This window comes from Oncorhynchus mykiss, chromosome 11 (genome assembly GCF_013265735.2).
Source record: "Oncorhynchus mykiss isolate Arlee chromosome 11, USDA_OmykA_1.1, whole genome shotgun sequence".
Lineage (NCBI taxonomy): Eukaryota > Metazoa > Chordata > Actinopteri > Salmoniformes > Salmonidae > Oncorhynchus > Oncorhynchus mykiss.
In genome coordinates, this window is record NC_048575.1 from 66,689,876 (window position 1) to 66,824,110 (window position 134,235).

At 43.0% G+C, this 134,235-nt stretch overlaps 2 protein-coding genes across 8 annotated transcripts; one reads left to right on the plus strand and one right to left on the minus strand.

The window, feature by feature from the left end:
- Positions 1–39,354: 39,354 nt before the first annotated feature.
- LOC110536266 (substance-P receptor) lies at positions 39,355–75,889 on the minus strand. The gene is made up of 5 exons (XM_021621960.2): positions 74,658–75,889; positions 61,675–61,869; positions 45,760–45,910; positions 42,561–42,757; positions 39,355–39,766 (listed from the first exon to the last, which is right to left on the minus strand). The coding sequence occupies exons 1-5, from the start codon at positions 75,065–75,067 to the stop codon at positions 39,388–39,390; spliced, it is 1,332 nt and encodes a 443-aa protein (XP_021477635.2). The 5' UTR covers positions 75,068–75,889; the 3' UTR covers positions 39,355–39,387.
- Positions 75,890–84,259: 8,370 nt separating this feature from the next.
- On the plus strand, positions 84,260–108,355 carry LOC110536267 (tetraspanin-15). 7 transcript variants are annotated; one of them, XM_036936171.1, is made up of 9 exons: positions 84,260–84,478; positions 84,521–84,583; positions 93,082–93,267; positions 93,563–93,637; positions 93,806–93,901; positions 95,256–95,372; positions 96,334–96,384; positions 97,060–97,176; positions 106,636–108,355. In XM_036936171.1, exons 2-9 carry the CDS (start codon positions 84,566–84,568, stop codon positions 106,999–107,001), a joined length of 1,026 nt encoding a protein of 341 aa, XP_036792066.1. In that variant the 5' UTR covers positions 84,260–84,478; positions 84,521–84,565; the 3' UTR covers positions 107,002–108,355. The 7 variants fall into 7 exon arrangements, with proteins under 7 accessions (XP_036792066.1, XP_036792065.1, XP_036792067.1 ...); XM_036936170.1 differs by having other exon boundaries at positions 84,260–84,472; positions 84,520–84,583; XM_036936172.1 differs by having other exon boundaries at positions 84,260–84,472; positions 84,524–84,583.
- Positions 108,356–134,235: the final 25,880 nt, after the last annotated feature.

A 134,235-nucleotide genomic window follows, 5' to 3' on the forward strand; every position in this document is an offset into this window, starting at 1 on the left:
TTCTCTTTATTAGCTATTTTAAATTGGAAAACGTAGTTTGATTACCAAGATCCTAATCTTTTGAAGGATGTAAGACACTTGTATTTTCAAGAATGTTTAATGTTACGACGTTGTATTTTTAGTTGTCACTCAGAAATTTCCCCTGATGTTGATCGCAGCCATAAGAGGTTAAATAAAGAAAACTAAGTACAATATACAATGGTGTGTGTAATCAGTAATCAGTAGTGTAAGTGAGTGTTTTGCATGCATGAGTGTGATAATGCAGGGATTTGAAAGGTGCCAAAGCAAACAGCCAAAAACCACCAAGATACACAACAAAATCTAGAAAGGTGTCTGCATGGAGAAAGTCTCTTCCATGAATGGGGAAGTGGTGTATTTATCCTGGGACACACCGGGCCCAGGTGTTTCCCATGTAGCTGACGACCCTCCCAACTCTGCCCACCGGCATCCTAATCAGGAAACAAGAACAAAGAGAGAATACGGCAGACAGAGTGGGAGGGTCGTCACATGTTAATGACAGATCGGTGTATCTATTACCATACATTTCCCAGTGTGCAGACCTCTATAATCAACCTGATACCCCAAAGAAACAGTTTAGGGAAACCCTAAATTAATTTACGGGCACAGTTTACCCCCCCTCCCCTTTCCGTCACTCGTCTTCTGGCGTATATTCATTTTCTTCTTCAGATAGCATTACAGTTCATCTTCCCAACGGCACATATGTAACTCATGGCTGTCACAGTTGATGGCCCTTAACAATATCTGGGGAATAATCTGATTTTCCCAAGCACCCGAATCTCTCACCTGAGCAGCCACCACCATTCTGTACAGTCCATTCTGTCTGGTCCATTTTCCCACCAGTGCACCAGCAGAATAAGAGAAGTTTGGAAGTGATCTCTCTACGTGCTCACTTCACATGCATGGTCTCAGGACTCATGCCACACTCCTGCCGCTCATACATAGGTTGCTGGCTTGGACTGAGGTCTCAGTAGAAGTGGTGCAGGACAGGGCCGTATTGAAACCCATTTTAGCCATTCCTTCAGCCAGTTAGGGGGGTGAAGCTCACACTCGTCATATTATTCCTTCCATGCGTATAGATACCATCGGTAGTCACTATCGCCATAACTTCGAGAGTGCACAGACCAAAACAATAGTTTAAGGCATTTCTGGTTCAGAAAATCTAAACAACTATTTACCGTATGACAACTTATTACCTTCCCAATTTTCTTCTTACAAAATTTCTAACACAAATGTCGAAGAGCATACCAAAACACTGTTGAAACCATTTCCAAATTGGCTTATACTCCCTCATCACACTGGCGACCTCGCTGCAGAGTTATAGGGTCAGGGAGTTCAGAGAGTTAACCCTGACCATACAGCAGACCCAATCTGGTGAGATTTGTGTTGATACAAAAACAATAACAAGATTAACCAAGAACATCAATGCACTTCTTAATTTTGTACCTAAATCTCACTCAGTGTCTTTATCATGTCTAGTGAGGTTGATCAGGTCTCACCAGAATGTCAGGACAAAGGTCATTCAACACCATTCATTATTTTCTTTCCCTGTATTTCAGTGTAGGCAGTCATTGTTAATAAGAATTTGTTCTTAGCTGACTTGCCTAGTTAAATAAAGGTTAAATAAATAACAACTTCAGAAACCATTTTAAAAACCATTCAAACATTTCCATCCTTCTGCGTACACAGTTTACAACCTAATTAAAAAAGATAATACACAATAAATCAAACACGGTATTAACACCACTATACAATATTTATAAACAATGGGTTATGGGACACACTTCAAAGAGAGAGATAAGGACACACTGTACTACCGTGCCCTTCATGGAGAGTCCGAATGATAACCACAATGCTTTCGCTTGACAGAATAGCTTTCTCAAAACTCTACTAACAATTACTCACAATATTAACTTCACTCTACTATCTCATGACCCCTTCTCCCTTTCGTCAATTCTATAAATATATTTCAGAATAAGACAAAATAAAATGTCTCACGACATTAAACAAATAAAAAAACCTGAGCTTGCAAGGAGTGTTTGGCCGTGCCAATTCTAACTCATTACCTTTTAGAATCCATTCTCCTGGCATTTCGCATAGATTCTTCCAACCCCAAAATTGGTTCCACACCTGTCGCCATGTAACATTATCTGGGTATTGTGAGCAGGCCTTTCTAATCGACCTGGCCTGGGTATTCTGGAAGGATATTGACCTCATCCTGTCAGTCGAGGATACCTGGTCGTTCTCTAAAAGTAATTTCCCCACCATCTTAAAGAAGCATGCCCCTTTAAAAAAAAGTAGAACTAAGAACAGATGTAGCGCTTGGTTCACTCCAGAACTGACTGCCATTGACCAGCACAAAAACATCCTGTGGCGGACTGCAATAGCATCGAATAGTCCCTGAGATATGCAACTGTTCAGGGAAGTCAGGAACCAATACACGCAGTCAGTCAGGAAAGCAAAGGCTGGCTTCTTCAAACAGAAATTTGCATCCTGTAGCTCTAACTCCAAAAGGTTTTGGGACACTGTAAAGTCCATGGAGAACAAGAGCACCTCCTCCCAGTTGCCCACTGCACTGAGGCTAGGTAACACGGTCACCACTGATAAATCCATGATAATTGAACATTTCAATAAGCATTTCTCTGCGGCTGGCCATGCTTTCCACCTGGCTACCCCAACCCTGGCCAACAGCTCCGCTTCTCCCGCAGCTACTTGCCCGAGCCTCCCCAGCTTCTCCTTCACCCAAATCCAGATAGTAGATGTTCTGAAAGAGCTGCAAAACCTGGACCCCTACCAATCAGCCGGGCTAGACAATCTGGACCCTCTCTTTCTAAAATTATCTGCCAAAATTGTTGCAACCCCTATTACTCGCCTGTCCAACCTCTCTTTCGTATCGACTGAGATTCCCAAAGATTGGAAAGCTGCCGCGGTCATCCCCTTCTTCAAAGGGGGAGACACTCTAGACCCAAACAGCTACAGACCTATATCTATCCTACCCTGTCTTTCTAAGGTCTTCGAAAGCCAAGTTAACAAACAGATTACTGACCATTTCGAATCCCACCATACCTTCTCCTCTATGCAATCGGGTTTCCGAGCTGGTCATGGGTGCACCTCAGCCACGCTCAAGGTTCTAAACAACATCATAACCGCCATCGATAAGAGACATTACTGTGCAGCCGTGTTCATCGACCTGGCCAAGGCTTTTGACTCTGTCAATCACAACATTCTTATTGGCAGACTCGACAGCCTTGGTTTCTCAAATGATTGGTTTTGCCTGGTTTACCAACTACTTCTCTGATGGAGTTCAGTATGTCAAATCGGAGGGCCTGTTGTCCGAACCTCTGACAGTCTCTATGGGTGTGCCACAGGGTTCAATTCTCGGGCCGACTCTCTTTTCTGTATACATCAATGATGTTGCTCTTGCTGCTGGTGATTCTCTGATCCACCTCTACGCAGACGACACCATTCTGTAGACTTCTGGCCCTTCCTTGGACACTGTGTTAACTAACCTCCAGACGAGCTTCAATGCCATACAACTCTCCTTCCGTGGCCTCCAACTGCTCTTAAACGCAAGTAAAACTAAATGCATGCTATTCAATCGATCACTGCCCGCACCTGCTCGCCCGTGCAGCATCACTACTCTGGATGGCTCTGACTTAGAATACGTGGACAACTACAAATACCTGGGTGTCTGGTTAGACTGTAAACTCTCCTTCCAGACTCACATTAAGCATCTCCAATCCAAAATGAAATCTAGAATCGGCTTCCTATATCGCAACAAAGCATCATTCACTCATGCTGCCAAACACACCCTCGTAAAACTGACCATCCTACCGATCCTCGACTTCTGTGATGTCATCTATAAAATAGCCCCCAACACTCTACTCAACAAACTGTATGCAGTCTATCACAGTGCCATCCGTTTTGTCACCAAAGCCCCATACACTACCCACCATTGCGACCTGTACGCTCTCGTTGGTTGGCCCTCGCTTCATACTCGTCGCCAAACCCACTGGCTACAGGTTATCTACAAGTCTCTGCTAGGTAAAGCCCTGCCTTATCTCAGCTCACTGGTCACCATAGTAGCACCCACTCGTAGTACATGCTCCAGCGGGTATATCTCACTGGTCACCCCCAAAGCCAATTTCTCCTTTGGTCGTCTTTCCTTCCAGTTCTCTATTGCCCATGACTGGAACGAATTGCAAAAAATATTCTACGCAATCATGAACAGCAGATTACTGCACTTTGTCAGTGAACACAATGTCCTGAGTAAAAAAAGTCAAATTGGATTCCTACCACATTATCGAACATCTGACCATATTTATATCCAACTGATAAACATATAAATAAACATTTAAAAAACCTAAAAAAACTAACAAATTCTCCTGCTTTGTAGATGTCCCACATTTTTTTAAATTAAATTTGGCATGAAGGCCTTTTACTGAAATGAATTGAAAGTGGTCTGGGTTGAAAAACATATGTCATCAAATTATTTAAGCAACATTATTTTGTTATATTCTAATGCTTTGTAAATGCTTGAGAATAATACTATTCAACTGGTCATTTTCCACAGCTGTCCAGCTGTCCTTTACATACCGCACAGAGGAGTGATTTATTACTGGCTCCATATATTTAGGGCAGTAAACACCAAGCCAGGCTCAATTCTCATTTTGTCTGTTTAGGCTCTAAAGATCTTATCACACTTCTTTCTTACACACATAGGCTGTGAGAACTGGTTAGAACCTGTTCTTGTTTATACTATTCTTCTAAGGGAGTGGAGCCAATTATCCCTTATCTCTTTTGTAAGCTTACCTCCCTCTAGGAGGGTTAAACAGCTCTTTGTGTAGATTAAGTATATAAAGACGGCGTGACTTGTAAATAATCAAGTTACTCTCTGACTTTATTATGAGAGGGAACTTCCTTGCAATTGCCTGAAAAAACTCTTATAAACTCGAAAATTAACTCTGCCTGATCCTTGGAACAAGTTTTTCCTCAACAAAATCAATGTCAAGTCAAAATGAGATAAAGATGCAGATTTATTTTCCCAAGGGAGTGGAGTAAAACAGGGGAACAACTTGAACTGAAATCTATTTAATATATATTTAAATGAATTGGGCAAAGCGCTTGTGCAATCAACAGCCCCCGTCTCACTGTTAATGACACAGAAATAAAATGCCTCCTGTATGCAGATGATCCGGTACTGTTGTCCTCCACAAAACAGAGGCTACAGCAACAATTAGATAATCTGCATCAGTTCTGTCAGACCTGAGCACTGACTGTCAATCTAAAAAAGACAAACATTATGATATTCCAGAAAAGGTCCAGATGTCAGGGAAACCAATATACTTTTTTACTGGACTCCACAGTATAATACCATAAATGTGTTTTACATTATGGGTAAAATACAGAAAAATCCTGTTATTAACTCTAATTCGGAAACCTCCTGTAAAAATGACTCTAACATACTGCATTTTTTTACAGTAATAGTTTATGCCTACTGTAGATTGAAATTATCAGTTTCAGGCGCCATCCTCATGTTGTTGGGTGAGACACGTGAAGCTCAGACTATTTTAGTAAATATCTTCTTGAAGCGACTGTGAAGCTGCTGGGTAGGTAGGTATATTTATTGCTAGCCAGCTTTGAATTGAGTTTACAGGGACAGTGCACATTAATTAAAGTTTCAGTAAAAGTGCCGGTTTTAGCCTGCCACCTAATTTTCAACCGCAGCTCCTGGGCAGTTTATTAAAAACAATTACAATACAGACAAACAATGAGCAATGAGTTAGGACAAGCAAAATGTAGCATGCAGACAGAGCAATTGCGCAATAAGCAACAAAACAAAATGCATAAAAGCAACAGTGTTTCCACACCTCACAAGCTACAGACAACATAGAAAGCGATAATACACAGCTAGGGATTATGATCACAAATCTGATTGGCCTTTAGCCATGTCTTTATGTTTTTTTGTGAAGGTGTGATAGGTGGTGCAGTTGTGTGTGTCTGATGGCAGTGTGTTCCAGACATGGGAAGCTCTCACAGAGAAAGCAGATTGACTAAAGGTGCTTTTCCTTAGGGGAACTATACAGTCACCTCTCCTGTCAGACCTTGTGGATCTGCTGCCATGGGTTTGGGTTTTCTGTTCAACAAAAGTACTTGGGGGAGCCAGGCCATTTAGGATCTTGAATACAATGTATTGAGGAAGAATTTCCCAACTCAGGAGCTCATGCTTTCTGAGGATGTAACAGTGATGATGGCTATTGGGCTTTCTATCAAGCACTTTGAGAGCCTGTTTGTAGACAGACTGAAGGTGTTTAATGTTGTACAGCAAGCTTGGGCCCCACTAGTCAAGCAGTATGTTAAGTGGGAGAGTGTCATAGATTTGAAGGACTGTTTTGCTACCTCTGTAGTCAAACAATTTCGTATGAATCGTAAATTAGCGAGGTTGAATTTGGTTGTTTGAGTTACTCTATTCACCTGCTTTTTATAAAAGAGGTTAGAATCAAGTATGACGCCAAGGTACTTAAAATCAGATAACACCTGGAGCTTCTCCCCTGACACACAGACATCTGGCTCAGTTACTGCATGTTTCCTTAGCTAACCTAGCTAGATAGCTGGCTAAAGTTTGCTAGCTAGTTAGGAAGCTCAAGTTGAAAAAAGCCATTTTGTTCTGCTCTAAATTGCTCGTAAATATCTAGCTGTGCGACCTAGAAAAACATCACCCAGAGAATATTGTGATTGTAGGCTGTATCGCAGCCTCTGAGTGCCATAGAGAATCACTGAGCGCAGATTGGTGACCATTATGTTTCCAGCATTACTACAGAGAAAATGGCTTGTTTGTAGCAGTACGGACTGACAGGCCGCATTTTACAGATAAACGACATTGTGGGCCGTACTCGCGAGCCGCTAAAGCTGATGACCAGTGCACCATGTTGTATCGAGGTGCCCGCCAACCTAAGGTGCAGTGCTACTGGTCAGCTGTAGCCTGACACATTGTCGACGGCGGAAACTGGTAACGTGGCAAATTTTTCCCCCTCCCAGGATTGTACAGTATTTCAAGTAGGATAGCAGCCTACACAAAAAATAATGAATATTGGTAGCCATCTAGATGTCACTGGGATATATTCTACTCAATGGGAGAGCATAAATGGCAAAAACACTGGGAAACAGTGTCCTCCTTAGCTGTCACAACCCTGTGGGATTCGGTTCACTTGGTTCTCATCTGTGCAACATAAATCATTGTTTTGAAGGCAAGGATGGTCCATACAGCCTCTCCCGCTAATCATTTGTTTAACTTAAAAAACAATGTTCCATAATGTTACAGTATTAGCTAAACCTGTTCACTTCGTCAGTAGTATGCAAACATTTGGTGGCACAGCTAGAAAGCTAAATGTTGTGAGTCTTGTAAAATAATCTGTGATATTGTGTGGGCTATAGCAATGTTGTATTAGTTTGCTAGGTTTTGAAGTAGGTGTATCTAGCTGTCTTATTTGTATTTGTTCAATGCCTCAATTGATTTCATAAACTAATTTGTATTTGTTCAATGCCTCAATTGATTTCATAAACTGTATTGCATATATGCTGTAGGTTCAAATCAACCCAAGATGATGAATCCTGAAGATGGGACAAAGCACTTTTCTTAAATGCAAGTAAAACTAAATGCATGCTCTTCAACTGCTGCCAGCACCTGCCCGCCCGTCCAGCATCACTACTCTGGATGGTTCTGGCTTATATGTGGACAACTACAAATACTTAGGTGCCTGGTTAGACTGTAAACTCTCCTTCCAGACTCACATTAAGCATCTCCAATCCAAATTAAATCTAGAATCAGCTTCCTATTTCGCAACAAAGCATCCTTCACTCATGCTGCCTAACATACCCTCGTAAAACTGACCATTCTACCGATCTTCGACTTCGGTGATGTAATTTACAAAATAGCCTCCAACACTCTACTCAACCAATTGGATGCAATCTATCACAGTGCCATCCGTTTTGTCACCAAAGCCCAATATACCACCCACCACTGCGACCTGAATGCTCTCGTTGGCTGGCCCTCGCTTCATACTCGTCGCCAAACCCACTGGCTCCTGGTCATCTACAAGTCTTTGCTAGGTAAAGCCCCACCTTATCTCAGCTCACTGGTCACCTTAGCAGCACCCACATGTAGCACGCGCTCCAGCAGGTATATCTCACTGGTCACCCCAAAGCCAATTCCTCTTTTGGCCGCCTTTCCTTCCAGTTCTCTGCTGCCAATGACTGGAACAAACTGCAAAAATCACAGGAGACACATATCTCCCTCACTAGATGTCCCGAGGTCAGACCATCCAGGGGAAAAAAAAAATTGAGGTCATAGTATTGGTTTTCTATTGAAAGCCCTACTTAATAGGAACCTGATTGCAGTTCCTATGGCTTCCACTAGTTGTCAACAGTCTTTTCAAATTGGTTGATGTTTTTCTTTTGAGAAATGAAGAAGTACAGCTGTTCTTTGTGAGTGTCATTCCAAGTGGACTCTACTGTTTGGTGCGCATGAACTGGAACGTGCTTCACCTTGGTTTTTATCCAGGATTGAACACAGTATATTCCATCTAAAATGTTATCGATTATTTACATTTTAGGATACCTGAGGTTGGATTAGGAACATTGTTTGAAATGCTCGGACCAAGTTTACAGGTAACTTATTAGATACTTTGTAGTCATGTTGGGCGAGTTGGAACCGGTGTATTTCTGAATCAAACGCGCCAAATAAATTGACATTTTGTGGATATAAAGACGACACTGACACTGCAGCTGGATTAACAAGAAGTGAAGCTTTATTTTGATGATTACACTTATTTTTGGTTATCTTGAATATTGATATTTCTGTAGTTTGAATTTGGCGCTCCGCAATTTCACTGGATGTTGTCAAATCGATCCCGCTAACGGGATTGGCGCGGGAAGGGATCACTAACAGGTTAAATAAATGTGAAATAAAAAAAACTTAAACTCACAGTAGACTACATACCCAGTTCACAGCTCCCAGTCCACCGTGCGTTTTGTTTTCAGTATCGTCTAGAAAGAAAACAGATAGTGGTCATTAAGTAATGTAAGGGAACCTCTAGGGATGTGTGTACAAGAATGCACCTTACTTTAGCTAATAGCCTATACAGTACCTGATCCTGCAGAGCTGGATGCTGATGTGACATGTTGTGACTTCTTGGGGGGGACATCTTCTACATCATCCTGAAATATATTGGAGAGGGGGGGCTTAAGTCTTTAAACATTGGTTTAAGACTATACCACTCATCCTATGAGAGGGGGGTTTAGGTCTTTAAATATTGGTTTATGACTATACCACTCATCCTATGAGAGGGGGGTTTAGGTCTTTAAATATTGGTTTATGACTATACCACTCATCCTATGAGAGGGGGGATTTATGTATTTAAACATTGGTTTAAGACTACCACTGTCAGAGTCGTGTGTATAGATGGCAGGGAAGTCAGGTGCAGGAAAATCAAACTTAGTGGAATGGAGTTGTTTAATAACTTTAAACAAAACATAACTCCAAAACTATGAATAATATTAAACAAAGTGGGTACGAGGACCCGTTGCGCACCAATACAAACAACACGAAATCTGAACAACAAACAATCTCTGACAAAGACATGAGGGGAAACAGAGGGTTAAATACATAACAGGTAATGAATGGGATTGAAACCAGTTGTGTAGGAAGACAAGACAAAACCAATGGAAAATGAAAAATGGATCAATGATGGCTAGAAGACCGGTGACGTCGACCGCCGAGCACCGCCAGAACAAGGAGAGGCATCGACTTCGGTAGTCGTGACAACCACTCATAAAATGACACCTCCTACCTGTAGTGTGTTTTATTTTCGCTGCCTTTTTCCATCTTTCAACCTCCCTTCTTCAGACCTTAGTGAGTGTCTTCATCAAAGCAGGGGCTGAGAGACTGAAAAACAGCTTCTATCTCAAGGCCATCAGACTGTTAAACAGCCACCACTAACATTGAGTGGCTGCTGCCATACATGTAAAAAATGTGTCACTAGCCACTTTAAACAATGCCACTTAATATAATGTTTACATACCCTACATTACTCATCTCATATGTATATACTGTACTCTATACCACCTACTGCATCTTGCCATCTTTATGTAATACATGTATCACTAGCAACTTTAAACAATGCCACTTAATATAATGTTTACATACCCTACATTACTCATCTCATATGTATATACTGTACTCAATACCATCTACTGCATCTTGCCTATGCCGTTCTGTGCCATCACTCATTCATGTATCTTTCTGTACATTTTCTTCATCCCTTTACACTTGTGTGTATAAGGTAGCTGTTGTGAAATTGTTAGGTTAGATTACTCTTTGGTTATTACTGCATTGTCGGAACTAGAAGCACAAGCATTTCGCTACACTCGCATTAACATCTGCTAACCATATGTATGTGACAAATAAAATTTGATTTGATTTCAATGACATACATTACATACATTCAATATGAGAATATATTCACGTCAGTCTGGCTACAGTGGAACAAGTGATTTCAAAGATGCAAATGAAATGTTTTTATAATGTTCAACACTTACTGCATGGGACTGCAGGAGTTCTGCAGGAGAACTAAGCACCACCATCGCCTAACTTGCTGCATGCTTTCCTTTGAAAAAGAAAATCACACAATTGGATGGGTATCCCCAAAAAACTTATATCCAATAGTGATGGATAATTTCATAATTTATACATATCTCAGTGAAATCACACTGTGCTTCCATTGCAGTGTACAGAGCGTACTGTAAGAGTAGGTTGTTAACTTTTATAGTTATGATAACAACAACAATAATGATAATAATAATAGTATCACCCCCCTCCAGGAATATATTTCAGGATGTAGAAGTCACAGCATGTCACATCAGCGTCCAGCTCTGCAGGAGTTTGATGTATGAATTGTGTATGTAGGTTAAAAACTGTAGGAAATAGGTCCCAAAAAGTGTCAAGAATAAAAAACAAGAAAAAGTATGAGCAATAACAATAACTTTGCATGCTGCAAGCACAGAAACAATAATAACGTATATGTTATAACAACAGAAAATAGGACTAATATATTATACTGAATAGCCAGCATCTTACCATCAAAACAAACACCCCACAGTTGTTTGAGAAACCTTGCTTTGGTAGGCCCTGTGGTGTGAACAGGGTGCAAAATTCAAAAATACCACATTCAAATATTTGACATTCTTGAAAATATATGCGTTATACATCAAAATAAACTTGGACCAAGCATTTCAAACAACGTTCCTAATCCAACCTCAGGTACCCTAAAATGTAAATAATCAATAAAATTTAAGACAGAATACCGGATAAAAACAACGTGAAGCGAGTTCCAGTTCACTCGCACAAAACAGTAGAGTCCACATGGAGTGACACTTACAATGAATAGCACTACTTCTTCATTTCTCAAAAGAAAAACATCGAACAATTTCTAAAGATTGTTGACATCTAGTGGAAGCCATAGGAACTGCAACCAGGTTCCTCATAAATAGGGTATCCCATAGACACCAATTGGAAAATCCTATGACCTCAATTTTTTTCCCCCCTGGATGGTTGGTCCTTGGGGTTTCGCCTGCCATATCAGTTCTGTTATACTCATAGACATTATATTAACAGTTTTAGAAACTTTAGAGTGTTTTCTATCCAAATCTACCAATTATATGCATATCCTAGCTTCTGCGCCTGAGTAACAGGCAGTTTACTTTAAGCACACTTTTCATTCGGAGGTGAAAATACTGCCCCCTACCCAAGAGAGGTTAAGGGCCACTGAGTGCTTTTGAGGGGTTGTTGCCGGAAAATAGCAACAATGAAAGTGTGTGGCATTTCTACAACTGAAGCCAAACTTTATGATTGTGAACTCTGAAAGACAGGAATAGCAGTAGAGTAACAGGTTATAACATTTAATTAAATACACTGATGTAACTGAAAAAATAGGGCAAATCAAAAAACGCGAACTTCAAATATATTCAATAAAACGAAATAAATAGTACCTTTGTGCCTCACTGAAGCATGACCTTTGATGTGGTTGTTGAGCATATATTGTTCAGCCTTATATGTGCAGAAGGGACAGTGATGAAGTTGACTGCTGCTACATTTTTTAATTCTGGAACTCTCGCCCTCCATTAACACACTAACACTTAGTCCTGCATGTTGGAGCTCGGAGCTCTCAGTCGGAAGATCTAGGATTGAACCCAATCCCAATTTTAACTATGTCACCCTCTGTCTCTCTTTGTCTCTCTCTCCCCACAGTCAACACGCACAGGCACTCAATATATTTTTTACATTAGTGTTGTACTGATTCTCTTATTTGGTTACATACAGTACCTGTCAAAGGTTTGGACACACCTACTCGTTCAAGGGTTTTTCTTTATTAATACTATTTTCTACATTGTAAAATAATAGTGAAAACATCAAAACTATGACATGACACATATGGAAACATGTAGTAACCAAAAAAGTGTTAAACAAATCAAAATATATTTTAGATTCTACATAGTTTGCATACTCTTGGCATTCTCTCAACCAGCTTCACCTGGAATGATTTTCCAAAAATCTTGAAGGAGTTCCCACATATGCTGAGCACTTGTTGGCTGCTTTTCCTTCACTCTGCAGTCCAACCCATCCCAAACCATCTCAATCGGGTTGAGGTTAGGTGATTGTACTGTATATGTTAACTTCTTATTACTTCTATTGTCAACTTTGTTGTTAATTCATTTTTAATGTTGTTACCAATTCTAATAAATTTATTTTATGTACAAATGTATTGTTTTTCTTACATTTAGACTTGTAATTTTGCTTTACAATACTATTTTCCTTACTGTAAAACATTACAGCATCTCTGCTGTAAAGCACAATTACAGTATTACGCTGGCAACAGTGGGGCCAGTATAATGCTGTAAATTTACAGGGAAATGTTTTACATTGCACCTACACATATTTGGGACAGAAATTTGCTCCACAGGGAACTTCAACCTGGCCGTGAATTAACTGAGATACTTGCTTTGTAAGGCTTTCTATGCCAATAAAATATCTATTAAATTAGACATACCAATTAGGAACGAGCTCAAAATATTTGAACCAATAATAGAACCAATTGCAATATCAGTGAAGTGCGGGGTCTGCTTACAAAGCAAGAATTTGACAAATGGGACAAACACCCAATTGAAACCCTGCATGTGGAATTCACACAGTACAGAGAAACTCCGAACATCACATGCAAAGCAGAATTAGGCCAATGCCCTCTTCTGATTAATGTCCAAAAAAGAGTTTTATGACAATTTAAAAAACAAGTGATCCCCCCCTCTACTATCATTACAAAGCGCTCAAATGCCAAGAGTTTACCATAGAGTCCCCTCAGCAAACTCATCCTGACGCTAAGTTCACAAACCTCTACCAACCCAACAAAGCTTCAGGACAGCACTCAGAATATCTGGCCCAACCAAATTATCACAAAGAAAAATATATCACCTAATGGAAAGACGCCACAAAAAATGTAATTCAATTTGAATGCTATTTGGCTCTAAACAGACAGTACATGGTGGCAGACTAGTTTCAAGTATTAATGTCACATGTACAAGCACGGTGAAATGCCTTTTTACCACCATGATTGATATAAAACTGAGAAAAACACTGACTGTGTACAGACTCAGTGAGCACATTTACATTTTAGTAGACACTCTTATTCAAAGCAACTCACAGAAGTGAGAGCATATGTTATTATAATGGTCCCTCATAGGAATCAAACCCACAACCTTGGCATTGCAAGCACCATGCTCTACCAACTGAGCTACACAGGACCACAGCCTGGCCTTAGAAACCTGCATTTTCTCCAACACTGCCAGAACTATACAGAGTTTTCTTCCCCAAAATTGAAAACACATTTTGAAACAATAGCTATTGGGAGAAAAATACTTTCTGCCACATTAAATGAAAATCAAATCACATCATATCAAAATTTATTTGTCACATGTACCGAATATAACAGGTGTACTGTAGACCTTACCGTGAAATGCTAACTTATGAGCCCATAACCAACAATGCAATTCAAGAAATAGAGTTAAGAAAATATTTACTAAATAAACTAAAGTAAAAAATACAATAAAATGCAACACAATAAAATAACAATAATGAGGTTATATAAAGGGGGTACCGGTACCGAGTCAATGTGCGGGGGTACAGGTTAGTCCAGGTAATATGTACATGTAGGGGGGTGTCAATGTGAACAGTCCAGGTGGCCATATGATTCATTGTTCCACAGTCTTATGGCCTGGGGGTAGAATTTGTTAAGGAGCCTTTCGGGCCTAGACTTGGCGCTCCGGTACCGCTTGCCGTGCGGTATCAGAGAGAACAGTCTGTGAATTGGGTGACTGGAGTCTTTGACAATTCTTTGGGCCTTCCTCTGAAACCGGCTAGTATATAAGTCCTGGATGGCAGGAAGATTGGCCCCAGTGATGTACTGGGCCGTACGCCTTGCGGTCGGATGCTGAGCAGTTGCCATACCAGGTGGTGATGCAACCGGTCAGGATGCTCTCGATGGCACAGCTGTAGAACTTTTTGAAGATCTGGGGACCCATGCCAAATCTTTTCAGTCTCCTGAGGGGGGAAATGTGCTGTTGTGCCCTCTTCACAACTGTTTTGGTGTGTTTGGACTATGATAGTTTGTTGGTGACGTGGACACCAAGGAACTTGAAACTCTCGACCCGCTCCACTACAGCCCCATCGATGTGAATGGGGGGGGTGTTCGGCCCTCCTTTTCCTTTAGTCCACGATCAGCTCCTTTAGCGGGAAAATATGTAGCTTCCTCACACACATGTAGGGACAGCCACTGGAACGACCAACCAGAGCAATAACATTGCTACCTGTGTCTTTCTCACTATTTAATTATTGTCCTCATTAATTTCTTACTGTATTGTCCTGTTAATTGTTATTACTATTATCTATCTGCATTCCTATTTGCCATGGAATTGTATGTTGTAACACTTTCCATGCAGAGAGAGACACTTTATCTTGGCCTGTCCATGGCATGCTTATTATCTCTGTAGTTACTTTGACTTACTGTCTGTCTCACCAGCCCAGATTTGAACCATTTATTTATCCATATGGGACGAGCGACCACATTCCTTTTATGAGCATGGCCTTATTTCTATTACAACACATTGGATGACTGTCATTCATATTCCATTCACCCATCTCAATGTAACATCAAAAGGTTTAGGCTTATACATGATACTCAAATTTGTCCTATACCCATCATGAGGTTGCTCCAACCTAGCCTACAAATGAAAGTTTATGAAGTAGGTGCACATGTCGAGAGAAATTTGGGTAATCAAGGTGACAGACATTGACACATTAAATTCTGCCTTGCACACTTGCCTGCATCTAGCTGAGCTAGGGTGTAATCATTTGTCCAACGGTTGCAAACGAGTTTCTATCGGACAAATTCAGATGTTTCGCTCCGTTTCTTTCCGTTTGCTTCAGTTTAAGAAACGTTTTTCAACAGAATTGGCGGAATATATACACCCCTGATCACACATGAAAACACAGTTCACTTTCATAGCAGCCGCATACAAACAGCATGCTCATTTTGTTTGTTGTAGAATTCCTTCTCACATCTACACGCTCTCCTACTCCTTCTCCCTTCATTGGAATTGGAATTGTTAGCTAGATTACTTGTTGGTTATTACTGCATTGTCGGAACTAGAAGCACAAGCATTTTCCTACACTCGCATTAACATCTGCTAACCATGTGTATGTGACAAATGAAATTTGATTTGATTTAATTTGTGGACTTCAGTGCACAACAAATCAGCTGTCTGTGACCAGTCAAAAAAACTTTCCAAGCCAAACCTTCATATCATAACTGCTAACCGCTACACACAGCCTACATTGTTGTCACCATATTAACGTCATAGTTAACATAGGTTTTGGAACTGACGCACTAGTAAACCCACTACAATCATGCAGTACAATGTACAGTCAGCAGCAAGCAGTTTCAGTTACACTGGTGGGCCCCGGTGGCAATAAATTAATAAAACCAAAATCTTACCTTGACTTGGAAGAGTTCCAGTGTTGGATAGCCATTGACAGCTAGCTAACATAGCATCCCTCTCTATTTGAGTAGGCTAAACTAGCTAGCTGCATTCGCTAGCTAAGTACAGTAAGTGAAAGTGGAAAAAAAACTAATTGTGTGTCTTTTTGTTTTTAGCTGATAGGAGTGGAACCTGATGTAGTGGTCTGCTGAAATAACCCATCCATGACAAGGCTTGAAGAGTTGTGCATCCCGAGATGCCGTTCTGCACACCACTGTTGTAGTGCGCCATTATTTGTCTGTTTGTGGGCCTCCTGTTAGCTTTCACGATTCTTGCCATTCTCCTTTGACCACTCTCATTTCGCCCACAGGGCTGCTGCTGAGTGGATGTTTTTTGTTTGTCGCACCATTCTTGGTAAACCCTAGACATTGTCGTGCGTGAAAAGCCCAGGAGGGCAGACGTTTTTGAGATACTGGAACCATCTCATTCTAAAGTTCAATCAAGCAGTAACTGAATGCCTTGATGCCTGTCTGCCTGCTTTATATAACAAGCCACGTCACTCAGTGTCTGTAGAAGCAATCTATTTTCATGAAAGGGGTGGTGTACCTAATAAACTGTGTTTGCATTGCCAAAGCAATGGACTCCCTCTCTCTCGCTCGCCCTCTCTCACCCTCTCCATAGTTCAATTGAATGTCACAAGAAGGGAGCTCCCGTAGAGACTGACCCTACTGTGTGGCTTTCTAAATACCGGCTGGCCACAGAGCAACGTTTTGCCCTTTCCTTGGCTACTGCCTTTTCACAATACATGAAACTGAATGAGAACCCCTGTCTGTCCATCATAAGGAGCTCACATGTGGTAACAGCCACAAGGATGGTTTCCTTTCCATAAGAATATAATGAGAGGATGCTATATGCTACTCTAAACGCAGACCAACCTACCAACCGGCACTGTCCCTTAATCAAATACAAGATGGAAATGCAAAAATCTCCTTACAAATTGGTTCCATTTATCTTGGTTGTTTATTTTGTGATGGATGTGGTACTGTAGTCGTAGCCATCTGTTGAATGAATAGTGACAGCCCTTGTCATTGTTGCTGCTGTTTTTCTTCAGTATGTCCACTGAAGAAAATATGTGGGATTATGTTGTGTCCAACACCTCAATTAATTATATGTTCTTCAGTTTGCCAGTTTTTATGACAATATGTCAATCATGGCTACCAGATGCTATTCGAGACTATTTTTACGAATATTTGATGCCGCTTACCAAAATAATGAATGCCTAATTAAAATGATTTGGGAATATATTTAAGGAAAAAAAAGATGTTAGCATTCTCTTTTCTCATCAACATGAATTTTACAAAAATATTGACCCATTTCCTGGCCGCTTCATGAAGTTGCACACACAGTTCTGAATCAGAAACCGGTTTGTTTATGTGACATGCCTGACTTAATTGTAATTATTTCCAGGTTTTACCTGTTACTGGGGCGGAGTTTTGCATTTAAATGGCCAGTGTTTCCCTGTGTCCAGGTCTGTTTTTCATCCGTGTACTATGAAAGGATGAGAGAAGGGACAATGTGGCCTAATCCAAAGTCAGTGAAACAAGTTTGGAAGTGTGCTTGAGACATGAGTGCCCATTTCCCTCCTGATCCACAAACACAATCAGATGGTTATTGTCTACAACATCACAGCTGTCTTCGGATGATTGATTACCCAGCAAGTTAGCGATGCAAGGTTAGATAGTATATTTATCAGGCTTTAAATATCACTTATTGAGCATAGCTATAGCCATCAGTATTGGTCACTACTCACTCACTGCTAGGTTTGTAAAGGTCCTGACATCAGTGCATAACTATGTGCTATAGGGCTTTTTGTCCCGAGCCTGCACATACATCACTCAAAAGTGATGTTTGCTTGTAAACAAAAAATGGCTCTATAAGCTTAAGTCCCTTCCTTCATGTTGGCTTATTAGGGAATTATTCACTTCAAACTTCCTCTAGGAAAAGTTTATAACTGTGTGAAATACATGTTTTATTAAACCAGTAAATAAAACCACTGACAGGAAGCACTCATGAAAGCAAAGGCAATCAGCCAAATGAATTTCATTTGGCTCTGGGTTTGTATACACTGTATATAGCTAAGGCAATAGGTTCAGTACACATTGCTATTGATTATTATTTTGTAGGGTTTTGAGTTTGCAAGAAAGGCATTTCACTGTACTTGTGCATGTGACCTTGAAAACATGAAACATCACTGCATTTTGCGTCAGAAAGTAGGCTGGCCCTCCTTGAAGTCTCATAGATCGATGCATTGCACTGCTTGTCTATAAAGCCCTCTTGCATTAACTCCTGCCATACCTTACTGCTAACCTTCAGACATAAGCTACCAGACTCCGGGATGTCTAACCCCTGGAGATCCCTTCACTCTCCGAGCTCGGTAATTCTGCTGTTTTTTGTTGTTGTTGCACATCTCATGTGGAATGATTTCCAAAAGTCTTTAACATTCGTGGATTTGGTGGCTCTAGTGCAATTCAGGCAGATGTTAGAGGGCCTTTCAACTGAAGAATATGTTTGTTTCATATGATTGTGTTTTGCTTTTGTGTTTTTTTTTCATGTAGTGTAATTAATGTGTATACAGATGTGTAGTGTAATTGTTTATTGATGTGCTGATTATTGATGTGTTTGACAGGTTGTCATTGTGAAGAAGAATTTGTTCTTAACACATAATAGTGCATGAGGAAATCATTTTTTAATATGCCATATGCCTTTAGAAGTAATTCTTCCCATACTTGTACAAAGTTTGAGGTTTATTGGGTTGCATAGACTACAGCATCATGCATCAGCTTGTATTACAACGGAAAACATTGTATTTCAAACTGCATCCCTTTGGTGACAGAGAAATCGGAGAGAAGACATCACAATCCAGGACCACAATAAAACTCTTATTTCCCTGACAATCACCCTGGGCCTCGTGACCTTAGAGTAACAGTATTCTGCTTCAAAAAGTCCGTCTCAAATGGAGTAGTCAGATAAGATAACACAATATTGTCATGGTAATTTCCAGTATTACTAAACATTGAGAGAGCAAACCACACACAAGTCAGAGTTATATTATAAAGTCCATCTTTAATTATATGAGCTTCAGTGTCTTATCAGATCAATTCAGTGTCTATAAATGAATTTTCTGAGAGTGCTTACAAAACAATTCTTAGTATCATTTATAGCCAAGACACACCCATCAACTCACATGACGAAACACAGATCTTAGGAACATTACAGAGGAAGACTTTACTTGAAAGAGGAGTATCCCATAGCTAGATAGCATTAGCTATAAATTATCGTTCAGTTTGCTCTCCTAAAACTGAAGTTCTTATCTCATTCTTGGTACAACATAGTACCAAATCATTACCTCATCCAATGGCATATATCAATTGTCAATTCTAGATACTCCCATCTCAAATACAACCCCTCCTAGACAAGCTCACGGAGACAGTGAGCCTCTTAGGTCATATACTAGATCAAGATAAGGGCAACCTCAGAGGGGACATACAATAGTTACAGACACATTCCCACAAGACAAGCCTCCATTCTGTCCTCCTCCCCTTCTGAAATTCTTCATAGCATCACATGGTTTAACAGATAAATTGACATATGAAGACAAGCCTGACCTCTCCCCTCTCTGGGCCCCTAGTGACTAAGCCCTGGAGAAGGGATAACTGCAAACTGCCAACATTATTATCCAAAAGAAGACGTCCTACTGACAAATATCTCACATAAGCATTATGTAAATAAAACATCTTAATTGATCAATGTTACCTAACTAATTCAGCCACGACAATATCCATAGACAGAAACCCTCTGAGAGACAAACAATACATTCAAAGAAGAATAGATCATGGAGAAGGTAGAGAGAGCAAAGGAAGGAGAGAGGGAGTGGAGTGAAGGAAAGAATGATTGAAGGGACAAAGACAGAAGCACCAGAGAGAGGAGGGGACACTATTATTGTCACGTCCGTCGTAATGAGTAGACCAAGGCGCAGCGTGAATAGAGTATCACATATTTTTAATAAACTGAAACTCACCAAAACAATAACATATAAATGACCCATGCCACTACTGGTGCACACTCAGGCAACTCAATGTAGACAAGATCCCACAGACACAAATGAGGAAATACCTACCTAAATATGATACCAAATCAGAGACAACGATAAACAGCTGTCTCTGATTGGGAACCATATCAGGCCAACATAGACATACAAAAAACCTAGTTGACCCACCCTAGTCACTATCACACCCCAATCAACATAGAGAATAAACAGCTTACTATGGTCAGGGCGTGACAATTATTCACATAGTTTTTGTTATTATTTAATCAGGTAAATCTAAAACAGTCAGTCTCTCTCTGTACCAGTGTCACTCAGTAGGTTACTTCCTCCCAATTGACTTCTGTTGATGAAAACTCAGCACTCCTCTTTCTCTTTGCACTGCAGTCAGTAGCTAATGGTCTTCTGTCTAGTACAGTGCCTTCAGATAGTATTCACATTTTGTTCTGTTACAGTCTGAATATAAAAAATATATAATCTCACCCATCTACACACAATACACCATAATGACAAAGTGAAAACATAATGACAAAGTGAAAACAACGTTTTTAGAAATCTTAGCACATTTATTGAAAATAAAATACAGAAATATCTCATTTACACAAGCATTCACACAACTGGATCAATACATGCTAGAATCAACTTTGGGAGAGATTACAACTGTGACACTTTCTGGGATTTGCACACCTGGATTGTACAATATTACGACGTTATTCTTTTAAAAAAATGTTCAAGCTCTGTCAAGTTGGTTGTTGATCATTGCTAGATTGCCATTTTCAATTCTTGCCATAGATTTTCAAGCCGATTTCAATGAAAACTGTAACTAGGCCATCTTGTTAAGCAACTCCAGTACATATTATATTTGGCCTTGTGGTTTAGGTTATTGTCCTGCTGAAAGGTGAATCTGTCTCCCAGTGTTGGATAGCAGACTGAACCAGGTTTTCTTCTAGGATTTTGCTTGTGCTTAGATTTATTCTGTTTAATTTTATCCTAGAAAAACATGATGCAACCACCACCATGCTTGAACATATGGAGAGTGATACTCAGTGATGTGTTGCGTTGGATTTGCCCCAAACATAACACTTTGTATTTAGGACATGAAGTTAATTTCTTTGCCACATTTTTTGCAGTTTTACTTTAGTGCCTTTTTGCAAACAGGATGCATGTTTTAAAATACTTTTATTCTGTACAGGCTTCCTTCTGTTCACTCTGTCACATAGATTAGTATTGTGGAGTAATTACACAGTTGTTGGTCCATCCTCAGTTTTCTCCAATCACAGTCATTAACAGTTTTCTCCAATCATAGTCATTAAACTCTGTTTTAAAGTCACCACTGGCCTCATGGTGAAATCCCTGAGCGGTTTTTGGCAACTGAGTTAGGAAGGACGCCTGTATCTTTGTAGTGACTGGGTGTATTGATACACCATCCAAAGTGTAACTAATAACTTCTCCATGCTCAAAGGGATATTCAATGTCTGTAATATATTTGTTTTATATATACCTATCTACCTTCTTTGCAAGTCATTGGAAAATCTCCCTGGTCTTTGTGGTTGAATCTGTTTAAAATGCTCTGCTCGACTGAGGAATCTTACAGATAACTGTATGTGTGGGGGACAGAGATGAGGTAGTAATTTCAAAAATCATGTTAAACACTGTTATTGCACACAGAGGGAGACCATGCAACTTATTATGTGACTTGATAAGCACATTTTTACTCCTGAAGTTATTTAGGCTTGCCATAAAAAAAGGGTTGAATATTTCAGTTTTTCTAAAAATGTCTAAAACCATAATTCAATTTGATGTTACGGGCGTGTTGTGTGTAGGCCAGTGATACAAAATCTCGATGTAATACATTTTAAATTCAGGCTGTAACACAACAAAATGTAGAAAAAGTCAAGTAGTGTGAATACTTTCTTTGACCCAACACCTCTATGTAATTTTATGTGCAAATAATCTAGCAGGGTAGTGAATGTTAGTGTGCCAGTCCTTTAGCCATTCAGGGGGACCTGATGTGAATTAAACAAGTGGCAACAATAGGTGAGCCAGACAGCAGCAATATACATTGTCAAGAAAAAGTATGTGAACCCTTTGTAATTACCTGGATTTCTGCAATAATTGGTCATCAAATTTGATCTGATCTTCATCTAAGTCACAACAATAGACAAACATAGTGTGCTTAAACTAATAACACACACATTATAGTATTGTCTATATTGAATACATAATTTAAACATTCACAGTGTATGTTGGAAAAAGTATGTAAACCTCTAATGACTTCTCCAAAGGCTAATTGGAGTCAGGAGTCAGCTAACCTGGAGTCCCAATCAATGAGATGAGATTGGAGATGTTGGTTAGAGCTGCCTTGCCCTATAAAACACATTTACAAAACTTTAGTTTGCTATTCACAAGAAGCATTGCCTTATGTGAACCATGCCTTGAAGAAAAGAGATCTCAAAGGACCTAAGATTAAGAATTGTTGACTTGCATAAAGCTGGAAATGGTTACAAAAGTATATCTAAAAGCCTTGATGTTCATCAGTCCACGGTAAGAAAAATTGTCTATAAATGGAGAAAGTTCAGCACTGTTGCAAATCTCACTAGGAGTGGCCATCCTGCAACGATGACTGCAAGAGTACAGCGCAGCATGCTCAATGAGGTTACGAAGAATCCTATAGTGTCAGCTAAAGACTTACAGAAGTCTCTAGAACATGCTAACATCTCTAAATCAAATCAAATCAAATGTTATTTGTCACATACACATGGTTAGCAGATGTTAATGCGAGTGTAGCGAAATGCTTGTGCTTCTAGTTCCAACAATGCAGTAATAACCAACGAGTAATCTAACCTAACAATTCCACAACTACTACCTTATACACACAAGTGTAAAGGGATAAAGATTGGAGTGGGTCTAGGGTGTCAGGTAGGGTGGAGGTGATATGGTCCTTGACTAGTCTCTCAAAGCACTTTATGATGACGGAAGTGAGTGCTACGGGGCGGTTGTCGTTTAGCTCAGTTACCTTAGTTTTCTTGGGAACAGGAACAATGGTGGCCCTCTTGAAGCATGTGGGAACAGCAGACTGGGATAAGGATTGATTGAAAATGTCCGTAAACACACCAGCCAGCTCCTCGGCTGCAGTGAAGGAGAGTCCGCAGGTTTTGGTAGCGGGCCGTGTCAGTGGCACTGGATTGTCCTCAAAGCGGGCAAAAAAGTTATTTAGTCTGTCTGGGAGCATGATCCTGGTCCACGACGGGGCTGGTTTTCTTTTTGTAATCCGTGATTGACTGTAGACCCTGCCGCATACCTCTTGTGTCTGAGCCGTTGAATTGCGACTCTACTTTGTCTCTATACTGACCCTCAGCTTGTTTAATTACCTTGCGGAGGGAATAGCTACCCTGTTTGTATTCGGTCATGTTTCCGGGCACCTTGCCCTGGTTATAAAAGCAGTGGTTCACTCACGCTTTCAGTTTCGCGCGAATGCTGCCATCAATCCACGGTTTCTGGTTTGGGAATGTTTTAATCGTTGCTGTGGGTATAACATTGTCAATGCACTTTCTACTGAACTCGCTCACCGAATCGGCGTATTCGTCAATGTTGTTGTTGGACGCAATGAGGAACATATCCCAATCCACGTGATCGAAGCAGTCTTGAAGCGTGGAATCAGATTGGTCGGACCAGCGTTGAACAGACTTGAGCGCGGGAGCTTCTTTTTTTAGTCTCTGTCTGTAGGCTGGAAGCAACAAAATGGAGTCGTGGTCAGCTTTTCCGAAAGGGGGGCGGGGGAGGGCCTAATATGCATTAGAATAACAATGATCCAGGGTTGACAAGTCTACGATAAGTAAAACACTAAGAATGGTGTTCATGGGAGGCCACCACAGAAGAAGCAACTGCTGTCCAAAAAATTCCATTGCTGCACATCTGAGGTTTGCAAAAGTGCCCCTGGATGCTCCATCCTTCTGGCAAAAATATTCTGTGGACCGAACATTTTCCATTTGTTTTGTCTTTGTCTTACACACCTGGTTTCAATCCCCCAAATATTTGTCCATTATTTAACCCTCTGTTCCCCCATGTTTGTTTGTGAGTAATTTTTTTATGTATTTCGGTCCGTTATGTGGGCTTAAAATACTTCATGTATTTTGATTATTTGAGTAAAATTACTTTTATTACTCATCTCTGCTGTCCTCAACCTGACTCCTCTGCACCAGCTACACACAGACGCCTTACAGCTATCATCCGTTGACAAATGAATTCCCAAGTTTATCAAGACATTTTGAAGTAGAATGTTAGGCCAATTGAAGCGACACTAGAAGTAAATCAACTACCGAATGGCTTCAACAGAAGAAAATACTGTAACGCACTAGGCGTAGTGGGTGCGGAGTCAGGTGCAGGAGGCAGAAGGTACGGAATAATGCTTTTATTCCGGCACAGAGAAAATCGTACACGCCAATACCGAGCGCACATAAACGATTGGCCCAAAACCAGGACTCAACTAGTCCGGAGGAAAAAACACAATATAACACACTACCACACAATAAACAGAGAGGAAAATAAGCCCGCACAAAGAGCAGGCGGGCCTTACCGGCTTAAATAGCCCAAATAAAAACCCAAACAAGAAACAGGTGTATCCAATAAGACAAAACCAACAGAAAAGGGAAAAGGGATCGGTGGCAGCTAGTAGACCGGTGACGCCGACACCGGCCTCCAGGGCGACCCAGAGGGCGAGGCGCAGGGCGATCTGGATGGAGGCGATGGAAATGCGATGGAAATGCCTCCGCAGTCTGTAGGGCCACGTCCACCTCCCATACCACCGGTGCCACCAGCCTAGAAGCTGGAAGGATGGTAGTAGGATCGATGGGCCGATCCTCCGTGTCATAGTGACGGGACAGCGCGTCGGCCTTCGTGTTCAGGGAACCTGGTCTATACGAGATCATAAACCTAAATCTGGTGAAAAACATGGCCCACCTTGCCTGATGCGGATACAGTCTCCTCGCTGCCCGGATATACTCCAGATTATGGTGGTCAGTCCAGATGAGGAAAGGGTGCTTAGGCCCCTCAAGCCAGTGTCGCAAAACCTTCAGGGCCTTTACCACAGCTAAAAACTCCTGGTCCCCCCATCATAGTTTTGCTCCGCTGGACCTAGCTTCTTCAAAAAGAAAGCACAGGGGCGGAGCTTCGGTGGCGTACCCGAGCGCTGTGATAGCACGGCACCAACCCCAGCCTCAGACGCGTCCACCTCCACTATGAATGCTAAAGAGGGGTCCGGGTGCGCCAACATGGGCGCATCAGTGAACAGGGCCTTCAACAGATTGAAGGCTCTGTCAGCCTCTGCCGACCACCGTAAACGCACCGCCCCCTCCTTCAGCAGTGAGGTAATGGGAGCTGCCACCTCACCAAAACCCCGGATAAACCTCCGGTAGTAATTGGCAAACCCTAAAAACCGCTGCACCTCCTTTACCGTGGTTGGAGTCGGGCAATTACACACTGCCTTAACTGTCACACTCCATCACCACCCCCGAGGTGGAAATGCGATAACCCAGGAAGGAGACGGCTCATTTGGAGAACACACACTTCTCAGCCTTAACGTATAGGTCATGCTCCAGCAGTCGACCAAGCACCTTTGCGCACCAGAGACACATGCGCAGCGCGTGTGGCGGAATAGATCAGGATATCATCGATATATACCACCACGCCCTGCCCGTGCAGGTCCCTGAGAATCTCGTCTACAAAGGATTGAAAGACTGCTGGAGCATTCTTTAACCCATACGGCATGACGAGGTACTCATAGTGGCCAGATGTGGTACTAAATGTGGTTTTCCACTCGTCTCCCTCCCGAATACGCACCTGATTATACGCGCTCCTGAGATCCAGTTTCGTGAAAAAACGCGCTCCGTGAAATGATTCCACCGCCATAGCGATGAGAGGTAGCGGGTAACTAAACGCCACTGTGATGGAATTGAGACCTCGATAATCAACGCACGAACGCAGACCTCCCTCCTTATTCATCACAAAAAATAAATTTGAGGACACGGGTGACATGGAGGGCCGAATGTACCCCTGTCCCAGAGATTCCGTGACGTATGTCTCCATAGCCAACGTCTACTCCTGTGACAATGGGTACACGTGACTCCTGGGAAGTGCAGCGTTTACCTGGAGGTTTATCGCACAATCCCCCTGTCGATGAGGTGGTAATTTGATTGCCCTCTTCTTACAGAAGGCGATAGCCAAATAGGCATATTCAGAGGGAATGCGCACAGTGGAAACCTTGTCTGGACTCTCCACCGACGTGGCACCGATGGAAACTCCCATACACCTACCTGAACACTCCTCTGACCACCCCTGGAGAGCCCCCTGTTTCCACTAAATCCTGGGATTGTGACTGGCCAGCCAGGGAACCCCCAGCACCACTGGAAACCCAGGTGAATCGATAAGGAAGAGACTAATCTGCTCCCTATGATCCCCCTGCGTTACCATGTACAGTGGAACCGTGGCCTCCCTGAACGGCCCTGACCCTAATGGTCGGCTATCTAAGTAGTGCACGGGAAGGGGGGATCTATCGGCACCAGCGGAATTCCCAGCTTACGGGCGAGTCCGCAATCCATAAAGTTCCCAGCTGTGCCTGAATCGACTGGCGCCTTATGCTGGAGAGAGGGAGAAAATTCAAGGGAAAAAAAATAATACAAACATGTGACCAACAGGGGGCTCTGGGTGAGTTTGATGCTGACTCACCTGGGGTGACCGAGAAGTGTTCTGCCTGCCCTCTCGACTCCCAGACGGGCTCCTCCAGCACCGGTCGGAAGTGTGTCCTCTCTGACCACAGCTGGTGCAGGAGGAGCCCCCTCTAACTCCATAGGAATGGGAGCCGGAGGGCTAGGAGGTGGAACTGACAGGACCCTTTCTGAACGCCCGTGGGCAGCTAGTAGATTGTCCAGCCGTGTTGACATGTCTATGAGTTCGTCGAAGGAGAGAGTGGGCTGCCGACAAGCTAGCTCCATGTGGACGTCCTCCCGTAGGCTGCACCGGTAGTGGTCCATCAGCGTCCTGTCATTCCACCCAGCCCCAGCGGCCAAGGTCCGGAACTCCAAAGCAAAGTTTTGCGCGCTCCTCGTCTAATGCCTAAGGTGGAATAGCCCCTCACCCGCCGCTCAGGATAGTGATCCTTCGCCGAGTCTGGACCAATTATAGACAGCGTTGGCCAACTCCAAGGCTCAGCCCGTCAGGCAGGAGACAAGGACGGTCACACTCTCCTCGCTCGAAGGAGTCGGCCTCACGGTAGCCAGGTACAACTCGAGCTGGAGTTAAAACCCCTGGCACCCAGCCTCCACTCCATCGTACTCCCTCGGGGGCGCAAGACGAAGTGCGCTGGAGCCGGACGCCGCCGGAGGAGTGGGTTGACTCGTCGGAGGAGCTGGAGGTGAGGTGGAGAGACCACTCCTCTCCCATCGGTCCATTTTCTCCATCATCTGGTCCATCGCCGACCCAATCCGATGGAGGATGGTCGCATGATGGAGGACGCGGTCCTGCATCGATGGAAGGGGGGTGGCCGCTGCTCCTGCTGACTCCATTCTTTGGTGCGGGCTTCTGTAACGCACTAGGCGTAGTGGGTGCGGAGTCAGGCGCAGCAGGCAGAAGGTACGGAATAATGCTTTTATTCCGGCACAGAGAAAATCGTACACGCCAATACCGGGCGCACAGTAGACTGGTGATGACGACCACCGAGCGCCGCCCGAACAGGAAGAGGAGCCACCTTCGGTAGGAGTTGTGACAAATACGCCTTCTGGAGTGGCCCAGTCATAGTCCTGACCTCAACCCAATTGAGATGCTGTGGCATGACCTCAAGAGAGCAGTTCACAACAAACATCCTAAGAATATTGCTGAGCTGAAACAGTTTTTTAAAGATTAATGGTCCAAAATTCCTCCTGGCTGTTGTGCAGGTCTGAACTACAGAAAATGTTTGGTTGAGGTTATTGATGCCAAAGAGGGTCAACCAGTTATTAAATCCATGGGTTAACATACTTTTCCCACCCTGCACTGTGAATGTTTACACAGTGTGTTCAATAAAGACATGAAAATGTATAATTGTGTGTTATTAGTTTAAGTAGACTGTGTTTGTCTATTGTTGTGACCTAGTCCTCTCCCCTGTAACTATTCCCCAGGTCGTTGCTGTAACTGAGAATGTGTTCTCATTCAACTTACCTGGTAAAATAACGGTAAAATAAATAAAAAGATGAAGATCAGATCAAATTTTATGACCAGTTTATGCAGAAATCCAGGTATTTCCAAAGGGTTCACATACTTTTTCTTGCCACTGTAACTTAAGTCCACGAGTGACAGTAGAAATCCAGGTTGAATGTGAAATAAGTGTTGGCAATTAGGCTACCAATTACTTGAACTAGATCCACTGTGGGAGCTGCAGGTAACCGGCAAAATAAAGGAAACACTTGAGTAAATGAGGGATACAAAATATATTGAAAGCAGGTACTTCCACACAGATGTGGTTCATGAGTTAATTAAGCAATAAACATTGCATAATACTTAGGATCATGAATTAAAACGCCAGGTTACGCATTATTTTGTCTACCATGGCTAGAAGAAAATATTTCAGTGACTTTGAAAGAGGGGGTCTCAAAGGAGGGGGTTTAAAGGGTGTGTTTGTGTATGTGTCTGGGTCTCAGTCATCAGATCTCATCCCAATGGAATGCTTATGGGAGATTCTGGACCGGCACCTACGACAGCGTTTTCCATCATCATCAACAAAATACCAAATTATGGATTTTCTCACAGACTAATGGTGACACACCCCTCCAATAGAGTTCCAGACACTTGTAGAATCTATGCCAAGGTGCATTAAAGCTGTTCTTGAGGGCCTCCCGGGTGGCGCAGTGGTTAAGGCCACTGAGTCCCTGGGTTCGCGCCCAGGCTCTGTCGTAACCGGCCGCGACCGGGAGGTCCGTGGGGCGACGCACAATTGGCCTAGCATCGTCCGGGTTAGGGAGGGCTTGGTCGGTAGGGGTGTCCTTGTCTCATCGCGCACCAGCGACTCCTGTGGAAGGCTGGGCGCAGTGCGCGCTAACCAAGGTGGCCAGGTACACAGTGTTTCCTCCGACACATTGGTGCGGCTGGCTTCCGGGTTGGATGGACGCTGTGTTAAGAAGCAGTGCGGCTTGGTTGGGTTGTGTATCGGAGGACGCATGACCTTCAACCTTCGTCTCTCCCGAGCCCGTACGGGAGTTGTAACGATGAGACAAGATAGTAGCTACTACAACAATTGGATACCACAAAATTGGGGAGAAAAAGGGGTAATTTTTTTTTAAAAAGCAACAAAAAAAGCTGCTCTTGCAGTTCCTCTCAAGCTCTGTAAGGTTGCATGGGGAGCGACGCTGCACAACTAAGTCTCTCCAGAGATGTTCACTGAGTTCAAGTCTGGGCTCTGGCTGGGCAACTCAAGGACATTCAGAGACTTGTCCCAAATCCATGCTTGCATTGTCATGGCTGTGTGCTTAGGGTCGTTGTCCTGTTGGAAGGTGAACCTTCCCCCATGTCTGAGGTCCTGAGCGCTCAGGAGCAGGTGTTCATCAAGGATTTCTCTGTGCTTTGCTCTTTTCATCTTTCCGTCGACCCTGACTTGTCTCCCAGTCCCTGCCACTGAAAAACATCCCCAGAGCATGATGCTGCCACCACCATACTTCACCATAGAGATGGTGCCAGGTTTCCTCCAGATGTTACACTTGGCATTCAGACCAAAGAGTTCAATCTTGGTTTCATCAGACCGGAGAATCTTGTTTCTCATAGTCTGCGTCCTTTAGGTGTCTTTTGGCAAACTCCAAGAGGGCTGTCATGTGCCTTTTACTGAGGAGTGGCTTCCCTCTGGCCACTCTACCATAAAGGCCTGATTGGTGGAGTGCTGCAGAGATGGTTGTCCTTCTGGAAGGTTCTCCATCTCCACAGAGGAATTCTGAAGCTCTGTCAGAGTAACCATCGGGTTCTTGGTCACCTCCCTGACCAAGGCCCTTCGACCCTGATTGCTCCCTGACCAAGGCCCTTCACTCCCGATTGCTCAGTTTGGCCGGGCGGCCAGCTCTAGGAAGAGTCTTGGTGGTGCGAAACTTCTTCCATTTAAGAATGATGGAGGCCACTGTGTTCTTGGGGACCTTCAATGCTGCATAATTTTTTGGGGACCCTTCCCCAGATCTGTGAGTCGACACAATCCGGTCTCGGAGCTCTACGGACAATTCCTTCGACCTCATGGCTTGGTTTTTGCTCTGACATGCACTGTCAACTTTGGGACCTTATATAGACAGGTGTGTGCCTTTCCAAATAATGCCCAATCAATTGAATTTACCACAGGTGAACTCCAATCAAGTTGTAGAAACATCTCAAGGATGATCAATGGAAACAGGGTACCCCTGTGCTCAAATTTGAGTCTCATATGTAAATAAGGTATTTCTGTTTTTTGTTTTTTACAATTGCAAAAAAAATCTAAAAACCTGTTTTCTCTTTGTCATTATGGGTTATTGTGTGTAGATTTATGAAGAAAAACTTTTATTTTAATCAATTTTAGAATAAAGCTGTAACGTAACAAAACGTGGAAACGTCAAGGGGTCTGAATACTCTCCGAATGCACTTTATTGTATAAAATAAATACAAATACATTGGGCAGCACGTGTAAACACAGCCATAGAGCAGCCTACATCCATGTATCTGCTTTTTGTTGTTGTTGGTACCATGTGTATTTAAGAGCAAGAGTTTTCTTAATCTGTCTCTTGTCGTTTGTGTGAGAGAGGGAAATCTAGTGTCTATAGTATATAGGTGTATAGGTTCCCTATGCCTGCCCTTAAGACAGATGGACCTTCTTAGACATCTGCACGGTGTGACTTCCCCTTCCCTTCCCACTGGGGAAGGGTGAAGTGTACAGACGGTTAGGTTTGTAAAACCACCATCACATGCAGATGTACTACTACTGGCATGTTGTTAGATATTTTTTACCTGAGCAGAAGCAGACAGGTCATTTCAGTAATAGTGAGAAAGGAAGTCGAACTATTGATGAAAAAACAACATCTAAATCATATGAATAAATCCTGAATAAGATAAGGTCAATAGTCGAACGACAGACACAGTTTGTCCCAACAAAAGGAGCCTTTATTGGGGGTTGTTGAATGTAAATGTACAGTATGTACATCGTTTGAGTGAACCACAACAGGAAACCCTTATGACAATCAGAGCAGAACATCTGAAGAGAGAAATACCATCTAACAACCCTCAGATCAAGTCCCAAGTCTTATTCACATCAAGACAAGAGAGAGGAAGGAAGGGCGGACACTGGTACGAACATAAGAAGATCCACTTACACTGTGTGATCGCACAATAATGTATGATAATGGGAGATGATGTGCTTGATAAGGGAAAGCAGCACGAGAAGCCTAGCAGGCAAGTAGATGGTGACAGTCTTGTTTACACTGAACTGTGCTGGGGTCAGAATGCAATCATGGTTACATTACTGTAGAGCCAGCACGAGATATGGGTTGGAATATGTACCTCAATGCAGGGATGGGATATGCTACTGTACTCAAAATTTTACCTTTGTACACACTGATACATCGAGAAGATTGAAATACTGAACCTTTTCCCAGAAAACTGCCCTTTACTTCCTCATGCTAGCTAGCTGCAGCAATTTTGGAATGGCAGTGTCAGCCAACTATTTGTTGTTCAACGCGATGTGCCATTCCATAATGGCTCCTGTGGCTACTGCTAGCTAGCATGAGGCCGAAAAGGGCAATTTTCCAGGAAAACAAGCAGTATTTCAATCTTTTCAATGGAGCAGTGTGGATAAAGGTCAAATTCGGAGTACAGTGCCATATCCCTCCCTGCATTGAGTTACGTTTTCAGAACCATATCTCATGCCGGCTCCACGGTGTGTTAATGTAACCATGATTGGTTCCGACCTCTGTGCAGCTCAGTGTAAACAAGCGGAACGGTAGTATCGGTATCTTTTGGCAAGCAACAGTCATGTAGTGGAGTGAAACAAAGTCTCAGTGGAGAGCAGCTTCTCACAATCCCCTTACTGCTCTCCTACCACCTGCCACTCACACCGACACTAATCACTCCACGGCTGCTCAGGCCGCTAAAGGCACACACACACTCCTTCTCTAGGGGTGATCGTTGAAGAATCTAGCTAGTGCACTCAAGTTGTTTATTGGCTATCCCCCCCCCCCCCTCCATCCCGCCTCTCTCTTTGAGTGAGGTGATATATGCTTCTGAGAAGAAGTGAGATGAGTGAATGAAGAAAATCTGGATTTATTTACATGAGCTGCAGATCCGTCGGAAGCCACCGTGTTGGGGCCCAACGTGATAATCAATCTCAGCATGGACTCCTCTATACTCCCTCACCGTCTCCTCCCCTCTGTCAGTCTCTCTGTCTCCCTCTTCTCTTTCAATCTCTTCATGCTGTCAATATCATTTTGTATCTCATTGCCTATTCTGCTCATATCTGTCAACTTCACTTCTGTCTCCTAATGCATTCGTCACCAAGGCAATTTAAGTATTGGGCTGCGGCTTGGTCGCTCTACAACCATGCAGGACTGCTCTTACAGGTTTATTCTTACATTTTCCTTGAAATAGGATGGAAACCTTTGTTATGGTCAGATGATTCTAAGACAAACTGCTTCCGGACAGCCAAGTCTGTGATTCCCTTTATAGTGCCCTACTTTTGACCAGGGCACATTAGGCTCTCATCAAAAGTAGTGCACTATGAAGGGACTAAGGTGCCATTTGGAACCTACCCTTACTTACAGATAAAGTACATGACCTATGAGTCACTCCTTTTCAGACGGGTCTACAGAGATGTGGACAGCCAGACTCTGGCCAGGCCCATGCAGATAGACTGGAGTTTAATACGCACAGACTGTCCTCTACTCTCCTTTTACAGACAGACAACAAAGGTCCAGTCCAAAGACAAATATGCTTCATCTGACATGAGGCGCTTCGCTCACTGCTCACTTTCCTCTCCCTCTTCTCTCCTCTCCTCTGTCTGGTGAGGGCTCCACTGAAGGTCAGGAATTACAATGATGTAGAGACCAGACCGTGCTGCTCCCAGAGCTAACTTGCCTGTGATGTTTTAGTGATTCCCCAACATTATTTAGCTAAAGACGCTATTTCTCTCCTACGGTCTGCAGGTTTGCTTTCGATTTATTCGTTATGAATTGATGTTTAAACTTTATCTAAACTGAAACATTGTTGGACTATTTGTGTGAAGCCATAATAAATATTAAAGGGTACACTATTCCTGCCAAACTGATGGTGAATTAAAATGGTAGCTACAATAAAAGGTAACATTTATTCATAACATGAACACAATATTGAGCTGTACCTTGAAAACAACGAACAATATAGTTACACTTTAAAAGGCAAACAAACTCCAATAAACATCTGATAATGTAGATCAGAGATAGTGGTTGAGTGTAAAATAATACTGACTTTGTAAACACCTTCGATTGTTTTACTTATGAATCCTGCTAAAAAAATGTATTGATAATACTGTAATAAGTACCGTTCACAATGCTGACATAATAACTCCCAACAAGAGTAAGATATACACATGAAACACATGTCTGAAATAACACATAATAACACATATGAAAGCATGAAATATCAAAGTGATACTTTAATACAGTGCAACATTCAGTGCAACATTTAGAATCCTCCCCCAGCCACTAAAAAATGTACTGCAAGAGGGTTCTCGATATTTTGGATATAGTTGCTGATAGTAGCCAGAGGAGGAGACTCCGCTAGAGGCTATAATGTGGCACTGGCCTGTGATAGATGTTGTGTTGTAACAGAGATCTCCCTCCATGGATGCTGCCTACTGGGCTAATAGTTCAGTCAGTGTAGTTGTCAGACAACGTATCAGAAATGTTCAACAGTGCCTCAGAGAAGTCAACCGCCTGACAAGAGAAATCCATTTGATAGATTAATGCAATAGAGAGATCAAAGTTGCATCGTGCCATTTCTCCCTCCGACAGCTTGTAAACCCCACCACGGCAGCTGTAATAGTTGAATATTGTCAACCGCTTTCATGGGATGTCTAGCTTGACAGTTACGTACATTCAAAACAAAATGTACAACAGAGATCAACACAGACCTCACAAGCCAAGCCATGTATAGTAGCAAACAAGCAAGTGTTTGTAACATTACAGGAGGAAGTGAACTGGTATGATTGACAATTACATTTCAAAGAAGCAACAACGTTATACTGTACATAAAGAACATCCCAAACATAACTGCACTATGTACAAAGAGGTCCACACAAGATATGAACTGCTCATTCAGCACTGTGTCAGAGAGCACTGTGTGTGCGTCCCATGGCTACCTATTCCATATGGGGAATAGGTTTCCATTTGCAATGCAACTGTAACTGTGGTATACTATAAGCTGTGTGTGAGATGCTGTCTAGCAGTACAGCTGGGACCATCAAAGCAGTAACCACTCAGGTCACTGTAGCAGAGATAAGCACAACTCATGGTGCGCTGCAGCAGCCAGGGTCCATCATGTAGATGGTAGACTCCTACATACAGGTAAGTGAAAAACACATCACACACACACATGCACACACTTACAACCATCTTTTTTTTTTTTTTACCTAACTGGGCATCACGTTTTAATTAATACAAACAACTACCTCTGCAACAGACACACCATTTTAGAATTACTCTTACGACAAAAGAGATATCTTCTCTTTTTACCCTGTGTCTTTGCCTGTGTGCTTCTCTTTATGTGTGTGTGCAGTTGTTCTGTCTCTCTCTCTGTTCCGTCTCTCTCTCTCTTTTCTTGTGGGTAATTAGTGTGATTGAGGAGTGATGGCACTGATGAGGACATTCACCCAGTTGAGTAGTCAGCTTGGCGCCAGCTCTCTCAGGAACAAGGCAAACTTATTGTCTCCATCACTACAGTGATCAAAACCAACACTGCTTTCTTAAACAACCTACCATCCAACCTGGAACATTGTCAATTAACAGATGGGTTTTGAATGCGGTTGATTACGCATTCAGTTGCCTGTCTTTGACAAAATCCCCACTTGAACCTGCCATCTGAAATGGAAAAACATTCTGCAGCATTTTGAAACTGAGTGTTTGGTCTATTTTTGGTTTTAGTATTCAGTCCGTATGTTGTCGGACTAACTGTAAGAGAGCAATGCCTTTTTAGCTAGACTAGTGTCTGTGCCTGGGAGAGCTTGTTTGCAGAGAATCACAGCCTGCCTGGTTCCCCATGGTAAATTAATCAGTTGCAAGGCGTGTTTCATTCAGTAGCTGTCTACAGGAGTAATGGAATGTCTGGTGTATCCTGGCCTCTGTTTTACAGATTACTGGGCCCACTGAGACATGTAACTGTCAACACGCACACACACACACGCACACTCACACACTCACACACACACGCACGCACGCACACACACACGAATCATCCCATTAAAATGTAAATCATTGGGTGCGTAGAATATCTACTTATCCCATTATAATTAGATAACTATTCTTTCTGCACTGTCACTCCTCAGTTACTGTCTCCGGTAGATATATTAGATATAGTAGATTATATTGTAGATTATATAGTGAATACAAATATAAACGCAACATACAACAATTTGTAAGATTTTACTGAGTTACAGTTCATATATGAGAAAATCAGTCAATTGAAATAAAACCATTAGGCCCTAATCTATGGATTTCACATGACTGGAAATACAGATATGTATCTGTTGGTCACAGATACAGTACCGTAAAAGAAAATGAGCCCCACAATGGGCCTCAGCATTTCGTCACAGTATTTCTGTGCATTCAAATTGCCATCGATAAAATGAAATTGTGCTTGTTGTCCGTAGCTTACGTCTGCCCATACCATAACCCCACCGCCACCATGGGGCACTCTGTTCACAATGTTGACATCAGCAAACCGCTCACCTACACAAAGCCATACACGTGGTCTGCTGTTGTGAGTCCAGTTGGACGTAATGGCAAATTCTCTAAAACAATGTTGGAGGCAGCTTATGGTAGAGAAATGAACATTAAATTCTCTGGTGGACATTCCTGCAGTCAGCATGTCAATTGCATGCTCCCTCAAAACTTGAGACATCTGTGGCATTGTGTTGTGTGACAAAACTGCACATTTTAGAGTGGCCTTTTATTGTCCCCAGTACAAGGGGCACCTGTATAGTGATCATGCTGTTTAATCAGCTTATTGATATGTCACACCTGTCAGGTGGCTGGATTATCATGGCACAGGATAAATGCTCACTAACAGGGATGCCAATGCATTTGTACACAAAGTTTGAGAGAAATAAGCTTTTTGTGAGTATGGAATATTTCTGGGATATTTTATTTCAGCTCATGAAACATGGCACCTACACTTTACATGATGTGTTTATTTTTTGTTCAGTGTATATTCCACACTACCAATAAACTCACTCTTACAAGGCCCAGAGATATGTCCCCTCTGCCCTCTAGATCATGTTGACCCTCTGTTACCCCTCCTGTCCCCTCTGCCCTCTAGATCATGTTGACCCTCTGTTACCCCTCCTGTCCTCTCTGTCCTCTAGATCATGTTGACCCTCTGTTACCCCTCCTGTCCCCTCTGCCCTCTAGATCATGTTGACCCTCTGTTACCCCTCCTGTCCTCTCTGTCCTCTAGATCATGTTGACCTAGTGTGAACAGGCTGAAACTCCACATCAAACCTGCCGGAGATCTGAGATGACTACGGTGCTCATTTTACTCTGGTCAAAGTGTGTGTGGGGGTGTGCATGTGCATGCATGTGCATGTATGTGTTGGAGGGCGAGTGTGCCTCTGTCTGATGTGAGAACAATTGTCGGTGTCAGTGTGTCTATTTGAGAATGTGTGATTGTGTGGGGATGTGTGTGCTGAACATCATACAATGTGTCATTGTGGGGTTTCAGATGGCAGGGTAGACAGGAACTGCTGTGACACATCAATAATCATTATACACAGCTCCTTCCTGCTGGACTCAGTCTCACACAGAGGTTGCATGCCAAATGACACCCTATTCCCTATTTAGTGTACTACTTTTGAACAGGGTCCATAGGACTCTGGTCAAAAGTAGTGCACTATAAAGGGCATAGGGTTCCATTTGAGACACAGAGGTCTCATAAAGAGAGCATGGCCTCTAAGCTGCCTCCCTTCCTCTCATATCTGCATTATGCTAAGTATCCAGGCACATCTTCCCATCGCTAGTTAGAAGAACTAACATCATCCCCGAAAACACAATCCAGCCTTTACTGTCAATAAGAGCATGCTGTATAAGAGGAAGTCCTCACAGTGCAGTTTCTCTGCCTCTGTAATCACACCACGTTTCTCTCCTGTTGTCTTGTACACAGCTGACTATCACTGTTCAGGTTAGGGTCTGTTTGTTCAGCTCTATCCCACATTATTCCACTGAAGTCTACATGCTGACAGGACACCAGCTAAACACACCTCAGCCACAATAATCTGTTTCAAAGTGTGTGTCCTATGGAGTGTGGGCTTGTTAACCCTGGGCTCCACTATGGAGGCTGAGGAGATGCTACAGGAATGGCAGGCTTATCATATGTTTCTGACAAGCTGAGAAAACCACTGTACTGTGAGGACTGACTGTGCTTCCAGCACGGGGGCGGCAATCAAACGTTAATGCACCATTCAGAAGTACGGGTGGTAATATGAACTCATACACCACTGTGTGTGTGTGTGGTGAGTGGGTCCTTAGAAGCAAATGTCAATTGCTAAATAAGTATTGGATACATTCTGATAGTTGAAGGTGTGTGGATAGTGTGAATGTTATCGGGTTCAGTTAGTGCTGTGTCCTGTATTAACCTTGTACTGTATTGACCCAATCTTATCCTGTATTGACCCAGTCTTATCCTGTATTGACCCAGTCTTGTTCTGTATTGACCCAGTCTTGTCCTGTATTGACCCAGTCTTGTCCTGTATTGACCCAGTCTTGTCCTGTATTGACCCAGTCTTATCCTGTATTGACCCAATCTTGTCCTCTATTGACCCAGTCTTATCCTGTATTGACCCAATCTTGTCCTTTATTTACACAGTCCTGTCTTGTATTGACCCAGTCTTGTCCTGTATTGACCCAGTCTTGTCTTGTATTGACCCAGTCTTGTCCTGTATTGACCCAGTCTTGTCCTGTCTTGACCCAGTCTTGTCCTGTCTTGACCCAGTCTTATCCTGTCTTGACCCAGTCTTATCCTGTATTGACCCAATCTTGTCCTCTATTGACCCAGTCTTATCCTGTATTGACCCAGTCTTATCCTGTATTGACCCAATCTTGTCCTCTATTGACCCAGTCTTATCCTGTATTGACCCAATCTTGTCCTTTATTTACCCAGTCCTGTCTTGTATTGACCCAGTCTTGTCCTGTATTGACCCAGTCTTGTCTTGTATTGACCCAGTCTTGTCCTGTATTGACCCAGTCTTGTCCTGTATTGACCCAATCTTGTCCTGTCTTGACCCAATCGTATCCTGTATTGACCCAGTCTTATCCTGTCTTGACCCAGTCTTATCCTGTATTGACCCAATCTTGTCCTCTATTGACCCAGTCTTATCCTGTTTTGACCCAATCTTGTCCTTTATTTACCCAGTCCTGTCTTGTATTGACCCAGTCTTGTCCTGTATTGACCCAGTCTTGTCCTGTATTGACCCAGTCTTGTCCTGTATTGACCCAGTCTTATCCTGTATTGACCCAGTCTTGTCCTGTATTGACCCAGTCTTGTCCTGTATTGACCCAGTCTTGTCCTGTATTGACCCAGTCTTGTCCTGTATTGACCCAATCGTGTCCTGTATTGACCCAGTCCTGTCCCAAATTGACCCAGTCTTGTTACCCAGTCATGAACCCAGCTCTTACAATATCTCTCTGGGCTATAGCAGGTACCAGGCAGTGTGCCCTATATATGCCTTATTGCCTTAGTTTAAACCAAGGACCACTGGATAAGCGCACTGCCCTCTGAAGGGGAACCAACCAAGCCTCAGCCACAGGTGGTAGACTTGATGCCCAACATTCAAAAAAAGGACATTATGTAAATGGTCAAAGACAAACATGGATGGAATATATGTGCACACGCATGCATGCACACACATACACAAACACAGCCCCCATGGGCAGGTATAGTGAGATTTAGCGGTGCCTGATTCTCCTCTCCCCTCTCTACTCAGGCAGGTTGTTGCTAGAGTAGAAGCTGGAGGTCTCCGACACATTCTTGGAGACACTGCGGGACGAGGAGCCGTTAGAGGTCAGGTCCAGAGAGGAGCACCTGGGTGCCGCTACTGCACACAACCCCCCTCCCCCTCCGCTAACCCCCTGCGCCTCGGACCCACACCCGGCCACAGATACGGCCCCAAACCTGGGAGGCTCCAGGTCGTCGGCCACATGCAGCACGGAGGACACGTTGGTCTCCATGCGGCTGGCCTTGTACATGCTGGCCTGGGTCTGCAGGTAACGTGTGGACTTGAGCTCCAGACCCTCGTAGGAGCCGGTGGGGACACAGGGACAGCAGCTGAAGGCCTGCTTGAAGCCAGCTCGGAACCTAGGGAAGGACAGAGAGACATACAGACAGACAAACGTTTAGATAACAGAGGACAGAGAGACATACAGACAGACAAACGGTTAGATAACAGAGGACAGACAGACAAACGGTTAGATAACAGAGGACAGACAGACAAACGGTTAGATAACAGAGGACAGACAGACAAACGGTTAGATAACAGAGGACAGACAGACAAACGGTTAGATAACAGAGGACAGAAGACAAACGGTTAGATAACAGAGGACAGACAGACAAACGGTTAGATAACAGAGGACAGACAGACAAACGGTTAGATAACAGAGGACAGACAGACAGACAGACAGACAGACAGACAGACAGACAGACAGACAGACAGACAGACAGACGAGATGTTCAAAAAAGGGGAAAGTAAAATGGCTGAAGACAGACGAAGAGGCAAGAATTTGTTGGAAAATGAGTGGAGAGGCAGATGTGGTTATGAATGTTAAAACTTCAAATGGATATTGCTGTGGAGAGAAGAGCACTATATTCATGACTTAGACCCTAACAGTTCTCTAGCAGTGCAACTAACTCTCACATTTTAATTTTGTCTTGTAACGACACTCAGTCATAACCGAGTATGAAATAGGCATCTTTCAGAGACATATTTCAAAGACTTTTCAGACTTTTTTCGGACACCAGCTTGTTATTCTGAAAACCAATTGAAAGTTGGCTCTTCATAAAACTTTACCACCGCAGTGAATTATTCTGTGGTCGTAACCAAGTCGGAAGTGGGAATTTACCACCATAAAGTTAGATAGAGGACAATGTCCATGCCAAAACCATTTTGGCATGGACATTGCCTTTGAGGGCTTACAGAATTTTAAAGTAGTTAACTGGGTGGGCCTTCATTTGGGTGAAGGAAGGATCACATGATTCCCTCTGGGTCATCAGCCAATTAATTATACTCGTGAGCAAACATTCCATAACTGTTGTTGGTAGGACATCGGCAACTTGGCCTTTAAACCTGTTCAAACAACACACTCTAGCTGGCGGTATGCACCCTTTCAGTTTGTTTTCCAACTCATATAGGTAGTACAAAAATGTAATTGACTACTTCAAAAGGAAGATGGCCTCAATGGTGCTGCATGTGCGCTCACAGATACCATAATGGGACATGTATAAAGTTGATATTGCTATCCTTCTATATGTTTACAGCATACCACTGTGAAAAATCTATTGAACTGCCCTCTAACAGTCACGCCCTGATATGTTTCACCTGTCCTTGTGCTGGTCTCCACCCCCCTCCAGGTGTCACCCATCTTCCCAATTATCCCCTGGGTACTTATTCCTGTCTGTGCCAGTTCAATTAGTTTGTTCATACCTACCAGCGTTTTTCCGTTGCGCCTGTCTGTGCTTTAGTGCCTGTTTTCTAGTTTCCCGGTTTTGACCATTCCTGCCTGCCCTGAGCCTGCCTGTCATCCTGTACCTTTGCCCCACTACTCTGGATTACTGACCTCTGCCTGTCCTGACCCTGAGCCCACCTGCTGTTCCGGTGCCTTATACCCAATCTGGATTATATACCCCTGCCAGCCTTGACCTGTTTGCATGCCCCTGTTTAAAGAATAAACTTTAATTTCTTCAACACTGTCTGCACCTGGGTCATACCTTAAAACATGATATTAACTGGTCATTACTAGTGAGAAACCTCTCTATCCTCCTTGAGCTCTGACGTCTCCCAAATGGTGACCTCTGACGTCACCTACTAAGGAAATTACCTTGATTTCAACATTTTCAGCATTTAACTATGAAACAGTATTTTTAAAAAGCTATTTATTGATATAGTTTTTGAAGACCATCATTTCTTTACGAGCCTGATAGCTGTACTTTTAGTTTATGGTTGACACAGCTTGTTGGCTATTAGCTAATCGGATGTTTCTCAGCAAGTGCACGTGAATGCATCCAATTGGTATTTACAACTTCACAACTGGTAAATTCCTACCTCCCGATTGGAGCTGAAGGATGATATACAAGTTTCCTGCTAGTAATTACCAGTTGGAGGGCCATTCAATTGTATTTTTTCCAGTCATATGTGATAAACATATAGAATGATAGAGATCATCTTTATATATGTTCCATTATGGTGTCTATGAGCGCACGGGCAGCGCCATTGAGGCCATCTCCATTTTGAAGTAGTCCATTTTCTTCTACTTCTATTAATTGGCAAACTAAAAAGGTACATACTGAGTGTATTGTTTGAACATGTATAAAGCCATGGTTGGTGATTTCCTGCTACCTACAATTATGGAATGTTTGCTCACAAGTAGAATTTATTGGCGGATCCCTCCTGATGAACCGGATGGAATCATCCCACCCAGCTGACTACTTTAAAATGGTGAAGCACTCAATGACAGTGTCCATACCATCTAACTCTATGGTGGTAGATTCACACTTCCCACTTGGTTACAAATGCATTATTAGACATCTGTCTTCCCAAAACAATTTTTAAATCATTAAAAAACTAACATAGAGGTTTTACTATTATGTTTTACTATTATTATGCCATACCCAGGATGTCAACAAGTCATATGAGAGCAAGTGGTTGTTTTTCATGCAGGAATTCAAATAAGTATTTTTCATTTTGCCTTCACCACAGTGGTAAAAGTTATGAATAATACGTGCTGAACAGTCCATAACTTATAAATAATGCAATGAATAATCTATGTACATAATAAAAACAGGTGTTAAAGAGAATGATAAACAATTGTGTGTGTATGTGTGTGTGTGTTCGTGTGTAGTGTGTGTGCTTGTGTGTAGTGTAGTGTAGTGTACCTACCTGTCGTTGAGACAGCAGTAGATGATAGGGTTGTACATGGTGGAGCTCATGGCCAGCCACATGACAGCCAGGTACACCTGTTGGATGTAGAGCGTCTCAAACAGGAGGGGGAAGAACAGGTGGAGCAGGAAGTACACGTGGTAGGGCAGCCAGCAGAGAGAAAACGTACACACCACCACGATCATCATCTTCACCACCTAACACAGACAGACACAGATACCACAAAGGGTTGGGCTCAATTAATCCATTCCACAGATATTCTATTTAATTAGTTCTAAATGTAATTATGTGTTGAATTCAGTCATTCAGAAAGGGGACAAGACAGCAGAAAGAAAGTGAAAGACGATGTATGTTAGAGCAATAAGAAACCATCAGACATGTAGCTATCCGTTGGGGAATGATGAGAGGAGTAGAGAGAGCTTGAAGCTCAGGGTGTCATTGTGTTTATTTCATGAGTCATGGAGGAAGAAGTAAACATTGACCAACTTTCAACTCCTCCCTCTGTTTCTCTGACTTGACCTGAAGTTGATGCAGCAGAGTTGTTTGGGATGCGTTCCAAATGGAACCATGTTCCCTTTATAGTGCTAGGTATTCCTGGAAGCAAATAATTTACAAACATGACATGAGAATGTGTACATTTCTGAGGAAATGTCTAATTTAAAGTGTCTTTCAGTTTATTGATTGCCCTTCATAATTCTTCTTAAGGCTAGGCGTCCTGCTAGGCGTCCTGTCGACAACATCCGGTGAAATTGGAGGGAGCGCAATTCAAATAAATAACCGTAATATTAAGCATTTATGAACATACAAGTATCTTATATTGTTTAAAAGCTTAAATTATTGTTAATCTAACTGCATTGTCCGATTTACAATAGGCTTTACAGCGAAAGCATACCATGCGATTGTTTGAGAACCGCGCCTAACATCAACATATTTTTCAACCAGCACAGGCTTCATAAAATCACAAATAGCAATTAAATAAACCACTTACTTTTGAAAATCTTCCTCTGTTTGCAATTCCAAGGGTCCCAGCTACAACATGAATGGTCTTTTTTTTTGTTAGATAAAATCATCCTTCTTTATATCCCAGAAAGTCTGTATAGTTGGCGCCATCAATTTCAGTAATCCACTCGTTCAAAATGCAGACAAAGGAGTCCAAATAGTTACCGCTAAACTTTGTTCAAACAAGTCAAACTATATTTCTATGTAATCCTCAGGTATCCTGAAATGTAAATAAACTACAATATTTCATACAGAAAGAAGTATGTTCAATAGAAAAGTAAAATCGTCACACAGCGACAGACTGATTTTCCACTGGGACCAGGCTCGTTTTGGAAGAAACAAGCCAGAAACCTTAAACAAAGACTTTTGACATCTAGTGGAAACCTTAGGAATTGCAATCTGGGAGCTAGAATTGTATAGGACATATAGCTTTCCATTATAAGAGCCTGGGACCTCAAAAAAAAAAATGCGGTACACATACTAGACTTAGAAGTCAAAGTAGAAGTCAAAGTTAAAGTAGAGATAAACATAGAGGCATAGAGCTAGCCCCAGAAACCCAAGATACTGATACTACAAAATTCCCTAGGGTCTCATTGATGTACAGTTGCTGGCAGAGCATGTAAACCATAGGATGCATGTGTTCTATGATGTAAACCCATGCAAGGTTAATCAAATCAAATCTTATTGGTCACATACACATGGTTAGCAGATGTTATTGCAAGTGTAGTGAAATGCTTGTGCTTCTAGTTCCGACAGTGCAGCAATATCTAACTGCAGCCAACGTGAGTAGAACATTTAAACATGTTAACCTCGCAAGGCTGCCGGCCCAGAAGGCATCCCAAGCCGCGTACTCAGAGCATGCGCAGACCAGCTGGCTGGTGTGTTTACAGACATATTCAATCAATCACTATCCCAGTCTATTGTTCGCACATGCTTCAAGAGGTTCACCACTGTTCCTGTTCCCAAGAAAGCTAAGGTAACTGGCTGTGATGGCTGTTTAACAGTCTGATGGCCTTGAGATAGAAGCTGTTTTTCAGTCTCTCGGTCCCAGCTTTGATGTACCTGTACTCACCTCACCTTCTGGATGTTAACGGGGTGAACAGGCAGTGGCTCGGGTGGTTGTTGTCCTTGATGATCTTTTTGTCCTTCATATGACATCGGGGGCTGTAGGTGGCCTGGAGGGCAGGTAGTTTGCCCCCGGTGATGCATTGTGCAGACCGCACCACCCTCTGGGGAGATTGCAGTTGTGGGCATCTGTAAACGTTTGTGGGGGTTTTAGGTGACAAGCCAAATTTCTTCAGCTTCCTGAGGTTGAAGAGGCGCTGTTGCGCCTTCTTCACCTCACTGTCTGCGTGGATGGACCATTTCAGTTTGTCCGTGATGTGCACACCAAGGAAATTAAAACTTTCCACCTTCTCCACTGCCGTCCCGTCGATGTGGATAGGGGGGATGCTCCCTCTGCTGTTTCCTGAAGTCCACGATTGTCTCCTCTGTTTTGTTGACGTTGAGTGAGGGGTTATTTTCCCGACACCCCACTCAGAGTGCCCTCTCCTCCTCTCTGTAGGCTGGCTCAACGTTGTTTGTAATCAAGCCCACTACTGTTGTGTCATCTGCAAACTTGATGATTGTGTTGGAGGCGTGCATGGCCACGCAGTCATGGGTGAACAGGGAGTACAGGGGGGGGGGGGGGGGGCTGAGCACGCACCCATGTGTGGCCCCAGTGTTGCGGATCAGCGAAGTGGAGATGTTGTTTCCTACCTCCATCACCTGGGAATGGCCCGTCAGGAAGTCCCGGACCAAATTGCACAGGGCGGGGTTGAGACCCAGACCCTCAAGCATAATGATGAGCTTAGAGGATACAATGGTGTTGAATTCTGAGCTATAGTCAATGTTCAGCATTCTTACATAGTTATTCCTTTTGTCCAGATGGGATTGAGCAGTGTGCAGTGTGATGGCGATTGCATCGTCTGTGGACCTATTCGGGTGGTAAGCAAATTGAAGTAGGTCTAGGGTGACAGGTAAGGTGGAGGTGATATGATACTTTACTAGTATCTCAAAGCACTGTACTGAATGATGTCACAGCCTGCCTCTTACCAAGCCCCGCAGTACATCTTTACCCTACAAAACTCATAATTGGAACCTTGCATTTGGCTATGAGCAAGTACACCCAGGCTTATAGTATCTTTATACTGTACTGTACCTTGCGTTTGGCAGTGAGCTGCTCCTTGTAGCGGTCAGAGGAGTCTCCAGGTATGTTACTGGCCCAGAGGGTGAGGCCCACCACCAGGTAGGCACAGCCCATCACCAGCAGAGGCAGGAAGTAGATCAGCACAGTCACACATACGTAGTACCTACAGGACAGGAAGGGAAAGACAATATCAGCATGCAGTGCTGTCACAATTTACCAACAGGACAGGGGAAGAAGATCTGCACAGTCACACACACATAGTGCATACAGGACAGGACAGGGGAGACCGGAGGAGAGCAAGGCAGACACAGAGGAAAGCCGTGAATGATGACGTACAGTCTAAAGCAGAGATCAGGCAGGTGTGTGGGTTCCGATGGGATACAGATGGGGTAACTGTATCTTTATGTAAGGTGTAACAATAATACAATATAAATAAGGGCTTCCTTTAGGAAGCAAATACATCAAATGCAAATATTCTGTGCTCATTTTTAGATATTTAAATGGGAAAGAAACAAACCCCAGCCCATTATGCATCATACCAGCTATATTTCTATATTTTTGAAAGTTATAAATATTGAAGACTTGATTGCTGACATGCAAAACATTTTGGGACTATATCAACAATGGACTAATGAAAGAAATACTTAAAGATTTTTGATGGTTGGAATTGTCCTATAAAATGTTAAATATGAGCGTGTGTGTGTGTGTGCTTGTTCATGTGGAGAGGGGACACCCCTCATCTCCAGTGAACTTCCATTTAATTCGCTGCACACAGCATGGCTGAGACTCACAGGCCATTTCCTTGGTAATTAACTACAATTATGATAATCAGATAGAACGCCCAGGAGGACAGGGACACATCAGCCTTCAGGCCCTCATACAGTACCTGCCTACTGAGCCAAATGCAGATCAAACATGGCCCACACAGCACACAAGGCATACGAAATGAGCTCAAAGAGAGAGAAGCTGTAATTCAACCAATTGACTGAGGCGGAACTTTTTTCATGCACCTTTTTCCTCAAATGTTTTTATTTTCCAAAAACCTTTGTTGTACCTTTTTGTTCTCCTGGGATGCATGCAGTGTTTTCGTTTTTAAGGGATTGTGGAAAGCATCTGTTTGTGTTTGCTGAGTAAGCCAATATTAGAGGCATTCACAGCCTATTTGGAGTGGTTACAACAGTGACATGTTTGGAAATTGCATGAGAGAGTACAGGCAGTACATTGGTAATGGCTGGGCTCCTGTAAAGACTTCCACTGACTTTGTTGTCTGGGATGTGTGAAATTGGTTGTCACAGTTTACCACTTTCTGTTTGTAAATAACACACTAGGAGGGAGCAACTAATTACATTAGAAGGAGAACAGGTAGGCAGCACTTGTATTTCATTTATATTTCTCAGATAAAGACCTGTTTCATTTGTGACCAAATGAGAAAAAGAAGACAATAACAAACAACATTGTCATATTTTCATCCCTCCCTCCCTCCCTCCCTCCCTCCCTCTCTCTCTCTCTCTCTCAACATGAAAGAATGTGCCAGTGTTCCAAATCTCAACCTATTCCCCATATAGTGCACTACTTTTGGTAAATTATCAAATGTAGTGCACTACATAGGGAATACGATACCACGTGGGACACATTCGGACGGCCATGTAAATATGGACACGTAAATATAATGTGTATATCAGGCCAGGTTTTCTATTCTCACCCTGTCAGCATCCCGGAGTCGCCTCTTCACTATCGAAGCTGAGACTGGTGTTTTGCGGGTACTATTTAATGAAGCTGCCAGTTGAGGAATTGTGAGGCATCTGTTTCTCAAACTAGACACTAATGTACTTGCCCTCTTGCTCAGTTGTGCACCGGGGCCTCCCACTCCGCTTTCTATTCTGGTTAGAGCCAGTTTGCGCTGTTCTGTGAAGGGAGTAGTACGCAGCATCGTATGATATCTTCAGTTTCTTGGCAATTTCTCTCATGGAATAGCCTCCATTTCTCAGAACAAGAATAGACTGACAAGTTTCAGAAGAAAGTTCTTTGTTTCTGGCCATTTTGAGCCTGTAATCGAACCCACAAATGTTGAGGCTCCAGATACTCAACTAGTCTAAAGAAGGCCAGTTTTATTGCTTCTTTAATCAGATCAACAGTTTTCAGCTGTGTTTAAAATGATAAACTTGTATTAGCTAACACAATGTGCCATTGGAACACAGAAGTGATGGTTGCTGATAATGGGCCTCTGTATGCCTATGTAGATATTCCATTAAAAATCTGTTGTTTCTAGCTACAATAGCCATTTACAACATTAACAATGTCTACACTGTATGTATGATCAATTTGATGTTATTTTAATGGACAAAATATGTGCTTTTCTTTCAAAAACAAGGACATTTCTAAGTGACCCCAAACTTTTGAATGGTAGTGTATATTCTGGTTAGAAACTAGTGTCTGTCTGAAGAACTGTCCGTACTTCCAGATGAGACTTGTGTGGATATTTGAGGCAATTTACAAAAATCATTGTGGCGTTGAGTATACACTCCCAGAATATGCAATGAGCCGGGCAGCTGCCTGCCTCCTGCTTGCCCTCTCCTCTCCTCTTCTCTCCTCCCACCTGCCCTGTGCCTCCTGCTCTCTGATCTGGCAGAAAACAAAAGAGAGTGTCTGGGAGCCTTCAAGTGTCTAGAAAAACATCCCTCCTCTGATGGATGGGGACTTGGAGGAATCAGAGGCTGTACTCTGTCACCAAACTGTCACACGACTGATATAAATAAAAACCCTGTCAGAGGAAGTCAAACTGGGGCAGAATAATACCCAGTGCATTAAAGCCCAATAGCCCATCCAGTAATATTCACCATGCACTTACTGCTCATGACTTTTCTGGCTTCACTTCCTGCCTGACTATCCAGCTGAGCCCTAGCCTGGATCTCAGTGTCTGTTGACTTCCTGCCTGAGTGTCCAGCCAAGCCCTAGCCTGGGTCTCAGTGTGTATTGACTTCTTGCCTGAGTGTCCAGCCAAGCCCTAGCCTGGATCTCAGTGTCTGTTGACTTCCTGCCTGAGTGTCCAGCCAAGCCCTAGCCTGGATCTCAGTGTCTGTTGACTTCCTGCCTGAGTGTCCAGCCAAGCCCTAGCCTGGGTCTCAGTGTCTATTGACTTCTTGCCTGAGTGTCCAGCCAAGCCCTAGCCTGGATCTCAGTGTCTATTGACTTCCTGCCTGAGTGTCCAGCCAAGCCCTAGCCTGGGTCTCAGTGTCTATTGACTTCTTGCCTGAGTGTCCAGCCAAGCCCTAGCCTGAATCTCAGTGTCTGTTGACTTCCTGCCTGAGCGTCCAGCCTAGCCCTAGCCTGCATCTCAGTGTCTGGGTTCTGTTGTCTGGGCTGCTGTTGTAATTCCTTTGACTATTCTGGGAAAAGAGAATGCGACCTGGGTGTCTGCAAAGGGAGATGAACGTAGTGGCTGAGGTAACATGACACCCTGCACAACACTGCTGGCTTACTCATCACAGACAAGCTTTTAAGGTACTCAATTTAGGGGAAGGGGGGGGGGGGGCAGAGAGTACAGGGTGTGCTTGAATGGGATGGTCTGTGTGTGCGTCAATTTGTGTGTCTCTTTTTCTCTCTCTATTACTCCCTGTCCGTAGCTTTCTATTTCCCTCTCTCTCTCTTTCACTGTGTGTGTGTGTGTGTGAGAATGTGTGTCTAAAACTCTCTCTCTTTATGTGTGAATTTACGTAGGTCTGCACGCAGCTGTTTGTGTTGGCTGTAATTGTCTGTGTGTGTGATCATACTTTCAGGAACTGAAACTGCGGTTAGTTTGTTACAACGCTAATTATACCCTCCCCTGTTGCCTTGCTCCCTAATCCCTGCTGGCTGAACGGGGGCCTCAACGATGGTGGCAGAGAGGCAGGAACAGCACACACAAACACACACACACACACACACACAGACTGGGACTGGAAGATCTGACCAGGGGTCAGCCATAATTAGATGTGATTTACAGCAGTAGGCAGGCTGGCTGAATTACAACCACACCAAGGCTCTGATCACTTAGCCAGATGTGTCAGTGATTACAGTTTCATTAAAAAAGTAATGAGTGCCGCAGCAATTCTGACATGAACATTGTCATCGTCCTATTCATTACAAATGATTGCAATGTGGGCGGGTGGGAGCCTGGACAGCCAGGCTGAATGACAATGGCATTTGGAGACAAAGAAAGCAGCTCCTAAAACACTGGGGTGTTGATGTGCTGAGAGCGGAGGGACTGCTGTGATCAGAGCAGAGCTGGCCGATCTGTGTTTATCAGCCTGCTGGATGGCGGGAGGTAATGACTGCAAACAAACAAATACATTAAAGGGCCACAGGTATGGGGAGCACTTTCCAGCTGTGAGAGTAAATGGACCTTACACGTACTAGAATCATTCCTCGTTTTCATAACTCCAGACTTAAACAGCTCCAGGAGGTTCTCTCTCCTCTCTCTCAGTCTCTGTCTCTTTCGCTCTCTCTCTGTTTCTCTCTCTGTCTCTCTCCTTCTCTGTCACTGTCTCTCGCTGTGTCTCTCTCTCTGTGTGTGTGTGTCTCTCTGTCTCTTTCTCGCTCTCGCTCTCTTTCTCGCCGCCTCTCTCCTCTGTCACTGTCTCTCGCTGTATCTGTCTCTCTCTCTCTCTCACTCCCTCACTCGCTGTCTCTCTCTTTCTCGCTGTCTCTCTCTCTCTCTGTCTGTCTTAATTCAATTCAAGGGCTTTATTGGCATGGGAAACATATGTTAACAAGAAAAAATACATTTCAAATGTCAAATCATGTATATATACAGTGCTGTAAAGATGTGCAAATAGTGAAAGTACAAAAGGGAAAATAAATCAACATAAATATGTGTTGTATTTACAATGGTGTTTGTTCTTCACTGGTTGCCCTTTTCTTGTGGCAACAGGTCACAAATATGGCTGCTGTGATGGCACACTGTGGTATTTCACCCAGCAGATATGGGAGTTTATCAAAATGTGGATTTTTTTCAAATTCTTTGTGGATCTGTGTAATCTGAGGGAAATATGTGTCTCTAATATTGTCATACATTTGGCAGGAGGTTAGGAAGTACAGCTCAGTTCCCACCTCATTTTGTGGGCAGTGTGCACATAGCATGTCTTCTCTTGAGAGCCAGGTCTGCCTACGGCAGCCTTTCTCAATAGCAAGGCTATGCACACTGAGTATGTACATAGTCAAAGCTTTCCTTAAATTTGGGTCAGTCACGGTGGTCAGGTATTCTGCCACTGTGTACTCTCAGTTTAGGGCCAAGAAGCATGCTAGTTTGCTCAGTTTTTTTGTTGATTCTTTCCAATGTGTCAAGTAATTACCTTTTTGTTTTTGTCATGATTTGGTTGGGTCTAATTGTGTTGCTTGTCCTGGGGCTCTGTGGGGTCTGTTTGTGTTTGTGAACAGAGACCCAGGACCTGCTTGCTTAGGGGACTTCTCTGTAGGTGATGGGTTTGTTAAGGTTAGGGAATCGCTTCCTTTTAGGTGGTTGTAGAATTTAACGGCTCTTTTCTGGATTTTGATAATTAGCTGGTATCGGCCTAATTCTGCTCTGCATGCATTATTTGGTGTTTTACGTTACACTGTACATGGAGGATGTTTTCGCAGAATTCTGCATGCAGTCTCATTTTGATGTTTGTGCCATTTTGTGAATTCTTGTTTGGTGAGCAAACCCCAGACCTCACAACCATAAAGGGCAATGGGTTCTATAACTGACTCAAGTATTTTTTGCCAGATCCTAATTGGTATGCCAAACTTTGTGTTCCTTTTGATGGCATTGAAGGCCCTTCTTGTCTCTCAGATCGTCACAGCTCTGTGGAAGTTACCTGTGGCGCTGATGTTTAGGCCGAGGTATGTATAGTTTTTTGTCTGCTCTAGGGCAACGGTGTCTAGATGGAATTTGTATTTGTGGTCCTGGCGACTGGACCTTTTTTGGAACACCATTATTTTGGTCTTACTGAGATTTACTGTCAGGGCCCAGGTCTGACAGATTCTATGCAGAAGATCTAGGTGCTGATGTTGGCCCTCCTTGGTTGGGGACAGAAGCACCAGATCATCAGAAAACAGTAGACATTTGGCTTCAGATTCAAGTAGGGTGAGGCCGGGTTCTGCAGACTGCTCTAGTGCCCTCGCCAACTCGTTGATATATATGCTGAAGAGGCTGGGGCTTAAACTGCATCCCTTTCTCACCCCCCGGCCCCATGGAAAGAAACTTGAAGAGAAGACTTTGCCTTCGTTCTGGTTTGTTTGTTTGTCAATAAGGGTATGCAGGGTGAATACGTGGTCTGCCGTACGGTAATTTGGTAAAAAGCCAATTTGACATTTGCCCAGTACATTGTTTTCACTGAGGAAATGTATCAGTCTGCTGTTAATGATAATGCAGAGGATTTTCCCAAGGTTGCTGTTGACGTATATCCCACAGTAGCTATTGGGGTCAAATTTATCTCCACTTTTGTGGATTGGGGTGATCAGTCCTTGGTTCCAAATTTTGGGGAATATGCCAGAGCTGAGGATGATGTTACGGAGTTTAAGTATAGCCAATTGGAATTTGTGGTCTGCATATTTTATCATTTCATTTAAGATACCATCATCCCCACAGGCTTTTTTCGGTTGGAGGGTTTGTATTTTGTCCTGTCGTTCATTCAATGTAATTGGAGAATCCAGTGGGTTCTGGTAGTCTTTAATAGTTGATTCTAAGATTTGTATTTGATCATGTATATGTTTTTGCCATTTGTTTCTTGTTAAATAGCCAAAAAGATTGGAGCAGTGGTTTATCCATACATCTCCATTTTGGAAAGATAACTCTTTGTGTTGTTTGTTTCGAGTTCTTCCCAGAAGTGGTTTGATTCTATGGATTCTTAAAATTAGATTGAGCTGATTTATGACGTGTAGTTCCTTATTTTTCGATAGTGTATTTCTGAATTGTTTTAGCGATTCACCATAGTGAAGGCGTGGGCTCACACCATAGTGAAGGTGTAGGCTCACACCATAGTGAAGGTGTGGGCTCACACCATAGTGAAGGCATAGGCTCACACCATAGTGAAGGCGTAGGCTCACACCATAGTGAAGGCGTGGGCTCACACCATAGTGAAGGCGTGGGCTCACACCATAGTGAAGGCATAGGCTCAGGTTACCTGGGTCTCTATGTTTTTGGTTGGTGTAACGATTGTATTTGGGATGAGGTGAGGACCAAACCAAACTGATTGACATCAGGAAATTCAGCAGTCTGACCAGGCTGATCCGAGTCATTGCCTGGGTTTGGAGAGCCGCAACGAGATGGAAAGAAATGTTGACCAAGAATTCAGCCTCAGACAACTGTGTGGTGTGCAGAAAGGCCAGGTCCAGAAAGTGCCAACAGATCATGAGTGACCTTCCATCCGAGCGGATAACACCAGTCAGACCATTTGAGTACACAATAGTGGACTTATTTGGACCGTATGAAGTCAAGGATGAGGTGAAAAAGAAAACCAAGCACAAGGTGTGGGGTATTGTCTTCTGCTGCATGGTATCCAGAGCTATACACACAGATGTTGTCAGTGACCAGTCGACTGAAGGCTTCCTACTGGCTTACCAAAGATTCACGGCACTGAGAGGGCATATAAAAAAATTGTGGTCAGATCCTGGAAAGAATTTTATTGGTGCCAGACCTGCCCTCAAATAACTCTACCTCTTCTTGGATCAACTAAGTAAATCTGAGCTTGAAAATGAAGCTTCCAAGCATGGGACAGGATGGAGCTGGAAAATGCTGGAAAATGCACCCAGCAGACTCCCCTCACAGGAATGGAGCTGCAGAAGCAGCTGTTCGTACTGTGAAGTGGGCTATGCACAACCTGGGAGGAGAAGGGCTCTTCACATGAAGTGAGTTTCAAACATTTCTCTACACAGCTGCTAACCTTGCCAATGAGAGGCCCATAGATGCAAGAACTCAACGCCGGGAGGACTGCATAGAATACATAGAATACAGATTTTGAAAGCTACCCATACAAAATATTGAGAGCCTTCCAAACAGAAGTTGACCGGTTCTGGAGGAAGTGGAGTCAGTTAGCTGGGCCCAATCTATTCGTGAGGAGTAAATGGCACATGACACATAGGAATGTGGCTGTTGGAGATGTTGTCTGGCTGGCTGACCAAAATGCCTGGAGGGGTCACTACAAACTAGCCAGAGTCAGTGTCAACTTTGACAAGAAGGGCATCGTCAGAGATGTGCATGTCAGAACTTTTCCCAGCTACCCAGTCCCAACTGTGAAGCCTGCTCAAGAGAAGTCAAAGAAACTCTCAACTAAAATACCTGCTACAGTTCTTCATAGGGATGTCAGACGCATCATTGTTTTACTTCCTGTTGAAGAAGGAAAAAACCTGATAGCTGAAATCGAACTTGCCCCAACACCGAGGTCCGTGTGACCTCCTTGGGTTCAAGAACCAGGAGGTCAAGTGGGAGGTGTTGCGTCAAAAAACAGAACACTCAAAACATGAGCACAATGGCAGCTCTTCCTTTAAAGAACTCCAGGCCTCAAGATGGCAGATAACCCAAAAACACAGGTGGAACTAAAAAAAATTGAGCCAGGATTTCTGGAGGGACTACTTTTACATGCGCACCTGGCAGATAAGCATGGGTATAAAATGTTTGGGCTTAGCTTTGCTTGGGTCCTCAACATACAAACAGCTCATTGTTCAACCCTAAAGACGCAACTGGTATGTAATGTTTGGATTTATTTATTATGTTGCATCCAGTGCTTAGCACAATTTACATGTTTAACTCTGGTAGGAGTGTTGACTTATTTTTTGTGGATATTTTCTGACTGCAGAAGTAATTGCTTGAAGTGCTAGATTAAATTGTTTAAATGTTTACTTTATTCAAAGCCATGCTGTGTTGCTGTGTCATGCATTGTGTGTAAAATAATGCATGTTTATTCTCTGTTTAAGGTTATTAAACTATTCCCTATTCCTCTGTCATTCAACTACTCTATTCAACAAATCAACTGTTTCAACATATTCAACAAATGGCATCAAAACCATAAAACACTAAAAAAGAATTGAGTTGTGCCTTCGCATCCTTCACGTGTTGAGCAAGCTGTTTTCAAGTTTGGGCAAAGCTGAAATAATTGTAACACCTAGACAACTTGACAGTTGGCGCAATTTTTTTAGTTCCACCCGTGTTTTTGGGTTATCTGCCCTCTTGAGGCCTGGAGTTCTTTAAAGGAAGAGCTGCCGTTGTGCTCATGTTTTGAGTGTTCTGTTTTTTGATGCAACAACGACAAAGTGAAAACATTGTGGAAATTTATAAAAAATTAAAAACAGAAATACATTATTTACACAAGTATTCAGACCATTTGCTATTGAGCTCAGGTGCATCATGTTTCTGGCCAAACTGAGTAACTGGGGGAGAAGGGCTTTGGTCAGGGAGGTGTCCAAGAACCCGATGGTCATTCTGACAGAGCTCCATAGTTACTCTGGAGATGGGAAAACCTTCCAGAAGGACAACCATCTCTGCAGCATTCTACCAATCAGGCCTTTATTGTAGAGTGGCCAGATGGAAGCCCCTCCTCAGTAAAAGGCACACGACAGCCCCCAGGCACCGAAAGGACTCTCAGACCATGAGAAACATGATTCTGGTCTGATGAAACCAAGATTGAACTCTTCAGCCTGAATGCCAAGCGTCACGTCTGGAGGAAACCTAGCACCATCGCTACAGTGAAGCAGGTGGCAGCATCATACTCTGGGGGATGTTCTTCAATGGCAGGGACTGTGAGACTAGTCAGGATTGAGGGAGAAAATGAACGGAGAAGAACATAGAGATCATTGATGAAAACCAGCTCCAGCGCTCTCAGGACCTCAGACTGGGGCAAAGGTTCACCTTCCAATAAGACAATGACCCAAAGCACACAAACAAGATAATGCAGGAGTGGCTTCGGGACAAGTCTCTGAATGCCCTTGAGTGGCCCAGCCAGTGCCCAGCTTCAACAAAGTCTTTGAGTAAAGGGTCTGAATATTTTTCTAAAAGTGTTTTCAGTTTTTTTATACATTTTCAAAAATGTCTAAAAACCTGTTTTTAATTGGTGGTTATGGGGTATTGTGTGTAGATTGAATTTTTTAAATTTTTATAATTTTAGAGTTAGGCTGTAACATAACAAAATGTGGGAAAAGTCAAGGGGTCTGAGTACTTTCCAAATGCACTGTATATAGTAAGGCAATAATGTCACCTACAGTATACATTTTTGCTGTGGGGAATAGAATAGGAAGGCCGTTAACAGCACTGCTCCCCAATTCTTTTTCTGGTCCCCTTCACCTGATGTACATCAAACCAAAGGCTGTGAAGATGTGTGAGAGAGAGAGAGCCGTGAAAATGAATGGCAGCTTCAGCTGAAGGTGTAAATCCTCCTATCGCCTCACAATGTAGTTGCTGTGAGAGAAAGACAGAGAGAGAAGAGAGACACACGCAGGAGAGAGAGATCAAGAGGGAGAGAGAGAGAGAGAGACAGACAGAGAAAGAGAGAGAGACAGAAATTTGGGGTCCGCTCACCAACAAAGAATTCACAAAATGTGACAAACACCAAATTGAGAGTCTGCATGCAGAATTCTGCAAACATATCCTACGTAAAATACAACGTAAAACACCAAATAATGCATGCAGAGCAGAATTAGGCCGATACCTGCTAATTATCACAATCCAGAAATCTGATAAGTCTCCCAGTCCCTGAAGAACATCCCCACAGCATGATGCTGCCACCACCATGCTTCACTGTAGGGATGTTGCCAGGTTTCCTCCAGACGTGACGCTTGGCATTCAGGCTGAAGAGTTCAATCTTGGTTTCATCAGACCAGAGAATCTTGTTTCTCATGGTCTGAGAATCCTTTCAGTGCCTGTTGGCAAACTCCATGCTGGCTGTCATGTGCCTTTTACTGAGGAAGGGCTTCCATCTGGCCACTCTACAATAAAGGCCTGATTGGTAGAGTGCTGCACAGATGGTTTTCCTTCTGGAAGGTTCTCCCATCTCCACAGAGTAACTCTGGAGCTCGGTCAGAGTGACCATCGGGTTCTTGGACACCTCCCTGACTAAGACCCTACTCCCCCAATTGCTCAGTTTGGCCGGAAACACAATGCACCTAGCAAATGGTCTGAATACTTATGTAAATAAGGTATTACTGTTTTTTATTTTTAATACATTTGCAAAAAATAAATAACGTTTTCACTTTGTCATTATTAGATTGATAATGAAAAAAAATATTTAATCATTTTTAGAATAAGGCTGTAACATGTGGAAAAAGTCAAAGGGTCTGAATACTTTCCAATTGCACTGTACAATTTCAAGTTCTTGAAATTTTCAAGAATGACTGACCTTCATGTCTTAAAGTAATGATAGACTGTCGTTTCTCTTTGCTTTTTTTGAGCTGTTCTTGCCATAGCCATATTTGGTAAAAGACCAAATCTGTATTATCTTCTGTATGCCTCCCCGACCTTGATACAACTCAACTGAATGGCTCAAACGCATTAAAAAGAAAAGAAATTCCACAAATGAACTTTAACAAGGCTCACCTGTTAATTGAAATGCATTCCATGTGACTACCTCATGAAGCTGGTTGAGAGAATGCCAAGAGTGTGAAAAGCTGTCATCAAGGCAAAGGGTGGCTACTTTGAAGAATCTCAAGAAGAATCTTGTATAAAAACTTTTCTGGTTTATACATGATTCCATGTGTGTCATTTCATAGTTTTGATGTCTTCACTATCATTCTACAATGTAGGAAATAGTAAATATAAAGAAAAACACTTGAATGAGTAGGTGTGTCCAAACTTTTGACTGGTACTGTATATTATTGCCTTGCTGTATAAAGGCACTTGACTTTGTCTTGCCCATTCACCCTCTGAATGGCACACATACACAATTCATTTCTCGATTGTCTAAAGGCTTAAAAATCCTTCTTTACACTGACTGAAGTGGATTTAACAAGTGACATCAATGAGGGATCATAGCTTTCACCTGGTCTGTCTATGTAATGGAAAGAGGTGTTCTTTATATTTTGTACACTCAAGTGTATATACAGTATATACTTAGGAGAGCAGGTCTAACTCGCACAACTCCAACTCAGCCATTAAGGTGCTGCACCCCGTCCTTTCACAACTCTCCCGACCAGATCATAGATTAATGTAACTCTTTCACATCATCCGTCTTCTCTGTTTCCTAGCTGGTTGAGTCGTGAATGCCCTTGACAATGTTTAAGAAAGGCAGACAATGCTGGGAGATGGTGTTAATGAATGAGAGAGGCTCAGATCCAATGATCCAGCAATACAATTCATGTAAACCTCCAAAGCCCCCTATAATAAAAGGAAAAACTTGTTCAATAACATCTAAACTGCTACAGATCTCTACAATACAAATAATAATCTATACAATAACATCTAAAATGACATAAAGCCCCTATGGGCCCTGGTCAAAAGTACTATAAAGGGAATAGGGGGCAATTTGGGATGCACTCAGTCCCCCCAAGGTCATTTGTTGCTTCTGGTGGTTGGCGCTAAGAGGAGAATATGGAATAACCTTGAGTTGTGAGACAATGGAATTTTCTTTCATATTTAACCAAAGTTCCTCTTGAGTGGAGACACAATTAGAAGAAACTTGGAATCAATAGTGAAGGTAAATAAGGGATTTTCTCTGTTAGGCAAAAGAACGATAAACAGTAGAATGTCTTCGTCTGTGTTTTATCTACTCTGCTGAAGACATGCATCGGTCAACCCAGGGGGTCAACCCAGGGGGTCAACCCAGGGGGTGCCTTAAGTCTCCGCTGCTCTGGAATAACATTGATCATTTCCATTACATTTAAAACATAGTTAGACTTTGCTGCTTTAGGGTTGTTATGAATTGTATGAATAATGACTATACAATGTATACATTTAACTAGAACTAGAACTGGTTGAATTCTACCCTGTTTTATTGTATCTGATTGATGATGTTAGTTCATAAGAAAGAGGTTATGTAGCATGGACAAGGGGTATTGGAAATGATAACCATTGTGGAAGAAGGAATGTATGTGTGTGTTTAAAGTAAGAGAATCCTTAACCTATGTTTGAACCTACCCGGCTATAACTCTGTGGATATAAAATAAGACAGCGAGAGCCCCTCCAGGTTTTCCGTATCTGGGAGGGGCTGGAACTGTCAGCTAAGTGGTAATAAACTGTGGTGAGACCTCAGGAGATAATCCAGATATAGTGTGTAATGTATGTGCTTTAGTGGGTTGGAATGTACTTTTGTCTCCTTGTCGGAGAGGAGGAGGGACATTTAAAAGGCTATCACGTTATATGTGATATATAAACTAATGTACATGGTTTTTTAAGGAGAGCTCTCGGGAATAAACACTATTAATTGATTTGGAGACTGATCTTTGTCTATTTTATGCAAATAAGAATCTTACAAATTCTTAGAAACGGACAAAGTGTTTTGCTTTGTTATAATTGAATTGGTTAATGAACATATAGGAATTAAATTCCTCTAAAAAGGGTACATTAGCTTTAATAAATATTGAGAGAATAGTAAACTGTAGGGGAGAGTGGGGTAAACTGAGCCAAAAGCGTAAGTTGACCCAACCTTGTTTCTAGGAAACCATACACAAAAAGTAACAATTTGACAACATTTGGGAAGAGGTCATCATTTTATGGAGTATGTGATGGAAGAAACCACATGGAAAAAGTGGCAAGCAAAAAAGGAATTTCACCAAGTCAAATGAATTTGTGTTAGAGGTTTCATGATGCTAGTGTCTGAACCAAAGTTGATAATTTTAAGATTGTTCTATACATCAGCTGGGGGTCTCTATAAGCTACAATATGAGGTCCTAAACCTAGCATGAAAGTGCATCCTTGTATCTGTGTTGGTTAATAGAGTTACAAATGTTTGCCTTGGGGTAATTTGAGCCAATTGCCATGGGGTAAATTGAGCAAATTGGAGTGTTTTCTTCCAAGGCAATATTACCATCCACCAGGTTGGCATTGTTTATTAATCAGAAACAGATAAAGTTATTCCTCTTCGTGACTGAGATGAGGTTTTCACAACTAAAGTTTTGCTTCACTACATTTTATTGAATTAGGCAAGTCAGTTAAGAACAAATTCTTATTTACAACGACGGCCTAGGAACAGTGGGTTAACTGCCTTGTTCAGGGGCAGAATGACAGATTTTTACATTGTCAGCCCGGGGATTCAATCCAGAAACCTTTCGGTTACTGGCCCAACGCTCTAACCACTAGGCTACCTGCCGCTCTAACCACTAGGGTACCTGCCGCTCTAACCACTAGGCTACCTGCCGCTCTAACCACTAGGCTACCTGCCACTCTAACCACTAGGCTACCTGCCGCTCTAACCACTAGGCTACCTGCCGCTCTAACCACTAGGCTACCTGCCACTCTAACCACTAGGCTACCTACGCGCTCCACTGTTTTGATTGGTGTAATGTTAGCTAGAACCCACAAGTGTCTATCCAGATAATGAAAAGGCTCCTGTGAAAGAGAATTCTTGGAACTTATAGTTACACGCCATTTACGGCGTGCATGATCATGAGCAAAGTAATTGTAGCCTATCATTTCACTTCCCCTGTGAGAACCATGAGCACGGGCTGACTTGGCTTTGCTGTACCTCTTTTGAATATGGTGTGGTCAAAAAGATGAATATGCTAATAACATTACCTAACTAGATACGGTTAGCCTTCTAGCTAGCTACACTGACAGCTGTCAGTGCCCTATTACTTGAGGTTTATCACCTCCATGTGGAAATTCCCAAATCGTGCATATGTATAAGTAGCCATTGTTATTCTTTGGAGGTGGAACCTAAACATGCATTTCCTCTATTGGACAGGAAATTATGTTGAAATAGAGGCAAATTCCTCTAGAGGTGTCCTTTAAGCCTGTGTTAAAAGATGCTTAAAATTATTAAAAGACAAAAAAAAAAAACATTGTGATTTTGTGGAATTGTGTTTGGGAAAGAAATATTAACATGGTTTTAATAAGGTAGTGGTAATATTTCATTCAGTATAGAAATGTATAAGAAACTAGAGAGATTACATTTAAGACATACAATATGCCACACTCCCATTCCATGAATTAAACTTTTACCTACCAGCACCATCACCCAGTCACAGGACCACGTCACCCACTTACCCCAAGGGGGTTCAAGTTATCGTGTCCCGCAGCTCAACTTACCCCATAGACCACTTTTTTCAGACAAGCTATGTTTTCAAAACCGTAATGTTTACATTAATTCTGATTATTTCCAGGGATACACAACTTCCTGAATATATATCTTCGTTAGAAAGAATACTATATTTCCCTTTTTGGAGTGAACGCTGAATGTAGAAAATGGCTCAACTCCCTACTCTCCCCTTTCTTTTCACATAAAGAAACAAAGTACCTTTGTTCCATGCTGCATTTATTCACTAATACACACACACTCTGTCACGTTCATCGTAATGATGAGACCAAGGCGCAGCGTGATAAGAAAATATTATTCTATAATAAACGAACACCACTTAAACAAACAACTACACGTGACGCTGTGCTGACATGCAAATACACAGACAATAACCCACAAAACCAAAATGGAAAATGGCAACCTAAATGGGATCCCCAATCAGAGACAACGATAAACAGCTGCCTCTGATTGAGAACCAATTCAGGCCACCATAGACCTACATTTACCTAGACAAACCAAAACCCCATAGATGTACAAAAAACCCTAGACATGACAAAAAACACACATACCACCCTCATCACACCCTGACCTAACCAAAATAATAAAGAAAACAAAGATAACTAAGGTCAGGGCGTGACACACACACACACACACACACACACACACTCAGTCTGACTCTCTCTCTCGCTCTCTGACTTTCTCTCTCTTTCTCTCTTTCTCTCTCTCAAACACACTTATAAAGGAAACTCACAGAATTTTGTAGTCACAGCCGGTGTATTCGGGCCACTCGATGTAACAGATGATTCGTCCAGGGAGCTCCTCGGTCACTGAGTAGTAGTATTGAGGGAAGGCCAGAAGCAGAGCCAGCACCCAGATCACCCCCACGATCACCTTGGTCTCTGTGGATGACATCCGTTGCTGCAGGGGATGGATGATGGCAGTGTACCTAGGAGGAGAGGAGAGGAGAGGCAGCAGGGGCAAACACATGTTCAGTCCTGGGGGAAGATACAATGGGAAGATCTACAAGCACACACACACACACACACACACAAATGATCACACAGACACACACACACACACACAACTACGTTTTACTATACTTCTGAGTACTTTGAGGGGACAAACAATTATTTCCCATTCAAACATTTTATTTTCCCCAACCCTAAACTTAACCCTAAAACTAACCCTAACTCTTACTCTTACCCTTATTCTTACCCTTACCCTAATCCTAAAATAGCAATTTTTTAAAATGAAGACCGGTAAAATGTCCTCCTTTCTGTGTCCTCACACACATACACGCATGCACGCACGCACGCACGCACACACAAGCACACACACACATCTACACACACACTGAAGGTATTGATAAAACATTTTCTATTATTTTCCTCTGAGCTTCAGGGTCTCCAACAATGCAATGTGGATGTTACAATTTCAGTTTGACTCATAGACTACGTCTGCCTTTGACAGAGTAAAAACGTATCGTCATCCTGTGAATACATGTTTCTGATAAGAGAAAGTCATACTGTAAATTGGTCTCCTTTGAATCGTACCAACATAATAATTAATCCAGACATTATCAGACCTTTGAAATGAAAAGAGGCCCTATGGAAGTCAAAGTATTTATTTTCACCACCACTTTAGTATCATTCTCTCTTAGATTGATAATCATGCAGCACCTAATTTCAGTCGGAGCACATACTGTACTGAGTGCATGAATATTTTAGTTTATGTCCCTAATGGCACCCTGTTCTCTATATCCCTCTAACTCACCTCTGGACCTGGAAGCCACTGCTTTTTTTATTGTTCCCCTCTAATCAAGGACTGATTTAGACCTGGGACACCAGGTGGGTGCAATTCATTATCAGGTAGAACAGAAAACCAGCAGGCTTCGGACCTCATTGGGAAAGAGTTGAATACCCCTGCCTTATATCATGTACTACCTTTGAGTCCCTGGTCAAAAGTAGTGCACTATATGGAATAAAGTGCCATTTGGGATGCAAACCCCCAAGTCCCATTCCATCAATAGGCTACTGACGTGACAGTATCTCACACTTCGACAGCAGCATATCAAGCGGCACTTGAGAGGAAATGCAAATTCTTCCCCCCGGAGTCGATATCTGCGCTGAAATCTAATTAGCACAATAATTGAATCGCTGACTTTAAGCTAGAGACTTCCGGGTTTTTGCATGGGCTGCGCATCTCAATCCACTGACTGCGCCGGTGTTGGCCGTTCGGCTCTGCAGTGGAAAATGACAGACTTACAACGTGTTTGTGAGACCAGGACACAGGTCTTCTCATGGAAACGTCCGTAAAGTCAGAACGTTTTGAGCTAGTAAATATTTGTAAAGCTGAGACTCTCACTAATACAAACGTGTCATCCATTTTGGTCCATCGGCGTACTAACTCTGTACAGGTCTTTTTTGCAGGTGCAGCAAAATGCTTGTGTTTAATACCTGTCATGCCTGCTCCCACTCCCCCTCTCTGGCACTCGAGGGTGTCAGGCTGCCCTTCATTACGCACACCTGTCACAATCATTACCCGCCGCTGCACAATATTGGACTCACCTGGACTCCATTACTTTGTTAATTACCCCTCTTTATCTGTCTGCTCCTCACGTTATTCCCTGTGTCAGCATTGGTGTGGTTATTTTTCCCTCGTCCAGACGCTGTTCCTGTCCTGTTTCATGTCCGTTGTTCATTACATTTTCTCCTTGTACCTGCTTCCTGCCTCCAGCATTGATCCTCACAATACCTAGCAATAATACAATAAACAATACGCACATAATCCATAAAATAAAAAAATATCAGAAGGAGCAATGTCAGAGACTGGTTTTGCAATGTCTTTTTTTGCCATGTATGAATGTGTTATTCAATGTGTTCCTATGGGCTAATAGCAGTAAGACCAAATTCAATGTTTCATCAGATAATAAAAACCATTTTTTTGCTGATACCTACAGGGATCCTAAAATTTGAAATCAAATAGCTAGATGGTATATGGTATGACCATCTCAACAAAAACTCATCTGTTAGCTTAGTAGATATCGCTATCTAGAGGCTTAGACACTAGGGATTATACTGTGAGATCTAATCAACATCGTAATCCAAATAATAGCCCCATTTAATCTGCTAATTGGATTTCTGCCAATAACCAAATTGGGGGAGAGATGATACTTGATTTCAAAACACTCCCAGTAGTCGACACAACTATTTGTCCCATTTTGACTCTCTGCTATGCTCAGCTCGTTCCACTACCACATGGCTAGGAAACTTGTATCTTGTTCCAATTGAGACTTGCAATGCTGCTTCTCCATGGTATGAGTTTAGTTTAGAGGTGTCTCTGACAACACTACTTGAAGAGCCTATATACAGTAGATGCTATAGAGTAATGGCTTTTGAGGCTTGTGTGGGTTAGATTGTAAATTGTAAATGAGAACTTGTTCTCAACTTGCCTACCTGGTGAAATAAAAAATAAAGAAAAGATACTGGTGACTGATGTCAGTTTGTTTACTTTTCACCAATGGCATACAAATGCATAGATTTACATAATGTATGTCCACATGAACAAACAACAAACACATAACCACTGTCTTTATTTTTTATTTTCATACCCTTACTACACCATGGAATCATTGTTTAGCAAATCCTTTTCTTATTTTCAAAGGGGAAATTCAATCTGTATTCTGTAGCTACTACTTGCCCCCGAGTGTCTGCAGCCTCGCTCTTTGTCTCAATTTCTTTCACACCTGTTTCGCACCTCACTTTCTTTCTCTGTGTTCTACCTGCCTTTGTTGTGAATGTCTTTAGGCAATAGCAGGCAACACTGGAAGATGGTATGAATGAATTAGAGAGGCACAAATCCAATGATCCGGCAATAACATCTAAACCACCAAAGCCCCCTATAATACAAGGAAAAATACAATCAAGCAAAAGGAAGATTTTGCCGTCAGGGTGCTCTCATCTCATAGAGAGCTCGCCATGGAATAGGGTCCTTCTGCAGAGGGGCCAACACCCTTGCATAATATCCACATCAACAGATGGGAGGAGATGTGTCCCGGTGGCAGACCTGGGTTCCAATACTTATATAAAATAGTAAATATGAAACATGGCTTTGGGACAAGATACCCCCCATGGCTATTCAATTCAATGGATTCTCCATTCACCAAGCGGATAGGACATTGGATTCAGGGAAATCGAGAAGGGGAGGGGTATGCCTTTTCATCAAAAGCAAATGATGTGCTGACTCTAACGCAGTGGATGTCTCGACCCATTGTTCACCCGTCTTGGTATACCTCGGTCAAATGCCAACCCTTCTACATCTCAACTGTGTGCTGCTGTTATCGTGACTGTTATACATTCCACGTCATAACAAAAATAACAACAAGCTGGCACTTAATGAACTGTACGAGGCTATAAACAAGCAGGAAATCATGCACACGAAGGCCTTTTCTTCTTGCCAGTGATTTTAATTCCACGTCATTAAGACGTGATGAAAACTTCCATCAACATGTCTCCTTTGCCACAAGGGGCGATAAAGTTCTAGACCACTATTACTCTACCCATAAGAAAGCATACAAGGCACTCCCTCGTCCCCCCTTCGGCAAATCAGATCATGACTTTATTCTCCTGCTTCCTGTCTACAAGCAGTACCTCAAATAGGAAGTACCCTTGACGCACTCTGTTGAGAAATGCTCCTCCGAATCAGAGGCTATGCTACAGGACTGCTTTGCTAGCGCATCAATGAGCTAACCATCGCCGTCACCAGCTTCATTAGGAACTGCATCGCCGACGTTGTCCCCACAGTGAAGGTTCGCTGCTTTCCCAATCAAAAGCCCAGGATTAACACAGAAGTTGACGCTAAGCTAAAGGAAAGGGCTACCACACACAAGAGTATTGCAGACAACCCTGAGGCTACGGCTGAGGACATGAACAAGTACAAGAAGTCCCACTACAACTTCCCCAGAGCCATCAACCAAGCAAAAGGACAATAAAGGAACAAGGTAGGATCTATTACATAGGCTCTGCCACCAACCACATGTGGCAGGGGCAACACGCTATTACAGATTACAAAGGAAGACACTGCCATGATCTGCCCAATGATGCCTCTCTACCAGGCGGGTGTGTGCTTAGTCCCCTCCTGTACTTCATGTTCACCCACGAATGCGTGGCCATGCACAACTCCAACACCATCATCAAGTTTGTTGACGACACAACGGTGGTAGGCCTGATCATCGGCGACAATGAGACAGCCTACAGGGAGGAGGTCAGTGATCTGTCAGTGTGGTGCCAGGACAACAACCTCTCCCTCAAATTCAGTAAGAACAAGGAGCTGACCTTGGACTACAGGAAATGGGGGAGATGAGCACGCCCCCATCCACATCACTGGGGCTGAGCTCCCTGACATCCAGGATCTCTATACAAGGTGGTGTCAGAGGAGGCCCCTAAAAATTGTAACGCCAGCTACCCAAGTCATAGCCTGTTCTCTCTGCTACCGCATGGCAAGCGGTACCAATGCACCAAGTCTGGAACTAACAGGATCCTGAACAGCCATAAGACGGCTAAATAGTTAAATAGTTAACCAAATAGCTACCCTGACTATCTGCATTGACCCTTTTTTGACTCATCACATACGCTGTTGCTACTGTTTACTATCTGTCACTTTATTCCTAGTTATATGTTCATATCTACCTCAATGACCTCGTACCCCTGCACATCATTTTGGTACTGGTACCACGTGTATATAAACAAGTTATCCTTACTCATTGTGTATTTATTATAACTTTTATTATTTCATTCTTTACTTTTCTATTATTTTTCTATTTTTTCTTTATTTTCCGCATTGTTGGGAAGGACCTGTAAGTAAACATTTCACTGTTAGTCCACACCTGTTGTTTACGAAGCTTGTGGCAAATAACTTTTGATATAATTTAACATGACACACACATACTGCTGCTACTCCTGATGCCTAGTCAATACTCCTATACCTATCAATCCCTACCACTCCAGTATTCCTGCATAATACACTGCTCAAAAAAATTAAGGGAACACTAAAATAACACATCCTAGATCTGAATGAATGAAATATTCTTATTAAATACTTGTTTCTTTACATAGTTGAATGTGCTGACAACAAAATCACACAAAAATGATCAATGGAAATCAAATGTATCAACCCATGGAGGTCTAGATTTGGAGTCACACTCAAAATTAAAGTGGAAAACCACACTACAGGCTGATCCAACTTTGATGTAATGTCCTTCAAACAAGTCAAAATGAGCCTCAGTAGTGTGTGTGGCCTCCACGTGCCTGTATGACCTCCCTACAACGCCTGGGCATGCTCCTGATGAGGTGGCGGATGGTCTCCCGAGGGATCTCCTCCCAGACCTGGACTAAAGCATCCGCCAACTCCTGGACAGTCTGTGGTGCATGGAGCGAGACATGATGTCCCAGATGTGCTCAATTGGATTCAGGTCTGGGGAACGGGCGGGCCAGCCCATAGCATCAATGCCTTCCTCTTGCAGGAACTGCTGACACACTCCAGCAACATGAGGTCTAGCATTGTCTTGCATTAGGAGGAACCCAGGGCCAACTGCACCAGCATATGGTCTCACAAGGGGTCTGAGGATCTCATCTCGGTACCTATTGGCAGTCAGGCTACCTCTGGCGAGCACATGGAGGGCTGTGCGGCCCCCCAAAGACATGCCACCCCACACCATGACTGACCCACCACCAAACCGGTCATGCTGGAGGGTGTTGCAGGCAGCAGAACATTCTCCAAGGCGTCTCCAGACTCACGTCTGTCACGTGCTCAGTGTGAACCTGCTTTCATCTGTGAAGAGCACAGGGCGCCAGTGGCGAATTTGCCAATCTTGGTGTTCTCTGGCAAATGCCAAACGTCCTGCACGGTGTTGGGCTGTAAGCACAACCCCCACCTGTGGACGTCGGGCCCTCATACCACCCTCATGGAGTCTGTTTCTGACCGTTTGAGCAGACACATGCACATTTGTGGCCTGCTGGAGGTCATTTTGCAGGGCTCTGGCAGTGCTCCTCCTTGCACAAAGGCGGAGGTAGCGGTCCTGCTGCTGGGTTGTTGCCCTCCTACGGCCTCCTCCACGTCTCCTGATGTACTGGCCTGTCTCCTGGTAGAGCCTCCATGCTCTGGACACTACGCTGACTGACACAGCAAACCTTCTTGCCACAGCTCGCATTGATGTGCCATCCTGGATGAGCTGCACTACCTGAGCCACTTGTGTGGGTTGCAGACTCCGTCTCATGCTACCACTAGAGTGAAAGCACCGCCAGCATTCAAAAGTGATCAAAACATCAGCCAGGAAGCATAGGAACTGAGAAGTGGTCTGTGGTCCCCACCTGCAGAACCACTCCTTTATTGGGGGTGTCTTGTTAATTGCCTATAATTTCCACCTGTTGTCTATTCCATTTGCACAACAGCATGTGAAATTTATTGTCAATCAGTGTTGCTTCCTAAGTGGACAGTTTGATTTCACAGAAGTGTGATTGACTTGGAGTTACATTGAGTTGTTTAAGTGTTCCCTTTATTTTTTTGAGCAGTGTATAAATATGGTATTTATTTTTCTTGTGTTTTTGTTCTACTTTACTTTATTTTATAGTACTATATATTGATATTGATTACAGCACTGTTGTGGAAAGAGCTTCCAAGAAAAGGATTGCGCTGTACTCGTGCACGTGACAATAAAACTTGAAACAAAACATTGGCTACAGCCTGTCTGGAGTACCAAATGGATGGGGTTTACAGTTTTGGGACAATTCTATTGGTCAATTAAGCAGCAAGGTCAGTCAAGCACATACAGTTGAAGTCAGAAGTTTACATACACTTAGGTTGGAGTCATAAAAACTAGTTTTTCAACCACTCCACAAATTTCTTGTTAACAAACTATAGTTCTGGCAAGTCGGTTAGGACATCTACTTTGTGCAAGACACAAGTAATTTTTCCAACACAAGTCATTTTTCCAACAATTGTTTACAGACAGATTATTTCACTTATAACTCATTGTATCACATGCACTAAGTTGACTGTGCCTTTAAACAGCTTGGAAAAATCCAGAAAAAGATGTCATGGTTTTAGAAGCTTCTGTTAGGCTAATTTACATAATTTGAGTCAATTGGAGGTGTACCTGTGGATGTTTTTCAAGGCCTACCTTCAAAGTCAGTGCCTCTTTGCTTGACATCATGGAATAATCAAAAGAAATCCCCCAAGACCGCAGAAAAAACATTGTAGACCTCCATAAGTCTGGTTCATCCTTGGGAGCAATTTCCAAATGCCTGAAGGTACCACGTTCATCTGTACAAACAATAGTACGCAAGTAGAAACACCAATGGACCACGCAGCTGTCATGCCTCTCAGGAAGTAGACGTATTCTGTCTCTTAGAGATTAACGTACTTTGGTGCGAAAAGAGCAAGTCATTCCCAGAACAACAGCAAAGGACCTTGTGAAGATGCTGGAGGAAACAGGTACAAAAGTTTTTATATCTGTCACGTCCTGACCTTAGTTCCTTTTTTATGTCTCTGTTTCAATTTGGTCAGGGCGTGAGTTGGGGTGGGCATTCTATGTTTTGTGTTCTATGTTTTCTATTTCTATGTGTTTGGCCTGGTATAGTTCCCAATCAGCAAAGGAATTGGAATTGTAATACAGTGAATTATAAGTGAAATAATCTCTGTAAACAATTGTTGGAAAAATGACTTGTGTCACGCACAAAGTAGATGTCCTAACTGACTTGCCAAAACTATAGTTTGTTAACAAGTAATGTGTGGAGTGGATGAAAAACAAGTTTTAATGACTCCAACCTAGGTGTATGTAAACTTCAACTGTATATAGCATCTCTAAAATCTAAAACCTTCAGTAATGTACATCGTACCAGCTTCTTCCGGGCCTCCGAAGAAAAACAAGCCTGATGGCGGTAATAAAAACCTATTCTCAGCTTGAGCTTCCTTATCAAGTTCTCTACATAAACAGTGAAGCTCAGCTAGTCATCCACCCACACACCCAAATATTTTACACTTTTACTTGCTCCATGGTTTGTCCAGCCAATGTAGCAATTACATGATTTTTAATATGCCTGGCATTTGAAAATACCATGCTTTTGGTTTTACCCAAATTTAGAACCAGCTTTAAATCATACAGGTTATGTTGTATGATGTTAAATGCTCTTTTGGGCATTTTCAAAAGCGAAAGATAAACTCCTACCACTTGAATAAATAACAGTATCATCTGCATAAAAATGAACATCTGCTGTTTCAATAAGATCCCCAATATTGTTGATATGCAAAATGAACAACATAGAGCATACCTCTATGGACTCCATTACACATTGTGTACGATTTGTTAGGTCATTTATAAACCAATCTAGAGCATGACCAGTAATTCCCCAACATTTTAATCTTTGCACTAACACAGCATGGTCCACAATGTCAAATGCCTTCAACAAATCAATAAAGACAGACACACAATGTAACTTCTTGTCAAGAGCACAGTGGATGTCATTTAAAACCTTCAATGTTGCTGAAACAGTGCCGTGGTCAAACCTACAACCTGATTGCATTCCATTTAAGATGTTGTTTTCTTGGAAGTAGGCCTTTAGCTGCCTACTAACTAAGTACTCCGGTACCTTTGACAATACAGACAATCTTGATGTGGGTCGATAGTTGTCAAGTAGCGAAGGATCTCCACCTTTCAGGAGTAGCAGTACAAAATTAGATTTCCATATCTTGTGGATTTCCTTAACATCAAGCGTAAGGTTAAAAATACATGTTAAGGGGGAGCAATGATGTCTGCAGCTAGGTGTAGGAAGCGGGGGTCTAGTTCATCAGGGCCAGGGGATTTTTTTCCATCAATTTCTTTCAGGGCTTTATGCACGTCTGAAACAGAGGATGAAAATGAGAATCTGGTGAAAGAGTGAGTGCACAGGGGTGTCAGGTAAATTCATAGGGGGCTCAATTATACCTTTGACCTTTTCAAATAAACTCCCTGCATCTAAAAAATGCTGATTCAAGGTTTTCAGAATGGAGGTTCTCCCATTTACAATCTGTGTGTCTACCAACAATTGTTTGGGAGGCTGTGTATCTTTTTTTGCACTGCAAACCTTTCACTACTTGCCAAAATGTGGATGGATTATTTAAATTATCTGAAGTAGATTTCAGGTAGTGGTCTGCTTTCAATTTACGGATCATAGCCAAGACGTTTAAAAGCCATCCAATCATCTGCCTAACCAGTCCCTCTCGCTTTAGCTCACATAGCATCTCGTTCCCTTGTGATTTTTGTAAGTTCCTTAGTAAACCAAGGGTTCTCTCTGACCTTAATCCTGAATTTTTTGAAAGGGGCCTATTGCATACATCCTGGAATGCGTTATGGAAGTAAGAAAAGGCTAGTTCAACATCAGGGATTAATTCCAGTCTATTCCATTCAATGCTAGATACATCATGTAGAAAACCTTGAATATCAAACCGCTTCCAGTTTCTTTTCTTATTAATAACAAGTGGAGATTTCTTAAGTATTTTACCATCTCTCACACAGGCAATAGCACAGTGATCACTTATGTCATTTGCTAAAATACCAGAAGCATTAAAATAATGAGGAGTATTGTTTAAGATCAAATCAATCAAAGAGGATTTCAGAGGATATTTTATATTCAACCTAGTTACACTGTTGACAAACTGAGTGAGATTATGGGTATTGCATAGAATTTAGAGATGATCAGAGCTAGATGTTAACATGTCCTGATTCAGATCACCCATCAGGACGAACATTCTGGGATAACAATTTGAAAATACAACCCAGAGAGCCAACAGTATCCGGTGGAGGTCTATAACAACAAGATACAAAAATATTTAAAGATGAGCCAAGGTTTAGGTTCAAAGACAGATATTGAAATTGATTAGGTTTAGTAACAGAAGTCAGAACGACCACCGAGAACTTGTCTTTTATGTATATAGCAACACCACCACCCTTAGATTTACCATCTGTACGAAAAACATTGTAACCATTTATGCCAATATTTCTGTCTGTAAAATATTTTTTGAGCCAGAAAGCATAAATACATCAGGGTCGGCAGTTATTATCCATATATTCACAAAAATCAAGCTTCGGCAGAAGACTTCATACATTCCTATGCAAAAACTGCAGGCCACTGACTACTTAATTCGGCAGGGGTACGAAGGTCAGGACCTGGGTTAGATTGCACATTTCCAGACAGTAGAAGCAGCAAGATAATGGCTAGATCGAGGGTTATAACATTTGGATTGACAGACAGCACTTGAAGGAGAATCCAGAGTCACCAGAGTCTTTAACGCCACATATTTCAGAAGTGTGAAGTCCAGAGACATGGTACCAAGAGAACAGTCCTGACATTTAGGAGCAAGAGTCCCATTTCTCCCATTTTGTTTGGGAGAAATGTGCATAGTTCTCACGTGTATTTACGGAGCAAGTGTGTGGTTTCTCACAAAACTTGAGGGAAAAACAGTCATATATTTCCTAATTCACAGAGCAACGGGCTCTAAAAGTATCGTCAACATTGTAAAAGCCAAGGGTAGACAACAGAAAAATGAACAACAGCAACATGTTGGTTTATAGCCTTAAGAGTCACTAATCAAATAGTCCAACCGCAGATCAATAAAAAAAAGTCAGCAATCACATGGTCCACCAGGGTCTGGTCTGGAGGTAGCGCTGCTGCATTGACCCCAGACTTTATACGTTTGACCCCCAGCACTGGGGGTTCATTCCCGGCATACTCCTTACTTATCTCCATTCACTTCCCTCTAACCTCCCCTATTTCATTCCTTCAAATTAACACATACAGAATGCTGTTGTCCTTTTCTATATAAAGCAATAAGATGAAGATGGGTGAGAGTGATGCAGATTCAGTGATTTGCCAAATCACAGTGAGTCAGGATTAGATGAGTGGAAAGTGAATGAAGAATCACGGACACAGTAGTCTGACTGCCACAGCAGATGGTACAATTGGGTTAACATGCAATTTAATGTGCTTTAAAGTGCTTTGCAGTACCTACCCTATGTACACACACACACACACACACACACACACACACACACACACACACACACACACACACACACACACACACACACACACACACACACACACACACACACACAGTATCACCCACACTAGCTCTCTCACACAAATATATACACACAAAAAGGTGTCAGGGCTTGTCAGTGTGTTTTGGTTTGGCAGGCTGAGGATCTGACTGTGTGTACATACTTACCATGGTGTCTTCACTGGGAGACTGAGAGTCAGACAGCATTTTTGAATTTTGCAACACTGAATGTTTTAGCACCCACCACAAGCTGCTGGGGATATTGTCCATCGTCGACACACACCCATGCAGATATACTCAGACAGGCAAACGCATGCACTGACAAACAGACACAAATACACAGAAATGCATGCACGCACACACACATTGACAGACCGAGGAAGGAGGTAACAGAGGCGCTACATGATAGACCTTACCAGTTACGTTTTGCATACAGGAGTGCATACATGATCACTGGCTCATTGAGTTTGTAAAGATAATGTGTTCATGAAGAGACAGAATTCCTTAAGCAAGTTAATTACAGTGTGTGGTTTAATAATGATGAATGGAGAGCTGACTACTAGCTTAACCCCTGTGTGTATAGTATTGCTCCGCTCACAAGCAGTGTGTGTGTGTGTGAGGGGGGGTAGATACGGACCCTGCTCAAAAGTAGTGCACTATATAGGGAATAGGGTGCCATTTTGGCCAACATTGGGGGTAAATTCAGATCAGTGTGTGTTTGGAGCGTGTCTCTCTGTGACCTTTCAGCACCTGACATGAAGCCTGCTCTCCCTACTCCAATTCCTCTCAGGGGTCATTTAATTTTAAAACACTGCAAAGGTCAAGTTCATGCAGACTCTACTGGTAGAAAAGCAGAGATATCCAGGCATTACAGACTATTACTGCTGGAGATGGAGTCAGAGGACAAATCAGACAGCAGCATTCACATGAGAAGGGCTTATCTCACAAACAGAAATTGAGGTTAATTATAACAGCCATGTGATGGGTGAGTCTGTTTAAAAACAAAAGCCTGGAGATAAACAAAACAGTGAGGTCAAACACACATGCACACATATACACACGCAGGCACGCACACACACGAAGCAACACATCCACGCATGCACATGCATGCACACACACACAACATACCACAGCACTCTAACACCACAGCCTCTGTCACCTTACATGAATACATAACATGAACACATCTACTGTATACATTATTATTAACATCAATTATATATAGCAGTTGCTGATTGACATACCCTAAATAACCGTTTGAATTGCAGTGCACAAATTAAATATATATTGATTGGTTGGTTTGATCGATTTGATGAAGGATGTAGTAGCAGCGGCAGTAGCATAACTCCAGAACCAATTTTTTTGAATGAATACATTACTAGCTATATAACATGTCTATGTAACCTATGTATAAATGTTACTGTCTTAATCCTAATATGTTATAACATAGTTATTAGGCTACTAATAACTTGGTGACTGGATTCAAGTGCATTATTGTTATTATTAAAGTTATTTTTTGTTCTGTTTGATTTATTGTCACCATAAACATACATTCTAGCCTTTGGATTAAATTCACATTTGTTACATCAGTGTGAAACATAAGAAGCCGCGCATTGAAACGTTTCCCCAAACAGAACTCACCTGTCCACCGCTATCGCAGTCATAGAGTATATACTAGCGAAGACAGCAGCGACGGGGAAGAAGTTGTGAAAGCGACAGTACATCAGCCCGAAGTACCACTCGTTGTGCACGGAATAGATGAAGTTGATAACGGTGTTGAAGGCAGACATAGACGCTTCAGCAAACGCGAGGTTCAACAGAAAATAGTTGGTCACAGTTCGCATTCGTTTATGCGCCATAATGATCCAAATTACCACGACGTTCCCCACCAGAGACACAGTAACCATGCAACTGTAGGCGAATGCCCATAGCACAATTCTCCAAACGGGTTGCACAAACTGGTTCCAGTCCTGATCAGTTCCATTGACCCCTGAAGAGTTGGTCCAATTGCTTGGCAATTTTAAATCAGTTGTGGTGAACAAGGGATCCATTTTTTTGGTGTTCTGCTGTTGACAATAATATAATTAGTCCATGCAACACCTATGAAATGTACATTAATAATCAACCAGTTACTGATTGAATAAATGGTAAGAAATCATCTTGGAGAATACTGATGTCTTTCAATTTAAACTTTCTTCGTCATTGCCATCCTGACGAATTTGGCACCCCTAAATTAGACTGGTAACATGATGCAATGATCACTGAAAAGCAGCTCACACAGAGAACATTTAGAATAACCCGCAGTTATTAAAAATGTAATTTGGATAAGAAAATGTATGTGTATTTAAATTGACTTCACTCCGCGTAAAATGTAGGTGTTCTCTGGTACATGGCGTTCAAATGAGCACCTCTTCTCCACCGCAGCAAAAAGACACAGGGCGTGAAAGAAGCTGTTCCTAGACTTGACTCCACTCTCCAGCGCTCTACTCCGTACCCTATACTCTTGGCTCATTGAGGTGCGCGCGCTCTCTCTCTCTCTCTCTCTCTCTCTCTCTCTCTCTCTCTCTCTCTCTCTCTCTCTCATACTTAGCACGCGTACGCAAATATCAGATATTTCCAACAATTGTATATGGTAACGGGAAACGTTCATGGACTGGACAACTTGTTCAACGAGCCCAGCATAGTTTAGCAAATTCTTAAATGTCTAAATTTAGACAATTGAGAGATATGTAGCCGACAAATACATATTGCTACTGTAGGATATGGGGATACCTATAGTGAATGGGTGATGTATATAAACTGAGTGTACTTCATTATAGGCTCTACCCCACTATTTTCAATCAGCTAACATAGGCCACACATTCTGACAACATTGGGGAAACGAGACATGGTGCCAAAATATTGGAAAAGGGGAAAGAGAGGGTTAGATTAGAGAGAGACTAATATGAATGTTGCTCTGTTTTCCTTTCCCCAAATTGGTGTAAAAAGTGTAGAAGATACTTATACTGAGGTGTTTTTTTAGAGGCCTCTGAAAACGTACCTGATGGGCTTCTATTGCATGCGCCATAAGGGGATAGATAGTACTCTATGTCAAGCATAACTGAAATCAGGTCCTGAAACCTGAAAGAGCAGGGAAATTCATTTTAAGTCAGTTATCACAACTGACTGTCTGTCACATGTTCCTGCTCACTCTCCATCTGGTGGCCTTTTCTGCCTCAACCACCCAATGCTCTGTGGCGCTCTCTGCACTATAATGGCCATAGCTAAATTACTGAATGAATGTTGTACCCAAGGAATTGGGGCAGATCGATAATCAGTCAATGTGCTTGAGTAACACAGAGAGTGAGAGAGACAGCGAGAGAGACAGCGAGAGAGAGAGAGATACATTCCTAGAGGCCCAGGGATAAATGCTTCTGTGGGATTTTCTGTGTCTGAATGTCTAAGTGACTGGTTAGGGCCAGTTTGCGCTGTTCTGTGAAGGGAGTAGTACACAGCGTTGTACGAGATCTTCAGTTTTTTGGCAATTTCTCACATGGAATAGCCTTCATTTCTTAGAACAAGAATAGACTGACAAGTTTCAGAAGAAAGCACTTTGTTTTTGACAATTTTGAGCCTGTAATCGAACCCAAAAATGCTGATGCTCAAGATACTCAACTAGTCTAAAGAAGCGTTGAACGAGATCTTCAGTTTCTTGGCAATTTCTCACATGGAATAGCCTTCATTTCTCAGAACAAGAATAGACTGACGAGTTTCAGAAGAAAAACTGGCCATTTTGAGCCTGTAATCGAACCCACAAATGCTGATGTACAAGATACTCAACTAGTATAAAGAAGGCCAGTTTTATTGCTTCTTTAATCAGATCAACAGTTTTCAGCTGTGCTAACATAGTTGCAAAAGGGTTTTCTAATGATCAGTTAGCCTTTTAAAATGATTAACTTGGATTAGCTCACACAACGTGCCATTGAAACACAGGAGGGATGGTTGCTGATAATGGACCTCTGTACGCCTATGTAGAAATTCCATATAAAAACAGACGTTTTCAGCTACAATAGTCATTTACAACATTAACAATGTCTACGCTGTATTTCTGAATAAAATAGCTTTTATTAAAAAAATAAGGACATTTCTAAGTGACCCCGAACCTTTGAACGGTAGTGTATGTAGTAATACGCTTTAACAAGGACATTGCATTTTATAATTGCTCGCCTCTGTCACAGGCTTTCACATGACGTGAGCTCAGCCTGGGAGCCGGGGCTAGGGCATTGCAGTTCTTGGAATATCCTCTTCAGAATTGAGAAAAGACTACACAATGGTAGCCTGTCATAGTACTACTAGCATCATATGCTGTAGTAATCCCATCACTGAAAATAATGGAGGTTGATTCATGTGTCTTACTTCAATCAATCAATCAAATGTATTTATAAAGCCCTTCTTACATCAGCTGATGTCACAAAGTGCTGTACAGAAACCCAACCTAAAATCCCAAACAGCAAGCATTGCAGGTGTAGAAGCACGGTGGCTAGGAAAAACTCCCTAGAAAGGCCAGAACCTAGGAAGAAACCTAGAGAGGAACCAGGCTATGAGGGGTGGCCAGTCCTCTTCTGGCTGTGCCGGGTGGAGATTATAACAGAACATGGCCAAGATGTTCAAATGTTCATAAATGACCAGCATGGCAAATAATAATAATCACAGTAGTTGTCGAGGGTGCAGCAAGTCAGCACCTCAGGAGTAAATGTCAGTTGGCTTTTCATAGCCGATCATTCAGCGTATCTCTACCGCTCCTGCTGTCTCTAGAGAGTTGAAAACGGCAGGTCTGGGACAGGTAGCACATTCGGTGAACAGGTCAGGGTTCCATAGCCGCAGGCAGAACAGTTGAAATTGGAGCAGCAGCACGGCCAGGTGGACTGGGGACAGCAAGGAGTCATCATGCCAGGTAGTCCTGAGGGATGGTCCTAGGGCTCAGGTCCTCCGAGAGAGAGAAAGAAAGAAAGAAAGTGTAACGGTTTTCTTGATGAGAAGGAGAGTCGGACCAAAATGCGGCGTGTCTATTGCAATCCATGTTTAATGAAGTAACACACTAAACACAAACACTATCAAAACAATAAACTTAACGAAAACCGAAACAGCCTATACTTGTGTAACCTAACACAGAACAATGACATCAGGACACTAAGGACAATCACCCACCACAAACTCAAAGAATATGGCTGCCTAAATATGGTTCCCAATCAGAGACAACGATAAACACCTGCCTCTGATTGAGAACCACTTCAGACAGCCATAGACTTAGCTAGAACACCCCACTAGCTACAATCCCCATAAATACACACCACATACAAAAACCCATGCCACACCCTGGCCTGACCAAATAAATAAAGATAAACACAAAATACTTTGACCAGGGTGTGACAGAAAGAAAGAAAGAAAGAAAGAGAATTAGAGAGAGCATACTTAAATTCACACAAGACACCGGATAAGACAGGAGAAATCCTCCAGATATAACAGACAGACCCTAGCCACGCTGACACATAAACTACTGCAGCATAAATACTGGAGGCTGAGACAGGAGGGGTCGGGAGACACTGTGGCCCCATCCGACGATACCCCCGGACAAGGCCAAATAGGCAGGATATAACCCCACCCACTTTGCCAATGCATAGCCCCCACACCACTAGAGGGATAACTTCAACCACCAACTTACCATCCTGAGACAAGGCCGAGTATAGCCCACAAATATCTTCGCAACGGCACAGCCCAAGGGGGGGCGTCAACCCGGATGGATGTGTAATGTACCTACGACAATTGAGAAGAAGAATTAAAAATATTATTCCACATAGAGCAACCATTGACATGCCTGACAGCATAGTGGTAACATCATTAATTATGCACTTATACAGTAGGACCAACGCGGTTATACATCACTAAACAGCTGGAAGCCCTTGCAATGAGGACTGTCTAGTGATTATCATCCATAGGATTGCTTAAAAGCTCACAAGTGCAGAGGATGCTACGGTGTAACTACTGTACGATGTATGATCTTAAATTTGTATGAAATTAAATTGAGCCAGTTACAGCAGGAGATTATCCTGGAGCAACATGAAATTTGAATTATTATGTGGATTGTAATTCATGGAAAGTTTTGCAGGGGTCGATAGATTTTTGGTAAGGGAAAATCAAGTGTAGATTTCAAAGTGGAAATTACAAACTTCAGAAGCCTGTCACACCCTGATCTGTTTAACCTGTCTTTGTGATTGTCTCCACTCCCCTCCAGGTATCGCCTATCTGCCCCATTATCCCCTGTGAATTTATACCTGTGGTTTCTGTTCGCCTGTTGCCAGTTCTTCTTTGTCAAGTCAACCAGCGTTTTTGCCTCAGCTCCTGTTTTTTCCAGTCTCTCTTTTTCTCGCCCTCCTGGTTTTGACCCTTGCCTGTCCTGACCCTGAGCCTGCCTGCTGTCCAGTGCCGTTGCCCCATCTCTGGTTTACTGACTCCTGCCTGCCTTGAACTGTCTATTGCCACCCATGATGGATTATTAAAACATTGTTAATTCGACATTGTTTGCATCTGGGTCTTACCTTCATACCTGATGAAGCCTTTTAAAACCGCAAATACAATACAGAAGAGTTCTCCTGCAACAGAGTGGTCAAATGAAGATCCTACATCTGTACCGCCATACAGTACAGTATGTCATTATCTTGGATAACAGTAGGTTTCATCATAATGTGAGCTTCTATTACTGTAAACGTTATCTCTAAGATCTACAGAATCATCTATTATTGGAGAGAAAATATGGTATTCATCTAACTACTAGCTATGAACTTGAGGACGAAAGGGTGGTCATGAAATGTATGGTCCAGAATATTGGGGGTTCTCTCTACCTGTCTCTCCTCTCCATGCTCCCCGCCTTGTGCGTCACACACAGCCTTTCTTTCCTGATCACTGTCCTCTATCCTCTCCCTCATCCTCTTTAATACGTCCTTCTTAAATTCCATTCTCTCTCAACTAAACCTTCTATTTTTTGCATGACGTCACTTATTTCCTATAGGGGGAAATAAGTAATCAGTGGTCCATGGTAATAATCGGGACTGCTTAAAACATGTCAGCAATTCAACATTCTCACCAGTTCCCCTATAGGCAATGGGAGAGAGATGATTGAATCATATACAACATTGTTTCACATTAATTTAATGATTTTCATTTTGGCACAGTACATGCATGTTAATGTTAGCATGGCAACCTGCACAATGTTAATGGCTCACAGTATGGGTAGAGGAAAACTAGATTATTCTGTCACCTTAGAGACGAGGAAGAAAATAAATGTTTAATATAGCGATGTCCAGAAACAGAACCAAACTCCTGTTATCTGGTGTAGATATTACACAGTAATAATCAATGATGCAGTAAATGTCTTTGGACTCTAATATTGTGTCTTTGAGCTCTAATATCCTGATCTATGTCAGAGTAGTTTCAGTCCAGCACTTTCTCACAATGAAGGATGGTGGTTCAGATAAGATGCTAATTGTCTAATTCCCTTTTGGAATAATTACACCAGTGTTTAAAGGACAGATTCAATAGACAAAACATTAATAAGAATGAGCTTAGTCCTTAGCTCTCTGACCTTTGTCCTGGTGATTTACATGAGAACACCTCAGAATTCAAAGTGCTTTCTGGTCAAATGAGCTCTTCTGTTATGACATTTTTGCAACCTGCTTTGAATGCCAAAAGCTGACTTTTTTTCTCCTCTTGTTTTTGACAACTCTTCATCCACAGTTTTTTGGGGGTGGGAGAGTTGGTCAACCCAGACCCATGTGTTTCGTTATTTCTAAATAGTCACTCTGAGTCACCCTATTCTGATAGAAAGGGCAGATTTTGTGAAATGTATATCTAATAGGGGATTATAAAAAGTTGAGAATTCATATAATATCCTGTTAAGCTACACTACCGGTCAAAAGTTTGAAGTGCCTTTTTTCAGTCAGGCAATAAATACAGTACCAGTCAAAAGTTTGGACACGCCTACTCATTCAAGGGTTTTTCTTTATTTTTAAATACATCAAAACTATGAAATAACACATATGATATCATGTAGTAACCAAAAAAGTGTTAAACAAATCCAAATATATTTCATATTTGAGATTCTTCAAATAGCCAACCTTTGCCTTGATGACAGCTTTGCACATGCTTGGTATTCTCTCAACCAGCTTCACCTGGAATGCTTTTCCAACAGTCTTAAAGGAGTTCCCACATATGCTGAGCACTTGTTGGCTGCTTTTCCTTCACTCTGACTCATCCCAAACCATCTCAATTTGGTTGAGGTCGGAGGAATGTGGAGGCCAGGTCATCTGAATTAGCACTCCATCACTCTCCTTCTTGGTAAAATAGCCCTTACACCGCCTGGAGGTCTGTTGGGTCATTGTCCTGTTGAAAAACAAATGATAGTCCCACTAAGCCCAAACCAGAAGGGATGGCGTATCGCTGCAGAATGTTGTGGTAGCCATGCTGGGTAAGTGTGCCTTGAATTCTGAATAAATCACAGACAGTGTCACCAGCAATGCACCCCCACACCATAACACCTCTGCCTCTATGTTTTAAGGTGAGAAATACACATGCGGAGATCATCCACTGCCCCACACTGTGTCTCATAAAACCCCAAAATCTCAAATTAGGACTCCAGACCAAATGACAAATTTCCACCGGTCTAATGTCCATTGCTTGTGTTTCTTGGCCCAAGCAAGTCTCTTCTTATTGGAATCCTTTAGTAGGGGTTTCTTTGCAGCAATTTGACCATGAAGGCCGGATTCACACAGTCTCCTCTGAACAGATGATGTTGAGATGTGTCTGTTATTTGAACTCAGAGAAGCATTTATTTGTGCTGCAATTTCTGAGGCTGGTAACTTTAATTAATGTATCCTCTGCAGCAGAGGTAACTCTGGGTCTTCCATTCCTGTGGCGGTCCTCATGAGAGCCAGTTTCTTCATAGCACTTGATTTTTGCGATTGCACTTGAAGAAACTTTCAAAGTTCTTGAAATGTTCCATATTGACATGTCTTAAAGTAATGATGGACTGTCGTTTCTCTTTGCTTATTTGAGCTGTTCTTGCCATAATATGGAATTGGTCTTTTACCAAATAGGTCTATCTTCTGTATACCACCCCTATCTTGTCACAACACAATTGATTGGCTCAAACGCATTAAGAAGTTAAAGAAATGCCACAAATTAACTTTTAACAAGGCACACCTGTTAATTTAAATGCATTCCAGGTGACTATCTTGTGAAGATGGTTGAGAGAATGCCAAGAGTGTGCGAAGTTGTCATCAAGGCAAAGGGTGGCTATTTGAAGAATCTCAAATAAAAAATAAATGTTGATTTGTTTAACACTTTTTTGGTTACTACATGATTCCACGTGTGTTATTTCATGTCCTCCCTATTATTCTAAACTCTTGGATGAGTAGGTCCCTCACTGGTTATGTGAGTTAGCATCCAATAGACTGACCCCAACGTGACCCAACACACCTCCAGGCGGTGTGTAATTTAAATGCATTCCAGCTGACTATCTCATGAAGCTGGTTGAGAGAATGCCAAGAGTGTGCAAAGCTGTCATCAAGGCAAAGGGTGGCTATTTGAAGAATGTCAAATAAATAATACATTTGGATTTGTTTAACACTTTTTTGGTTACTACATGATTCCATGTGTGTTATTTAATGTCCTCACTATTATTCTAAACTCTTGGATAAGTAGGTGTTCTAAAACTTTTGACCGGTAGTGTATATTCCCACTTTCACTCACAATGACATGACAACCACTGTGACAGTCATTCATTTCGTCAGTCCATCAGTCGGTCACTGGTTATGTGAGTTGGCATCCAATAGACTGACCCCAACGTGCATCTGGCCAGTAATTCATTCAGTGATCCCCAATGCCCTCAGCACAACCATCTATAATTCATGAATTATCCATTATTGAATATTAAGCAATAAACAAGCCACCCATATTCCAGGCACGCTCTGGTGTATGTGTGAGTGGCAGCGAGGAGCAACTTGTTATCCATTGAAATGCAAGAGGGCTTCAAATCCCCAAAACGTGCATTTAGCTGTAGATGGAATTAGCTACCTTAGCTACTTAGCTACCTAAATCCTGTTCACATCAATGGTATGTAATGACTCATAGATCCAAAGGCATAGGCTATTGATTAGACCTTGCAAGGGCTTTAAAATCTAATACAGGTGTGGGGCTAGAGCAGGAAAATAATCCTGAAGCAACAGGACATGTGCATTTTTATGTGGATAATAATTAATGGGCATGTCTTGATTGATTGATTAATTGGACTCACTATTCTTAGAGTCAGTTTGCTAATACAGTATTCATTCAATAAAATGTAGCCTAAATGTTAAAAGAGTCTGAAAGCAGTAGTCTTAGGCTATTGAAATACTGTTCTGTATCTTCTGTTTCCTGTAAGAAATATTATATTGCCAATAGGTTTGCAATTCTAATGTCCAGCGAAGAAAGGAATGGGAAAAATAGCAAAAGCATGGCAGAGTCTTTCTGCAGGCCTTTCTGCAGCGCCACCATACAGATGCGTTGAATCTTCAATCCTAAAGTCCAATGAAAAGGGGGAATGAGTTGCCTGGGCACTGCGCTGTTTAGCGGCTCTGGTGCTGAATCGGGTTCGCGGTGTTGTCCATGGTGCTGAATGTATGTGAGCTGTGTTAGGGCACAAGCCGGTGTTCCCACACATGCTATTTAGATGTGTTGACTGTAGGCCTACCTGCGGCCTAAGTTACAACAAAGACTACTGACCTAGTAATAGCCTAGTATCCAGTATCTACATCACATACATGTGTGCCAAAAATACACCAACAAGAGCTGATGCAATAATGAGCAATAGCAGGGATTAAATGCTCTTTGTCCAGTAACAGTGACATTTTTCGGGTAGTGACACAGCCTATTAAGCGGCTAAGGGGAACCTTGGATGTGACCCATTTCCTTTAAGATGTTCGTTCCAAAGGAAAGCAAGCAATGCATGTCTGGATGATGAAAGCAAGCTCCTTTGTCTACCATCTGGGCTGTTGCACGTGATCATACTGTAATAATCGAGTGTTGTTGGATAATTGCTATAAATAGCAAAAAAATAAATAAAAAACGAAATTGCTATGTATTTCGATAATTATTTTTAAAAGATAGAGTGAGATGACACGTTAATTACATCGTTAGTACAATGTATTTCACCGCTCTGGCCCTTTAAATTATGTGGCCAAATCAGAGCGTGCACGGAAGTTATTGTTTGTGGGAATAGAGGGGGATTTGTGTGTGAGACAAAATTTAACGGGAGTAGCTATTTGAGATAAATTAAAGCGTTCACGTCCTCGTGCAAAATTGAGACGTTTTGAAAATTAAATCCGATAATATAGCTAGCTAATTTGCTGATAGCTAATCAGTGCAGTTTTGTTGATATTCTTCTACTAGCATAGCTAGCTAGCTAGCTAGCTAACGTTAGTGTCTTGGCTAGCTAGCTAGCTTCTTCAGCTACCAAGCTTCTTCAGCTACCAAGCATTATGCCTTCATACAAAGAAGTGAGAAACAGCAACCGCTTCTATTATTTCATCAAATTCACATTAAATGTCTACTCAATGCTCTTCTCGGTAAGTGTTGTTAATATGGACTTGTTGGTTTCAGGGACAGGGTTGGTGACCACTAGCTAGCTCTCAAGAACCCAGGCAGGAAATGGCCGTCTATTTGAATGGGCTAGGGGGGACCACATTGTTGGCTGTCAGAAAACCACTACCTTTGTTTAGCTAGTTAGCCAGTGTAGTAGCTAGCTAGTATAGCTATCGGTATCTTCCTAGCTCGCTAGCTAACTCTCTAGTGCCAAATTGCTTGCCAGAAGATCGAATAATACCAAGAAAATATGACTGTGTGTACACTCTGTCTGATATAACGTTAGTTGTTCATTTACCTCACTAGGCTACACTCCTTTCTGCTTTGTGGTACAGGGCAGGGCGTGGGACTACTGAGTGATACAGTGAAAGGGGTGGAGTGCGTCCCCTATTCCCTACATAGTGCACTACTTTTGAACAGAGCTCTTTCTGGGTCCTGGTCAAAAGTAGTGCACTATATAGGGCATAGGGTGCCATTGGGACATTAACTGTGTGTTGAGAGTCCTTTACTCTGAGAGTGAGGGCTTGAGATTGAGAGCAACCTGCACCGGTGCTCCTAAGAGGGATGAACCGTTTGCTCTGCTCTGCTTTGTCTTTGCAGAGTATAGCTATCTGTACTGCATCTTCCTAGTTCGCTAGCTAACTCTCTGGCATCAAATTTCTTGCCAGAAGAACAAATAATGTCAAGGAAATACTACTGTGTGTACACTTTGTCTGATACAGTCGTTAATTTACTACACTAGGCTACACTCTTTCCTTTCTGTGTTGTAGTACAGGGCAGGGTGTGGGACTACACATACAGTGAAAGGGGTTAAGTGGGATATTTCATTTTTGCTAGACAGGAAACATGTTTCTAGCTGTATTCCATTAACAAATATTATTGTTTCAGTCTAACTTCATAGCCTAGGGCCTACATATTGCAATATTGTGACAGGCAGGGCCATTCAATGTAGTTATCTATGCTATGCCTACATATTACTACGCTACTTTTGATGAGGGCTCCCAAGTGGCGCAGTGGTCTAAGACACTGTATCTCAGTGCAAGAGGTGTCACTGCAGTACCTGGTTTTAATCCAGGTGTTCTGAGACATGTAATGCAGCCTGGTGTTGATATCCCTCGGTTAGGTGTTCTGAGACATGTAATGTAGACTGGTGTTGACAAGCCTCTTCTAGGTGTTCTGAGACATGTAATGCAGCCTGGTGTTGACATGTCTCGTCTAGGTGTTCTGAGACATGTAATGCAGCCTGTTGTTGATATCCCTCGGTTAGGTGTTCTGAGACATGTAATGCAGCCTGGTGTTGACAAGCCTCTTCTAGGTGTTCTGAGACATGTAATGCAGCCTGGTGTTGACATGTCTCGTCTAGGTGTTCTGAGACATGTAATGCAGCCTGTTGTTGATATCCCTCGGTTAGGTGTTCTGAGACATGTAATGCAGCCTGGTGTTGACAAGCCTCTTCTAGGTGTTCTGAGACATGTAATGCAGCCTGGTGTTGATATCCCTCGGTTAGGTGTTCTGAGACATGTAATGCAGCCTGGTGTTGATATCCCTCGGTTAGGTGTTCTGAGACATGTAATGTAGCCTGGTGTTGACAAGCCTCTTCTAGGTGTTCTGAGACATGTAATGCAGCCTGGTGTTGACATGTCTCGTCTAGGTGTTGACAAACCTCTTCTAGGTGTTCTGAGACATGTAATGCAGCCTGGTGTTGATATCCCTCAGTTAGGTGTTCTGAGACATGTAATGTAGCCTGGTGTTGACAAGCCTCTTCTAGGTGTTCTGAGGCATGTAATGCAGCCTGGTGTTGACATGTCTCGTCTAGGTGTTCTGAGACATGTAATGCAGCCTGGTGTTGACATGCCTTGGTTAGGTGTTCTGAGACGTAGGGTATTTACAACATTGTAATTACAGCTTTTCAGGGCAGTAGTGGGTTACACAGGTAGGTCTAATTCTCCTAAAGTCCATGACAGGCTAGCCTACATGACACATTTTAATTGTGTGCGCTGTAGGCTTTAAGGCTAGTGATGCAGTTTACAGAGTATTAAAAGTATTGTGTGTCTGTTTAGAATAAGGGAATTTGCATCATGGATATATTTTACAGCAAATAAGTATTTTGGGGTGAATAAGCTTAACTTAAAATGCTGCTCGGTCTACGGATTAACTTTCTAGTGCCATTTTGTAGTGAATAGCCTAGTTTGCTGAGTGTTTAATCTTCAATTATGACACCATCTCATTGCACAGACTGTCACTGTCTACCAGTGTCACATGATTTGGGGTTTCTGACACAGCCTTTTCAGGAAGGGCATGCAACCAACCCACCCACACGCAACACAGCACCATATACCTATCTCTGGGTACCATGTGGCACAAGTCACAGACTGTCATTTGCTTTACCAGCTGTACTTTGGTGATAAGCGTTGCGTGCAGTAATATTGTTGTGTGTCCCCTATACCCTACATAGTGCACTACTTTTGACCAGAGCTTTATAGGCCCTGGTCAAATGTAGTGCACTACATAGGGGATAGGTTGCCATTTGGACATGCTGTGTGTTGAGAGGCTTTTACTTTGAGAGTGAGGGCTTGAGATTGAGAGCCCCCTGTCCCATTGCTCCTAAGAGGGATGAACTGTACTCTCTGCTCTGCTTTGTCAAATCAAATCAAATGTATTTATATAGCCCTTCGTACATCAGCTGATATCTCAAACCCAGCCTAAAAGCAATGCAGGTGTAGAAGCACAGTGGCTAGGAACAACTCCCTAGAAAGGTCTGTGAAGATTATGCATTAATCCAGTAGGATGCTGCAATGTCAGTCTTTACTGTCATCCCACCACCAGGCAGTGAGGATGCTACAGCTGAAAGAGAGAAGGAAGCGAACTGGGAAAGTTAGTAAGAGATAAGGATGGGTGGCTTGGTGACTTTAGCTTGCTTTCAATTCATTTTCTTTGCTTATACATCAGTATAGAGCTGTGCGATATGGACAAAAGTTGCGATAAATTGCATGAATTGATATGATAACAATCAGTACAATGATAATCATCTAACATTAATGTCTACCACAATTATTTTTTAATCATCCTGTAAACTACTACTACCAGTTTGATGGTAGTAGCCATCGATTGTCCCATTAACAATCACCCATATTAGCAAACCTATTTCATTTCAAACGTCACATTTCTCTAGAATAGGCTACATATCGTCATGAAGGATATCAGCAAAAATGCTTGGGATAAAATTGATCGGTATGGTCAATAATTTATGTAATGAAATGCAACCTAACCTTGATTAGTGACTCAGTGTTTAAGTGATGTCTTTATGAACGTATATGAGTGCCAACGACATGACGGTGGTGGGCCTGATCGCTGACGGTGACAAGCCCTGGCAGAGCGGTGCCAGGAAAATAACCTCAATGTCAGCAAAACTAAGGAGCTGATTGTGGACTATAGGAAACAGGGGGAGCGGGGGATCAAAAGCTCCAAGTTCCTCGATGTGCACATCACAGAGGACCTGACATGGACCATACACACCACCACTGTGGTGAAGAAGGCGTAACAGTGTCTCTTCAATCTCTGGCGACTGAAGGAATTTGGCATGGGCCCTCAGATCCTCAAGATGTTCTATAGCTGCACAATCATCTTGACCGGCTGCGTCACCGCTTCTACTGGAACGCTCTACACAGGGTGGTGTGGACGGCCCAATACATCACTTGGGGTGAGCTTCCTGTCCTCCAGGACATGTACAGTGGCAAGAAAAAGTATGTGAATCCTTTGGAATTACCTGGATTTTTGCATAAATTGGTCGTAAAATTTGATCTGATCTTTGTCGAAGTCACAACAGTAGACAAACAGTGTGCTTAAACTAATAACACACAAATTATTGTATTTTTCTTGTCTATATTGAATACATCATTTAAACTTTCACAGTGTAGTTTGGAAAAAGTATGTGAACCCCTAGGCTAATGACTTCTCCAAAAGCTAATTGGAGTCAGGAGTCAGCTAACCTGGAGTCAAATCAATGAGACGAGATTGGAGATGTTGGTTAGAGCTGCCCTGCCCTGCCCTATAAAAAACACTCACACAATTTGAGTTTGCTATTCACAAGAAGCATTGCCTGATGTGAACCATGCCTTGAAGAGAAGAGATCTCAAAAGATTAAGAATTGTTGACTTGTAGAAAGCTGGAAATGGTTACAAAAGTATCTCTAAAAGCCTTGATGTTCATCGGTCCACGGTAAGACAAATTGTCTAGAAATGGAGAATGTTCAGCACTGTTGCTACTCTCCCTAGGAGTGGCCATCCTGCAACGATGACTGCAAGAGTACAGTGCAGAATGCTCAATGAGATTAAGAAGAATCCTAGAATGTCAGCTAAAGACTTACATAAATCTCTGGGACATGCTAACATCTCTTTTGATGAGTCTACGATACGTAAAACACTAAACAAGAATGGTGTTCATGGGAGGACACAATGGAAGAAGCCAAAAAAACATTGCTGCACATCTGAGGTTCGCAAAAGAGCATCTGGATGTTCCACAGCGCTACTGGCAAAATATTCTGTGGACAGATGAAACTATAGTTGAGTTGTTTGGAAGGAACACACAACACTATGTATGGAGAAAAAAAGGCACAGAACACCAACATCAAAACCTCATCCCCACTGTAAAGTATGGTGGAGGGAGCATCATGGTTTGGGGCTGCTTTGCTTCCTCAGGGCCTGGACAGCTTGCTTTCATCGATGGAATTAATTCCCAAGTTTATCAATACATTTTGCAGGAGAATGTAAGGCTATCTGTCCGCCAATTGAATCTCAACAGAAGTTGGTTGATGCAACAGGACAACGACCCAAAACACAGAAGTAAATCAACAACAGAATAGCTTCAACAGAAGAAAATACGCCTTCTGGAGTGGCCCTGTCATAGCCCTGACCTCAACCCAATTGAGATGCTGTGGCATGACCTCAAGAGAGCAGTTCACACCAGACATCCCAAGAATATTGCTGACCTGAAACAGTTTTGTAAAGAGGAATGGTCCAAAATTCCTCCTGACCGTTGTGAAGGTCTGATCCGCAACTGCAGAAAAGGTTTGGTTGAGGTTATTGCTGCAAAAAGGAGGGTCAACCAGTTATTAAATCCAAGGGTTCACACACGTTTCCCACCCTGCACTTGTGAATGTTTACACAGTCTGTTCAATAAAGACATGAAAACATAATTGTTTGTGTGTTATTAGTTTAAGCAAAATGTGTTTGTCTATTGTTGTGACAGATGACGATCAGATCACATTTTATGACAAATCTATGCAGAAATCCAGGTCATTCCAAAAGGTTCACATACTTTTTCTTGCCACTGTACACCAGGCGATGTTTGAGTAAGATTGTCAAGGACTCCAGTCACACGAGCCACAAACTCTTCACCCTGTTACCATCTGGCAAGCTTTTTCGGAGCATCAGGTTCCGAGACAGTTTCTACCACCAGGCCATCAGAATGCTGAACTAGCTTTCTCCCTGCACAGACATGCACCTCAGAGACTATCTGGACCTCAGAGACTATCTGCAATTTAGATGATTATTATTATTATTTGCACTCTCCAGTCTCCACACATTTAACCCTTACACACAAACACACGAGCACCCACACTCATGCTTGTTATTTTTGATTTTACACGTATTATTGTTATGATACATATTGACTAATGTACTGCATTGTTGAGGGAGCTAGCACACAAGCATTCCACTGCAACATTTATACCTGCTGTAAACTGTGTATGTGACAAATACAATTGAATTTGATTCGCCCATCTCTATGAGTCACCATAGACAACCTTTGAGTGCTAGCTCCATTGTGTGCCCCTATAGTTAGGCCTCTAGTTGTGGATGTGCTGCCTGAAAGGTGGTAGAATAGAAAGTCTTTAAAGCAGACTATTGAACAGATCCTAGTGCTCTCCGCCTCTTTTCTATTTGTCAAATTTGAACTTCAAACCTTAGCCTAAGCTAATGGATGAGTCAGCAGATTTAGATGGTGAGTCTATTTTACTCATCCAGTTACTTTATCAGTTAAATGTAACCCTGTCCCGCCATCACTCTCTCTTTCTGCCACCATTTTTAATGAATACTCGTCATCCTGGAATCAATCAGCGGGTATAATGAATCCCTCACTCTCTCCCTCTTAGCTCAGGAAAGCTCAACTCTGTTCTCTTATATCAATGCGGAGTTGACTATTAATAACTGGTCAGTAACAGTAAGTCACCATCAGTTGATACTTGTAAAAATGTCAATTCTGATAACGCTTACCTCTACCTATGATTGACCTGTACAACCGTGCTCCTTTGTGTTGCTCAACTGGAGACGTAGCGGCCTTGACGTACTATGTGAGCTGGGATTCAATTGGTACATTCACATTCACGCTAAGTTGTGCAACACAAATGAGGGAAAAGTTGGTGGTTTTCTTCAATACATTTTTTAATGTGGAAGGACCACAGTAGCACAGGTCAAACATAGGTACCGGTAAGCATTTTCAGTATTTACATTTTTACAAGTAACGACTGATGGTGACTCAATGTTGTTGTTAGCAAATCGCGCGACCAGTTATCACTACTCAACTCCGCCTCGATATAAGAGAACGGAGTTGAGCGTTCCTCAGCCATCTCCCTCTCTGCTTTCTCACCCTCTCTCACAGTCCATGACTCTCCCTCTCACCTCACAGGAAATTGCAGTCAATTTCATGTTCAATTTTCACCCCACCTTTCTGTCTGTAGCTCTGTCTCTCTGCCTGTCTCTCTCTCCCTCTGTCAGCCATACTGCTGCTGAGTATGAACTAAGTACAACATGTCAGGAACTTCCCCCGCTTCGATTTTTATTTTCTCCATTCTTTCTAACTGCTTTCGTTAATCCTTTTTCCTTTCAGCACTGCCTCCTCTGCCGTGTTCAGATGTAATGCCTTGGCTTGTGTTCCCGCAAGAGCTCCCCTGGCCCAAAGCCATGCAGGAGCACTCATTGTTAATTAATGCTATTTCTTCTCCTTGTCTGTTCAATCTGCTTTGTGTAATTTCACACAGTTTTGTGTGTAGGTTTCCTTTGGGAAGGAGAGATTCAGTCGACTAATCATTTGAGAGTATGTATGCTGTACTGTATGTGTATGTGTACTGTGTAGCCTATTTGTATGTGTACTGTGTAGCCTATTTGCATTGCTTCTTATCAGTCTGAAGTTTGTTATTTTGTAAGATGATGGGTTTGTCTCTCAGTCTCAGTGTGTGTAGCCTCCTTCTTACGCTACACTACAGTGGATGACAGAATGAATGATAAATTAGCTAACCGCTGTGAGAGACTAAAAGTAGGCCTACATCTTTTGAAAATATCCACTGGACACAGACGTCATTTTAATGTCTAGTTTTGATTTACATGTTGAGTTGTCAACTAACGTGAATTCAGTGTGAAATCAAACTACAATTTGACCCTACTTTGAGTGAAGTTGTGTGAAAAAAATATGAAATTCCCTTACGTTGATGACTTTTTGCAAATCCAATCAGTATTCCACGTTGATTCAACTTGATTTTTGCACCCCACTGGGTAGGGACTTTTTCCGATGTTGGGCGGGGTGGTGCTGGCAGTCGTGAATGGACTAAAGTAGGGAAAGAGTGATGAGGCTTGCTCTCTTAGTGCAGATTGCCTCTCTTCCTAATTGAGAATCAATAGGTAGGCCTATGGGGTTAAGATTGTTTGTTGCAGAAAGAAAGGACTATCATTATGAGTCAGTCTGCATTCCAAATGGCACCCTATTCCCGATATAGGCTAGTGCCTTTTATAGTCCCTTTAATTCACTATAAAGGGAAAAGGGTGCCATTTGGGATGCAGGCAACATGAGACCCCACCCTGCCATGGTTTTGAAAGCTCTCAAATGGCACACCAGGAGGTAGTCAAGTGGGGTTTGTTTGTTGCTAACAAGGCTGATGCCACAACAACACAGCAGCTAGCCTTGGCCTAGTTCTCTAACAACCATCTCCTGTCGTCATTTTCCAACTTTAAACTAAAGCCCTTTGTGTTTCCTAATTAACTACAAGGAACAAGGAAAATGGGTCGTATCATCAGGATGCTACCACTAGAGAGGAAGACATCCAGGGCTTTGGTCAAAAGAAGTGCACTATATGGAATAGGGTACCATTTGGGACTTAGCCATGCTATTTTGAAGAAGTCCATGTTATTTGACATCAGCTATGAGTTTACAACAATCCAAGGGAAACGGTAGCTTTGAACATGCCGATAGCTTTGAACGTTGCTTGGTTAGGCTTTCTATGCACACTGCTATCATGAAATGATGCTTATTCAGAAAGATGGCACACTGCAGAGCTCTGACCATCTCACCCCAACCCCTACCCTCTCTTCTTCCCCCTCTCCCTGCCTTCCTGCCTCTCCCTCTCTCTCTCTCCCTCCCCCAGCTCCTGGGCCTGTGTGTGTTGTGCGTGGGGGTGTACGCGGAGGTGGAGCGTCAGAAGAACCGTACCCTGGAGGGGGTGTTCCTGGCTCCCGCTGTGGTGCTAATCCTGCTGGGCCTGGTGATGTTCACCGTCTCCCTGGTGGGCATGGTGGGCTCCCTCAGGGACAACAAGACCCTGCTACACATGGTGAGAGAGGGAGGGAGAGGGGGGAAGGGGGGATATGAGGAGCGATGGAGGTTAGGATGGAAAAGAGGAGGGATGAAGGAAAGAATAGGAGGGTTGAGAGATTAGGTTGAGGAGACCCAAGGTATATGGAGTGGGAGGAGGAGGGGACAGGACAAGGGGACTCTGCTGACTGGGATATGTCAGTCAACCTGAGGATGGTGTTGCCAATCTCAGCCCAGCAATCTCTGGTCCCTCTGGCTTGATATGTACATGGCATGCTAAGTGCATTCTCTCCCTCTCTCCATCTGTCTTCCAGTTTTTGTGTGTCCTGTGTGTGCTACTGTTCCTGCAGGCTGTGGCTCTCATCGTTGCGCTCATCTTTGAGAAAAAGGTCAGTTCTCTCTCTCTCTGTCTCACACACACACACACACACACACAGCTGTAACACATGTTCACCAGTGTCGCCTCTGGCATCACCTCCAGTCACGATAAGATCACATCAAAGAAGCATTCAATGTGATGGATGAGGAATTTCATGGCTTTCTCTCTCTCCCTGTAGACATCAGCCCTGTTCCAGAGCAGTATACGAGAGGGAATTAAACACTATTACGATGATCTGGACTTCAAAAACATCCTGGACTTTGTGCAACAGAAGGTAAGAGGACTGGTTCCCTTTTCATTATCAGAAGCAACAGACAGGAAATAGAGGTGTGTACTGAATGAAGAGGCCACTGACCGTTTTTTATTTAACCAGGCAAGTCAGTTAAGAACAAATTCTGATGTACAATGACACCCTAGGAACAGTGGGTTAACTGCCTTGTTCAGTGGCAGAACGACAGATTTTTACCTTGTCAGATCGGGAACTCGATCTGGCAACGTTTCGGTTACTGGCCAGACGCTCTAACCACTAGGCTACCTGCTGCCCCACTGGGCACACACCCACACATTACCCACTGGGCACACACCCACACATTACCCACTGGGCACACACCCACACATTACCCACTGGGCACACACCCACACATTACCCACTGGGTTGATTCAACATTGTTTCCACGTCATTTTAATGAAATTATGTTAAGCCAACTTGGAATAGACGTTGAATTGACATCTGTGCCCAGTGGGTAGGGTTGCAAAGAGAAGGTATATTACTGTAAGATGTATATGTTTACCAGTAAACTACCAGGATTTTCAAGGATTATATGTAACCTATCACAAGACATCTAGTGGCCCTTTTGGGTACTTCACATTATCACAGGTGTCTGTAATTATCTCTGGCCTCTCTCTGGCCGTATCACATGTGAAATATAAGTTCTGTTAGTTATGTGTTCCATTTTTAATACGTTTGACTACATTCTAAAAACATGTTTTTACTTTGTCATGATAGGGTATTGTGTGTAGATGGGTGAGAAAATAAAATGTATTTAATCAATTTCTGAAGGCACTGTATATGAACACTTTAAAAAAAAGTTATTTAAATATACATGACCAACATTACGATAGATTGCCATAGATTTTCTATTAAAGCTGCAATATGTAACTTTGGGCGACCTGACCAAATTCACATGGAAATGTGTGTTATGTCCTTTTCATTGAAGTCCAAGAAGCGGTAGATCTGTTCTATGTGCTCAATTTCTATGCCTCCTGCTCTTAAGTTTATTTTTTGCTGTCTTTTACTTTCAGTTTTGTACACCAGTTTCAAACAGCTGAAAATACAATATTTTTGGTTATGGAAAAGATATTTCACAGCGGTTTAGATGTTACAATGATTCTTGACACTATGCATGGCTTGTTTTGTCAAATATTTGCATCGAGCAAATGGCAAAGCGATTTCTGCATAGTGCGTCTTTAATTGCCAAAAGTAATGAAGATTCTGGTAACTTTGGTAAATTACCTGTAGTTTTGCAGCCCTAACTGACATGGATAGAGTGTGATTGATCTAGTAAAAAACAAGACTTAACTGATTTTTTATTAAACCTCTCTCTCTCTCTCTCTCTCTGTCTCTCTAGTTCTCTTGTTGTGGTGGGGATGACTACAAGGACTGGGGTGTCAATCAATACCATTTCTGCAATGGCACTGGGCCACTGGCCTGTGGCGTCCCTTATACATGCTGTGTCCCCCACAAGGTGAATGCTAAAACTGTTCTCGACTCCTCGCTTTTCACCTCTCATCTAGACTGTGTGTGAATGAATGAAATGAGCTCTGAAAGTTAGGATCCGATAACACATGAACCTTATCCAATATTATATCTGCCCTCCCTATCAGCCTATCAGTCTCTCACATCTCTGGGGGAGACATGTTTCTGTGGATCTCATTTAGTGCTCATCTAGGCACCCCACGCACAGAACTGTATGGTAACAAGGGAACAGAAAAAGATCGGAATTGGGCTGGCTGTGTGAATGCAGTGACTGGAGGGATCCATGTTTTGCTCTCAGTAAAGCCTCTCTCCACCTGCCAGTACTTCCCCTGGCCTCATGGTTCATTACTAGGTAATTAGCGCTGGCTGAATTGGTTACAGTGAAATGTGTAAAGCCACTCAGGCACAGGAAGAGACCCCGAGACCTCAGCATCAGTGGAGAGAGTGGGAGTTAATCAAATTAATTTACTGAGCTCATGATTCATTCTCTCTCTCCCTGTCTAACTCACGCTCTGGCTTATCTCTTTCTGCCCTCTTTTTCTCTCTCTCTTCATCTCTCTCTCTCTTCATCTCGCTCTCTCTTCATCTCTCTCTTCATCTCTCTCTCTCTTCATCTCTCTCTCTCTTCATCTCTCTCTCTCTTCATCTCTCTCTCTCTCTCTCTCTCTCTCTCTCTCTCTCTCTCTCTCTCTCTCTCTCTTCCTCTCTTCCTCTGTCTGGTCTGTGCCCACGCAGGGAAACTCCAAAGCGCCAAACAGCTACAAACACAGATTAGGGGATGTGTGTGTGTCCAACGTGCGTAGATGTATTTTTAACTGGGCCACTACAAGCATATCTGACTTCTGAATGCTTTGTAGTTTTTTCTTCTTCTTATCTTTACACAGAAGAATGGACAATACATGAATCCTCTTCTTCATGATCTTCATCTCTTCCTGTCTCATTTTTCCCAGGTGCGAGAGGTTGTCAACACTCTTTGTGGTTACAAGACTCTCAGCCAACAGGTAAGGGTAAAATAAGTTGCTATATTCCACTCCTAATAGGCTGTGAACCCCCCCCAGTGTTCTGCTCACGTTTTGGCCTTCATTAGTCTGTGGAGTTTGTCATTCTGCACAGAGACAGAAGTTACGTCCTAAATGGCACCTTTTTCCCTACATAGTACACTACTTTTGACCAGGGCACGCATCGGGACGCATTCAGAGACTACAAAAGGGAAAAGAGCAGCAGCAGGATCATTTACTTTCATGGCCCCAAAACATTTTATTTTCTCTAGCTGCAGCATGCTGAAAATAAGGTAGACTAACTGAGTCACGATATATTGTGCCAGCTGGTAGTGGCTGGTGTTGTTGTGATATTGATTCAGCTGTCTCTGTTTTCTGTCCTTGAGATGTTCTCACCTCCATATTTTCTTTGGTACTATGGAAAATCTCAGGTGTTTGTGGGGAATAGTTTATTAGTTTAAGGCACAATATTAGTTTGTCGTAGTAGATAAAAACGAAGAAAATCCACTGTTTTTCTATTGTTCATGTTAGCATTGTAGTGCCTCATCTGTGAAATGACTGTCTTTCTTTTGCCTTGATGACATATATTTAAAACATAACTACAATCAGTCAAATGCATCTCATGTACTGTAGTCTCTCTTGCTTTCATTCTACCTGTCTTCTCTCTTTCTTTGTCAGCGTGAGCTCCTGGATGAGGTGATCCATGTGCGGGGCTGTATCCATGCTGTCAACCTGTGGATGGGAGACAACGTGGGAGCAACTATTGGACTCTGCTGTGCTATAGGGCTGCCACAGGTCAGTCACAGACACAGACAAACACCCAACACACACACTTGCGCAACTGCCTCCAATCAGACAACCAACTTACCTGACCCAGGTGTGTGTGTGTGTAGTCACCCAGTCGCCTCATCCCTGAGAGGTTTCTCACAGCCTCCTAGCCAGTCTGTCTCTGTCTGTCCACCACTTCATTCGTATTTTGTTTTCCGTTCACCCAGATCTCAACAATGGACGTGTTCTAAATGGCACCCTATACCCTATATAGTGTACTATCCTTGACTAGGGTCCATCCTACATGTATCTTAGCCAGCTTCCACTTAACGCCTCTGTAGTGCTTTCATAACCAACAAGCAGCTGGATGATTTTATTATGTTATAAAGTCAGTTGTAATGGATCAGGGTTTGTAGTTTACTATTATTATCCATTCACTTGGATTGTGTTTTTGTCTAGTTTACAGCTTATCTGTCTGTCTGTCTTGTCTGTCTTGTCTGTCTTGTCTGTCTGTCTGTCAGTCGTTGTTTTTAAGGGGGTGGATCAGCTTTAATATTGCGGATAGATTCTTGCTTCTATCAATGTAATTGTCTGCATCATTTCAACATTTTGGGGAAAATATATATATCCATATGCAGTTGAAGTCAGAAGTTAACACACTTAGGTTGGAGTCATTAAAACTTGTTTTTCAGTCACTCCACAAATTTCTATAGTATAGTTTTGGCAAGTCGGTTAGGACTTTGTGCATAACACAAGTAATTTTTCCAACAATTGTTTACATACAGATTATTTCACTTATAATTCACTGTATCACAATTCCAGTGGGTCAGAAGTTTACATGCACTAAGTTGACTGTGCCTTTAAACAGCTTGGAAAATTCCAGAAACTGATATCATGGCTTTAGAAGCTTCTGTTAGGCTAATTGACATCATTTGAGTCAATTAGAGGTGTACCTGTGGATGTATGTCAAGGCCTACCTTCAAACTTAGTGCCTCTTTGCTTGACAAATTGGGCATCAAGATGTCAGAAAATAAATTGTAGACCTCCACAAGTCTGGTTCATCCTTGGGAGCAATTTCCAAATGCCTGAAGGTACCACGTTCATCAACAGTAGGCAAGTATAAACACCATGGGACCACGCAGTTGTCATACTGCTCAGGAAGGAGACTCGTTCTGTCTCCTAGAGATGAACGTATTTGGTGTGAAAAGTGCAAATCAATCCCAGAACAACAGCAAAGGACCTTGTGAAGATGCTGAAGGAAACAGGTACAAAAGTATATATATCCACAGTAAAACGAGTCCTATATCGACATAACCTGAAAGGCCGCTCAGCAAGGAAGAAGCCACTGCTCCAAAACCATCATAAAAAAGCCAGACTACGGTTGCAACTGCACATGGGAACAATGACCGTACTTTTTGGAGAAATGTCCTCTGGTCTGATGAAACAAAAATAGAACTGTTTGGCCATAATGACCATCATTAGGTTTGGAGGACAAAGGCGGAGGCTTACAAGCCGAAGAACACCATCCCACCCATGAAGCACGGGGGTGGCAGCATCATGTTGTGGGAGTGCTTCGCTGCAGGAGGGACTGGTGCACTTCACAAAATCGATGGGATCATGAGGAAGGAAAATTAGGTGGATATATAGAAGTAACATCTCAAGACATCAGTCAGGAAGTTAAAGCTTGGTCGCAAATGGGTCTTCCGAATGGACAATGACCCCCAAGCATACTTCCAAAGTTATGGCAAAATGGCTTAAGGACAACAAAGTCAAGGTATTGGAATGGCCATCTCAAAGCCCTGACCTCAATCCTATAGAAAATTTGTGGGCAGAACTGAAAAACCATGTGCGAGGAATGAGGCCTACAAACCTGACTCAGTTTTACCAGCTCTGTCAGGAGGAATGGGCCAAAATTCACCCAACTTATTGTGGGAAGCTTGTGGAAGGCTACCTGAAACGTTTCACCCAGTCAAACAATTTAAAGGAAATGATACCACATACTAATTGAGTGTATGTAAACTTCTGACCCACTGGGAATGTGATGTAAGAAATAAAAGCTGAAATAAATCATTCTCTATACTATTGTTCTGACATTTCACATTCTTAAATAAAGTGTTCATCCTAACTGATCTAAGACAGGGAATTTTTCCTAGGATTAATTTTCAGGAATTGTCAAAAACGGAGTTTACATTTATTTGGCTACGGTGTATGTAAACTTCCGACTTCAACTGTACATACATAAACTCAGCAAAGTTGAGGCCTGTACTCTGGAGCAGGATCGATTTGGAGGTGGAGTGTCCGTCATGGTCTGGGGTGGTGTGTCACAGCATCATCGGTGTGATGATCAGATTCGCGTTTATCATCGAATTATTGAGCGTTACTTCAAGGCCTGTACTCTGGAGCAAGATCGATTTGGAGGTGGAGGGTCTGTCGTGGTCTGGGGTGGTGTGTCACAGCATCATCAGACTGAGCTTGTTGTCATTGCAGGCAATCTCCCCGCTGTGCGTTACAGGAAAGACATCCTCCTCCCTCATGTGGTACCCTTCCTGCAGGCTCATCCTGACATGACCCTCCAGCATGACAATGCCACCAGCCATACTGCTCGTTCCGTGCGTGATTTCCTGCAAGACAGGAATGTCAGTGTTCTGCCATGGCCAGCGAAGAGCCCGGGTCTCAATCCCATTGAGCACGTTTGGGACCTGTTGGATCGGAGGGTGAGGGCTAGGGTTGTTCCCCCCAGAAATGTCCGGGAACTTGCAGGTGCCTTGGTGGAAGAGTGGGGTAACATTTCACAGCAAGAAATGACAAATCTGGTGCAGTCCATGAGGGGGAGATGCACTGCAGTGCTTAATGCAGCTGGTGGCCACACCAGATACTGACTATTACTTTTGATTTTGACCCCCCCTTTGTTCAGGGACACATTATTCACATGTCTGTGGAACTTGTTCATTTTATGTCTCAGTTGTTGAATCTTGTTATGTTCATACCAATATCTACATGCAGTTGACAGTGAGAGGACGTTTCTTTTTTTGCTGAGATTACATACATATACATACATACGTATATATATGTATATATATATATATATATATACATACGTAGGTACATAGGTACGTATATATGTAAACTCACCAATAATATTTATTTTAGCAAAAATGTTTATTTTTATATATAGATAGATACATGCTTTTTTTTAATATATATATCTTTATTACTCCCTGCAAACTCTACCACCCCTCCCCCAATTTAAGTAAACTAATAAACAAACTAATAAACAATACACAACAGTAGGCTTTTACCTTCAGTTTATACATATTATACACATTTTACAGACACAATCTATTTTACAATAGTTATATTTAGTTTGTTTTTAGTCCTTTTCTATGTCTGATGTCCATTCAGGTTGATTTCTAATTGTAACTGTGCTCTTTCACAACATTTCTGAACCTATATACATTTTACAAACCCCATATTTTTTACATTGGTTATCTTGTTATTAGTCCCACCCTTCAGCTCCATTCAACCCCTCCCATCTATTTCTTAACACCATCCATTTTGGATTTCTATTTGCCATATATTTTTCAACTGTTCTGAACCTTTCTATTCTCATAGCTTCTACAGATTGTAAATTAAAGATAAACATTTTTGCTAAAATAATTATTATATTATTGATCGATTGACTAGGATTTTTCAAATCACCCAGTACCCAGTATCTGTAGCGTTAGTTCTAGGTAAATGTTGCAATTCTTCAGCCATTCCTGGACCTGTGACCAAAAACAAGTTACATGTGGACAGGACCAAAATAAATTATCTAATGACTCTGCCTCCTCATAGCAAAATCTGCAGAGCTGGGAAGATTGTATCCCCCATATATATAACATTCTATTGGTTGCAAAATTTTTGTATAATCATTTAAATAGAAAAATGTGAAGTTTGAATCCGGCGTTGTTTTGCGTGTCAATTCATGGACCATGTGCCATGGAATCGGTACATCGAAAATCTCTTCCCAACTATTTGGTATAAGGTATATGGCACAGCTGTCAATTTTTTGGTCCTTAAATGAAATTGGTCTATGTTTTCATTTATCACAATTTTCTTTAACCATTTATGGTCTTTATTACAGGGCCGACATACAAGTTCCTTACTTTTCCCCCTTCTACTTGCCTCTTCCATTTTTGTGATAAATCCATTTTGGATTTAAGTATAACTGTTGTATGACTGATGCCTTTAGTGAGAGGTCTAATGCTTTAATATTTAATCATTTATCTCCTCCAAAATCATATTTGTTATATAAATAGGCCCATTTAATTTAGTCTGGTTTGCCATTCCAAATTAAATTGAATATTTTTTGTTCATATAATTTCAAAAGCAGGTCACTCGGTGTAGACAAAACCATAAGCAAATAGGTAAACTGTGATATGACTAAAGAGTTAATAAGGGTGATTTTTCCACAAATAGACAGGTATTTTCCTTTCCATGGTAGCAAGATCTTGTCTATTTTTGCTCACTTTCTATTAAAAGTTTTTGTAGTGAAATCATTTCTTTCTTTCAGGCTAAGTATACCGAGTATGCCCACATCCCCGTCAGACCATTTTATTGGTAAACTACACGATAATGTAAAAGTTTATCATAATTTGGTTTTAATCCCGAGAGGTTAGCAAAAGTATCTAGATCCTCTCTGAGACTGTGGAGGGATTCTAATTGTGGTTTTAAAAGAAAACATGAATCATCAGCGTACAATGACACCTTTGTTTTTAAGCCATGGATTTCTAATCCCTTAATATTATTGTTTGATCTAATTTTAACAGCTAACATGGTCTGTGAGAGACTGTGAGAGACGGAATCTTAAACAAAAATCCAGAAAATCACATTTTATGATTTTTAAGTAATTAATTTGCTTTTTATTGCATGACATAAGTATTTGATCACCTACCAACCAGTAAGAATTCCAGCTCTCACAGACCTATTAGTTTTTCCCTCCTGTTCTCCACTCATTACCTGTATTAACTGCACCTGTTTGAACTCGTTACCTGTTTAAAAGACACCTGTCCACACACTCAATCAAACAGACTCCAACCTCTCCACAATGGCCAAGACCAGAGAGCTGTGTAAGGACATCAGCGATAAAATTGTAGACCTGCACAAGGCTGGGAGGGCTACAGGACAACAGGCAAGCAGCTTGGTGAGAAGGCAACAACTGTTGGCGCAATTATTAGAAAATGGAAGAAGTTCAAGATGACGGTCAATCACCCTCGGTCTGGGGCTCCATGCAAGATCTTACCTCGTGGGGCATCATGAGGAAGGTGAGGGATCAGCCCAGAACTACACGGCAGGACCTGGCCAATGACCTGAAGAGAGCTGGGACCACAGTCTCAAAGAAAACCATTAGTAACGCACTACGCCGTCATGGATTAAAATCCCGCAGCGCACGCAAGGTCCCCCTGCTCAAGCAAGCGCATGTCCAGGCCCGTCTGAAGATTGCCAATGACCATCTGGATGATCCAGAGGAGGAATGGGAGAAGGTCGTGTGGTCTGATGAGACAAAAATAGGGCTTTTTTGTCTAAACTCCACTCGCCGTGTTTGGAGGAAGAAGAAGGAGTACAACCCCAAGAACACCATCCCAACCGTCAAGCGTGGAGGTGGAAACATCATTCTTTGGGGATGCTTTTCTGCAAAGGGGACAGGACGACTGCACCGTATTGAGGGGAGGATGGATGGGGCCATGTATCGCAAGATCTTGGCCAACATCCTCCTTCCCTCAGTAAGAGCATTGAAGATGGGTCGTGGCTGGGTCTTCCAGCATGACAACGACCCGAAACATACAGCCAGGGCAACTAAGGAGTGGCTCCGTAAGAAGCATCTCAAGGTTCTGGAGTGGCCTAGCCAGTCTCCAGACCTGAACCCAATAGAACATCTTTGGAGGGAGCTGAAAGTCCGTATTGCTCAGCGACAGCCCCGAAACATGAAGGATCTGGAGAAGGTCTGTATGTAGGAGTGGGCCAAAATCCCTGCTGCAGTGTGTGGAAACCTGGTCAAGAACTACAGGAAACGTATGATCTCTGTAATTGCAAACAAAGGTTTCTGTACCAAATATTAAGTTCTGATTTTCTGATGTATTAAATACTTATGTCATGCAATAAAATGCTAATTAATTACTTAAAAATCATACAATGTGATTTTCTGGATTTTTGTTTTAGATTGTCTCTCACAGTTGAAGTGTACCTATGATAAAAATTACAGACCTCTACATGCTTTGTAAGTTGGAAAACCTGCAAAATCGGCAGTGTATCAAATACTTGTTCTCCCCACTGTATATATTAACACCAGTCGTACTTTATCAAAAGCCTTTTTAAAATCAGCTATGAAAACCAGGCCTGGTTTCCCCGATATTTCATACTATCCCATTGTTTCCAGTGTTTGTCTTATATTACCTCCAATGTATCGTCCATGTAAAACAACCTGTCTGAGTAGGATGAATAATACGACAATACCTTTTTAATTATATACACCAAGCGTTTAGCTAGAAGTTGTGCATCACAACCCTGAAGTGTAAGAGGCCTCCAATTTTTTTTGTGGTAATAATGAAATCTGACCTTCTTGTTGTGTGTCCCATAATCTACAGTTTATATAGGAGTGGTTAAAACATACTAATAATGGTCCTCTGAGTATATCAAAAAAGTGTAATGCATTTCTATGTTGAAGATTGAAAAAGAATTTGGTGCATTTTCCCCGTATTCCAACCAATTCGCTTAATTTTTACAATTTATTACACTGGATCTTTCTTGAATAGGTTCCTCCATTTCTTTTTTCCTCTATCATATTCTGTGCCACTATGGTACAGTTTTTATTGCTATCTAACTTTACTGTTAGTCCTTCAATTTCATTTGTTAATTTGGACTCTTTTGATCTAAATTGTTTTTGTTTTATAGATGAGTACTGAATTGCATGGCCTCTAAAGACACATTTAAAAGTGTCCCATACAGTAAGGATCTGTATGTTATGTCGAGAAAAGTCAGTTATAAATTATTCTGTCCTAGTTAAAAACAAGTTATCATCCAGTAGGGTTTGATTATCCTCTCCTACGTGGAATTTCTGAAAGAGTAATATATTTATGCCAATTATGTGATGATCCGACAGCATTCTGTCGGCATTCTATCAACACTTTTTAAACTTTTGGTGCCAGAGATAATGACATAAGAAAGTATTTAAAACCATATTAAAATCCCCCACCATAATAATAGTCTTGTGTTGCTTGTAGAGTTGATAAATTCTTATATCTTCAAAGAAGCTTGGATCTGTCACGGTCGTCCTCCTCTTCGTCTGAAGAGGAGAGGCGAGAAGGATCAGAGGACCAATATGCGGCGTGGTAAGTGTCCATGGTAAAATCTTTAATAAAGAAAGACTGAACACTATACAAACGAGTAACAAAAAACCAAATTCGACCGTGAAGCTACAAAATGAGACCTGTGCTGACACAAGCCACTAACATAGACAATCACCCACAAACAAACAGTGCAACCCAGGCTACCTAAGTATGATTCTCAATCAGAGACAACTAATGACACCTGCCTCTGATTGAGAACCATACTAGGCCGAAAACATAGAAATGCCCCAAAACATAGAAAAACAAACATAGACTGCCCACCCAACTCACGCCCTGACCATACTAAATAAATACAATACAAAGGAAATAAAGGTCAGAACGTGACAGGATCATCATTATTTGGACCGTATAGGTTAATAAGCCATATCTGTTTATTGTCCAATAACATATTTAAAATAATCCATCTACCTTGATTATCTGTTGTCTGTCTGTCTCTAATTTATTTTGTCCCCCCATTCTCTCTTCCTCTCCTCTTTCTCTTTCATCCATTCTCTCTATTCCATTTCCTACCCCGGCCTCACTCCTCTCCTGTGCTGTGAAAGTTTTGCAGCCAGACTTCTATGCGAGCCCCCCTGGAGATGTGTAATAACACCACATACTGAGTCTGCAGCCGCTGCACTATTAGGTAATGAGTCCAGTAGCAGACAGACAGTCCAGTCGAGTAGTAGACAGACAGGCAGTCCAGTATCAGATATTCCAGTCCAGTAGCAGACAGACAGTCCAGTTCAGTAGCAGACAGACAGTCCAGTTCAGTAGCAGACAGACAGTCCAGTTCAGTTGCAGACAGACAGTCCAGTTCAGTAGCAGACAGACAGTCCAGTAGCAGACAGATAGTCCAGTTCAGTAGCAGACAGACAGTCCAGTTCAGTAGCAGACAGACAGTCCAGTTCAGTAGCAGACAGACAGTCCAGTTCAGTAGCAGGCAGACAGTTCAGTAGCAGGCAGACAGTCCAGTTCAGTAGCAGACAGACAGTCCAGTTCAGTAGCAGACAAACAGTCCGGTAGCAGACAGTCCAGTTCAGTAGCAGACAGACAGACAGTCCAGTAGCAGACAGACAGTCCAGTTCAGTAGCAGACAGACAGTCCAGTAGCATACAGACAGTCCAGTTCAGTAGCAGACAGACAGACAATTCAGTAGCAGACAGACAGTCCAGTTCAGTAGCAGACAGACAGTTCAGTAGCAGACAGACAGTCCAGTTCAGTAGCAGACAGTCCAGTTCAGTAGCAGACAGACAGTCCAGTTCAGTAGCAGACAGACAGTCCAGTCCAGTAGCAGACAGATAGTCCAGTCCAGTAGCAGGCAGACAGACAGACAGTCCAGTAGCAGACAAACATTCCAGTCCAGTAGCAGACAAACAGACCAGTAGCAGACAGACAGTCAAGCCCAGTAGCAGACAGTCCAGTCCAGTAGCAGACAGACAGACAGTCCAGTAGCAGACAGACAGACAAACAGTCCAGTAGCAGGCAGACAGTCCAGTCCAGTAGCAGATTGTTCAGTCCAGAAGCAGACAGTCCAGAAGCAGACAGACAGTCCGGTTCAGTAGCAGACAGACAGTCCAGTACACCAGGGTTCAGTAGACCACAGACTGGCTGCAGAAAACTTTCTCAAATGGAAAAGGAAACTGAGGGTTCTTATCAGGCCAGCTCAGGTGAACTAGTCCATTTTTAAAGCACTGGGGAATGGACAACAGCACGCTCAAGTTGGCTTGCCCAGGCATAGCTCACCTTGGGACCAAAGTAAGATATTAATTCATTCAAAAGTTGGATATTTGTGTGCCTCTGCAACTTTTGTAGTGTCAGGTACATACAAGCACATTAAACACACACATGACAGTGCAATATATTTAAGTACATAGTTACATGGTCCTTGTATCTACAGCTGTAATATTTTCCCCTGGCTGTGGGTACCTGTCCATATGGGCCCTGGTCAAAAGTAGTGGAATATAAAGTGAATAGGGTATCAGAGTCTAACTCTAACTGGTCTCTCTGGTCCTCTATGTTCCCTCTCTCTCCAGCTGATGGGCTGTGTGGTGTACTAGTCCCAGTGTCAGGGTCTAAATGCTACTGGCCTTTCTGCTCTGTTCCCTGTGTGTCTCTCCAGCTGATGGGCATCATGCTGAGCTGTATGTTCTGGAACCTTCTGGTGGAGATGAGTGAGTCCATGGACATGGTGGACTTCAAGATCCTCAAGAGGGCTGGCTTCGAGTACAGCGAGCTGGACCTGGCTGGTGCTGGCTGCTGCCTGTGTCTGCCCAGAGACGGAGGCTACCTCCCTCTGCCAGCCTTAGACCCCATCTTGTCTGACCCTGACCTAAAGCCCATCCCCATCCGGGTCCAGCGGCCCCTGCCCGTCCAAGTCCATAAGCCCCTGGCCCAATCCCTCCAAGACCTCCAGCTATCTGGGCTTAGACTGGATGAGGTAGACATTGGGCGTAAGCAGAATAAGCAGAAAAGAAGGGAATATTGATTTGTGAATTTTCTCAGTTTTGTTGTTGTTTTGGTCACTGTGTTTGTTGAAGTACAGGTTAGACCTGGGGTTCTATTTGGTGGTCAGACCAATCAATGGTCATTAACTGACAGGATTACAGGTTATAATGGTCACGTTCCTAGTTGACTACATTGCAGATGCATGCCAGATCTCAATTCCTGGATAGGTGTTTAACATATCAGCTAACCGCACCATATGATATAGCAATCTGATTCCTGACTGCTCAGTCGATGATGTGGCACACAACAATTGGTTGATGCGATGCATGTAGTTGGTCTGGAAAGCGACCAGAGGTATGGCACTTTGGCAAGGCATTATTGGCGCAGTCGTTTTCCTGTTTTTATATATTTTTTATTTTGAAATCCGAATCTTTAAAAGAACAAGATGCTGCAGTGGCTTTTAGGCACCCCTTTAAGTGTGTCATTTTTAAAATGGAACGTTCAAATGGAACTGCCGTCTCTGCATTATTTAAATATTTCCTATCATTTTGTTCCAGCTATTTTTTGGGGTTTTGATTTTGAGCTTCGTCTCAAATGCTGAAGTTAAAGCATACCTCAGGCTGTATTCAAATGTAGCCCAGTAGTCAGAAGAAGATTTCCGTCATGTATATTTACTATACAGACTTTATGAAATGATCAGTTTGAGATGATCATTCTAGTCAGAGCAGAGGAAAAGGAATAGTCAGTCTTGTCTTGCGTTGCGTTGCGTGTCTGTGAAGGATGTGTAGCCTAATGTTTCTTTTTTTAGTATGAACTCTTTGATTCCATTTGTACCGGTATGTATGCTATGAACTGCCTATTCAGGAACAACGTGGGAAGCATGTGTGTTTTGTATTTTAATGAAGTTTAAAAAAAAAACTGTTTACAGCTCTTTTAGGGTCTCATCAGGCGTTTTCTGTCTCTTCTCAAACAATTTCCTCCATATTTATTATACTTTTATAATACATTATAAGGGATAAAACAAATCCAGTCCAAACAGGGGCGGACTGGGACCAGAAATCGGCCCTGGCATTTCTAACACACCTGCCCATTTTTTTAGTTGTGGCCCCCACACCAGCCCATTTTTTCCCCCCCTTGAGGTCCCCATTGTTACCCAGATAATGATCATTTTGCGCAAAAATAAAAAATTTACACAGGCCCACTGGGCTAAAAATGGACCAGCCCATCTGGCATTTGCCCGAATAGCCAGATGGCCTGTCCGCCCATGAGTCCAAATGATATCAATCCATGTTTAGCTAGGATCTTTTTTCATATCTGATTTATTTTAGATTCATCTTAGCTCTGGTCTTGTATAAACACTACTGTCATTGTTAATAAAGCCGTTTTAAACTTGATTTCTTTGCTGTAATGTCATCTGTATTCTGCCTGTAAACATGTGATGCATGCAACCATCTCCCATGAAAAGTATGGTTGCGCCCAAAATGGCAATATAACCCTATGGGCTCTGATCAAAGGTAGTTGACTATAAAGGAAATAGGGTGGCATTTGGGATGCACCCTGGGTTGGCACACAGGGCAAATTGCAGCAGATGCTTGGAAGCAGGCCAGAGATTGATAGTACCACCACCAGTAGCATGTGCTGCTATGTGCTTAGAGTTAATATGAAGCCTATGCACTTTTCATTCACTTAAAAGGGAAATGTAATTTCACAGATGCATTTCTGAAATGGGTAACTGCCAATGCCTATCCTAGATCTGTTGGCTTTAATCATCAGTCATTACTCTGTACTTTACCCTGCAGCTAAGAGACTGCTGCCCTATGTACATAGCTGTCATCAAGGCAAAGGGTGGCTACTTTGAAGAATCTCTCAATTTATTTTGATTTGTTTAACACTTTTTTGGTTACTACATGATTCCATATGTGTTATTTCATAGTTTTGATGTCGTCACTATTATTCTACAATGTAGAAAATAGTAAAAATAAAGAAACCCTTGAATGAGTATATATATATATATATATATATATATATATATATATATATTCCGGACTCTGACATTGCTCATTCTGATATTACTTAATTCCTTCAACATTTTTGGGATTTGTGTGTATTTGTTAGGTATTACTGCACTGTTGGAGCTAGAAACGTAAGAATTTTGCTGGACCTGCGAAAACATACAAAATATGTTAACGCAACCTTTCAAATTTGATTTGATTTTGAATCGTCAGTCATAGCCCTGGTCAAAAGCAGTGCACTACAGTATATAGGGAATAGGGTGCTGTTTTGGACTCTGCCATAGTGGTATCCCCTTTGACATGTTCGACTCTCCCGAGCTGCTGCTTATCACATTAAAAGGAAACACTTTACTATCATATCATATCACTATCATGGAATTCTAAGAAAGACTCTTTCAAATAAATGCATATACAGGTATGCGTCAATTCATTTCTACAAACAGAACATGACACATATCTTGAGAGGGGCAGAGAGATGGCTAGAATAGAGGGGGACAGACTGAGAGAAAGAGAGACAGTGCCACCCACCTCTATTCTACCTCTCTCGGTGTCTCTTCTCACCTCTGTGATGGTGATCAAGAGCAAGCGGGTGGAATAATTATATACAGGCGAGAGGCTCAATGGGAGGAAATGAATTGCGTCGCCAAAATAACACTCGGTGGGCTGAGTGCAAGAACGAGACGCATCCAAACAGCCATTATGATAATAACAACATGAATGCTGCTGTTGGTAATTACCAAGAGCAGACATGGAGCCTCTCAAGGACAAACCCCCCATGTCCCCTATCCCCCCTCTTAGAGCTGATCTATGACTGAGCTTTAGACTGGGATTAAGATGTAACAGATGAAAAATCAATGGCTGGTACAGATAGTGCCTGTTCAAACTTTGGTGGAAAGAAGGCTTTTTGTGTCTTGTTATCTGTGGTAGTTCTGAAGCGAGGACTATAAGAGAATTTGAGAATGGCAGATGGGAAAATCACAGAAAACAATAATGGAAGGCCAAAATTACTTGATTTTTTTAGTCTTACATGTTTCGCAGAAAGGCAGAGCGGAAGTGTCATGTACTGTCATGTTGTCTTGTCTCTGTCCTTTCCCTTCACCCTGTCTCCCTCTGCTGGTCGTGTTAGGTTACCTTTTCTCCCCCGCTTTCCCCCAGCTGTCCCTTGTCTCCTCTAACTACCCATTCACCCCGTTCCCCACCTGTTCCCTTTTTCCCTCTGATTAGGTCCCTATATCTCTCTCTGTTTCTGCTCCTGTCCTTGTCGGATTCTTGTTTGTTTGTGTCATTCATGCCTGAACCAGACTGTCGTCATGTTTGCTGTAACCTTGTCCTGTCCTGTCGGAATCTGCCGGTCCATCTGAGCCTACCTATGTTTGGTAATTAAAGAAGCTCTGTTTAAGTTGATTCGCTTTTGGGTCCTCATTCACGCACCGTAACAGAAGAATCCGACCAAGAATGGACCCAGCGACTTCGGATCCTCTCCACTCAGCCGTCGAGATCCAGGGAGCGATGCTAGGCAGACACAAGCAGGAATTGTCTGCTGCTCGACATGCCGTTGAGACCCTGGCCACCCAAGTCTCCAACCTCACAGAACAGGTTCACCATCTCCGCCTCGATCCACCGGCCACTTCCAGGGCTTTCGAATCTCCGGAGCCCAGAATCAATAACCCGCCGTGTTACTCTGGGGAGCCCACTGAATGCCGCTCGTTCCTCACCCAGTGTGATATTGTGTTTTCTCTCCAGCCCAACACTTACTCCAGGAGCACTGCTCGTGTCGCCTACGTCATATCTCTCCTTATTGGACGGGCTCGTGAGTGGGGCACGGCAATCTGGGAGGCAAGGGCTGAGTGTACTAACCAGTATCAAGACTTTAAGGAGGAGATGATACGGGTTTTTGATCGATCTGTTTTTGGGGAGGAGGCTTCCAGGGCCCTGTCTTCCCTATGTCAAGGCAATCGATCCATAACAGACTACTCTATTGAGTTTCGCACTCTTGCTGTCTCCAGTGGCTGGAACGAGCCGGCCTTGCTCGCTCGTCTTCTGGAGGGTTTCCGCGCAGAGGTAAAGGATGAGATTCTCTCCCGGGAGGTTCCTTCCAGCGTGGATTCCTTGATTGAACTCGCTATTCGCATTGAGCGACGGGTTGATCTTCGTCACCGAGCTCGTGGAAAGGAGCTCGCGCTCTCCGTCGCCTCCCTCTCCGCATCACTACCATCTTCCTCTGCCGGCTCGGGTGCTGAGCCCATGCAGCTGGGAGGTATCCGCATCTCGACTGAGGAGAGGGAACGGAGAATCACCAACCGCCTCTGTCTCTATTGCGGTTCCGCTGGTCATTTTGTCACTTCATGTCCAGTAAAAGGCCAGAGCTCGTCAGTAAGCGGAGGGCTACTGGTGAGCGCTACTACTCCTGTCTCTCCTTCAAGATCCTGCACTACCTTGTCGGTCCATCTACGCTGGACCGGTTCGTCAGCTTCCTGCAGTGCCTTAATAGACTCTGGGGCGGAGGGCTGTTTTATGGACGAGACCTGGGCTCGGGAACATGACATTCCTCTCAGACAGTTAAAGGAGCCCACGGCCTTGTTCGCCCTGGATGGTAGTCCTCTCCCCAGGATTCAGCGTGAGACGCTACCTTTAACCCTCACTGTTTCTGGTAATCATAGTGAAACCATTTCTTTTTTAATTTTTCGTTCACCTTTTACACCTGTTGTTTTGGGCCATCCCTGGCTAGTTTGTCATAATCCTTCCATTAATTGGTCTAGTAATTCTATCCTCTCCTGGAACGTCTCTTGTCATGTGAAATGTTTAATGTCTGCTATCCCTCCTGTTTCCTCTGCCTCTTCTTCACAGGAGGAGCCTGGTGATTTGACAGGGGTGCCGGAGGAATATCACGATCTGCGCACGGTGTTCAGTCGGTCCAGGGCCACCTCTCTTCCTCCACACCGGTCGTATGATTGTAGTATTGATCTCCTTCCGGGAACCACCCCCCCCCGGGGTAGACTATACTCTCTGTCGGCTCCCGAACGTAAGGCTCTCGAAGATTATTTGTCTGTAGCTCTTGACGCCGGTACCATAGTCCCCTCCTCCTCTCCCGCCGGAGCGGGGTTTTTTTTTGTCAAGAAGAAGGACGGGTCCCTGCGCCCCTGCATAGATTATCGAGGGCTGAATGACATAACAGTGAAGAATCGTTATCCGCTTCCTCTTATGTCTTCAGCCTTCGAGATCCTGCAGGGAGCCAGGTTTTTCACTAAGTTGGACCTTCGTAACGCTTACCATCTCGTGCGCATCAGGGAGGGGGACGAGTGGAAGACGGCGTTTAACACTCCGTTAGGGCACTTTGAATACCGGGTTCTTCCTTTCGGCCTCGCTAACGCTCCAGCTGTCTTTCAGGCATTAGTCAATGATGTCCTGAGAGACATGCTGAACATCTTTGTTTTCGTTTACCTTGACGATATCCTGATTTTTTCACCGTCACTCCAGATTCATGTTCAGCACGTTCGACGTGTCCTCCAGCGCCTTTTAGAGAATTGTCTTTTTGTGAAGGCTGAGAAGTGCACTTTTCATGCCTCCTCCGTCACATTTCTCGGTTCTGTTATTTCCGCTGAAGGCATTAAGATGGATCCCGCTAAGGTCCAAGCTGTCATTGATTGGCCCGTCCCTAAGTCACGCGTCGAGCTGCAGCGCTTTCTCGGCTTCGCGAACTTCTATCGTCGTTTCATCCGTAATTTCGGTCAGGTGGCAGCTCCTCTCACAGCCCTTACTTCTGTCAAGACGTGCTTTAAGTGGTCCGTTTCCGCCCAGGGAGCTTTTGATCTCCTCAAGAATCATTTTACATCCGCTCCTATCCTTGTTACACCTGACGTCTCTAGACAGTTCGTTGTCGAGGTTGACGCATCAGAGGTGGGAGTGGGAGCCATCCTTTCTCAGCGCTCCCCCTCTGACGACAAGGTCCACCCATGCGCATATTTTTCTCATCGCCTGTCGCCGTCGGAACGTAACTATGATGTGGGTAACCGCGAACTGCTCGCCATCCGGTTAGCCCTAGGCGAATGGCGACAGTGGTTGGAGGGGGCGACCGTTCCTTTTGTCGTTTGGACTGACCATAGGAACCTTGAGTACATCCGTTCTGCCAAACGACTTAATGCGCGTCAGGCGCGTTGGGCGCTGTTTTTCGCTCGTTTCGAGTTCGTGATTTCTTATCGTCCGGGCTCTAAGAACACCAAGCCTGATGCCTTGTCTCGTCTCTTCAGTTCTTCAGTAGCCTCCACTGACCCCGAGGGGATTCTCCCTGAGGGGCGTGTTGTCGGGTTGACTGTCTGGGGAATTGAGAGGCAGGTAAAGCAAGCACTCACTCAAACTCCGTCGCCGCGCGCTTGTCCTAGGAACCTTCTTTTCGTTCCCGTTCCTACTCGTCTGGCCGTTCTTCAGTGGGCTCACTCTGCCAAGTTAGCCGGCCACCCTGGCGTTCGGGGTACGCTTGCTTCCATTCGCCAGCGTTTCTGGTGGCCCACCCGGGAGCATGACACGCGTCGTTTCGTGGCTGCTTGTTCGGTCTGCGCGCAGACTAAGTCCGGTAACTCTCCTCCTGCCGGCCGTCTCAGGCCGCTTCCTATTCCCTCTCGACCGTGGTCTCACATCGCCTTAGATTTTGTCACCGGACTGCCTTCGTCAGCGGGGAAGACTGTTATTCTTACGGTTGTCGATAGGTTCTCTAAGGCGGCTCTTTTCATTCCCCTTGCTAAGCTTCCTTCTGCTAAAGAGACGGCACAAATCATCATCGAGAATGTTTTCAGAATTCATGGCCTTCCGTCAGACGTCGTTTCGGACAGAGGTCCGCAATTCACGTCTCAATTTTGGAGGGAGTTTTGCCGTTTGATTGGGGCTTCCGTCAGTCTCTCTTCCGGCTTTCACCCCCAGTCTAACGGTCAAGCAGAACGGGCCAATCAGACTATTGGTCGCATCTTACGCAGTCTTTCTTTTCGCAACCCTGCGTCTTGGTCAGAACAGCTCCCCTGGGCAGAATACGCCCACAACTCGCTTCCTTCGTCTGCGACCGGGCTATCTCCTTTTCAGAGTAGCCTCGGGTACCAGCCTCCGTTGTTCTCATCTCAGTTCGCCGAGTCCAGCGTCCCCTCCGCTCAGGCTTTTGTCCAACGTTGCGAGCGCACCTGGAAGAGGGTCAGGTCTGCACTTTGCCGTTATAGGGCGCAGACTGTGAGAGCTGCTAATAAGCGTAGAACTAAGAGCCCTAGATATTGTCGCGGTCAGAGAGTTTGGCTCTCCACTCAGAACCTTCCCCTTAAGACGGCTTCTCGCAAGTTGACCCCGCGGTTCATTGGTCCATTCCGTATCTCTCAGGTCATTAATCCTGTCGCAGTGCGACTTCTTCTTCCGCGATATCTTCGTCGCGTCCACCCGGTCTTCCATGTCTCCTGTGTTAAGCCCGTTCTTCGCGCCCCCGCTCGTCTTCCCCCCCCCCCCCCCATCCTTGTCGAGGGCGCACCTATCTACAGGGTCCGTAAAATCTTGGACATGCGTCCTCGGGGCCGTGGTCATCAGTACCTAGTTGACTGGGAGGGGTACGGTCCTGAGGAGAGGAGTTGGGTTCCCTCTCGGGACGTGCTGGACCGTGCGCTGATTGATGATTTCCTCCGTTGCCGCCAGGTTTCCTCCTCGAGTGCGCCAGGAGGCGCTCGGTGAGTGGGGGGGTACTGTCATGTACTGTCATGTTGTCTTGTCTCTGTCCTTTCCCTTCACCCTGTCTCCCTCTGCTGGTCGTGTTAGGTTACCTTTTCTCCCCCGCTTTCCCCCAGCTGTCCCTTGTCTCCTCTAACTACCCATTCACCCCGTTCCCCACCTGTTCCCTTTTTCCCTCTGATTAGGTCCCTATATCTCTCTCTGTTTCTGCTCCTGTCCTTGTCGGATTCTTGTTTGTTTGTGTCATTCATGCCTGAACCAGACTGTCGTCATGTTTGCTGTAACCTTGTCCTGTCCTGTCGGAATCTGCCGGTCCATCTGAGCCTACCTATGTTTGGTAATTAAAGAAGCTCTGTTTAAGTTGATTCGCTTTTGGGTCCTCATTCACGCACCGTAACAGGAAGTGGAGAAAGTCCAAGTTGCAGGTTCATTATGATATTCAGAGAGAGCAACTTGGCATGCATAACGAGGTGTCACGAACCGGCTCGAAGCCCATAACAAAAAGGGAGACAATGTGGAGATAAGGAATAACAAAAATATATTTATTAACTAAAGTAAACTACAGCATAACAATTAACAATGCTGTATGTAGTCAGTAGTGTAAGTGAGTGGTTGCGTGCATAGATGTGATAATGAGGGGTGTTGAAAGTTGCCCAAGCAAGCAAAGCAAAACAAAGCAAAACAAAACAAAAACAAAACAAACAGGCCACAACCAAAATCCAACAGTGTGTCTGCATGGAGAGAGTCTCCTCAATGAATGGGGAAAAGATGTATTTACATCTGATTCATTTACTTATTTATTTATTGTATTTACATCTCACACCCGGGCCCAGGTGTGTCCCATTTCGCTGACGACACTCCCGGCTCCGCCCACCAACATCCTATTAAGGGAAACAAAAGCAAAGAGAAAGAACTCAGCAGACAGAGTGGGAGGGTCATCACAAAGGCAATTCGACATGCCAGACGGGTGCATTTTTAAATCTTGATCACTAGTAATCAGAATAATTTGAGAGTCCTTTTCTCGACCATTGATGGCCTGATAAGTCTTACCCCCCCAAACTTATGTGAACTTTCTTCAACATCTAAATATGATGAGTTTGCGGCAGATTTCAAAGATAAGATAACATTGGGCAGGGTATCAGTCAAGCAAGACCTGATGAGAAGTTTGATGATATGTGCCCTGGCCTACCATGCAAAGGCATTATGGATTTAGTTTCCCTGGTTGACATAGCCATAGGTGATATCATAACTTAAGACTTCAACCTGCCTATCCCCACCACCTTCTTCAAATTGGTTTTAATTGCATATCTGAAGAAGTGCAAGCTTCACAGGCACTTTCTACTGCAGTAAAAACTGCTATGGTGAAACCCCTTCTGAAGAAAAGTAATGTAGATTCTTCAGTTTTTAGCAAATTACTGCAAATCTCCAACCTTCCATTCTTAAGCAAAATTCTGGAGAAATTGGTTTTCAAATAACAAAATTATTTTTTAAGCACCAAAGTTTTTTTTTTATTATTCTAATCTTGTTTTCGTGCCCACCACAGCACAATGTCATGACATTGCTCTGTTGGGTGAGGTTTATGACCCCCGTAAACACCTTTCCCCCATTTCTCTCCACTCTACAGAATGGACTCTTGGAAAAACCTTTGTTAACATAGAGAGAGTATGGTAACATCAAAAGGTTGGGGAATGGAGCAATATTCCTGTAATCCAACCAGTTGGAAATGTCCGTTGGTACTTAAAGAATATGATGTCAGATCAGTTGGTGTCTGAGACTGCCTTCTCTTCTTGTGCACCAGAAGCATGGAATAATCAACAATCTATGCTTCATCTAGATATGTTAGTGCCACTGAATGAATGTAAAATATTGATGGGAGACTCTGTTACAGAGGAGTGTTAATGCCTTTTCTAGGCTGGATCATGTTGTATTGTATTGTTGTATGTTTTAATTCTGTAATGTATTGATTGTTGCTGACTTCTTGGCCAGGTCTCCCTTGAAAAAGAGACTGGGTATCAATGGGCTTTTCCTGGTTAAATAAAGGTTTAAAACAATTCTTTAAAATGATTTCCCTGTTAAAAGAGGTATTTTTTCTGTTGTCCTTTGCAGAAGCTTGAATGGTTTACCGTGTGCGTTCATTTGCTGAGTGAGTTTCCGAGACACAGTGTTTGTTGTTTTTTCAAGTGTACTGTGATCCTGCTGCTACCGTTCCTCAGTAAAGTATTATGTTTATCCTTAACCACTGATTCCTCGCCTGGTCTCTTCTCTGCACCTGGGTTCAATCTTACCATGCCAAAACAGCTTTTTACCACCTGAGGAACATTGCCAAGGTGTAGCCGTCTCTCTCAGGCTGATACAGAGATTCATCCATGCTTTTATTACAAGCAGGCTTGACTACTGTAATGCTCTCCTGTCTGGTCTACCCAAGAAAGCCATTGGTCAACTGCAAAACATACAGAGTGCTCCAGCACGGGTACTGACCAAGACAAGTTTTAAGGTCTCTGCACTGGCTGCCTGTGAGTTTTAGAATTCATTTTGAGATATTTCTATTGGTTTTTAAATCAATCCACGAATGTGCACCCCAATACATGTCAGACATGCTTTTAAGTTATGTACCCAGTACGTCCCTCAGGTCAACTAGCACTGGCCTTTTAACTATCCCAAAGCCTAGGACCAAGAGACATGGAGAGACAGCCATTATTACTTATGCCCCCAGCCTCTGGAATAGTTTGCCAGAGAATCTGAAGGGGGTCGAAACTGTGGACACACCATTTTAAAACACACCATTTTAGCTTTGCTTTTCCTTAGGATGCTTTTTAGTTGTTCAATTGTTATTTTCTTTTATTTTCTATCCTCTTATGTTATGTAGTAAATATTTCTGTTTTCAATTCATTTTTTCCTGTGAAGCACATTGTGTTGCATTCCATATCTGAAATGTACTGTATAAATCAAGCTTTATTTTATGTTTAGGTGAATTAATGCCATTGATAGGCCTTGATCATCACAGTGTGAAACAGGTGGTCTATATGTCACATGCTGGTCAATGGCTATTTATCTTGGCCTTTGTTCCATGTGATTTGTGCACACAATTTATAATGTTCACAATTCCCCATTCACTCATTTATTTCTGGTAATCAATGGCATCTGTCATCTGGTTGGCTTAATAATTGATCCCTTCCCTGGACACAGATGAAACCTATCCCTGGACCAAAAAGCACTTCGAGATCCTCTGTTGAGCCTGTTTTTTGGTTTAGGGGTGGAATGGCCATCTGGCATTTCAGGTAAATACCAGATGTGCTCTTCCATTTTCAGCCCAGTGGGACTGTCTAACTAGTTTTTTTTCTGCACAAAATGAGCATTATCTGGCTAATAATGGGTGCTTCAAGGAGAAAAAAAGATTGGCCTGTGTGGGGCCCTCTATGAAAAATATGGGCCGGTGTTTTAGAAATGCCAGGGCTAATTTCTGGTCCCAGTCCACCCCTGCCTAGCCCTTGGCTTAATCTGTCCCAGGGGGCATAAGGTGTGTCCAATAGTGTCTGTGCACTCATGATTCAATTACCCATGGGTCTATGTCACCGTCATCCGTTTCAGGTTCATATTTACCTGGATGTAACCCAGAGTCAATTTCATAGTCGAGTCGATGCACCTTGGCCATAGGGTGAAGGTGAGTGTAATTTTCCAGTAGAGCCAGGCGCGGCTGAAGAAAGGAGTTGGATTCAGACATAGGGACACAGACATAATGTATCTGGATGGTTGCACACCGGGCCATCATTATTTCTTACAATGACTAAACTAATGAGAGTATGAAGCTTATATGATGGAAATGTTATCCAGTGTTTTGAAACAGTTCTCTGCATTTTCACTATTGCTGTCTTCATCTAGCTTTTAGCATCCTGCTAGGCCACTGCTCATACCCTACCCCTCTACTTTGCAATTAGTTCTGCTTTTCTATTCAATTTAATTTATCTCTGTGACTGGCCATTGCCAAAACTGTCTTTGGGTTTAAAGCTGGAATCCTTAGCGGTGAAACTGCCACATCGCCTGGGAGCGATCACTGGCGCTGTTTCACCTTTCACGGATCCCAGCTGTAAAACTGCCCTTGTTTTTGACTTTGATTTTATTCATAAAATGCTTCACATCAAATCATTTCTGAGCCCTTTAAAAAAACTACAGCTAACTAAGTTTTAATAGAGAAGATAGACTGTGTGTGTGGGTGGGTGTGTGTGTCTGTGTTAGGCCCCATATGACAGAGACATACAGGCTGTCATCATCTTGTGTGGACAATTATGGCCTCATCATTTGCAATAAATTATATAGTCCTATAAATAGAATAAAACCATTTGTAAGACGGGAAACAAAATAATTGTTATGGAAATATAGATTATGTAGCCTAGGTAGGGGGTGGGGGGAATTTAGTTTTGGGTTAAAAAATAATAAAATCACCAGAAATTCAGCAAAAAATGAGTTTTATTTAGGAAATCTGTTCAACAACTATTCCTACAAATAAATAAGAGACATACTTGCCATCAGAAAGTATTCACACCCCTTGACTTAAAAAAATAAATAATTGTGTTACAGCCTGAATTTAAAATGGCTTCAATTGAGATATAGAGAACCAGCAAGATGGTGCCGACAGCCATGGCAGCTCTGCTTCTAGCTCCTAAGCAACTTTGCAGTATTTTTTTGTGTGTGTTATTTCTTACACTATTAGCCCAGAATGTTTTTGGTGTTATTAAAAACAGCCGGAAATAACTTTTGGATATCAGAGCGGCGGTAACTCACCAGCAAGGCGACCAGGAATACAACTTTCCCGAATTGGAACCTTTGTTCGCACGCAATTGAACTTATCCCAGAGGCTGCTCCAAGATGCCGCCGGCGGAGAAGAGGTATTCGGAGTGGACTTCTAGTCCGACTCAGGGGGTGGACACACCATCCACCACTTCCGAGTATTGTCTCTGGACAATAAAGTAGATGAGCTCAGGGTGAGGATCTCCTTCCAGAGAGACATCAGGGACTGTAACATTCTCTGTTTCACGGAATCATGGCTCTCTCCGGATATACTGTCCCCGTCCATACGGCCAGCTGGGTTCTCAGTACATTGCGCAGACAGGAATAAAGAACTCTCCGGGAAGAAGAAGGGCGTGGTGTATGTTTCATGATTAACCACTCATTGTGTGATTGTGATAACATACAGAAACTCAAGTCCTTTTGTTCAGCCGGCCTAGAATATCTCACAATCAAATGACGACCAAATTACCTCCTAAGAGAATTATCTTTGGTTGTAGTCACAACCGTGTATTTTCCCCCCAAGCTGATACCATGACGGCCCTCTAGGAACTACAATGGACTTTATGCAAACTGGAAACCATATATTCGGAGGTCGTATTTATTGTAGTTGGGGATTTTTACAAAGCAAATTTGAGGAAAATGCTACCGAAGTTTCATCAACACATTGACTGTAGTACTCACGCTGGGAAAACATTCGACCACTTCTATTCTCTCTTCCGGGATGCCTATAAGGCCCTCCCCCACCCTCCCTTCGGCATACTATATCACAATTACATTTTATTCCTCCCTTCCTAAAGGCAGAAACTCAAACAGGACGTACCCATGCTAAGGTCTATTCAACGCTGGTCTGACCAATCGGAATCCGTGCTTCAAGATTGTTTTGATCACACGGACTGGGATATGTTCCGGGTAGCCTCGGATAATAACATTGATGTATACACGGTGACGGAGTTCATCAGGAAATGTGCAGGGGATGGTGTTCCCACTGTGACTATTAAAACCTATCCAAACCAGAAACCGTGAAAAGATGGCAGCATTCACGCTAAAGCTGACTGGAAACATGGTCGAATACAAACACTGTAGTTATTCCCTCAGTAAGGTAATAAAACAGGCAAAACATCAGTACATAGACAAAGTGGAGTCGCAATTCAATGGCTCAGACACAAGACGCATGTGGCAGGGTCTACAGTCAATCACGGATTACAAAAAGAAAACCAGCCCCGTCGTGGACCAGGATGTCTTGCTTCTGGACAAGCTAAACACCTTCTTCGCCCTCTTTGAGAATAACACAGTGCCATGGACGCAGCCCGCAACCAATGACTGTGGGCTCTCCTTCTCCGTGGCTGACGTGAGTGAGACATTAAAGCGTGTTAACCCTCACAGGGCTGCCGGCCCAGACGGCACACTTAGCCGCGTCCTCAGAGCATGTGCAGCCCAGCTGGCTGCGGTGTTGACGGACATATTCAATCTCTCCCTATCCCAGTCTGCTGTCCCCACTTGCTTCAAGATGTCCGTCATTGTTCCTGGACCCAAGAAAGCAGAGGCAACTGAACTAAATTACTATCACCCTATAGCACTCTCTTCTGTCATCATGAAGTGCTTTGAGAGGTTAGTTAAGGATCATATCACCTCTACCTTGCACCCCAGACCCACTTCAATTTGCTTACTGCCCCAATAGATCCACAGATGATGCAATCACCACTGCACTGCACACTGCCCTGTCCCACCTGGACAAGAGGAATACCTATGTAAGAATGCTGTTCATTGACTATTGCTCAGCCTTCAACACCTTCCACGCTCATCATCAAGCTCGGGGGCCCTGGGTCTGAATCCCGCCCTGTGCAACTGGATGCTGAACTTCCTGACGGGTTGCCCCCAGGTGGTGAAGGTAGGAAACAACACAGGGGCCCCACAATGATGCGTACTCAGCCCCCTCCTGTACTCCCTGTTCACCCATGACTGCATGGCCACACACACCTCCGTCGTGGAAATGTCCTGTATTACCAAATCATGACAGAGCAAACCACACACAAGTCAGAGTTATCATAAAGTTTGCAGATGACAACCGTAGAAGGCCTAATTACCAACAATGACAAGACAGCCTACATGGAGGAGGTAAGGGCCCTGGCTGAGTGGTGACAGGAAAATAACCTCTTTCTCATCATCAACAACAAAACAAGTTGATCGTGGACTTCAGGAAAAAGTAGAGGGAGCACGCCCATATCCATATTGATGGGACAGCAGTGGAGAAGGTGGAAAGCTTCAAGTTCCTCGATGTACACATCACTGATGATCTGAAATTGTCCACCCACACAGACAGTGTTGTGAAGAACGTGCAACAGCACCTCTTCAACCTCAGGAGGCTGAAGAAATTTGACCACTAATCAAATCAAATTTTATTAGTCACACGTGCTAAATACAACAGGTAACTTTACTGTTACATTACTGTGAAATGCTTACTAACCAACAATGCAGTTTTAAAAAATATGAATAAGAATAAGAAATAACAGTAACAAGTAATTAAAGAAAAGCAGTGAAATAACAATAGCGAGACTATATACAGGGGGGTACCAGTACTGAGACAATGTGCGGGGGCACTGGGTTATTTGAGGTAACATGTACATGTAGGTAGAGTTATTAAAGTGACTATGCATAGATGTTAACAACAGAGAGTAGCAGCGGTGTAAAATAAGGGGCGGTGGGGGGGTGCAAATACTTTGAGTAGCCATTTGATTAGATGTTCAGGAGTCTTATGGCCTGGGGGTAGAAGCTGTTTAGAAGTCTCTTGGACCTAGACTTGTCACTCCGGTACCGCTTGCCGTGTGGTAGCAGAGAGAACAGTCTATGACTAGGGTGGCTGGAGTCTGACAGTTTTTGGGGCCTTCCTCTGACACAACCCGAGTGATGTACTGGGCCGTTCGCACTACCCTCTGTAGTGCATTGCGGTTGGAGGCCGATCAGTTGCCATACCAGGCAGTGATGCAACCAATCAGGGTGCTCTCGATGGTGCAGCTGTAGAAACTTTTGAGGATCTGAGGACCCATGCCAAATCTTTTCAGTCTCCTGAGGGGGAATAGGTTTTGTTGTGCCCTCTTCACGACTGTCTTGGTGTGCTTGGACCATGTTAGTTTGTTGGTGATGTGGACACCAAGGAACTTGAAGCTCTCAACCTGCTCCACTGTATCCCCGTCGATGAGAATGGGGTGTGCTCGGTCCTCTTTTTCCTGTAGTCCACCATCATATCCTTTGACTTGATCACGTTGAGGGAGAGGTTGTTGTCCTGGCACCACATGGCCAGGTCTCTGACCTCCTCCCTATAGGCTGTCTTATCGTTGTCGGTGATCAGGCCTACAACTGGTGTGTCTTTGGCAAACTTAATGATGGTATTGGAGTCCTATCTTGCCGTGCAGCCATGAGTGAACAGGGAGTACAGAAGGGGACTGAGCACGCACCCCTGAGGGGCTCCTGTGTTGAGGATCAGCGTGGCGATGTGTTGTTACCTACCCTTACCACCTGGGGGCAGCCCATCAGGAAGTCCTGGATTCAGTTGCAGAGGGAGGTGTTTGGGCCCAGGGTCCTTAGCTTATTGGTGAGCTTTGAGGGAACTATGGTGTTGAATGCTGAGCTGTAGTCAATGAATAGCATTTTCACATAGGTGTTCCTTTTGTCCAGGTGGGAAAGGGCAGTATGGAGTCAATATAAATTTGCATCATCTGTGGATCTGCTGCAACTTGGAGTGGGTATAGGGTTTCTGGGATAATGGTGTTGATGTGAGCCATAACCAGCCTTTCAAAGCACTTCATGGCTACAGACGTGAGTGCCACGGGTCGGTAGTCATTTAGGCAGGTTACCTTAGTGTTCTTGGGCACAGGCACTATGGTGGTCTGCTTAAAACATGTTGGTATTACAGAATCGGACAGGGAGAGATTGAAAATGTCAGTGAAGACACTTACCAGTTGGTCAGCGCATGCTCGTAGTACACGTCTTGGTAATCTGTCTGGCCCTGCGGCCTTGTGAATGTTGACCTGTTTAAAAGGTCTTACTCACATCGGCTGCAGAGAGTGTGATCACACAGTCTTCTGGAACAGCTGGTGCTCTCATGTATGTTTTAGTGTTATTTACCTCGAAGCGAGCATAGAAGTAGTTTAACTCGTCTGGTAGGCTCGCGTCACTGGGCAGCTCTCAGCTGTGCTTCCCTTTGTAGTCTGTAATGGTTTGCAAGCCCTGCCACATCCAACGAGCGTCTGAGCCGGTGTAGTACGATTCGATCTTAGTCCTATATTGAGGCTTTGCCTGTTTGATGGTTCGTCGGAAGGTATAGCGGGATTTCGTTAAGCTCCCGGGTCAGAGTCATGCTCCTTGAGAGCGGCAGTTTTTCCTTTACCTTAGTGCGGATGTTGCCTGTGATCCATGGCTTTTGGTTGGGGTACGTATGTACGTACGGTCACTGTGGGGATGACGTCATCGATGCACTTATTGATGAAGCCAATGACTGATGTGGTGTACTCCTCAAGGACATCAGAGGAATTCCGGAACATATTCTAGTCTGTGCTAGCAAAACAGTCCTTTAGCTTAGCATCTGTTTCATCTGACCGCTTTTTTTATTGATCTTGTCACTGGTGCTTCCTGCTTAAATTTTTGCTTGTAAGCAGGAATCAGGAGGATAGAATTATGGTCAGAGTTGCCAAATGGAGGGCGAGGGAGAGCTTGGTATGTGTGTGTGGAGTAAAGGTGTTCCAGAGTTTTTTTCCTCTTGTTGCACATTTAACATGCTGATAGAATTTTGGTAAAACAGATTTAAGTTTACCTGCATTACAGTCCCTGGCTACTAGGAGCGCCGACTCTGGGTAAGCGTTTTCTTGTTTGCTAATGGCGGAATACAACTCATTCAATGCTGTCTTAGTGCCAGCTTCAGTCTGTGGTGGTACAGTATGTAGACAGTTCTAAAAATACATATGAAAACTCTCTAGGTAGATAGTGTGGTCTACAGGTTATCATGAGATACTCAGGCGAGCAATAGCTCGAAACTTCAGCTGCTATTTACAAAAATACGTAGTCCTATGCCCCTTGTCTTACCAGATGCTGCTGTTCTATCCTGCCGATACAGCGTATAATCAGCCAGCTGTATGTTGACAGTGTCGCCGTTCAGCCACGACTCTGTGGAGCATAAGATTTCAATGTTTTGAATGTCCCGTTTGTAGATTAGTCTTGCGAGTAGGTCATCGATTTTATTCTCCAAAGATTGCACGTTTGCTAGCCGAATGGAAGGAAGTGGGGGTTTATTCGATCGCCTACGAATTCTCAGAAGGCATCCCGCCCTCGTGCCCCTTTTTCTTCACCTCCTCTTCACGCAAATCCCGGGGATCTGGGTCTGTTCCCGAGAAAGCAGTATATCATTTGCGTCGGGCTCGTCACACACATTAAAGGAAAAAAAGGATTCTGCCAGTCCATGGTGAGTAATCACAGTCCTGATGTCCAAAAGTTATTTTTGGTCATAAGAGACGGTAGCGGCAACATTATGTACAAAATTAGTGAAAAAATAAGTTATAAAACAACACAAATAAACGTGCAATAAAACACATTTGGATGGAGACATGTAAAACATCAGGCTTCTTCTCCAGCACCAAACAAAATTGAGATCATCCTGTCGGGCTGTATCGCCCGCCTGGCACAACAACTCCACCACTCACAACCGCAGGGCTCTCCAGAGGGTGGTGCGTTCCGCCCAACCCATCACTGGACGCACACTGCCTGCCCTCCAAGACACCTACAGCACTCTATGTCACAGGAAGGCCAAAAAGATCATCAAGGACATCAACCACCCGAGTGAAGGCCTGTTCACCCTGCTATCATCCAGAAGGTGAGGTCAGTACAGGGCCATCAAACCTGGGACCGAGATACTGAAAAACAGCTTCTATCTCAAGGCCATCAGACTGTTAATAAATTGCCACCTTTAGCCAGCTACCACCCAGTTACTCAACCCTGCACCTTAGAGGCTGCTGACCTATATGCATAGACATGGAATCACTGGTCACTTTAATAATGGAACACTTGTCACTTTAATAATGTTTACATACTGCTTTACACATTTCATATGTATATACTGTATTCTCTTCTACTATATTTTAGTCAATGCCACTTCGACATTTTTTGTCCTAATATTTATGTTTCTTTATTTCCATTATTTTACTTTTAGATTTGTGTGTATTGTTGTGAATTGTTAGATATTGCTGTTGGAGCTAGGAACACAAGCATTTCGCTAGACCCGCACTAACATCTGCTAAATATGTGTATGTGACCAATAACATTTGATATTGTGTCACTGGCCTTCACACAATACCCCATCATGTCAAAGTGGAATTATGTTTTTAGAATCTTGTACAAATTAATAAAAAATGAGAAACTGAATTGAGTATGTATTGAGTCAATGAGTATTCATCCCCTTTGTTATGGTAAGCCAAAGTAATTTCAGGAGTAAACATTTGCTAAGTCACATAATGAGTTGCATGATCGTGTTTAACATGATTTGAATTACTATAATCATCTCTGTACCCCACACATAAAATTACCTGTAATGTCCCTCATTTGAGCACTGAATTTCAAGGCGTCCTTGATAACTCAGTTGCTGGATAGGAAGGAAATCTCATAGGGATTTCACCATGAGGTCAATGGTGACTTTAAAACAGTTACAGAGTTTAATGGCTGTGATAGGAGAACACTGAGGAGAGATCAACAACATTGCAGTTACTCCACAATACTAATTTAAATGACAGAGTGAAAAGGAACACTGTACAGAATAACATTTTTCCAAAACATGCATCCTGTTTGCAATAAGGCACTATGAAATTGCAAAACATGTCCTGAATACAAAGTGTTATATTTGGGAAAAATCCAACACAACACATCACTCTTCATATTTTCAAGCATGTGGTGGCTGCATCATGTTATGGGTATGCCTGTCATCTGCAAGGACAAGGGTTTTTTAGGATAAAAAGTATCGTAATAGAGCTAAGCACAGAAAAAAAATCAGAAAAAACCTGGTTCAGTCTGCTTTCCAACAGACACTTGGAGACAAATTCACCTTTCAGCAGGACAATAACCTAAAACACAATGCCAAATATACTTTTTTTATTTAACTTGGCAAGTCAGTTAATAAGAACAAATTCTTATTTACAATGACCCCGGCCAAATCCTCCCCTAACAATTGTGGCCAGCTATGGACACCTGCGCCACTCAGGAGGTCCTTTCCAAGATGACATTGAATGTTCCTGTGCACAGTTAGATTTTACTTAAATCATCTTGAAAATCTATAGCAAGACTTGAAAATGTTGGTCTCGTAATGATCAACATAACAAAACTTGACAGAGTTTGAAGAATTTAAAAAAGAATAACGTGCTGTGGTGGATATTATAAAATAAGGATTTGCTGGAGTCCAAGTCAAATTAAGATTCTTTATTTTTGTGAACTCATGAGAACAGAGTTACACAGCGCAGTGCAGATAGTCTGAATTCCGAAGCATTGGGCGATAAGCACGTATCTTTATAGTTTCCTGTTCTTGGGTGGGACTTTCAGTTCTCCTACAAGGACACAGGAGCAAGCTGGTATCCAATACCAAATTATACTCAGAAGAACAGGACATTATAATAGGACAGTTTCACACGGTTTTTAAAAATATCCCATTACAGCGCAAATATTGAACATTTCAGGTGTGCAAAGCTCTTAGAGATGTGAACAGAAAGACGCTGTAATCGCTGTCACAGGTGATTCTAACAGGGCCTTGAAAACCTAGGTAGTCAAGATATACGGAATTTGAGATACACCTCAGCCAAATACATTTAAAGTAAAATTTTCACAATTCCTGACATTTAATCCTACTAAACATGTCCTGTTTTTAGGTTTGTTAGGATCATCACTTTATTTTAAGAATGGAATGTCAGAATAATAGAGTAGAGAGAATGATTTATTTCAGCTTTTATTTCTTTCATCACATTCCCAGTGGGTCAGAAATGTATATACACTCACTTTGAATTTGGTAGCATTGCCTTTAAATTGTTTAACTTGGGTCAAACTTTTCGGGTAGCCTTCTTCCTCGCACACGCTTTTTCAGTTCTGCCCACAAATTTCTATAGGATTGAGGTCAGGGCTTTGTGATGGCCACTCCAATACCTTGACTTTGTTGTCCTTAAGCCATTTTGTCACAAATTTGGAAGTATGCTTGGGGTGGGGTCATTGTCCATTTGGAAGACCCATTTGCGACCAAGCTTTAACTTCCTGACTCATGTCTTAAGTTGTTGCTTCAATATATCCATATAATTTTCTATTTTGTGAAGTGCACCATTCCCTCCTGCTGCAAAAAAAACCCCACAACATGATGCTGCCACCCCCATGCTTCACGGTTGGGATGGTGTTCTTCAGGCTTGCAAGCCTCCCCCTTTTTACTCCCAGCATAACGATGGTCATTATGGCCAAACAGTTGTATTATTTTGTCATCAGACTAGAGGACATTTCTCCAAAAAGTACGGTCTTTGTCCTCATGTGCAGTTGAAAATTGTAGTCTGGCTTTTTTATGGCGGTTTTGGAGCAGTGGCTTCTTCCTTGCTGAGCCTTTCAGGTTATGTCAATATAGTACTCGTTTTAATTTGGATATATAAACTTTTGTACCTTTTCCTACATCATTATCACAAGGTCCTTTGCTGTTGTTCTGGGATTGATTTGCACTTTTCGCACCAAAGTACGTTAATCTATAGGAGACAGAACGCGTCTCCTTCCTGAGCGGTATGACGACTGCGTGGTCCCATGGTGTTTATTCTTGCCTACTGTTGATGAACGTGGTACCTTCAGGCGTTTGGAAATTGCTCCCAAGGATGAACCAGACTTGTGGAGGTCTACCATTTTTTTCTGACGTCTTGATGCCCAATTTGTCAAGCAAAGAGGCACCGAGTTTGAAGGTAGGCCTTGAAATACATCAACAGGTACACCTCCAATTGACTCAAAGGATGTCAATTATCAGAAGCTTCTAAAGCCGTGACATCATTTTCTGGAATTTTCCAAGCTGTTTAATGACACAGTCAACTTAGTGTATGTAAACTTCTGACCCACTGGAATTGTGATACAGTGAATTATAAGTGAAATAATCTGTCTGTAAACAATTGTTGGAAAAATTACTTGTGTCATGCACAAAGTAGATGTCCTAACTGACTTGCCAAAACTATAGATTGTTAACAAGACATTTGTGGAGTGGTTGAAAAACAAGTTTTATTGACTCCAACCTAAGCGTATGTAAACTTTCGACTTCAACTGAATTCGTGTTTTGTTGTTCATATATAATCGCTATTTAGGGTTTAGTTGTGGTCAATTTGCAGTGTACAAATTATTATAATTATGTTGTTTCGGCCAGCCAACCATCCGCTCCAACAAAAGTCAGCCGGTGGCAGGTAGTCTAGCGGTTAAGAGCCTTGGGCCAGTAACTGGAAGGTTGCTGGTTCGAATCTCTGAGCTAACAAAATCTCTTCTGGTGCTGATGATGTGGACCTTGATTAAGGAAGCCACCACCCACACCTCTATGATTCAAAGGGGTTGGGTTGAATGTGGAATGCATTCAGTTGTGCAACTGACTAGGAATCCCCGTTCTTTTTGTCTACCTCTGAAGTAGCGAGACAGTCCATATAAGAGAAAATAATTAATTTCCTACTGAAGCATGGCCATACATATTATCACAGCAAAGGCAGAGGTCATTGTATCCTTTCCCGAGGACTCAAATTATAAATGCCATTTTTGTCAACCATATGAAAGGAGATATACTTCCTTATTAGCCTTTGAGATTAGATATGGAAATTCTATTAAATCATGAACTCCATTCAATCGCTTATTCTCAAGCAGTAAGGGCAGATAAGAGCAGCTCTCTTGGGATTTACTCAACGTGATACTGTACCTTCAAACTCAAAGACCACCTACTCCCAGCTGTTCACTTCACTGAGGATAGGAAACATTGTCACCACCGATAAATCTACAATAATATAAGGCCCTGCCCCGCCCCCCTTTCGGAAAAGCTGACCACGACTCCATTTTGTTGATCCCTGCCTACAGACAGAAACTAAAACAAGAGGCTCCCATGCTGAGGTCTGTCCAACGCTGGTCCGACCAAGCTGACTCCACACTCCAAGACTGCTTCCATCACGTGGACTGGGACATGTTTCGTATTGCGTCAGACAACAACATTGACGAATACGCTGATTCGGTGTGCGAGTTCATTAGAACGTGCGTTGAAAATGTCGTTCCCATAGCAACGATTAAAACATTCCCTAACCAGAAACCGTGGATTGATGGCAGCATTCACGTGAAACTGAAAGCGCTAACCACTGCTTTTAATCAGGGCAAGGTGTCTGGTAACATGACCGAATACAAACAGTGCAGCTATTCCCTCCGCAAGGCTATCAAACAAGCTAAGCGTCAGTACAGAGACAAAGTAGAATCTCAATTCAACGGCTCAGACACAAGAGGCATGTGGCAGGGTCTACAGTCAATCACGGACTACAGGAAGAAATCCAGCCCAGTCACGGACCAGGATGTCCTGCTCCCAGGCAGACTAAATAACTTTTTTGCCCGCTTTGAGGACAATACAGTGCCACTGACACGGCCTGCAACGAAAACATGCGGTCTCTCCTTCACTGCAGCCGAGGTGAGTAAGATATTTAAACGTGTTAACCCTCGCAAGGCTGCAGGCCCAGACGGCATCCCCAGCTGCGCCCTCAGAGCATGCGCAGACCAGCTGGCCGGTGTGTTTACGGACATATTCAATCAATCCCTATACCAGTCTGCTGTTCCCACATGCTTCAAGAGGGCCACCATTGTTCCTGTTCCCAAGAAAGCTAAGGTAACTGAGCTAAACGACTACCGCCCCGTAGCACTCACTTCCGTCATCATGAAGTGCTTTGAGAGACTAGTCAAGGACCATATCACCTCCACCCTACCTGACACCCTAGACCCACTCCAATTTGCTTACCGCCCAAATAGGTCCACAGACGATGCAATCTCAACCACACTGCACACTGCCCTAACCCATCTGGACAAGAGGAATACCTATGTGAGAATGCTGTTCATCGACTACAGCTCGGCATTCAACACCATAGTACCCTCCAAGCTCGTCATCAAGCTCGAGACCCTGGGTCTCAACCCCGCCCTGTGCAACTGGGTACTGGACTTCCTGACGGGCCGCCCCCAGGTGGTGAGGGTAGGCAACAACATCTCCTCCCCGCTGATCCTCAACACTGGGGCCCCACAAGGGTGCGTTCTGAGCCCTCTCCTGTACTCCCTGTTCACCCACGACTGCGTGGCCACGCACGCCTCCAACTCAATCATTAAGTTTGCGGACGACACAACAGTGGTAGGCTTGATTACCAACAACGACGAGACGGCCTACAGGGAGGAGGTGAGGGCCCTCGGAGTGTGGTGTCAGGAAAATAACCTCACACTCAACGTCAACAAAACTAAGGAGATGATTGTGGACTTCAGGAAACAGCAGAGGGAACACCCCCCTATCCACATCGATGGAACAGTAGTGGAGAGGGTAGCAAGTTTTAAGTTCCTCGGCATACACATCACAGACAAACTGAATTGGTCCACTCACACAGACAGCATTGTGAAGAAGGCGCAGCAGCGCCTCTTCAACCTCAGGAGGCTGAAGAAATTCGGCTTGACACCAAAAGCACTCACAAACTTCTACAGATGCACAATCGAGAGCATCCTGGCGGGCTGTATCACCGCCTGGTACGGCAACTGCTCCGCCCTCAACCGTAAGGCTCTCCAGAGGGTAGTGAGGTCTGCACAACGCATCACCGGGGGCAAACTACCTGCCCTCCAGGACACCTATACCACCCGATGTCACAGGAAGGCCATAAAGATCATCAAGGACATCAACCACCCGAGCCACTGCCTGTTCACCCCGCTATCATCCAGAAGGCGAGGTCAGTACAGGTGCATCAAAGCTGGGACCGAGAGACTGAAAAACAGCTTCTATCTCAAGGCCATCAGACTGTTAAACAGCCACCACTAACATTGAGTGGCTGCTGCCAACACACTGACACTGACTCAACTCCAGCCACTTTAATAATGGGAATTGATGGGAAATGATGTAAATATATCACTAGCCACTTTAAACAGTGCTACCTTATATAATGTTACTTACCCTACATTATTCATCTCATATGCATACGTATATAATGTACTCTATATCATCGACTGTATCCTTATATAATACATGTATCACTAGCCACTTTAACTATGCCACTTTGTTTACATACTCATCTCATATGTATATACTGTACTCGATACCATCTACTGTATCTTGCCTATGCTGCTCTGTACCATCACTCATTCATATATCCTTATGTACATATTCTTTATCCCCTTACACTGTGTACAAGACAGTAGTTTTGGAATTGTTAGTTAGATTACTTGTTATTACTGCATTGTCGGAACTAGAAGCACAAGCATTTCGCTACACTCGCATTAACATCTGCTAACCATGTGTATGTGACAAATAACATTTGATTTGATTTGATTTGATCAATATTTTCAATAAGCATTTTTGTACTGCTGGCCATGCTTTCCACCCTACCAACATCTCAGCACCCCCTGCAGCAACTTGCCCAAGCCCACACTCTCCTGCTTCTCATTCAACAAATCCAGAGAGCTGATGTTCTGAAAGAGCTGCAAAATCTGGATCCCTAAAAATCATCAAGGCTAGACAATCTGGACCCTCTCTTTCTAAAAATTATCCGCCAAAACTGTTGCAATCCCCATTACTAGCCTTTTCAACCTCTCATATCATCTGAGATCCCCAAAGATTGGAAAGCTGCCACAGTCATCCCCCCTCTTCAAAGGGGGAGACACTCTACACCCAAACTGTTATAGACCTATATCCATCCTGCCCTGCCTTTCCATAATCTTCGAAAGCCAAGTTAACAAACAGATCACCGACCATTTCATATCCCACCGTAGCTTCTCCACTATGCATTCTGGTTTCCGAGCTGGTCATGGGTGCACCTTAGCCACGCTCAAGGTCCTAAACAATATCATAACCGCCATCGAAAATAGACAGTACTGTGCAGCCGTAATCATCGACCTGGCCAAGGCTTTCGACTCTGTCAATCACAGCATTCTTATCGGCAGACTCAATAGCCTTGGCTTCTCAAATGTCTGCCTCGCCTGGTTCACCAACTACTTCTCAGATAGAGTTCAGTGTGTCAAATCGGACATCTGGCAGTCTCTCTGGGGGTGCCACACGGTTAAATTCTCGGGCCGACTCTTTTCTCTGTATATATCAATGATGTCACTCTTGCTGCTGGTGATTCTGATCCACTGCTACACAGACACCATTCTGTACACATCTGGCCCTTCTTTGGACACTGTGTTAACAAACTTCCAAACGAGCTTCAATGCCATACAACACTCCTTCTGAGGCCCCCAACTGCTTTTAAATGCAAGTAAAACTAAGTGCATGCTCTTCAACCGATTGCTGCCCACACCCCCCCGCCCGACTAGCATCACTACTCTGGACGGTTCTGACATAGGTATTTGTAGTTGTCCACATATTCTAGGAGTCTGGTTAGACTGTAAACTCTCCTTCCAGACTCACAATAAGCCATCCAAAATTAAATCTAGAATCGGCTTCCTATTTCGCAACAAAGCCTCCTTCACTATTGCTGCCAAACATACCCTCGTAAAACGGACTATCCTACCGATCCTTGACTTCGGCGATGTCATTTACAAAATAGCCTCCAACACTACTCAGCAAATTGGATGCAGTCTATTACAGTGCCATCCGTTTTGTTACCAAAGCCCCATATACTACCCACCACTGCGATCTGTATGCTCTCGTTGGCTGGCTCTCACTACATATTTGTCGCCAAACCCACTGGCTCCAGGTCATCTATAAGTCTATGCTAGGTAAAGTCCCGCCTTATCTCAGCTCACTGGTCACCATAGCAACACCCACCCATAGCACACGCTCCAGCAGGTATATTTCACTGGTCACCCCCAAAGCCAACACTTCCTTTGGCCGCCTTTCCTTCCAGTTCTCTGCTGCCAATGACTGGAACGAATTGCAAAAATTACTGATATCTCCTTCTCTAACTTTAAGCATCAGCTGTCAGAGCAGCTTACTGATCACTGTACCTGTACACAGCCAATCTGTAAATAGCACACCCAACTACCTCATCCCCATATTGCTACTTATCGTCTTGCTCTTTTGCACCCCAGTATCTCTACTTGCACATCATTTGCACATTTATCGCTTGTGTTAATGCTAAATTGTAATTATTTTGCCTCCATGGCCTAATTATTGCCTTACCCCCCTACATTTGCACTGTAGATAGATGTTTCTATTGTGTTATTGACTGTACATTTGTTTGTGTAACTTTGTGTTGTTTTTGTCACACTGCTTTGCTTTATCTTGGCCAGGTTGCAGTTGTAAATGAGAACTTGTTCTCAATTGGCCTACCTGGTTAAATAAAGGTGAAATAAAAATAATAAAATTGAGTTGGGTAGGCCATATATCTTGCTTTATTCCTTATCACATAATGTTGGTGTCGTTGTAGCCTATTTCCAAGCAGGTGTCTGTCTGTTTTGGTGGGATGGAGATGTTCTTCCAATGTGAATTCATGACAACAGTTTTCCCCTCCCCACTTAAGCCACTCCCAATCAAGTCCTAGCAAAATTGTTGCTTAAGAAATTGCTCTTTGCTAAGAAGCTATTTGTTTTTACCATTTTAATAGAAAACAATC

What these genes read in the sequence shown, in the direction of transcription:
- LOC110536267 (XM_021621961.2), top strand. Translation starts at nt 88,249, where the DNA reads ATGGGCCCTCAGATCCTCAAGATGTTCTATAGCTGCACAATCATCTTG. An exon ending in ACAAGACCCTGCTACACATG is followed by an intron (nt 93,268 to 93,562) that starts GTGAGAGAGGGA and finishes TCTGTCTTCCAG; the next exon opens with TTTTTGTGTGTCCTGTGTGT. An exon ending in TGGACTTTGTGCAACAGAAG is followed by an intron (nt 93,902 to 95,255) that starts GTAAGAGGACTG and finishes CTGTCTCTCTAG; the next exon opens with TTCTCTTGTTGTGGTGGGGA.
- LOC110536266 (XM_021621960.2), bottom strand. Translation starts at nt 75,067, where the DNA reads ATGGATCCCTTGTTCACCACAACTGATTTAAAATTGCCAAGCAATTGG. An exon ending in ACTGCGATAGCGGTGGACAG is followed by an intron (nt 61,870 to 74,657) that starts GTGAGTTCTGTT and finishes CTCTCCTCCTAG; the next exon opens with GTACACTGCCATCATCCATC. An exon ending in GGCTGTGACTACAAAATTCT is followed by an intron (nt 45,911 to 61,674) that starts GTGAGTTTCCTT and finishes CCTGTCCTGTAG; the next exon opens with GTACTACGTATGTGTGACTG.